We start from the raw sequence: 144,179 nt of genomic DNA, 5'->3' as shown, positions 1-144,179 counted from the left end.
GGAATTCTTGCGGAAGTTCCTCCGGATGTTTCTCCAGACGTTCCTCCCGGAATTCCTCCGGATGTTCCTTCCAGAGTTCCTTCGGAAATTCCTCCCGGAGTTCCTCCGGAAAATCCTCCAAAAAATTCTCCGGAAATTTCCTCAGGAAGCTTCTCCAGGAATTGCTCCGAAAGATCAACCCAGAATTCAATAGGCAGTTCCTCCGGATGTTCCTCCCGGAGTTCCTCCGGAAATTCCTCCCGGAATTACTCCGGAAGTTCCTCCGGAAATTCCTCTAGGAAATCTTCCGGAAGTTCCTCCAGGAATTCCTTCGGAAGTTCCCTTACGGGTTTCTCCGGAAGTTCCTCCCGGAATTCCGAAATTTCTCCAGGAATTCCGAAGTTCCTCCCGGAATTTCTCAAGAAATTCTTTCAGGAATTCCTCAGGAAGTTCCTCCAGGAATTCCTCCGCAAGCTTCTTCAGCAATTCCTTCGGAAGTTCCTCCAGGAATTCCTCCGAAAGATCCTCCAGGAATTCCTCTGGAAATTCCTTCCAGGAAAACCTTCGCAAGTTCCTCCAGGAATTCTACCGCAAGTTCTTCCAGGAATTTCTCCGGAAGATTCTACAGGAATTCCCTCGTAAATTTCTTCGTAGTTTCTTCCGAAACTTCCCCAAAAGTTGCTCCAGAAATTTCACAGAAAATTCCTCTAGAAGTTATCCAGAGATTTCCTCCGTAGAGTTCTTCCGAAAACTTCCCCAGATTTTTTTAAGATGTGCTCCCTCGGAAATTCTATCTGTAATTCTTCAATCAATGCCTCTGAGAAATTCTATAACAGTTCTCACTGGAGTTCCTCCAGAAAATCCCCTAAAACTCTTTTTAAATTACTTCTCCAAATCAACAAACATTACCTACTTAATCACACTTAATCCCAAAAAAATCTCCAGATGGTTTCAGATAGTGGAGGTATTTTCAAATGAAGTTCATATGGAATTTTTCTTAAAGTGTCTGACTCTGAAATTCTTGAAGGAATATCTATTGGCGTTATAGCAGGATTTCCATAAATTCCCGAAGAAAAATGTGGGACATTTTTGAATAATTAAATTGTCAGTCGATTTTAGAACAAAATATGTTTGACCGAGCATACGCTGTATAACAAGGGGCCTAGTGGCCAAACTGCGGGGTCAATTTTCATACGGCGGCGGCGCAAGAAAATCACCGGCGGCGGCGGCGCACAGGTCTAATATTATCTTATTGTTATTCTATTATTATTATTATTATCGCATATTATCTTATTTTCTGTATTACCGCAAAAATCACTCTCTGCTGCTGGATATTCCTCCAGAAGAATTGAAAGCAACAGTATTGTACAACAACACCACACACGATGCAACTTGGTTGTACAACATTTGACTCCCCAAAAGATATTTTAGTTACGAGATAAAGATTGTCGCTTCGGTTCCCTTTGATCTGCTGTCCGGAACATGTTGGGTACCAAGCTGTCAAATCGTATGGATTTTCCTTCTTTGACATTTAGCTCCCCTATCCTCGCCAGCAAAAGATGTTCCGGGCAGCGACAACAGCGACAATCTTTATCTGGTAACTAAAATATCTTTTGACTCCACCCACCACAAGTCGGAGCAAAATCAAACTATTTTGATTTCATCCAACCAACTTTGCAACTTTGAAACCGTCCGTCCGACAGTCGTACAACTTGCCCACAGACGATCCGACTTTACTCCGACTCAACCAAATTTCATGGGGCGGAGCCAAAGTTGTACAACATATCGGAGCGTGTGTTGGGGCCCTAACCTATCTATTAGCAAAGAGAGCCTCTCTTTTGCACATACGACCAATTCTCAAAGTAATCTAGAATTCCTTTCAGCTGATTCAATTTTTTTGAATCTGTTTTCAAGACCATACAGGAAGCTGTGTGCACAACTGTCTTGATGTTCATGTATAAAATTTAGAAATTTCATGTATACGAATCGGGAAACTTGGTGTTGGTGATGGCGAATCACGAGTATGTTTTGAAAAGGGCAGAACACATTTTTTTCAGTTATAAAATTAAAATTAAAATTGAAATATCTCAAAAACGGTAATACTTAGGAAGAAACTAAACAAAAGCTGTTTTGTTCAAAATTGATCCAGGAATCATAATTCGGCGCCAAATACATGTGTTTTCTTGTAAATAGTCAATGTTTCAAAAATGACCCAAAAAAAAGCTTCCACTAGAACTTTTTTTTTTAATTTTTAACTTCTCCATTGACATGATGTTGTTAAAATGTGTATTTTGTAAAAATCAAGGATGTTATCGATTATTTAGTAATTTGCGTTCGATCATTTAGCAGTTTGTCAATAACTCATTCCAGAAGATGAATTATGAAACGTGTTGTATCGTGGACTTCTAGTGCGAAGGTTTTTCTACAACTCTGCCAAATGGTTCGTGGTTAGAATTCAACTAATAATGGAGTTATAGCTATAGTTTCAGTAACTTAGACTAAATGATAGCAAAACTCCAATCATTTAGTTCAAGTTACTGCAACTAGCGCTATAACTCCGTTATTAGTTGAATTTTAACAACGAACCATTAGGCAGAGTTGTAGAAAAACCTTCGCACTAGAAGTCCACCATACAACACATTTTGAAATTCAGCTTCTGGAATGAGTTATTGGCAAACAACTAAATGATCGAACGCTAATTACTAAATGATCGATAACATCGTTGGTAAAAATTAGTAAAAATTTGGTGAAAATATAAATATGGGTTTTTTTGAGATATATTTTTTTTTACTTTGAATAGTCAGTCTAAGCTAAGCTAAGCTAAGCTATTTAATTTTTTTAATTTAAATATTGTTTTTTTTTTCAGTTTCAAATATTGTTTTACCAGTGTAATATTTTCTCCATAAATCCCTATTAGTCCCCTAAAGCTCGTTCTCAGACAGTTTTTTTGAACAATGAACGGTTTCTGAGATGCAATTTAAAAAAAAAAAAATTGCTCGAAAACACATTCGGCCTTTTCATAAATCACTTGAGGGTCGATTTTTTTGTTTAAATTAGTTTAAAATAGTCTATCTCCAATACCGAAAATATGTGACATGTTTCAACCGAATCAACTATCATCAAGTTTGGTCAGAGTGTCATTCTGCGTGGAATCCGTCTTCGAATTTGTTCACATACGCATGTATTATGATCTTTATTATGAACCCCTCTTGCATGCGAGTAATGAACCCTTCAATGTATTTACATTTACAAATTACTAAACTTCATCTTCGATTGCCTATTCATTGGAAGGAAGCCGATAATTAGTTTTGCAACAAATATCACTCTGTATCATGCGCACATCGTTTTGTGCAGCAAAGACAAACCGCATATATCGTCTCCTTTCCCACATTCATACATGTCGGCGAGCATACCACAAGCCAATTAGAACTTACACATGTTTTGTGATTCACAGTGCAAAGCTCATGGAAGCCGTGCATTTTCCATTTCAAGTGCCCTATTAGAGTGATAATCCAGGCACTTAAACCATCAAACACCATTAACCTACCTCAACCTCCATCTCAAAATGAATCTATCTAAAACAAGTCGCAACTCCTCCCAACCACTTCTCATCCATTTCTACACCCCGATCCACCATCCCAAATAGGAAAATCTATTACGATACTAGCTGGAAGCTATTTGCATAAAATTATTTAATCGATACTCGAGACCCTTCTGTTTCGAGTGCCAACATCTTGCGACTGTTTCTGCGAATTACGACGAGCTCGCCCCCTCGATCTCATTCACTTCACAGTCTTATTGGGCCACGGACATTTTCATCCCATTATATGAAATCTTTTTGTCCGTTTCGAATGGATACGGTTGAGCGGAAACGACCCCAAAAGTCCTCCCGATATCAATCGTCTCACGTGCAGAAGCGAAAAGAAAGGAAAATATTGAACATCTATCGAATTTCAATCCCCATTCCGAATAATCACTATACGGACCCATCCCTGGCGCTAACTTTTTGTCCAAAAGCATTTGGAAATCCACCGAACCACAATTCGGAAGCTCGTTCGACGACAATGTCTTTCCACTTCCACCTTCATTTTTGGTGAAGTAATCCGCCCAATCGAGACTCTCGAGAAGAGATCCCCGCTTCATGTTCAGCATCCTTCTGCGGTGTGGTGGCAGTGCAAGACGGACGGACGTACCTTGTTGTAATTTGTAGCTTCAGTCCGTTACAGCACTCTTCCTTCCTATCCTTGCTGAAAAGGGAACTTTTCTCTTTTCAAAGCTTGATTAAATGGAGGAAGTTGATTTTCGGCAACGGCGTGGCGACCACACGGGGACGGCCTCATTTTTGGTCAGGATATAGTGCTTGTGGTCTAGGACCTAGTGTTCAGCTGCACATGGTGTCAGCTCTACAAGTAAGCGCAAGAAAGAAAATTTGTTCCAATTTTATAGAAGGAGAAGGAATGTAGAGACCAGTAAATTATAGTTTTAGAACGGACAGTAGTAAAAAATTCAACATTAGTAGTGTGACATTTGGGATTTTCACATTTGTTCTGTATCCTTATTTTAATGGCGTTCGTTTACGACACTCAATTTATTTCACTGGGTGCGGTAAATTACTGGCGCATTATGATTTATCAATGGATAAGGCGTTTGAGCTCATGTTATGGAAAAACCCGACCATATAAAAATGTATACAGAGATTTGCAGTCAGATGGCACAATTTACGATAAAGAACTCGACAAACAATTGGCGATAATCAACCGGAAACATTGCAATATGTTATCACGCAAAGCTTTCCTCATACAATGTCGGAGGAGAGGCGTTCTTCTACCTCATATCATAAACTCGATAAAATGCATCCACCCACTACTCGAAGATTTATGATACTCATTCAGCTCATGCAGATTTTATGACATGCTGCCACGAAAAGACTTATGTTTACCCGGCGAAGATATTAGCATTTCTCTGAAGCGTGATTTTAGCAAATTTCGTTTCTAGTTTCGTGTAACTAGAAAAGTTTCTTCAGGAATTCGTTCAAAAGTTCCTTCAGGAACTCCTTCGGTAGTTCCTCCAGGAAATCCTACGGATGTTGCTCCAAGAGATTCTCCGGAAGTTCCTCCGGATCTACCTTCAGGAGTTCTTCCGTAAGTTCCTCCAGTAATTTCTTCAGGAGCTCCTCCAGGAATAATTTCTCCGGAAGCTTCACTAGGAATTCCTCCGTTAGTTCCTCCAGGAATGACTCCAGTAGCTCCCTCAGGAATTTCTCAGGAAGGTCTTCCAGTGATTCTTCCGGAAGATCCTCCGGCAATTTATCCCAAAGTTCTTCCATGAATTCCTCTGAAAGTTCTTTAAGGAATTCCTCCGGATGTTGCTCGAGGAATTCCTCTGGAAGTTCTTCCAGCAATTAATCCGGAAGTTCCTTCAGAAAATCTTCCGAAAATTATTCCAGGAATTTCTTCGAAGGTTCCTTTGGGAATTACTCCAGATATTCTTGAAGGAATTACTCCGGAAATTCCTTCAGAATTCCGGAGGAACTTCCGGAGAAATTCCCGGAGAAACTTCCGGAGGAATTCCCGGAAGAACTTCTTGGAGGACCTTCCGGAGGAAGTACCGGAGGAACTTTCGGAGGAATTCCCGGAGGAACTTTCGGAGGAACTTCCGGAGGAATTCCCGAAGAAATTCCCGGAAGAGCTTCGGAGGAATTCGGAAGAACTTCTTGGAGGACCTTCCGGAGGAAGTACCGGAGGAACTTTCGGAGGAATTCCCGGAGGAACTTTCGGAGGAACTTCGGAGGAATTCGAAGAAATTCGGAAGAGCTTCGGAGGAATTCCCGGAGGAACTTTTGGAGGAACTTCGGAGGAATTTGAAGAAATTACCGGAGGAATTCGAAGAAATTCCCGGAAAAGCTTCCGGAGGAATTCCCGGAGGAACTTCCGGAGGCATTCCCGGAGGAACTTCCGGAGGAATTCCCGGAGGAACTTCCGGAGGAATTCCCGGAGGAACTTCCTGAGGAATTCCCGGATTCACTTCCGGAGGAACTTCCAGGGGAATTCCCGGATTCACTTCTGGAGGAATTCCCGGAGGAACTTTCGGAGGAATTCCCGGAGGAACTTCCGGAAGAATTCCCGGAGGAACTTCCGGAAGAATTCCCGGAGGAAGTTCCGGAGGAATTCCTGGAGGAACTTCCGAAGGAATTCCTGGAGGAAGTTCGGAAGGAATTCCTGGAGAAATTTCAGAAGGAATTGCTTGAGGAACTTCCGAAGGAATTCGGAGGAACTTCGGAGGAATTCCGGAGGAACTTCCGGAGGAATTCGGAGGAACTTCCGGAGGAATTCGGAGGAACTTCCGGAGGAATTCCCGGAGGAACTTCGGAGGAATTCCCGGAGGAACTTCGGAGGAATTCGGAGGAACTTCGGAGGAATTTCGGAGGAACTTCGGAGGAATTCCCGGAGGAACTTCCGGAGGAATTCGGAGGAACTTCCGGAGGAATTCCTGGAGGAACTTCCGGAGGAATTCCGGAGGAACTTCCGGAGGAATTCCAGGAGGAACTTCCGGAGGAATTCCCGGAGGAACTTCGGAGGAATTCGGAGGAACTTCGGAGGAATTCCTGGAGGAACTTCGGAGGAATTGGAGGAACTTCCGGAGGAATTCCCGGAGGAACTTCCGGAGGAATTCCCGGAGGAACTTCCGGAGGAATTCGGAGGAACTTCGGAGGAATTCCCGGAGGAACTTCGGAGGAATTCGGAGGAACTTCGGAGGAATTCGGAGGAACTTCGGAGGAATTCCCGGAGGAACTTCGGAGGAATTCCGGAGGAACTTCGGAGGAATTCGGAGGAACTTCGGAGGAATTCCCGGAGGAACTTCCGGAGGAATTCCCGGAGGAACTTCGGAGGAATTCGGAGGAACTTCGGAGGAATTCCAGGAGGAACTTCGGAGGAATTCGGAGGAACTTCGGAGGAATTCCCGGAGGAACTTCCGGAGGAATTCCGGAGGAATTTGCGGAGGAATTCGGAGGAACTTCCGGAGGAATTCGGAGGAACTTCGGAGGAATTCGGAGGAACTTCGGAGGAATTCGGAGGAACTTCGGAGGAATTCCCGGAGGAACTTCGGAGGAATTCCCGGAGGAACTTCCGGAGGAATTCGGAGGAACTTCAGGAGGAATTCCCGGAGGAACTTCGGAGGAATTCCCGGAGGAACTTCGGAGGAACTTCGGAGGAATTCGGAGGAACTTCGGAGGAATTCCCGGAGCAACTTCGGAGGAATTCCTGGAGGAACTTCCGGAGGAATTCCTGGAGGAACTTCCGGAGGAATTCGGAGGAATTCGGAGGAACTTCCGGAGGAATTGGAGGAACTTCCGGAGGAATTCCCGGAGGAACTTCGGAGGAATTCGGAGGAACTTCGGAGGAATTCCCGGACGAATTCTCGGAGGAACTTCGGAGGAATTCCGGAGGAACTTCCGGAGGAATTCCGGAGGAACTTCGGAGGAATTCGGAGGAACTTCCGGAGGAATTCGGAGGAACTTCGGAGGAATTTCGGAGGAATTCGGAGGAACTTCCGGAGGAATTCCCGGAGGAACTTCGGAGGAATTCGGAGGAACTTCGGAGGAACTTCGGAGGAATTCCCGGAGGAACTTTCGGAGGAACTTCCGGAGGAACTTTCGGAGGAACTTCCGGAGGAATTCCCGGAATGACTTCCAGAGGAATTCGGAGGAACTTCGGAGGAATTCCCGGAGGAACTTCCGGAAAAATTCGGAGGAACTTCCGGAGGAATTCCCGGAGGAACTTCCGGAGGAATTTGGAGGAACTTCGGAGGAATTCCCGGAGGAACTTCGGAGGAATTCGGAGGAACTTCGGAGGAATTCCCGGAGGAACTTCCGGAGGAATTCGGAGGAACTTCGGAGGAATTCGGAGGAACTTCGGAGGAATTCGGAGGAACTTCGGAGGAATTCGGAGGAACTTCGGAGGAATTCCCGGAGGAACTTCCGGAGGAATTCCCGGAGGAACTTCGGAGGAATTCGGAGGAACTTCCGGAGGAATTCCCGGAGGAACTTCCGGAGGAATTCCGGAGGAACTTCCGGAGGAATTCCCGGAGGAACTTCCGGAGGAATTCCCGGAGGAACTTCGGAGGAATTCCCGGAGGAACTTCGGAGGAATTCGGAGGAACTTCCGGAGGAATTCCCGGAGGAACTTCGGAGGAATTCGGAGGAACTTCGGAGGAATTCGGAGGAACTTCCGGAGGAATTCCGGAGGAACTTCGGAGGAATTCGGAGGAACTTCCGGAGGAATTCCCGGAGGAACTTCCGGAGGAATTCGGAGGAACTTCCGGAGGAATTCGGAGGAACTTCGGAGGAATTCCCGGAGGAACTTCCGGAGGAATTCGGAGGAACTTCGGAGGAATTCGGAGGAACTTCGGAGGAATTCGGAGGAACTTCGGAGGAATTCCGGAGGAACTTCCGGAGGAATTCCCGGAGGAACTTCGGAGGAATTCCCGGAGGAACTTCGGAGGAATTCGGAGGAACTTCGGAGGAATTCCCGGAGGAACTTCGGAGGAATTCGGAGGAACTTCGGAGGAATTCCCGGAGGAACTTCGGAAGGAATTCGGAGGAACTTCGGAAGGAATTCCCGGAGGAACTTCCGAAGGAATTGGGAGGAACTTCGGAGGAATTCGGAGGAACTTCCGAGAATTCCGGAGGAACTTCCGGAGGAATTCGGAGGAACTTCGGAGGAACCGGAGGAATTCCCGGAGGAACTTCCGGAGGAATTCGGAGGAACTTCCGGAGGAATTCGGAGGAACTTCGGAGGAATTCGGAGGAACTTCGGAGGAATTCCCGGAGGAACTTCCGGAGGAATTCCGGAGGAACTTCGGAGGAATTCGGAGGAACTTCGGAGGAATTCGGAGGAACTTCCGGAGGAATTCGGAGGAACTTCGGAGGAATTTGGAGGAACTTCCGGAGGAATTCCCGGAGGAACTTCGGAGGAATTCCCGGAGGAACTTCGGAGGAATTCGGAGGAACTTCCGGAGGAATTCCAGAGGAACTTCGGAGGAATTGGAGGAACTTCGGAGGAATTCCCGGAGGAACTTCGGAGGAATTCGGAGGAACTTCGGAGGAATTTGGAGGAACTTCCGGAGGAATTCGGAGGAACTTCCGGAGGAATTTGGAGGAACTTCCGGAGGAATTCGGAGGAACTTCGGAGGAATTCCGGAGGAACTTCCGGAGGAATTCCGGAGGAACTTCGGAGGAATTCGGAGGAACTTCGGAGGAATTCCAGAGGAACTTCCGGAGGAATTCCCGGAGGAACTTCGGAGGAATTCCAGGAGGAACTTCCGGAGGAATTCCCGGAGGAACTTCGGAGGAATTCGGAGGAACTTCCGGAGGAATTCCCGGAGGAACTTCGGAGGAATTGGAGGAACTTCGAAGGAATTCGGAGGAACTTCGGAGGAATTCCCGGAGGAACTTTCGGAGGAATTCGGAGGAACTTCCGGAGGAATTCGGAGGAACTTCGGAGGAATTCCCGGAGGAACTTCGGAGGAATTCAGGAGGAACTTCGGAGGAATTCGGAGGAACTTCGGAGGAATTCCCGGAGGAATTCCGGAGGAACTTCCGGAGGAACTTCCGGAGGAATTCCCGGAGGAACTTCCGGAGAATCGGAGGAACTTCCTGAGGAATTCCCGGAGGAACTTCGGAGGAATTCCGGAGGAACTTCCGGATGAATTCCTGGAGGAACTTCCGGAGGAATTCGGAGGAACTTCGGAGGAATTCCCGGAGGAACTTCCTGAGGAATTCCCGGAGGAACTTCGGAGGAATTCCCGGAGGACCTTCCGGAGGAATTCCCGGAGGAACTTCTAAACAAGAATATTTTTCAAGTTCCGGAGACGAGCCAGTCTCGGGCTGAAAGTCTCCTTCATAAAGACACAAAAAGAATGATTTTTCAAGAACATGAAACTATCAACATTACAAATTAGTCAACCTTTTCTAATTATATCAGCGTTGTGATATTTATGGCTGGAAGACTTTGCAACATCTATTTTAATTTTTCAAACATATTATGATAAAATCCTATTACAACATTTGAAAGATAATTTAAAGCACCGTTACTGGGAGCTCTCACTTAGAATACTCATCAAATGTGGAGCAAGTAACACACTTGACTTAGATAACGTCGATAAAATGCTTGAACTGTCTTGTCGTTCAAGATTCCTTAGAGTCTATCTCAACTACATATCAACAGATCTTTGTCTTCCGTGTTATAATCCACCTCGAATTCACTTCACCAACGACAGTTCCTCCATTGAATACGATCTGTCCATGAAACATGCTATTCAAGGAATACCAGATCATCTTCGACAAATATCTATTCCCTCTCTTTTTTACGAAAAATATGAACATGTCAATTGCAATAACAGATATTTCACTGATGGTTCTCGCATTAACGGATCCACTGGCTTCGGTGTTTTCAATGTAACTTCATCCACCTTCTGAAAACTTCAGGAACCATGCTCGGTTTATGTTGCTGAGTTGGCAGCAATTAACTTCGCTTTGGGGACAATTTCAAATCAGCCCGTAGACCATTATTTCATCTTCTCGGATAGTCTTAGTTCTATCGAGGCACTCCGGTCGATGAAACCTGTTAAGCACGCATCTTACTTTCTTACAAAAATAAGAGAGCAGATGCATGATTTGGTCGAAAGATCATTCAAGATTACCTTTGTATGGGTTCCATCCCATTGCCTTATCTATGGCAATGAGAAAGCGGACACGCTAGCAAAGGTGGGCGCACAGGAAGGTGAAGTTTAAGATAGACAAATCTCGAACAACGAGTTTTTCCCATTGGTCCGTCAGAGTACTCTTCAAAATTGGCAAATGAATTGGTCACACAACGAACTTGGACGGTGGCTATTTTCTATAGTTCCTAAAGTTTCTGCGCGAGCGTGGTTCAGAGATGAGGACTTGAATCGAGGCTTCATTCGCGTGATGTCGAGGCTTATGTCCAATCACTATTCACTAAACGCACATCTCTACAGAATAAACCTTGTCGATAGCAATTTATGTAGGTGCGGAGCCGGTTACGATGACATCGATCACGTAGTTTGGTTCTGCTCGGAAAATGACGCCTCCAGAGAGCAATTATTGGATACCCTTGTGGCCTGAGGTAAACAACCCTTCAGGGAAGTAAGAGGTGTATTGGGAGATCGCGATGTGGATTATATGCAGGCCATCTATACCTTTCTTCGTCTAATGCCCGTGTTTATCTCTTTCTCAGTTTTTTTCTCCATTCGATTCTGTTTTTCTGTTCCGTGTACCACAAAGCCCTGGCCATCCGGAAGATGCTCCACGCCGAACAAAAATCGAGCACGACGCCACGCAAAACCGTTTCCAACGTCAAATGCCCGGATGAGCAGCATTGGCGTAACTACAGGGGGGCTAGGGGGGGCTATAGCTCCACCTAGAACTAAATTAGCCCCCCCTAGAATTTTTGCCATTTTGCATGAATATTGTACTTATCCAACTCTTTGATCATATATAGGCGTAACTGCCAGGAATGAGTTCTCTTCATTCACATCTCTCTCTCTACGAAACATTGAATCTATTTTAACAAATTTTCGAACTTAGAACAATTGTTATATCTTACGATTGGAATGTTAAACACGAAAAACAGTACGTTCCCTTGATTCTCCAGCGCCAGATATCATTAATTAAGGAGATTGGAGTAGGAACAGTGGTTCCATGCTGATGCAATACTGATTGAATAAATAATAGAAGCAACAGACTAAGAAAACAAACACAATTTCTAAAATTTTGATTGGATAAAGAAAGTTCTAGTGGCATACTGAACTGTCTGTATGGTCTTAATATTGCATAAACACAGCATAAAATGTTGGACAAAAAAATGTTTAAGGAACACAGGATGCTTAGCTTATCGGCATATTTCTAAAAAATCCTGATTTAAAATTGGTTTTCTCAGCAAGTATTTAATCTTTAAATATTTTAAAGTTTTTGCAGAGTTTTGCGAGTATATTTAATTAAACCTAGCATGTTCATAGTTCTTAAAGATGCATGGTTTTTATGAAAGAAATATCAAAAGAATCCTTCCGAAAAAGTGAGAGCCAAATACTACGTACCATATATCTGTATCGATCCAGATATTTTGGAAGCATTTTTTTCTTTAGTTTTGAATGGTAATTTGGGGGATTTTTCTGCTACTTCCAGAAAAGCAGGTAACAAAAATTAAAATGAGAAAGAATTTGGAATTCTTTGGGATGCATATTGGGATGCTTATAAGCTCATATGTCTTTCTAATCACATAAAGTTTTTCTGGAATCTGACGACAGGAAATTCGCCACTCACACTCAACCTCCTGTGATATAATGGTTCTGAGACGATCCGACAATGCACCTCTCCAATCACAGCCAGAATTTTAAAAGAAAATTTCTTTTGTCTTCTCTTGCATCAACGTCAGATGATTTGCCATCCATGGAGAAAAAACTTCTGCAGCGTCGCCAAGCGATTATGATTCGCACTTTGATGTATGTTCGTCTCGGCTCTACCTACATGTATCTGAGAAAAACCGATTTGTTTTCAATAATTTTTCTTTCCAATTTCAAACAGAAATAAAATCTGAATTTTGAAAGAAAATCTCGCTTAACTTTTCAAAAAGACCTAAGTAACATTTTTTTCACGATTTAATTTGAGTACTGCAATCAAAAGCTTTCATATTGGTCTGTCGACGAGCGTTTGTGATTCTGATACTGACGGAAACTTCCTTCAGTACCGTGGTAATGCAACCGACGTCATTGTTTGCTATCAATCCATTATTTTGATAAAATGCCGGTCCTGAAAATAGTCGATTTTTAATCGACAATGCGTCTTTTGAATCACTCACAGCAATCAAACGTTAATCCGAATCTTGCGTTAAAAATTCACTGCTGTTGCTGTCCGATGGCCGCTCAATGATTTTCCGGCAAGACGCTAAAATAAAAGTTCAGTACCGCCACTGATATCTCGAAAACGCAATCAACGCCTAAAAATAACAGATTTTCTTTCCATAAAGCGCTTTTCTAATCACTGATAGAAGCGATAGTCTGAGCATTGCGTGGATATTTATGTTGAGTACTGCTATTTTTGGCGACGGCCATTGCATTCTAATCCATTGTTTTTAATACCTAGTTAGGAAAAATCTTAAAGAGTTCGTCGATTGATTGATACCAAAATCTCGAAAATCGGTACTTTTCGTGAAGGTCTCAAATTTGAATATCAATATGCAGAATTACTTCCCTATCTTCGCAAAGGACGTATTCCTTTGCGTTAAAAATTAGCCCCCCCTAGAATTTTTCGTTAGTTACGCCAATGATGAGCAGCTGGAATAACCCTAAACCCATACTCCTACCCCGTCCGTCCTGAATTAAGTAATTGTTAACCTTGAGTCACCACGAGTATTATGGTCTACGTCCCCCTTCCCTACTAACTGTTAATGATAAGATGATACTCATTGTAAAAATATCATACTTAAGAATAGCGGCTCCGCAAAGTGTCACACACGACTGAGCCTACCAAATAAATGAAATGGTTTAAAAAAAAATAAGTTATAAATATCACAATTTGTTAAAATTAGGTTCAGTTTTTGTTATGCTCTTCTAGCCGGGATACGACCTAATTACACTTTGAAGCCTACTTTAGCCCATTTTTCGTAGGCAAAATAGTTTTTTCAGTACCAACATCAAATTTGTAATTGATACTAATTCACTACTACGATAATATTGGATACAAATAGATAAATACACATTTTTAAAAGTGAAGAAAAATATGAAGATTGTGTATTATCGATTCATTCGTGAAGATTTATTCTGCAACATTTGTCAGACATTAGCTGACGTTGCTCGTATGCAATTATTCGGTTCTAGAATATTAGAATCAATTTGCATAATGAAAAAAATACAATTCCAAAGTCAAAACGTGTGACTTATTCATTACCAAATCAAGTCAAAACAAATCGTTTTGAATCATGTTGCTCGGAGTAACATAATCGTAATTAATTTCAAATTTTATTATTATTGTCCTGTGATCCTCCATTAATATTCATAATAAAATGTGAATGCACAAATATTCACACATTGTACCTACAGTGTAATGAAATTCGAGAAGAACGTATATCTCCAGAGAAAAAATAAACAACAACGAGTAACAAAAAAAGGCTCAGCCTTTTTGCGGCCACACTTAAATGCCAACGGGAGACAACCAGTCAGTGTGTGTGTATGTATGTGGCGTAAGGTTAAATTGTAATTTATCTTCGCATGAGCATTAAAACACCCCAGCCGTGACGACGCCAGCGACAACAACCACAGTAATGGAGTCGATAAAGAGCAAGAGATCCTCCTACTCTGGTAAAAAAAATGTCAACCGGAAAATTCGCTTGGGTTGAATACATGCTACAATCACAAAAAAAAACGAAATAAAATTACGGTACAGTTGAGAGAGGATAATTGGTGCTCCATTGGGGACATTGCACATGTCGCTGGATCGAGTGCGGATTAAATTTGCTCGGAAACGTTTTGATGAGTTTCGCACAAAATTGGTAGGAGGAGATGGAAATGCTGCCCAATAAAGCAGAGTGTTTTAGAAATAATCCCACATTTTCCATAGAAGAATATAGAGAACTTTGACTAGAAGTTTTATAGACGGTCAACGATAGATAACATCAACTTGTTAACATTTTACGTTGATGGGTGGAGTCAATACGTGTCAAACATTTTTGACCGTATTTATGTGCCTTAATTGATTGTTCAAGGTAATCCATCGAGAGCGCAGTTCGTGCTTCAATGGCTTGCAATGTATTGGCGATAAAATGTGGCACTAGCAGCAGAATCAATCAATTTTTCTAATTGCTGTGAAAAATTCCGTTTTTATTACAAGCGCATATATTCAAGCCCTTCCGCTTGCTATCAGCGATGCACGCTTTTACTTGCGGATACAAGGTGGAGACGCATGGTGGGTGGCGATCTCGACTCGCATTCATTCGCGCTGGCAAATGGTATTCAAAACCGAGGAAACACTCCATGCAAGGTTCAGATTGTTCCAGGAAAATCCATAAATTCAGCATATGCTGCACCGCTTCTCATTTCGTATGCATCCGTCCCACCGATGATGATAACATTGTTGGTATCCCGGCAGAGATGCATTCAAGTGCTCATGTAAAGGGAAGGATTGTGCGAAACGAACCAAAGGTACAGAGCGGTTCCAACTGGAAGTAGTTCACATTTCTCAAATTAATCGAATTGCTTGCAATATGTTCTAATTGTATGTTATGAGAAGCAATTCAATCATCTCGGACAATGTCAGTGCTTAACTGCAATAAAGTATTTAACTGAACACGTTTATTTTCATTTAAAAACGGCCGCTATTATTTTGGAAATCAGATTGTTTTCAGATATTTGATCAGTTTTTCCATACCAACTTTAAGTGAATTCAGCAATGCCTGAATGCTAATAAGCTTATCTCGAAATGAAAGAACAGCAAGAAGATTTACAACAATCTTCGGAATTCGGATTTCTTTTAACCAAAAACCGTTGTTTGCAGCATCACATTTTGTAACTCAACCCTCTACTTCAACCACCCGAACAACACCCATTGGCAATGCAAACATAAGCGAGGATAGCTTCACCATATGGCGAGCAGCAAGCACATATATACATATTCATTAGTGTAAAGTTTTCCAACTTCTAAACGTAGTCAGTAAGTGATTTATGAGAGCTTCCCCTACTGTTGGGTATTGCGCTTAGCCCGGGGCAAGCCTTCTTTGTTGCAGTAATGCGATGCGAAGTATTGTAGCTATACCGTCCTGTAATGTCGAGAACGAAGGCATACTGAATGGAAATCGCAACCATAAATTCAGACTTTAAATATTTTGCGTAGTTTTGTGTGGTCTTGTATGAAGTAACTAGGGACTCAATAGAAACCGAAAATAAATCAGTAACTAATAGATTCCCAAACACAGAAAGGTCGAATGTCAAAATAAGGGTTTTCTCTCGTACTGTTTTTATAAATCAGTAGCACGTTTCTTGCCTTTCTTGTACAACAAAGTTGCACCGCGAAAGGTTATCATTTCATTCCAACAGCAACCTTATTAAAACAAAAACAAAAAATCCACCTAGCGGTGATGATGCCTTTCTCGTGTATTGTAAAATGTAACAAGAAAGCACATAAGAGAGGTCAAAATTGCACTTTAGGGAGATAGATTCAGTTATTTCCATAAATTATTAGCGTTTATTTAAATGCGTTGCAGCAGTTTTTGAAATATTTTGTTTTGTTTTGAAAAATGAAAAAAAAAACAATGTTTTTCAACCTTTACTGTACCGACCTATTTTTTTCCTTCAATCTTCTCTAACTTGGTCAAATATCCACCGATTTTAATGCTTCTGGTATTGTTGGATCCAGAAATTCATATAGTTTTCGTTCCCGGAATCTGGATATGGTCCATAACATGATTGAATTTAATGATTGTAAAATATAAATTCATCGACAGATGTTTTAATACGTAAAGCAGAATAACCACATATATTCCCTCTGATTGTTAGGCCACTTTGGAAGTACCTGGTTCTCTGGGGGAAGTGGCCACTTACCAACCCAATCGAAACAAGGCCTTGTGACGTTTCAAACTTCCCGATTTTGCAATTCCAGTTAATTCCTGATCATTTCACGTATTGTATTTCTGTCTCTGTCCATCTGGTCATGTTCCCGGATCAGCTGCCCTCGGGGAAGTGGCCACTTATCGATCCGAACCAAACAGCGTCGTAGCAAACTTCATGATTTCACAATACCAGTTTATTGCTGGCATTTCGGGTATTATCTGTCTATGTCCATCTGGCCATGTCCCTGGCCAGGTGCCCTGGGGAAAGTGGCCACTTTTCAATCCGAATCAAACAATGTCCTGCGACGTATCAAACTTCATGATTTTAAAATACCATTTCTTTGCGTGCAACCTCGTGTATTTTCTGTCCGTGTCCATTTGGCCATGCCTCGGACCAGGTGCCCTGGGGGAAGAGGCCACTTATCGATCCGAATCAAATAATATCATGCGACATATCAAGCTTCACGATTTTACAATACCAATTCATTGCTGGGAATTTTGTGTATTATCTGCCTGCGTCAATCTGGCCAGATGCCCTAGGGGAAGTGACTACTTATCGATCCGAATCAAACAATGTCATGCGAAGTATCAAACTTCATGTTTTCGCAATACCAGTTCCCTGCTGTTTTTTTATAATAATTTTATATGTGTGTATTTGGTTGTGCCTCGAACCAGGTGCTCTGGTGGTCACTCACTTATCGTTTCCCGAGGAAGTTCCAATGAATTTACCGACGAGATTCCAATTATTTCCCAAGGGATATGCAAAGAATTTCCTTAGGAAGTGCCAAAAAAAATCCGAGAAAATTCTGTATTTCCCGTAGATATTGCAAAGCATTCCCGAAAAATTCTCACAAAAATCGCGAGGGAATTCCCAATGAAGTTCTCGGATCTCCCGAGAAAATTGGGAAGAATTTCTCAAAATAATTCTGCAAAATGTCTAGAGGAAATTCCTTAGTATTTCCCGAGAGATTTTCTTAAAATTACTTGAATAAATTTATTTAAAATTACTTAGCATAATGAGAAACCAAGTAAAAACTAATACGTTATTCACTAGTTCAGTCCGTTCATTCATACTGGTCAATCGCGGAGTAGCATCTACGAAATGTACTGTCACCAAGCTCAACCTCAAGTTCAATTTATTCATTTCGCTGTAGAGTTGAGCGAACTCGTGGTTCATCCTTCACCGCCACACACCGTCCTCTTGCATACCGCAAAAGATGGTCCTAAGCACCCTTCTCTCGAATAGTCCGAATTGCAAGTCCTCTCCGAGCGTGGTCCAAGTTTCATGTCCGTATGAGCGTTCTGTACATACGCGAGGAGAAGTGGATGAACGCTGTCATCAGAGGAAAAGTAGAATCACTGAAATTTAACACGGCAAGGTATAGCCAATGGAATTGAAAATAATTTTAAAAATTACAAACAGAGATTTTTTTGAAAATGATTTATTAGGCGGGATTAGAATTTCAATTAAGATTAAAAGTAGTACCACCTCCGGAATAATTTCAAGAAAAAACTTCATTGTCATTAACAGTCAAATTAATATATGTATAATGTAGATAATAAAAATTCTAACCTCATGCTATAAATTATTTATAAATAATTTTTATTTTGAAATTTTGAAAATTATTTTGAAAGCTGCATTCCATACCTCGCTGTGAAATTTTTTTCATGATTCTACTTTTTCTTTTGATGACAGAATTCATTCTTCTCTTAGCGTATGGTACATTTGGTGCGGGCGTGAATCTTTTTTTACCACAGTTTCTTCTGAAGCCCCGCAGAAGTCCTTCGTATTTCACGACTGACATTTTTATCAGCCGTTAGCAAAAATCCAAGGTAAACTAAATTAATGATTTCGTGTGTGTTACTTCTACGTGAAGTTAAACGATTTACAATGATATGGAAATGCTAATATTATCTTCCAAACTTGGACGTACATGTTCATGATAGAATGGATCAATCAAGGTAACTCATTTTGCTCTCACCGCATCAAAACAACGGCGACACTGTATACGCATATTTCTATTCGTGTGTGTTTGACAGAACATGTCTACGGTGGCGCAATCTGCTCATTTCATAGCGGCAGTTTTTGCTTATTGATTGGTCCATTAGAGGCGAAAGTATGACGCAATGAGAAAACAGAACTGTGCAATAAAAATCCTATTCGACTAAATGCTGATGTCATATTAGAAATTTGGAGACAGTACTCGTCGATAGCAAATCCTTCCGCACGCGATGGCATATGAGCGAGTCAAACCACCTTCCCTTTGCCAGTGGAGATATATCAGCTTCCACACTGATTTCTTCCCTCCCCCTTCATACGGGAGCTTGGCAGAAGGAAGGTCGTGTGATATGTGCCATCACAAATATTGCCCTCCGCTCGCTTTCAAATCGACTCCTATAAAAAACATTCTTCATGCCTGCCGTATCCTAACGGAACTATCAATTCTATACTTTCGCCTCTAATTCTCTATCATGAACATGTACGTCCAAGTTTGGAAGATGATATTAGCATTTCCATATCAAGGTAAACTAATTCATCGACCACCTCGAAAATATCCCGTCTATTGTAACACTGCATCCCAGGCGGGCCTTGTCGCGCTTGATTCTGCCCACTAGCATATATTTTGTCTTCGAGGCAATTATCAACAGTCCAACTTTTGTTGCTTCCGGTTTAAGGCGGTTTTACAGTTCTGCTACCTTTGTAAATGTTCGTCCGACAATGTCCATATCATCCGCAAAACAAATAAATTGACTAGATTTGTTAAAAATCGTACCCCGGCTGCTACACCCCGGCCGATGTTGAACAATAGGCACAAAGAATCATCGCCTTGTCTTAGTCCTCGGCGGGATTCGAACGAACTAGAGCTTTCACCCGAAATCTTACACAGCTTTCAAAACCATCCACCATTGCTTTGATCAATCTTGTAAGCTTCCCAAAAAAGGTGTTTTCGCTCATAATTTTCTAGAGCTCTTCGCAGTCTACACTGTCGTTTGCCGCCTTGAAATCGATAAACAGATGATGCGTTAGGACCTGGTTCAGTTTATACAGGTACTAGAGATCGAAACTCCCTCCTGATTTATTAGGAGCTGAATTGTGTATTTTTAGTTTTATTGATCGAATCGTGTCAGCCGAAAACTATATAAAAGTTCATTTAATCATCATACATTGTTCTGTGAAATTATTCTGCAGCATACCAACTGCTGTTTTTGCAATTCTGAGCTCAATCGAGCAATCAGAACCAATTTCCAGATCGAATGAGTGACGGAGGTGTATTTTCCTATATATTTTGGCTGAGATCCCCATACAAACTTCAAATCAATTGCGCCAGCTTATGCAACAAGCGATAAAGCTGAAATTTTGAGAGATTGATTTTCTCATCAAAGACACAATCCTGGGGGGGGCCCGTGGAATTCGACTAAATTTTTTCTCCCCATACTGAGCTGGGCCAGTCTAGTAAACAGCCATCATTTGGTTGAGAGGCCTAAATTTGGCGTAATTTGTTCGGCAGTGGTTGGTTAATAATAATGTTCTATGTCGAAGTAGCCGAGAAGGTGTGTGTGTGTGTGTGTGCTTCATCCTCTATCCCTCACCCAGCTGGGGGTGTTGGTCAAGTAGTACTATAGTACTATTTGTATACAAATAATTTGATCAGATCTCATGGTCCGTAATGATGCCCTTTTTGTTACGAAGAATAGTACTACAAAAAGGATTCACTTCAGAAGCTAGAAAGGTTTCTTCAGAAGTGTAGGGAATGGGATGTACTACTTGTTCATAACAGGTACAGCAAAACTTCACAAGGACGCGCTTTTTCGTATCATTTACTCGAGGAGTAGAAGGTCGAAAATAGCCACCGTTGCTAGCTAAAGCGTGAACCGGATACCTAATACTCTCACAATATCTGTGGTAATAGCAGCAAACGATGCCCTGTACGTATTTAGTTTAAAATTTTATAACATTTTATATTGGTGAAGAAATGAGACAACGAAAAGTAAATAACTGGAACGTGCTCACCAATTTAGTTCATCCAGAGTGTTGTACTTCTTATCCTCCTTTGCTTATGTCGAAGTAGCCGAGAAGGTATGTAAAAATAAAATTTCGATTAAATTTCAGTTGAATCAACACGTTGAGAAACTATATCGTTAACAAATGCAACCGTTGCACATTCTCGACGCTCTTTCAATGTTTGTATATTTATAAGCATGCGACGTGCTTCATAAGACGAAAGAGGAAATGACGTGCAACCTAATTTACGAAGAGCGTATAATAGAAATTGTTTTTGTACTGACTATTCTCTCTTCATGTGTGGTTGAATAAGGCGACCATACAATGTAACAATATTCCAGTATATATCGTGTTTTCATTGTGTAGGGATCCTGAAAGTTGAAGCAAAATATAAAGCCTAGCATATTGTTAGCTTTGTGAATGATTGTGTTATAGTGATCAACAAGAGTTAGTTTCGAATCTAAAATCACTCCACAATCCCTAACTCTTTCGTGTCTTTCTACAGTTTTGTTCCCTAGTACAATTTGTGTATTTGGTGTTATTCCTTTTCTGCTGAATGATATTATGTTGCATTTCTTAACAATCAGTTGCAATAGGCTTTTTCTGCACCATGTATAGAACATGTGTATTTTATTCTGGAATATGATTAAATGAATGACGACCATTTTTTATTTCCATAAATAGCTTTATGTCATCGGCATAAATTAAAATCTTTATATTTTTGAGAATGAAGGTAATGTCATTTACATATAATATAAATAAAAGAGGGCCAAGATGAGAGCCTTGTGGAACTCCTGAAGTGCCTTGAATGGGATTGGATTTCTTTCCGTTAAATTTTATTATTTGTTGCCGGTCTATGAGATAAAATTCAAGCCATCTAAGGAGTCCTGGCTACATTCCAATTTTTTGCAATTTGAAGAGTAACATTGGAATGTCAATGTGATCAAACGCCAAATCAAATCAAACGGGTGGTCAGTGTATAGAGTCTCTATGTAGTTACCATTATCCATTGCATTAAGAGAATAATCAATGAATTCTATTAAATTTGTAGCGGTAGAGCGACCTTAGAAAAATCTATGCTGCTTATTCGTAATTCCGTTTTTAAGTTGTGAAAAGAATTTTTCATTGATAATTCCAGGACCAGGGCCTTTAGATGCATCTAAGGTTTTTAAAGCTTTTAGAATATCGTTCACCATGATCTAATTAACAGCGACATCCCTAAATATCAGACACAGATAAATAATATTCTACAACATTGCCAGCAGTGAACTGGTATTGAAAATTTTTGATTCGGATCAATAAGTGTCCGCTTCTCCTGGGGCACCTGATCCGCCCAACAAACAACGACAAGCTACAAATAAGCATCTAAGTCGAATTATTGTTTATTTGCAATCTTCATAGCTGAATAAAATGGATGCTGAATAATTCGCTAGACAGATTTCATCTCAGCATTTGATCCAACTAATATTCGACTTGGCCTATTTATTTGTTTACCACATTTATTTGAGGTCGAACTAACGTTTTAGTATTATCACATTTCAGCACATCGGGGAAATTCATCAATGTGCTGAACTAATGATTTTCAAAATTCTCTGTTCGACTATGATGTGATGCTCTGAAAGGGTCGTCGAATTGAGTTTGAATAGTAGATTAATAAGCGAGCATTAGACATCCTTCTTAACCGTTGTCCTTCTTAACCATTGGATTTCACCTTTACCTGATCTATCGCACAGTGGGAGAAAACATGATAATAGTTTATGCTTTTTCCGTTTGAAAGAAAATCGTGATGGCTTGAATTGATGATATTTGGATAGGAAAATAATAATTTATTTTCAAGACATTGCTGGATTCATTCACACTCAGGCTTTTTATATTCGTGGGGCAATGCATAATTGTTTCGTGATACATAATTAATTCCTGATCTAGGATAAAGCTGTTGGACATTATAACGAACAAAGTTGCTGGTGCAATGAAGAAAATTCAGGCAGTTTTTGTAAAGTTGAAAAGGAAACGAACATAAACAAATTCGTAAAAAAAATCGACCATATTGCATGTCTGTTACAGATTTCCTATATACTTTTTGTTTTTCTACGTAAATAAATGTCGATATGTGTAGTTATTTTCTCGCTGCATGTGTGGTATTGATGGCAGAATAATATCGCAACCGGTTATTCAGAGTATCTGAGAAAGGTCGAACATAAATTCATTTAATTTTCATAAGCCCCATCATTGGATACGAATTTTATTTCATCGTTTTGACATTATTTTCTTATATTTTTTCCCAGTGTTGAATGGTTATGACTGGCTAAACAATGGTTGATATAAAAATCTTGTACAGTTATTAACAAACTGTAGTTTGACAGATTAACTTGTTGATTAAGAGTCCAATTATGATTCATATTCAGCCATACGATTATTTATGTTTTGCATTGAGTAAGCCATAACTTACAAATCAAGGATGGCGCGGATGGCAACGTTACCGACGGATGATCAAATGTCAGCAGTTCGAGACCCGATTTAGGAAAATTTTAAAATGATTATATGAAAATAGCAATTGCAATACGTTTAATTGAAATCTTGATCATGTTACTGTCAATGCGTTATTATTTTCGAAGAATTTATATGTAGCTGAATTAGGGCTAAGCAAAATGCTTATTGAAGGTTTAACGAATCAGGTAGGGTATCCAATCATGGTTTGAACCAAATGGCGGGTTTCAGATGAGCCGTCAAAACAAAGTTGATTTATTTCATTGAAGGGACATGTTACAACTGCAATTTCTAGTTTATATGGAAGCTTAGTTCATTATCTTTCTAAAAACATCCTGGGTGCACATATTTATGCTTAGTTTCATTGAAAAAACCTAATAATTACATAACTTTGATTCGTACCATGGTTTGAACTACACTGTTCATGGTTTGAACTAAATTCGTACCATGGTTTGAACTACTGCAGCAGCTCCTAAATATAATACTAATCACATGCATAAAACGCTGAGGAAATCTGTAGAAAAGCAAATTTGCTTTACTATTCATCTTCTCGCATTGGATTAGTAACTCAAAACGTGTGAAACTCGTCTAAATTATCGATATGAAAATTGCGATTTTTTTCATACTGGAAATGTAAACAAAATGCTCCAGCTAGGCGCATGCAGTGCTCCTAGCGGACAGCAGCAGAACATGACTGCATTTACAAGTTCAAACCATAGTACGAATTTAGTTCAAACCATGATCAGTTTTTACCTTGTATAAATGTTACTATTTTAACTAGTTAAAACTGTTTCCCAATTGTATAATGATGTCAATCGATTATAGATAAAATTAGCGTTCTTTTGATATATTGATCTCACTCCTGTGTCATAAAATGCGTCTTTTACGAGCTTTTTGAAATTATGCCACTGGTGGGGGGATTTAGCGCAAATTCAAGACGTTTTTAAATCGCTCCATTTTATTACTTAAACAATATGTACAAATGTTTAAATAAACTCTATCACTTCCAGTATACCTAAATATGCCATTCATACTGTTTTAGGTGCATTTCCTGTCAATGAGATGGTAATTTCTGCTGATTTCAAAATGGTTCAAACCATGATACGCTTTTCACTAGTTCAAACCATGATTGGATACCCTAATAAAGTTGTTTTTCAAAATGAGATGTTGTAGCTGTATAACTTCTCCAAAATTGTGTGAACAACGCCAGAAGGCGTAAAGTTGGAAAAAAGGCGTAGGCGTAAAGGCGTAAAGAAGGAGAAAAGGATTTTCCTCACGTGAAAAAAAAATCTATTGCCCCAACGGAATCCGGAATATCTCCGGAACCATGTTACATATTCCGGTAATAAAAACTATATGAATTTCTGAATCCATCGATACCATAAGCATCAAAATCGATGGATATTTGACCAAATGAGAGTAGATTGAAGGAAAAAAAATTTACTGAAAAAATAGGTCGGTACAGTAAAGGTTAAAAACTCTGGAACGCAAAGTCCGATCTAATTTTCAATAGGGTCTAATTAGGGCACAATCTGCGTCAAATGCAACTTGTTGCGAGAAAATCGGATAATGCTACACAGAAAGAAAAATCATTATTGAAACTAAAAAAACCGTTGGTTACTAAAAAGTTGCGTTGGTTCTTTTTCGTAGAGAGTTGCTCATGTTCAAAATAAAAGTACGTAAACTTTTGTTATGCTCATGATTAAAAAAATCCGAACCACTCTAAAATTGAAAGTTAGGACATTTAAAACAATTGTTGATCTGTCAAACCAAAATGTAAACACTATGGAAAATAAAGGTAGTTTTCGCTTCTGAAATTAAAAGTTTGGACTATTATTATTAACAATTTTCAATTTATTTATTATTCATTCCAAAACATATTTTTTTTATAAGAAATCGTTGTTTTTGTAAACGCCGATAATTTAAAACGGGGCCAAGATTCATGTAGCTGGGAGTGACGAACAGCGCTCGTAGGTTTCGTAAGAAACTGTAAAGATCTCCAGTCTCGACTTTTTCCGAAAAGATCTTCCGCCGTTATTCGGTACATATCTGAAAAGAAAATCCAATAGGAAGAATATTATTCTCATTTGTTAGCAAAATGTTTCAAAAACTGTATAACTTACCTTCTTGGTATTTTTCTGCGAATACATTGGTCGTCGTCGTTGGGGCTGTCTCGCTGAGCATATTAAAATTTGACCACCAGCCATTCTCGTCAGAACTGGTAGCATCCCTGTCGAAAAAAAATAAAAACTTGCATCAGTTTTCCTTGTTCGCCACAAAGAGTCCGACATAAATACCTCGTAGATGTTTTGAGTTTCTAATTTGTCCTTTATGCAGGCGTTTTCTTAAAGACTCCTCGAAGGCCGCGGCAGATGTCCGATCGCGAAATATTAAATAAAAGAAACTTTGCCTTTTATGTGCGTCTTCAAGGCGCTGACTGTTTTGTTTTTGTCAGAAACAGTATCTCTGGTTAGCGTCGTCATGATCTTGACCTCGATCTTGACAGCCAGCGTCGGTGATTTGAAACTTGCAAAACAATATTTTTGAAAAAGAGAACTTTTAAATGAGAGAATACATTAAGGTGAAACATACTTTTAATTCAAACAAAACACTTTCTTAAGGATCAATTTCACTTTCATTTCAAGAAGAACTGAACGCTTTTCAAAATGAAAGTTCAAAGTATTTATTGAAACAATTTTATTTTTTTCTGTGTAAGTACAAAAAAGTTTGTCTCACATTTTTTGTTAACATACAGACACACACACACATACATACACACATACATGCACAATTGTTTGACGGCTAACTTGATGGGGCGTAGGCCGGTGGTGATAGCGGGGGACTTCAACGCTTGGGCCGTGGAATGGGGAAGCCGATCCACGAATCAACGGGGGCAGATCCTGCTGGAATCACTGGCCATGTTGGATGTGGACTTGGCTAATGTCGGTACCAAAAGTACCTACAGCTGAACGGGGCCGAGTCGATTATCGACGTTACGATCTGGAGCCCTGGCCAAACGAGTAGTTCGAACTGGAGGGTAGATGATGGCTTCACTCACAGCGACCACCTGGCGGTTCGCTACAGTATCGACTATACGACCAGCATTCAGCGGACGGAGGAAGGGACGAGGCTTAGCCCTCGTATGTGGAAGACATCATACTTCGACGACGAGGTGTTTAAGGAAGTGCTCCGCCGCGAACACAATACTCTCGGTCTGGAGCGGCGAGCACCTGGTAACAGTACTCTCGCGTGCATGCGATGCCACCATGCCTAGGAAAGTCCACCCTAGGAATGTGAGGCCACCGGCTTACTGGTGGACTCAAGCGATTGCGAACCTGCGCCGCGCCTGCCTACGGGCAAGGAGGCGGATGCAGTGAGCACGCACAGAAGAGGAGCGTGTGGAACGACGGGTGGCGTTCGTGGCTGCTAGAGCCGCTCTGAAGACTGAGATTAGATCAAGCAAAAAAGCCTGCTTCGAGGGCCTGTGTCAAAGTGCCAACGCGAATCCATAGGGCGACGCCTATAGGGTCGTAATGGCCAAGACACGTGGGGCGATGGCCCCTACAGAGCGGTCTCCAGAGATTCTGGAGAGGATCATCGCGGGGCTCTTCCCACGTCCGACCCAAGTCCCTGGCCTCCCTTTGTGGAGCTGCCAGGGGCCAGGGTGGCCGACGAGGGAAGAGTAACTGTGGCGGAACTTGCAGGGATTGCACAGTCCCTTAGTGTAGGTAAGGCGCCAGGACCGGATGGTATTCCGAACCTGGCCATCAAAGCGGCCATTGCTGAGGCTCCCGAGATGTTCAGATCTGTCATGCAGAGATGCCTGAACTAGGGAGTCTTCCCTGAAGCATGGAAAAGGCAGAGCTTAGTCCTATTGCCAAAGGCGGGAAAACCACCGAGGGATCCGTCGGCATATAGACTAATATGCCTGCTTGATACGGCGGGGAAGGTGCTCGAGAGGATCATCCTCAACAGGTTGTTGATACGCACGGAGGGTGCGGATAGTCTATCGAGTCCCCAGTTTGGCTTCCGAAAGGGTAAGTCGACCGTAGACGCTATCTTGTCGGTTACCAAATCCGCAGAGATAGCTATCCAGCGTAAGAGGAGGGATGTTCGCTATTGTGCAGTAGTGACTCTCGACGTGAGGAATGCTTTCAATAGTGCCAGTTGGGCAGCTACTGCAGATGCGCTCCTGCGTCTTGGAATTCCCGAGTACCTGTACAAGATTCTCGGAAGCTACTTCCGAACTTGGATGAGTTCCAGGAAGTTAGAACTGGCTCACCACAAGACTGAGGTGGTTGTTGTTAACAACCGAAAGTCGGAGCAACAAGCGGTGGTAAGGGCAGGCAACTGCGTGGTCACCTCTGAACGCTCCATCAAACTCTTGGGGGTAATGATAGACGATAAGCTCACCTTTGGTAGCCACGTCAATTACGCCTGCAAGCGTGCCTCCACAGCTATAGTGGCATTGTCCTGGATGATGTTCAATAGCTCTGCGGTTTATGCCAGCCAGCGCAAGCTTCTGGCTAGCATTGCTCTGTCCATACTGAGGTATGGGGGGCCAGCTTGGGGCACGGCCCTGCGTATTTACTGCTACAGAACGAAGTTATAAGGTACGTATAGGCCCATGTGTCTAAGAGTTGCGAGCGCGTACCGTACCGTGTCGCACGACGCACTTTGCGTCATCACCGGTATGATGCCTATTGACATCGTTATCGGTGAAGACATAGAGTGCTTCGAAATGCGCGGTACGAGAGGCATCCGTAGGACTGTCAGGTTGGCCTCGATGGTCAAATGGCAGCGTGCGTGGGACAGTTCCACTAAGGGTAGATGGACACATAGGTTGATACCGGAGATAGGCACGTGAGTCAAAAGGCGCCATGGGGAAATCACTTTTCACCTGACCCAGGTCCTTACAGGCCATGGTTGCTTCAGACAGTATCTACACCGGTTCGGACACTCGGCCTCGCCCGAATACCATTTGGCCGAAAGGGTCATTTGACCGAGTAGGTCATTTGGCCGAAAAGGACATTTTGATAAGAAAATTATTATGAGCTATTTAGTGGAATGTATTCACTTGTTATAAGACGAGTTTGTACTATCCCATTTAATTCCACCACTTGATTGTACCTTGACAGATACGTATTTCGACCTCACCGACTCGAGTTGACTCGAAGACAAGCATATAGGTGGAATTGAATGGGATAGTAAAAACTCGTCCTATGACAAGCGAATAGGACATTTGGGCGAATAGGTCTTTTAAAAAGTTAGAAATTGAGTGTAAAAAGTGAGACGTTTCACTTCTCACTACTTATTTCTCACTTCTCACTGTGAAAAGTGAGTAGTGCGAAGTTAAAAGTGAGGCGTTTCACTAATCACGTCTCACTTCTAATTTTTCACAGTGAGAAGTTTTTACCGTACGATCCGTGCGTGCCTTCCGAAAGGACTAGCGGATGGTTTAAGCGCCATTCCTAATGGAGACCATCCACCTGTTTTAGGGTTGCCCGGCCTAGGACCTTTCAGGGGAAAGGGTTGTGTTTTGACGTAGGACTTACGTCTTTCTTTACTATACTGGATGTCATTTAGATTTTTGGAAATCGAGAGCGTTACGCTGAAAGGGAAGATTTCGAACGATTATAGCGCCTTTATCTTTCGATGGATTTTGAAGATTCAATTGTATATCAATCGACTCGGACTGAGTTGAGGCTGCGGTGGTAGAGGTGGTGGATGAAGAAGAATAAAATTAGCCCAGAAAGATTTGGTCTGCTCATCCATGGAAAGTAATTGGTTTCATAACAACTAACAACCACTTGAAACTGGTAGTGCTCCGCACCTTCTATCGAACACAAGTGTAAAATACCGCCAGAAGTCTCCAATTTTCCTGAAATCAGCAGAAGAAGTCAATGTTTACGTTTGCGACTTTCGCCCTTTTGAAACAGTATTTTGTTAGCATTTCCTCAGTTATTAATTTAAAGTTTGTCTATGCCCGCTATTGCATGCACACTATCCCCAGGGTGTCGAGAAAGTTTCTAACCCGAAAGCATCCTAGACCGGACCGAGAATCAAAATCGCCATTTGGGTCTGTTCACAAATTACGTAACGCAAAAATCCGAGTTTTTGACCCCCTCCCTCCCCCTTGTAAAAAACGTAACATTTTTGGTACAGTTACGCGTTACATGGGGGAGGGAGGCCCCATGTAACGCGTAACTGTGAAAATTTTAAAAGCAATTTTTTTCCTTCTCTGAAGCATTTGGGTTTTGGTATTTTTTGAACACTGTTAGAATAGGGTCAAAAAACAAATAATATCAAGAATGCAGCTAGTAGAAACGAAAATAGAATTTGCAATCATAACCATTTACATAGTTTTGCGGAACTGTGGTGTCGAGAAATACAATATTCGCTTGGTATTTTTACGCATATCAGCATGCTTGATTTCGATAAAGACTAATATACGATAACGATAAGCAGCAATTGCTTCAATCAGTGATTAAAAAAAAGACATTCAAATAAATTTTTATTTGCGTTATGCGTAACATTTGGTAGTACCCACCCCCTCTCCCACCTTTTAGTGTAACAAATTATAACACAAGGTGGACCTCCCCCTCCCCCAGAAGCGTTACGTAATTTGTGAACAGACCCTTTCCGGATTGGAAATCCTACTTTTTTGCTCACAAGGCTACTGGAGACCCCGAACTACACAGTTCGATCGAAAAGTGTAAATATGGGAAGTTTTCTACGTTTTCCAGCAGATTACCCCTCAACTGTTCCAAAACATAGGAGGCAACATTCGTAATCGATTTCACCTCAGGTGTAGGCACTACCGATTCCGATGCTTGCCCCACTCTCCTAACATCCCCATAAGTTACCATTAGTGCTAAATCAGCATAAACAGAAGCACCAAACAAGTCAGCTAGCAAATCGACCTTCGCCCGTTCGCATCTAGGCGATAGAATCTATGTCCACACATGCGAGAACGAGAAATATGAAACGTTCTGGCGGTTTGATTGGGGCTCTAGTCGAACGACACGGCACTAGATGTTAGACTATGTATGGGATTTGACTATCGTAAACTTGTGGTCTTTTCTGTGGATAAAGGAAAGTGGCACGCGAAGAACTCTCCTAAGGTTAATTTAAACGAATTTATTATCGTTCGCTTAAGCCAGCTTATGTTCGCTTGAAATTTGTATCTGCACTGTTGAAGGCATTTTGTGTACTGCAGGGCATCGAAGCTCGGAAAGCTCGTTTATAGAATTAATTAATTGAAACGAAGGCAGACTGTGAATGTGAATTATTGGTGTTTACGGTGCGGGAATCTTGCGGTGATAAATATTTGAGGTTGAGCTACCGCATGAAATATTTAGACGTGTCTTGCACGGGAATAACTTTCATACCTACATTCACATATTCAAGTCATTCGTAACTGCTCCAAAATACCACAACAAAGGATCTAAATTGAAGCTCTTGAGATACGATTATTAACACAAGTTGCCCGGGCAGAAGCCATGAACAGAATATCAAAACATGATATGGACTTGATTGATATAAGAGATAAAAGAACAGGCGACAATATCAAAAATTTGCACCGAGATATCATTTAAATATCAAGATATGCTATGGATAAGAACAAACTAATGGCACATGATATTGATCACTTATTACAAATAGCATAACTTGATCTTCTCATGATATTTTAGTACAAAATATTGATATTATCGTCTGATCTTTTATCTCTTATATCAATCATGTCCATATCTTATTTTGCTATCTTATCAACATTTGATATTAATGAGCTATTTTCGTCTACTCGGGTGGGGACGTATTCCTTAGAGTGTCGTGATGAATAATGCTAAGGACAGACTTGGGGTATAAATATTATAATATGAATCGACAATAAAATCATCACAAGCCTATACCGCTACCATAGACAATAATCATTGTGGAATTCGTGATACGAATACCACCAGTCTGTCCTGTGCATAAGCGAGTATTCATTTATCTCGTCAACGTGATCATAATTTCCTGCCTGGCAACCAACCAGCAGGACATTATATTGCCATTGGTGTAGTCAATGTTCCATAGAAGGGAGAAAATCAAAGAAGAGTATCACAAACCTTTCGGCCAGAGGAAATTTATATATAAATAAAGTGACCATATTTCGACGCTGCATTTTTCAACTTTATTTTCTAAGTTGAATCAATTTAAAAAGTCTCCCACGGTATGCTACATATCGTAAATGTAGACAGAGGTGATAAGTGAGAGATTTTTTCATTCTCTATTGGATTCAATCCCTGACTCTGACAAATGACGCGTTAATGTCAGTTTTACACAACTACTCAAATACGTGTTGAAAATTTATAATGTATGCCCAAATACTTTGACCAAAGTGACGCGCGATACTAATGCTACCGTAGTCGCTACTCCATTATGACCAGATCAGCTCAGAGAATCAACAGATGTTTGCCTTGGACTAGCACTCATCTTCAATTTACAAGTACTGGTGATCTCATTTGTTAGGTCACACTGGCGCCTGCCATGTCAGAATGCAAGTCAATCATGTAAGGAAGGGGAAGGAAATGATGATGCAATCACTCGCCCACTGCAAGCCGAATATTCCTCTGCACTTGCCACGAGTTCAAGCGGAATTTTATTGGAATTTTTGGGTGAGGTTGACGACGGGCAGAGGTTCATCTTGGTTAACGAGTTGCCCAGCTAATGTGATAGGAAATAGCAATTGATGGAATTATTATTGGATATAGGAAACGAGCTTTTCCGATCATTTCCAATTCTAGCAGTTACAACAAGAATAGTGAATTTAAAGGTATAGGATAGAAATTGAAACGGTATGGAAGTTTCCTGTTCTAGCGATTGCTGGAACATGAGAAATATAGAGAAACATACAAAGTAGGAGGAATGGGACGAGCCTGGGATTGAACCCATGAGGTCTTATGATGTCTTCTGAAGTACTTATGCGGCAGAAGCGATAGCCATATGACTACCAAGCTCGTCTATTTTGTAACAGCTATTAGAGCAGCCCAAAAACTGTAATTTTATTTCGCTTTTCCTTAACACTACAAGTACCGAGCCAAGATTTGTAATGTAAAGTACCAAGCTCGCAAAAAACGTAGAACGGCAACTTTGAGCACCCAGATCTTCAACCAAATCTCTTGATTTTTTTACAAAACAATCTGTGGGATGTCAATAATCGGCTACTGAAGGCAGATTACATTTTCAAGTAACGGTCACTGAGAACCAGCCGGATAGTTCCGTTTCACGTTTTTTGCAGTCTGTTTTTGGTCATCCAGCATGTTGCATGCAAGTTGTACCACACTGCTTGTATGCGAAATTTTTTGGAGCAGAAGAAACGTTTGGATGAATTATAATTCAGCCATCATAATCTAAGGATTATTTTGTGATTTCGAACAATATGCGGAAACTAAAATTCCGAAAATTTCAATCCAGGACCCTTCCAAAACAAAACCTACAAAATCTTTATTATTATTTATTTATTCAGACTAAGGCCGAAGTGGCCTGTGCGGTATATAAGAGTCTTCTCCATTCGGCTCGGTCCATGGCTATACGTCGCCAACCACGCAGTCTACGGAGGGTCCGCAAGTCATCTTCCACCTGATCGATCCACCTTGCCCGCTGCGCACCTCGCCTTCTTGTGCCCGTCGGATCGTTGTCGAGAACCATTTTCACCGGGTTACTGTCCGACATTCTGGCTACGTGCCCGGCCCATCGCAGTCGTCCGATTTTCGCGGTGTGAACGATGGATGGTTCTCCCAGCAGCTGATGCAACTCGTGGTTCATTCGCCTCCTCCACGTACCGTCCGCCATACAAAATCTTTAATGATAATTGAAATTGTGGAAAGTAGGTACACAATTAATTCATCATGCTATTCAATTTTGCATTGCTCTTCCTTAGGTCTTCTTTAGCCGTGCAGTGAGATGCGATGATCAGGGTGGCTGGGTTCAATTCCCGGTCCGGTCTTGGAAATTTTCTCGACTTCCCTGGGCATAAAAGTATCATCGTGTTAGCCTCATGATAAACGAATGGATGAACCTATTAGTATGATTTATGCACGGTTCGATTCGTACTATAATGGGCTATGTTTATATGTAGAAAAAATACATGAATTTTTACGGGGATTGTTCAAAAATCAATAATATGCCAAAAGTTGTGGATTAGACTGGCCCAGCTTAGTCTGGGGAGAAAAAAAAATTTCGAATTCCACGGGGCACCCCCTAGGATTATGTCTTTGGGTGAGAAAATAAATCTCTCAAAATTTCAGCTCAATCGCTTGTTGCATAAGTTGGCGCAATTGATTGGAAGTTTGTATGGGGATTTCAGTCGATCCCGGGCAATGCAGGCTCCGATCGGCTAGTAAAGTATAAAAATAAAATGAATAAATAGCTTGCATATAGGCCACATTACCTCACATTTCCCTCGGGCCACAATATTATCCAATAGCTCCTTTCAGGAGGCATCATTTAATGATTTAATGATTTTATGACCAATCTTTGTAATCAATGTCTTCGTAACCCTATGTTTAGTAACATCACGCAAATAAAGCCAAGTGTAATAAGTCATGCCTATTCCTGCACTAGAGTTCTCGATTTCAAACAGCGAACTGCTGTTACGCACATAATTTGTTGATACCACAATTTGCACATAAATAATCAGTCTGGGATAAATTTGAAGGATTCTTGTTGTAGTTCCACCAAAAACACACTGGATTTTCATTAAATTTTTCTTCGAGCGTACATATCTCAAAACTCCCCAAAAAACTGAAAACACGGAGAAAGCCAAATTCCTAGGAGATATGGCTGAAGTAATTACCGCAGGAACTCGTTGATGAATACCTGAAGGAATTCCAGGAAAAATATGTAAATTCCTGCAGCAATTCCAAAAGAAATTCCAGGAGGATTTCCATAAGAAGTTTCTTCAGGAATTCTAGAAGAAGTATTTGAAGAAAGCCCAAGAATAACTCCTATAGCAGTTCCAGGAGGAACTCTCAGAGAAATTTGAAAAAGAACAGCTGGATGATTTTCAGGAAGAAGTTCAGGATGATTTTTCTAAAATTCTAATTGGTGCTCCTCTAGAAATTACTTCTGGAGATCTCATCCAGGAATTCGCCCTGATTAACCAGGAATTCGTTCTGAATTCCCAAAAAAAAAATCTTTCTCAATTTCTCCAGGAATTCATTCTGAATTTATCCAGGAATTAATTCTGAATTGCAACAGGCGTGAGATATTCCTGCAGTAGCTCCATGATATGTTTCTGGAGAGACCAGAGATGAACTTTTGAAGAAACTTCATAAGGAGCTTTACGAGGAATTACTAGATTAAATCCGAGATGAATTGTTGGAGGAACTAAAAAAAAAACTTTAAGAAGAATTCCCGAAAGAGCTCCTGGAAATTAAAGGAGAAATATTTGGAAAAAATTCCAGAAAGGAGTGATTTTGTAGAAGAACTACAGGAGGAAATCCTTAAGTAACTTCAGGAGTAATTTCTGCTCTATGAAGAATTTTTGAAAAAACTCCGGGAAGGATTCCAGTAGGAATCCAAAAAAATATCCTGGATGAACTCCATATAGAGTCCCTGCAGGAATCCCAGGAGGAATTTCTTGGTGAACTCAGGAGGGAATCCTGGAGAAACTCTAGTAAGAAACTCTAATTCTTCTTCAAGAAGAATTTTTGGAGAAATTCCTGTGCAATTTCTTGAAAAAACTCCAACAAGGCATTCTTAAAGTAAATCCTGAAGGAATTCCTTGGGACATTCAGAATAAATTTCTAGGGGAATTCAGAATGATTTACAGGGGGAATTCAAAATGAATTCCTGAGGGAATTCTGACTGAATTCCTGGGGGAGTTCTGAATGAATTCTTGGAGGAATTCAGAACCAATTCTTGTGGGAGGTCAGAATGAATTACTGATGGAATTTAGAATGAATTCCTAGGGGAATTCAGAATGAATTCCTGGTGGAATTCAGAATAAATTCCTGGGCGAATTCAGAAAAAAAAAATCCAGGACGAATTCAGAATGAATTTCTGGACGAATTCAGAATGAATTCCTGGGGGAATTCAGAATGAATTCCTGGTGGAATTCAGAACGAATTCCTGGGGGAATTCAGAATGAATTCCTGGGCGAATTCAGAAAAAAAAATCCTGGACGAATTCAGAATGAATTTCTGGACGAATTCAGAATGAATTCCTGGGGAAATTCTGACTGAACTCCTGAGGGAGTCCTGAATGAATTCTTGGAGGAATTCAGAATCAATTCTAGGGGAAATTCAGAATGAATTCCTGGGGAAATTCAGAATGAATTTAGGAATTCAGAATGAATTCCTGGTGGAATTCAGAATGAATTCCTGGGCGAATTCAGAAAAAAAAATCCTGGACGAATTCAGAATGAATTTCTGGACGAATTCAGAATGAATTCCTGGTGGAATTCAGAACGAATTCATGGGGGAATTCGGAATGAATTCCTGGGGGAATTCAGAATGAATTCCGGGGGAATGAATTCCTGGAGGAATTCAGAATGAATTCATGGAGGAATTCAGAATGAATTTCTGGAGGAATTCAGAATGAATTTCTGGAGGAATTCAGAATGAATTCCTGGAGGAATTCAGAATGAATTCCTGGAGGAACTCAGAATGAATTTCTGGAGAAATTCAGAATGAACTCCTGGAGAAATTCAGAATGAATTCCTGGGGGAATTCAGAATGAATTCCTGGGGGAATTCAGAATGAATTCCTGGGGGAATTCAGAATGAATTCCTGGGGAATTCAGAATGAATTCCTGGGGGAATTCAGAATGAATTCCTGGGGGAATTCAGAATGAATTCCTGGGGGAATTCAGAATGAATTCCTGGGCTAATTCAGAATGAATTCCTGGGGGAATTCAGAATGAATTCCTGGGCTAATTCAGAATGAATTCCTGGGGGAATTCAGAATGAATTCCTGGGCTAATTCAGAAAAAAATCCTAGGCGAATTAAGAATGAATTTCTGGACGAATTCAGAATGAATTCCGGGGGGAATTCAGAATAAATTCCTGGTGGAATTCAGAATGAATTCCTGGGGGAATTCAGACTGAATTCCAGGGGGAATTCAGAGTGAATTCCTGCGGGAATTCAGAAGGATTTCCTGGGGGAATTGAGAATGAATTCCAGGGGGAATTCAAATTGAATTCCAGGAAGAATCCAAAATGAATTCCTGGGGGAACTCAGAAGGATTTCCTGGGGAATTCAGAATGAATTCCTGGGATAATTCAGAATGAATTCCTGAGGAATTCAGAACTTATTCCTGAAAAAATTCGGAATTAATTCCTGGGGGAATTCAGAATGAATTCCGGGGGGAATTCAGAATGAATTTCTGGGGGAATTCAGAATGAATTCCGGGGGGAATTCAGAATGAATTTCTGGAGGAATTCAGAATGAATTCCTAGGCGAATTCAGAATGAACTCCTAGTGGAATTCAGAGTGAATTCCTGGTGGAATTCAGAGTGAATTCCTGGTGGAATTCAGAGTGAATTCCTGGTGGAATTCAGAGTGAATTCCTGGGGGAATTCAGAATGAATTCCTGGGGGAATTCAGAATGAATTCCTGGGGAAATTCAGAATGAATTCCTGGGGGAATTCAGAATGAATTCCTGGGGGAATTCAGAATGAATTCCTGGGGGAATTCAGAATGAATTCCTGGGGGAATTCAGAATGAATTCCTGGGGGAATTCAGAATGAATTCCTGGGGAATTCAGAATGAATTCCTGGGGAATTCAGAACGAATTCCTGGGGAATTCAGAATGAATTCCTGGGGAAATTCAGAATGAATTCCTGGGGAAATTCAGAATGATTTCCAGGGGAATTCAGAATGAATTCCTGGGGGAATTCAGAATGAATTCCTGGGGGAATTCAGAATGAATTCCTGGGGAATTCAGAATGAATTCCTGGGGGAATTCAGAATGAATTCCTGGGGGAATTCAGAATGAATTCCTGGGGGAATTCAGAATGAATTCCTGGAGGAATTCAGAATGAATTCCTGGGCTAATTCAGAAAAAAATCCTGGACGAATTCAGAATGAATTCCTGGTGGTATTCAGAATGAATTCCTGGGGGAATTCGGAATGAATTCCTGGGGGAATTCAGAATTAACTCCTGGGAGAATTCAGAATGAATTTCTGGGGGAATTCAGAATGGATTTCGGGAGGAATACAGAATGAATTCCTGGAGGAATTCAGATTGAATTCCTGGAGGAATTCAGAATGAATCCCTGGAGGAATTCAGAATGAATTCCTGGAGGAATTCAGAATGAATTCCTGGAGGAATTCAGAATGAATTTCTGGAGGAATTCAGAATGAATTCCTGGAGGAATTCAGAATGAATTCCTGGAGGAATTCGGAATGAATTCCTGGAGGGATTCAGAATAAATTCCTGGAGGGATTCAGAATGAATTCCTGGAGGGATTCAGAATGAATTCCTGGAGGAATTCAGAATGAATTCCTGGGGGAATTCAGAATGAATTCCTGGAGGAATTCAGAATGAATTCCTGGAGGAATTCAGAATGAATTCCTGGAGGAATTCAGAATGAATTCCTGGAGGAATTCAGAATGAATTCCTGGAGGAATTCAGAATGAATTCCTGGAGGGATTCAGAATAAATTCCTGGAGGGATTCAGAATGAATTCCTGGAGGGATTCAGAATGAATTCCTAGAGGAATTCAGAATGAATTCCTGGAGAAATTCAGAATGAATTCCCGGAGGAATTCAGAATGAATTCCTGGAGGAATTCAGAATGAATTCCTGGAGGAATTCAGAATGAATTCCTGGGGAAATTCAGAATGAATTCCTGGGGGGAATTCAAAATAAATTTTTGGGAGAAATCAGAATGAATTCCTGGGGGAATTCAGAATGAATTCCTGGGGGAATTCAGAATGAATTCCTGGAGGAATTTAGAATGAATTCCTGGGGGAATTCAGAATGAATTCCTGGGGGAATTCAGAATGAATTCCTGGGGGAATTCAGAATGAATTCCTGGGGGAATTCAGAATGAATTCCTGGGGGAATTCAGAATGAATTCCTGGGGGAATTCAGAATGAATTCCTGGGGGAATTCAGAATGAATTCCAGGGGGAATTCAGAATGAATTCCAGGGGGAATTCAGAATGAATTCCAGGGGGAATTCAGAATGAATTCCAGGGGGAATTCAGAATGAATTCCGGGGGAATTCAGAATGAATTCCGGGGGAATTCAGAATGAATTCCGGGGGAATTCAGAATGAATTCCGGGGGAATTCAGAATGAATTCCGGGGGAATTCAGAATGAATTCCGGGGGAATTCAGAATGAATTCAGGGGGAATTCAGAATGAATTCCGGGGGAATTCAGAATGAATTCCGGGGGAATTCAGAATGAATTCCGGGGGAATTCAGAATGAATTCCGGGGGAATTCAGAATGAATTCCTGGGGGAATTCAGAATGAATTCCTGGGGGAATTCAGAATGAATTCCTGGGGGAATTCAGAATGAATTCCTGGAGGGATTCAGAATGAATTCCTGGGCTAATTCAGAAAAAAATCCTGGACGAATCCAGAATGAATTCCTGGTGGTATTCAGAATGAATTCCTGGGGGAATTCGGAATGAATTCCTGGGGGAATTCAGAATTAACTCCTGGGAGAATTCAGAATGAATTTCTGGGGGAATTCAGAATGGATTTCGGGAGGAATACAGAATGAATTCCTGGAGGAATTCAGATTGAATTCCTGGAGGAATTCAGAATGAATCCCTGGAGGAATTCAGAATGAATTCCTGGAGGAATTCAGAATGAATTCCTGGAGGAATTCAGAATGAATTCCTGGAGGAATTCAGAATGAATTTCTGGAGGAATTCAGAATGAATTCCTGGAGGAATTCAGAATGAATTCCTGGAGGGATTCAGAATGAATTCCTGGAGGGATTCAGAATGAATTCCTGGAGGGATTCAGAATGAATTCCTGGAGGGATTCAGAATGAATTCCTGGAGGGATTCAGAATGAATTCCTGGAGGAATTCAGAATGAATTCCTGGAGAAATTCAGAATGAATTCCTGGAGGAATTCAGAATGAATTCCTGGGGGAATTCAGAATGAATTCCTGGGGGAATTCAGAATGAATTCCTGGGGGAATTCAGAATGAATTCCTGGAGGAATTCAGAATGAATTCCTGGGGGAATTCAGAATGAATTCCTGGGGGAATTCAGAATGAATTCCTGGGGGAATTCAGAATGAATTCCTGGGGGAATTCAGAATGAATTCTCTGGGGGAATTCAGAATGAATTCTTTGGGATATTCAGAATAAATTCTTGGGGGAATCTAGAATTAATTCCTGAGAAATTCATAATGAATTTCGGGGGTAATTTAGAATGAATTCCTGGGGGAATTCAGAATGAATTTCTGGAGGAATTCAGAATGAATTCCTGGGGGAATTCGGAATGAATTCCTTGGGAATTCGGAATGAATTCCTGGGGGAATTCGGAATGAATTCCTGGGGCAATTCAGAATGAATTCCAGGGGGAATTCAGAATGAATTCCAGGGGGAATTCAGAATGAATTCCAGGGGGAATTCAGAATGAATTCCAGGGGGAAGTCAGAATGAATTCCTGGGGGAATTCAGAATGAATTTCCGGGGGAATTGAGAATGAATTCCTTCAGGAATTTGGGAATTTAGGAATTTGTGAGTTTAGGAGTTAAGGAATTTGGGAAATCAGGAATCTTTGTTGAATATCTTCTAGAGTTCTTCCAGAAACCCATCGTGGAGAAACTCCTAAATTCCATTCAGAAGAATCCCTTAGAAATTACTCCTGCAGTTCTTACATGAATTCTTTCTGAAGTTCAACCAGGAATTCCTCCTTGATTTCCTGAAAGAGCTATACAGAAAAATCTTAGAGTTTCTTCATAAATAGCAAGCCCATAGCAATTTCTCCTGCAGTTTCTGCACAAGTTCTTCCACAAAGGTGTCATGAAATTCTTCTTGGAGCTCCTCTAGGATTCCTTCCTGGAGTTTCTTCAAAAATTCTTCTTGGAGCTCCTCCAGAAATAACTCTTGCAGATCCTCCTGTAGTTCTTCCACATATTTCTCCTTTGATTTTTCAGGAGCTTTTCCAAAGTTTCCTTGTGAAGTTCTTTCTAGTTTTTTTCTTGGAGTTCCTTCAGGAATTCTACCTGGGGTTCGTCCAGAAATTCTTATTCCATGAATTCTTGGAAAAGCTCACGTCGGTTACAACTTTTAGTGACAAATGTGAGAAAAAATACATTCAGATATTTTATATTTGGAAAATTCAGGTTGGCTTTCGAGAGAGAAGAAGCTTCAGGATGATTTTCTGAAAAAAACCCTCAAAAATATCTAGGTGGAGTTATCCTAGAAACTCCAGGAGGAATTTCTGGTGGAATTCGAGAAGAAATCCTTGGAAGAATTCCATGACACCTTCGTGGAAGAACTTTAGAGTGGAATTGTGCAGAAACTGCAGGAGAAATTGCTATGGGCTCCTCAGGGGAAATTTCTGGCAGAACTTCAGGAGATATTCGTAGAAGAACTGCAGAAGAAATTTATGAAGAAACTCTCTAAGATCTTTTTGTATAGCTCCTTTTTTTATATTCCACCAAATATTTGGTGGAATTAAATGGAGGTTACTTAACTCGTCTTAGACGGTTGAACTTTTGTTTATCGATTATCCCTCATACTAAATAAATCAATATAAATACCTAAAAAAAATCCTGAATTTTAAATTCCAAAATTTCATATATCGTCATTACTTTACTAGCTCAGATTGCAATTTTCAGTCTGGCCAGCACACTTGCGCCGCAATCCAACTTCTTTTCCTCCAGTGATCATAGTCTTATCAACGGCCCTCAATCATCCAAATTATAATCACGTTTTCTCGGTATAAGATAATTTATTAATTTTTCTAGTTCATTTTTCACAAACTGGATTTTTAGAAACACAGATAAAGCTAACTATTGATGAAACATAATGTTCATTTTCATTTGGCATAACATGTTTGATGGTTTCAATTCGAACGGCTTCCATACAAGCATATTGCGACTTGTAAGTGTTGCAAAAAACGTGGAACGGAATATTCCGGCTGATTCTCAGCGGCCAATGCACGGATTTACAATCTGTAGTCACTAACGAAATCCTGATATCCTACAGATTGTAACTGGAAAGAATCATTTCAATTGGACTAAAAACACCTGCGATCAGGTATCTGGCAACCCCAATCCTACCCACTACGTTTGACAATAGTCAACATCTTTGAGTTTCCCATTGTTCTATTGAAATTGGGTTTCCACAATAGAGGTAATAAACTATAGAGGACGATTGTCGCTGCGGTTCCCTTTGTTAACGTCCCCAAACATGTTGGGTACCTATCTGTCAAATCGTTCCGATTTTTCCTTTGTTGACATTTAGTGCCCTATCCTCGCCAGCAAAAGATGTTTCGCCAGTGACGACAGCGACAAGCGTCCTCTATAGTTTATTACCTCTATTTTTCCCACTGACAGTTCTATTTTGCAAACAAACCACACTTCCGAAGTGATTTTTTCGAAATAGACGTAATTATTTTTCATCATTTTTCAAGAACTTGTGCGAAAGTATGAATGCGAGGTACTATTTCAACAAGAATATTGATGCTTTTAATAAATTTTCATATTTCAATCGGCACCAAGCGCTTTACTTCGCGAAAAATCACGATATTCAAAATATATTTTCAATGGCAGGTTTCAACGATTATGATTACGTCTTCGTATTAAATTAATCGATGATTTTGATGCTGGTATCAGAAACATGGCCGCTTCGCAGACCCCTGCCTGCGATATATCGGGGCAAAGTTGCCGTCCCACGCTTTTTGCAGAAGTTGGTACTTGCAGTGTTAATTAATAGGTAACAATTTACTATACGCGGTACTCACTCAAAATAGTTTCCTCGCTCCTAACGATATCACTCTTGTCCTGGTTACTCCGTGTTTTTCCTTCGCTCTCTATTACTCGCTAGTTAATTTTACTTTATTTTAATAACATCGAGTTACTCATAAAATTTCTTTTTGTTTCTTCCAACTACTTACAATGAATCACTGTACAAAGTAACACAAAGTTACGCTTATGCTTCCTCCGATTTCCGTGTGGTACAAACTGGGTAAGTATTAACGATTGCACCATGACGTCATCGGACACCATATGAGGGCAATGTTAACATTTTTTTTACCCATGTTTAAATGGGGGTGACTTCTCATGAGGGCAATGTTTACATTTTTTTTTATATGGAGATTTTGACTCGTGCAATGGTCAATTTGTCAATTATTTTTATTTCCTAATACTAATTCATTTTATTGCTTTACTTACAGCTTTAGATTACTTTACTGCTCGCTAACACGGTTTTAATTAGTTTAGTTCGGAAATAAACTCAACGATAATCGGTTTTAGCCGTCAAATGGACATCACAAAAAAAGAAACTCAACAATACTAATGATTTGTTCTTGTTTGTTTTTCCTTTCTTCGGTATAGCGTTTGTGTAAGTAGTAGTGATTCGTACCTGTTCAAATTGTTTGACTGGGTTCGGTTATTTTCCCGACACCTTTATGTTGTTATACCGATACTATCGGTTTGCTGTGTGAGCAGTTCTATTTCTTCGCTTATCAACGAAATAAATAAAGCTATTGATATTAAAATAAGTAGAGTACCGTTAAGACCATCCAATTAAAAAAATGCTCAAGTACTGGTAATATGAAACAGAATGCTAATCCTTTTTGTAAGACGACTTGATTCCATTGTTTGATTTTAACAGAAAGGAGTACTATACTGATGTTTAAGACATGGAAAATACAAAAATTTTATTACCAGCACTGAGTTGGTTCTCTGTGCAATTTCGATTATGATGTAAGAGTAGAAAGAGAAAATAGTGCGGTAGTCATATGCTCATACCACTTCATACTTATGATCTAGCTGAAACAATCAACTTTGTTACAAAACGATACAAGTTGATCAAAAAGAACAGTAATCTCAATTTTAGGATCGAGCCACGCACTGCAAAAAATCAACGTACCCAAGACAATCAAAATTAAACCCAAATTTGTTGAACAAAAAACCACGGCTTCAATTTTGTCAAAAAACGAGTTATGGACTATGGATTACTCAGGGATTACTTTAAGTCTGGATACACCGATGCACCATCATCTCTGTCGTCGTCCGTAGCGACCGATTTATGGGCCTCCCCGATGACTACCGTCGCACACTGTTGATAATGATGAAGATGACAGATTCGATCCACTCGCTCCCGGGAAACATGCAGCCATCACCATCGTCATCCTTTGCTCGGAACCTGATGGATTCTCAGTGCATACACACACATCCAAACAGGTATGATGGAGAGGATGAAGGATTTTACGACCGACAATTTCCATGTCTCCTGTTATTCCAACCCACCGAAGCGAAACATCATGGGAGTCACATTCCTCCGGAGTCACTGCGTGCTTTTTCTTATCAACCGGTGTCATTTTTCACACGAGCACTCCGATGGCAGATTAGACTTTGTTCAGCACCGTGTCGTCAAAATGAGCACCAGTTTCGGCAAGTTTTAGGACGGGTACACACTTCCTCCGCGGTAGTGAGGCAATGCTGCACACGTACGTCGTGCAAGAACTTTAATCTCTTCCAATTTCGTGCCATTATTCCTTGCGAGCTCAACTCACAACTCTTTATGGAAAGCTTATTCCACCAGGAAGAATTTCAACAACCCCACAACCGAGAGAGAGAGCCGACAGGTGCGGTCCCGACTTATACCTGCTTCCATTGGAACGAGTTCGCACTCGAGTGGATTTTCCGACTGGCAAAAACTTGTGCATAGTTGAGCGGCTTTAGCAGGCTGGTTCCGTCTGTATGTATGTCGAAGAGGAAATGGAATGCTTGAAATCCCGTTTTTGAAGTGAAAGCTCTTAAGCTTCCAGCTTGAGTGTGCAGGAGGGATTAAGTCGTCCGTTATGTGTATAGTTGGTTCGAAAGGTACGAACGGAAGGGGTTGATTGTACCGGTGAGTGCAGAATCAGGCTCTTTAACAGGACTAAAATTTCAGACTGATGAAGGGTGTATGTCTGTTGATTCTAGATGGAATGGACATGATTGCTGGAGAAAACTCATTCAATGCACTACGTATTAATCTGACAAGGATATCAAATATGGGACAGTGATTCGAGTGAATTCATTTTTTTCTGGTAATCCATGCCTTCGGAAATCATGAATAAATTCAAATGCTGCAGGAAATAGTGGCGTTCTAATAGCAAAACCCGAAGCCTACGACTTTGTTTTCTAGTTTTCTCATGCAGATTGTGTACGAAGTTGTCTTCGCCATAATCAGGACGGAATAACCATAGACCCGGAGGGACCCCATACAGTTCCATGGTTGCATAGTTGCATTGGACGCCCAGAGGGGTATCCAACAGAGGCGAATAGCGTGGGTTGATAATCAAATATGTCGTGCGAGGAATCGTGACGAGAACAAATCTGCTAAGAAAATAGAATATGGAGCACCCCAAGATGAGCTTAGAAGAATAGTTGGAACAGGCAGACCAGCAATATCCTGTTAAAATTCGGAACAATTTCCCGCGAAATCAGGAAGAATTTTCAGTAAGAGTTTGAAAGAAATACCGAGGAAATTCGGAAGGATTTGCCCTGGGAATTAAAAAAAGTTTCCTGTAGAAGTTCGGAGGAGTTCTGATTCTCGTAATTATCCTCGCGTTTGAATGTTTAAGGTGAAGGTGGGTTGAGTACTGCAGGGCTGCAAAATGGTGGGTTGACATCAAGGAATGAGCGCCCAACAGAGCTCTGGTCCCCACAAGTCCCTACCTCACGCTTCCACGAGTCGTCCGATGACAAAAGACCGCCAGCTAAGGGTTGTGTACTTAGCTGGTAGTGCAGCCTGGGCACTGTTGTCCTTCTGACATCAGCTAGAGTGAGAAGGTACGCCTCGAGCGTCTGTTCACCAGGAGGTGCGGCTCAAACAGCGTCTGCCTGGTACCCAGCGGCTGATTAACGAAATGCTGTATCGCGTCAGCTATACCTAAGGTGGCAGTCCCATCATCGCGATGTAGGTAACGCGACCCCGGTAAGGTAGCTTACTGAAGCCTCTCAAATACCACGAAAAATGAAGATATGTGAAAGAAAAAAAAACGTTATTTTTGGCAACCGACCCAGCAACGAAATAAGGACTATGATTTGAAACTCGGTACCTGGAATGTCAGGACCCTAAATGAACCTGGACCCCACGACCAATACTGCATTCAAGTATAACATCTATCACAGCGGCGGTGAAAAGCAGAGCATGGAGTTGGTTTCGTAGTGATGGCCAAGCAGATGAAGCGAGTGATGCGGTGGAAACCCATTAGCGAACGAATCTGTGTGTTGAGGATACGGGACAAATTCTTCAATTACAGCCTAATCAACGTTTACGCACCGACAAACGATAAATCCGACGACGTGAAGGACACGTTTTATGAATGTCTTGATAAAGCCTATGGAGAGTGCCCAAAGCAGGACGTGAAAATTGTTATCGGAGACGCTAACGCTCAGGTCGGTAGAGAGGACTTTTTCCGTCCCATAATCGGTAGGGAGAGCCTTCACTCCGCCACCAATGACAACGGCCTACGGCTAGTAAATTTTGCTGCTGCCAGAGGGATGGCCATCAGTAGCACCTACTTTGCACGAAAGAACATCCGAAAGCACACCTGGAGACACCCAAATGGTGAAACTTGCAACCAGATAGACCATGTTCTGGTGGATGGGCGCCATTTCTCGGATGTTATCGATGTGCGGACATTCAGAGGTCCGAACATTGACTCTGATCACTATCTCGTTGTCAGTAAAATTCGATCACGGTTGTCAACTGTATCGAACGAATGATCACAGCGAACGATGCGTTACAATATCCAGCGATTGTCGGCGGAAGGAGTATCGGCTGAGTACCGCCAGAAGCTCGACGAACGGATAAGTGCAATCAACGTTAGCGACAACATCAACGATCTATGGGAGTCGATCCATGGAGCGGTGAGCACAACAGCACGAGAAGTGGTAGGCACTGCACAGAGGCGACCCAGGACGGGTTGGTTCGATGTGGAGTGCCAGAGAGTGACAGACGAGAAGAACGTTGCCAGAAGCCGGATGTTGGTGTCAGGTACCCGATCGAATAGAGATCGGTACAAGGAAGCAAGAGCAGCCGAAAAACGAACCCACCGCAGGAAGAAAAAGAGTACGAAGAACAAGTGATTAGTGAGGCGCAGGAAAAAATGGAGCAGAACGATATGCGGAGGTTTTATGAGTCTGTCAATGGCGTGCGGAGAAAGACAGCGCCATCTCCCGTCATGTGCAACGACCAACAAGGGAATTTGCTGACAGATAAAACTGAAGTGGCTGCCAGGTGGAAGAGACTTTGTTGAATGGAGGAAGTGACGGTGCATCGGTGAACAGAATAAATATTAGCGACGATGGACAAGCTGTGGAGTCACCTACATTAGATGAGGTTTAAAAAGCTGTCAAAGAGCTGAAAAACAATAAGGCTGCGGGGAAGGACCAGCTCCCGGCTGAACTTCTCAAACATGGCAGTGAGCAGCTTTATGAAGTTCTGCACCATATTATGTCGAAAATATGGGAAGACGAGGAAATGCCTGCTAGCTGGTTGGACGGCCTCATTTGCCCTCTCTTTAAGAAAGGGCACAGACTGGGGTGCGCCAATTACCGAGGAATAACCCTCCTTAATTCGGCGTACAAAATTATGTCCCGTATTCTGTTCAACAGATTGAGACCGCTTGAAGAGTCCTTCGTCGGCGAATACCAAGCAGGTTTTCGTGAGGGCCGATCAACGACGGATCAAATGTTTACCCTGAGACAAATCATTGATAAATTCCGGGAGTACAACTTGCAGACACATCATCTGTTTATTGATTTCAAGGCGGCGTACGATTCAGCGAAACGGAATGAATTATGGCAAATTATGCTTGAACATGGTTTTCCGGCGAAACTGATACGGCTGATTCGTATAACGTTGGACGGATCGAAATCAAGTGTAAGGGTTGCGGATGAAATATCGACGTCATTTGTTACCCTAGATGGATTAAAGCAGGGTGATGCACTCTCGAACCTACTGTTCAATATAGCGCTCGAGGGAGCGATTAGGAGAGCTGGTGTGCAAAGAAGCGGTACCATTATCACAAAATCGCATATGCTCCTGGGATTTGCGGACGATATCGATATTATCGGAATTGATCGCCGTGCCGTGGAAGAGGCTTTTGCGCCTTTTAAGAGGGAGACAGCGAGGATTGGACTCACGATCAATACCAGCAAAACGAAGTACATGGTCGCTGGCAATCAACGTGGGTTCATTAGTGGTGGTGGTAGCGAAATAGTGCTGGATGGTGATAAATTTGAAGTGGTAGAAGAATTTGTGTATCTTGGAACATTAGTTACGTGCGATAATGATGTTACCCGCGAGGTGAAAAGGCGTATTGCAGCTGCAAATAGGGCTTATTACGGACTTCGTAACCAGCTTTAGTCCCGTAGTCTGCAAACGAAATCAAAACTCGCGCTGTATACTACTCTGATTCTTCCGGTGGCTTTATACGGCCATGAAACATGGACGCTAAAGGAGGCTGATCGGAGAGCTCTCGGAGTGTTTGAGCGTAAGGTGCTGCGGACAATACTCGGCGGTAAACAGGAAAACGGTATCTGGCGGCGTCGCATGAATCACGAATTGTACCAGGTGTATAAAGGGCTGGATATTATTAAGCTTATACAACACGGCAGACTACGGTGGGCTGGTCACGTTGTTCGTATGCCGGAAGAACGTCAAGCGAAGACAATATTTAGTAGAGAACCCGGAAGAGGCCGCAGGCTTCGTGGAAGGCCGCGTACACGATGGCTTTTTGCAGTTGAAGAGGACCTGAGGGCGCTCAATGTCCAGGGCGACTGGAAGCGATTGGCCCAGGATCGAGTCCAGTGGAGAAGGATACTCCATTCGGCGTAGGTTCATCGAAGAGCTGTAGCCCATCAAGTATCAAGTAAGGGTTGAGTACCAAAACAAAGATTTAAAAGTGTTGGTACAAACGGGCTGCGAAATGGTGAGTTGACATCTGGGAAGGGGCGCCTAACATAGCTCTGGTCCTCACAAGTTCCAATACTCACGCTTCCACAGGTCTTCCGATGACAATTGACCGCCAGCTAAGGGTTGCGTACTTAGCTGGTAGTGCAGCTTTCTGGGCACTGTTGTCCTTCTGACATCAGCTAGAGTGAGAGGGTGCGTACTGTGGGGTCTGCCTAGGATGTGGTGGGGTTCGACAGTGGGCTCTGTTGAACTTCTATAAAAAGCTGCATGTGTCCCCAAGCAGGCCCTATCAAAGCGACCGTGTGCCGCTCAAAGCGCACTAGCCTAGTCCTGGTGTTGGGTGGGACTTTAAACAAATTTGACCCGACTGATCGAGCGTCTGTCCACCAAGGAGGTGCGGCTCCAACAGCGTCTGTTCTGGCATCCAGCGGCTGAGTATGAAATGCTATTCCCCGGAAGCTATACCTAAGATGGCAGCCCCATCCCGGTGGATAGGGAACCTTGGGCCAACAACCTACTGTTCCTGAAACATCAATTTGTTCGAGAATCCGATAATGAAAGAATACGGACTGATTTTACGGCGACGACTCTTAGCGCGAAACAACGGACACGAATAGGAACATGGAACGTTTTAACCCTAGCCCAGCAGGGTAAATTGGCACAGCTTGCCAATGAGGCACGCCGTATGAAGCTTGAGATCCTGGGACTGAGTGAAGTCCGTTGGCCAAACTTTGGAGAACACAGAACGCCGTCGGGACAAGTTCTGCTATACTCTGGTTTACGAGGTGAACACGCTCCCCGGCATCGCGGAGTTGGCTTCCTACTAAGCGCTCAGGCACACTCTGCGCTTATGAAGTGGGAACCTATAAGTGAAAGGATAATCGTTGCCAGATTTAGAACACGGGTCCGAAACCTTACTATAATCCAATGTTATGCGCCAACCGATGCTGCCGATCTGCAAGACAAAGAGAACTTCTACAGTCAACTCAATGCCGTCGTAGATAGAATTCCGAAGGGTGATATCAAGATCTGTTTGGGCGATTTCAATGCGAAGATCGGATCCGACAACTCGAACCATGAGCGCATTATGGGACGCCATGGTCTCGGAGAAATGAGCGAAAACGGAGAGCTGTTCGCAGAATTTTGTGGTAATAACGACATGGTGATCGGGGGATCGCTCTTCCCTCATCGACCGGTTCACAAGGTCACGTGGGTCTCCCGTGACGGCTTTACAGAAAATCAAATCGACCACATCTGCATCAGCCGAAAATGGAAACGGAGCCTTCTTGATGTACGGAATAAACGTAGTGCCGATATCGCGTCTGATCATCACCTCCTCATCGGCGAAATACGCCTGCGCATTGCGCGGATTCGTCGGCAGGAGGAAAGAGTTGGACGACGATTCAACACACGCCGACTGGAAGATGCCACGGTGAAACGGTCCTTCGTTGAAGAACTGGAGACGCGTGCTGCAGATATTCCGGAAGGTGGCAGCGTGGAAGACCAATGGACCGCCATCAAGAATGCCTTCATCACAACCAGCAAGAATAATCTGGGCGAACTACGCACCCAGAGAAAACAATGGATCACCGATGAGACCTGGAGAAAGATAGAGGAGCGAAGAGAAGCCAAAGCCGCGATAGAGCGATCGAAAACCAGAGGAGCCAAAGTCTTAGCCCGTCAACGATACACGGCTCTTGAGAAGGAAGTAAAACGCTCATGTCGACGGGACAAGCGAGCGTGGGCAGACTCTCTGGCCGACGAAGGAGAGAGCCGCCGCAACCGGGGACATTCGCCTCCTCTACGATATCTCACGACGCTTAAGCGGGGCGAAGATGAATGCAACGATGCCTGTGAAAGACGCGCATGATCAGTTATTGACCGACCCAACTGACCAGCTGAAACGCTGGTTCGAGCACTTCGAACAACTTTTTCAAGTGCCAACCAGGCCATCACCACCTCGGCATGATCTGCCTAGGATCCGACGTATAACACGTGTCAATACCGAAGCTCCATCACTGCTAGAGATTCAAACAGCCATCCAAAGCATGAAATCGAATAAAGCCCCAGGGGTCGACCGCATATCAGCCGAGATGCTCAAAGCTGACCCCACGACATCCGCTCAACTACTGCATCGTTTATTTCGTAATATCTGGGACACCGCAACTTTCCCGGTCGACTGGATGCAAGGTATCTTAGTGAAGGTGCCCAAAAAGGGTGACCTGACTGTATGCGATAACTGGCGAGGCATCATGTTGCTGTGTACCGTTCTCAAAGTTCTGTGCAAAATTATCCTAGCCCGGATTCAGGAGAAGATCGATGCGACTCTCCGGCGGCAGCAAGCCGGATTCCGTGCCGGAAGATCCTGTGTGGACCATATTGTCACGCTCCGCATCATTCTGGAGCAGGTCAACGAATTCCAAGAGTCCCTTTACTTGGTATTCATTGACTACGAAAAAGCTTTCGACCGTCTCAATCACGAGAATATGTGGGGCGCCCTGAGACGCAAGGGGGTTCTTGAGAAAATCATCGGCCTCATCGAAGCACAGTACGAGGCCTTTTCGTGTAGAGTGCTGCACAATGGGGTCCTGTCCGACCCTATCCGGGTTGTAGCTGGTGTGAGGCAAGGATGTATTCTATCACCGATACTGTTCCTCATCGTAATCGATGAGATTCTGGTAGATGCGATTGACCGTGAACCAAACCGCGGGCTGTTATGGCAGCCTATAACCATGGAGCACCTAAACGACTTCGAATTGGCGGATGACGTTGCACTACTCGCGCAACGGCGCTCTGATATGCAGAGTAAGCTCAACGACCTTGCCGATCGCTCCTCCTCGGCAGGTTTAGTCATCAACGTCAACAAAACCAAATCGTTGGATGTAAACACGGTGACTCCTTCCAGTTTCACAGTAGCCGGGCAACCAGTGGAGAATGTTGAAAGCTTCCAATATCTTGGTAGCCAAATGGCGTCAGACGGCGGTACCAAGATCGACATAGGCGCACGGATCAAGAAAGCAAGGGCTGCCTTTGCGAGTTTAAGAAATATCTGGAAAAACAGGCAGATAAGTGAACGCACCAAAATACGAATTTTCAACTCTAACGTGAAATCTGTGCTGTTATACGCTAGCGAAACATGGTGTGTATCAGTGGAGAACACTCAACGGCTGCAGGTGTTCATTAACAGATGCCTGCGGTATATAATTCGGGCCTGGTGGCCTCACAACTGGATCTCAAACAACGAGCTCCATCGTCGTTGTCACCAGAGGCCGATAGCAACAGAAATTCGGGATCGGAAGTGGGGCTGGGTCGGCCACACTCTACGTAGGGGCGGAAACGAAATCTGTAAGCAAGCATTAGACTGGAACCCAGTGGGACATCGCAGCAGAGGCAGACCCAGAGGCTCGTGGCGGCGAAGCCTCAATAAAGAAATAAAAGAAGTCGACCGAAATCTAACCTGGCAACAGGTTAAAGCGATAGCCGGGCATCGCTCAGGATGGAGATCTTTCAAGTCGGCCCTTTGCACCACCGGAGGTGTACAGGATCCATAAGTAAAGTAAGTAAGTACAATAAAAACTGTCATATACTGTAGTAGTATTGGTTTCGTATTTATAAAAAAAAAAAAACAAAGAATATTAGTAGGGTGGTTCAAAAAACGACCCAGTTCCAAAACGCTCAATCGATTCCGTCCCATGCTCCGAGTGTCCTCCAAAAGCCGATTTGAACAAAAACTGGTTGAGCACAAGCCGGTTAAAGTTTGTATGAAAGCTAGTATGGGAAACTAAACCTTTCATTACACTGGCTAGAGTTCCTCTCCTCCAAACGCTGACGGAAAGAGAACCCACATAGCTGAATGAAAACCGCACCTTGGAAAAGATGCATTGATTACATAACGCGAAAAAAGCATTTTATACCCCGCATGTCATGTCACACTTTTTGTATGTAGTATCTGCTCCTGGTGCGATAGATATCACAGACAAATTCTGGCTATTTTGTTGAATTACACGTTTCACTGATGCCTTCTAAGAAGCCTAATTATCATGCTAAGGATTCGCAACCTCGAGTAGAATCGACTCCCAACTATCGGAACGACAATTCAATATGCATTGTCTATGGAGTCAAAGCTCTTGAGTATATCATCGTGTCATATGGTCTCTCCCCACGCCAGGGCCTAATGACGAAGCCCCACAATCAGAATAATGTAAAGTTCAACCTCGTCATATCAACTCTCATACAAACCTGAAACGACCTGTGCACGGTAAGCTCCTATTCAAACCAGCCCAAACCATCGGAAGACACCCAGAATATGAAACATATTCGACTGAGCGTGGCGGAGCAAAATAATTTTTGAGCCACCCTAAATATTAGTTTGCTGCTGCCGGTCCCGGTGTTTACATTCGCTCCGCGATCAGTTTTTAGTGGTTTTTTTCGGTCAAAAATAGCAGTTTTTATTAAGTTTTCGCTTCAAACAAGTGAGTGATTTCAAAAAGTGATGTTTAATTAGTATTCCATCAACATTTCGGGCTGCTCATGTGCGGAGAAGTGTGTGAAAGTTTGATTTTTTCAATGCCCTTTGAGAAGAAGTGAAGTGCAGTGATAAGTCCACCAAATCGCAAACGGCTATTAAATTGGCCCGAAACAGCTGATTTATGCTAAAATTCATGCCGAATTACATTGGACTCTTTGAAGAAACATGTTCATTATCACGGGAAGTGAATAAATATGCTGTGAACAGGTTAGTAATTTGAATATTAAACTTTTGTTCGGTGCTGTTCGATGCATTCGAATGTTGGTGGGAGAGGAGTGCGGGAGGTGTGGGGTTGACCCGTGGAATGTCCGGTGCCATATTGACTGCCATCATGGTACTCTTCCAACTATGTCCTTAAAGATATTTTTTTTAACTTTATTTGAGAATAATGTTTGTCAAGAGCTTTTTACATAAAATAAAACGTACGAAAAGCACGTGTGTTGCGCAACTTGGAAGCTCGGTGCGGTGGTTGATGAATTGCGTAGATCAATTTGGGATGTGAATTCATTGAAGGTAAAAATATAAACAAACAAATTCGGAGGCTGATGATTTGTAACGGCAATTTCTATATTGGTGCTACTAAAGCCTGTCCACGTTAAATTTCGGACACTTATACAATGTCTGATTGATTTGTAGCCATTTTATCAATTCGGACGAGAATGAAAACATGTTGAAAGCATCACGTAAAGCGGAAAGATTTATCTGTCATGTAAATTGATCTTATCGGTGGTTTGTTAAAATTTTAAAAAATCGCATTGTATGATGGGTGTCCGAAATTTAACGTGGACCGGCTTTACTGCTGGGAAACCTGAAAATAAATTGTAATCAGAATATGATAAAGTGTTTAAATTGGATTAAATAGGTAATTGTTAGTAAATTGATAGGAGGTTTATTAGAAAAGCTACAGGAACGAGAAGTGTATTCTAAATAAATATAAATACACCCATGTTTTTTTACACGGTTGGAATTCATTAATTTCTCGGTTATCCTGAACTTTCACATCTTTTAAATACCCCCTGAATTTTCTTTGGTTTTTTGTGATTTTTTTCGTAGGGTTTACACATTGTTTCATTGACGCTGAAGGTATTAAACAACTAAAACCAAACCGTGTAAAAAAAACCTGGGTGTACATGTTACTTACAGAATTAGAAGCGAAGTAGGAGTAATTGAATAGTATTGGAAGGGAGGAAAGTAAGTTAAAACAAAACACAAAATGGTTGAGAATAATTGAAAAGAGAACATTTTCAGTTTTGAGCAGCTACAATTTTTTTTTTTTAGATCCGAACATTCTCGAAAATGCGGCTGCCAAGGAGTGACGTCAATAGTTCAGGAGGACAACGATTGGATTTGTAAGGGTCTGTCTCAATTGGATAATTAAACTGAAATTAAACTTAAAAGTGACATTTCAATAATTATCGAATAACCCTGCTCGCAGAGCAAGATTACTTTTGACAGATATCGAATCATTTTCCATCGATGTCCGATTGGAATTGCTGGGTAGCACCAGCCATTCTTATAACGGGGTGATTTTTTAATTTTCGAACTGTCACTTTTAAGTTTAATTCTCCAAATGAGACAGACCCTAAATACTGCGCTAGTGACGCAAACCGTGTGACTGCCATCGGAGCCAAGGAAAATGAGCGAGAGCGTCTTATTGCTTTGATAGAGAGGAAGAAATGGTGTCAAGATCAAGGATGAAACAAGAGCTTTATGCATCGTACACACCAGTCAAGCAGTTTGACGAACATTGACTCCAAGAAAACACTTCGGTTGCTGCTTTGTTTGAACGTATGTGAAGTTGTTCGAACAACCATTTGACAGTTGGCGGCTCGGTTGGAAAAAATTAAAACGGTTTGATTTTGGTTTGAGTTGTCGGGGGTGGAGTCAAGGTTCGCCGAACATGTTTGAGCATTTGTAGTGAAGTTGCACAAACCCCCATACATTTTTTGATGGTTGGTGCTCAAGTTGGCGCTTCGGTCGTTCGTTTGTGATATTGTTGGTCGAATAAATTGATTGTTCGTGCCGGTGTTGGTAAAACTTGATAGATGTTTGAATAAACGAGAGGTGGAGTCAATGTTGGTCCAACTGCTTGACCGTGTGTACGTTCCATTATATAGAAAAGAGGGAAGCAATGTTCCAGCTAGAGAAGCAGGAATCAAAGGCAAAGGCTTTGACTGAGGAAGAGTTCCATAAGAAAAAGAAAGCAGAACAGGCAATGATTCAGTGTAGAATAGATGAGGCTTTACCGGAAAATGTTCAGTTAGAGAAGGAAAAAAACACGATACGATTTTGCAGGAAGACGTCAATTCGACAGGTACACAGAAAAAATAATGAAAATTAAGAAGCGCGTAAAAAATAAAGACATGGAAAGTTACACTATTTTGGGCGTACATGGATATTTTTTAACAAGTACACCCTAAATGTATGCAATTTCTATAGCATTCTGTCAATTTCTGTGGCATACATCATATAAAAGTTGGCATAATGCAATGGAAATTGCATACATTCCGGCGATAAAATCGTTTAAATTTACGCTCTTTTTGGCATTCCCTTTATGTGCATTACTTTCGTTTAAATTTCAACAACTTTTTCTATCTGTGTAATCCCTTAGAAAATGCAAGGTCGTCGAAAAACAACGCGGATGCAACTCGGATGTCCATGCTAGCGAATTGGCGTCGAATAGTGAAAGTGATAGTGATGATGATGCCAGTGCTGCGCGACAGTTTTTGGCTCGACGGTTGTTAACGTTCACCGGGAAAGCGGGAGAGTTGTCGATCTTCATCGCGATCGGTAGGATCGCGACTTCTATTGCCGCAGTTTGTTCCGAAGGTGATTCAGGAGCTAAGAGAACAGTTTGGCCAACCTGAGCAAATTTTGGAAACGTTGTTGCTGAAGGGAAGATCCACGGACGCTACGAGGACGGAGAAGCCAGCATCGTACATTAGGTTTGGCCGATTGGTTCAGCAGCTCTGCGCCCATATGGAAGCAACACGCCTGAAAGAACGCCTGATCAACCCAGTACTGATAAATGAGTTGGCGAGGAAGCTTCAACCGAGAACAAAGATGGATTGGATTCGATACAAGCGTGGGCAGTTAGGCGAAGGGAAGAGAGTTACATTACGTACCATGGTAGATTTTTTTGCGGAAATATTTATTTTTTATGTCTTTATTAGGGAGACTTTCGGCCCGAGGCTGGCTCGTCTCCTGTTTTTGCGGAAATAGTCTCTGTAGCTACGGAGGCGATAAATCTGATGGACCAGGGAGTCGTGTTTGTAATCCGGAGCGGAATCGAGAGCGAAGGAAGGTGGAGCAACAAGGAGCGTTTGTGAACGACCACAATGAAGATAAACGGACCGAGAAACTGCAGTCTAAATGCACATGGAGATTCCAAGTGTAAAATAAGTTTTTTCGAGAACCGAACAGCATGGTTCTAGTTTATTCTTTTTTATTTATTACCAGACTAAGGCCGGAGTGGCTTGTGCTGAACATAAAAGTCTTCTCTATTCAGCTCGGTCCAGGGCTGCACTTCGCCAACCACGCAGTCTGCGGAGGCTCCGCAAATCGTACTCCACCTGATCGATCCACCTTGCCCGCTGTGCACCTCGCCTTCTTGTTCCCGTCGGATCGTTGTCGAGAACCATTTTCACCGAATTACTGTACGACATTCTGGCTACGTGCCCGGCCCACCGCAGTCGTCCAATTTTCGCGGTGTGAACGATGGATGGTTCGCCCAACTCGATGGATGGTCACGTGGTTCATTCGCCTCCTCCACGTACCGTCCGCCCCACCATAGATGGTACGCAACACTTTCCTTTCGAAAACTCCCAGTGCGCGTTGGTCCTCCACGAGCATCGTCCAGGTCTCGTGTCCGTAGAGAACTACCGGTCTAAAAGGCGTTCTGTAGATAGTCAGTTTGGTACGGCGGCAAACTTTATTCGATCGGAGCGTCTTGCGGAGTACAAAGTGCGTACGATTTCCAGCCACTATGCGTCTCCGAATTTCTCTGCTGGTATCGTTATCGGCGGTCACCAGTGAGCCCAACTACACGAATTCTTCAACCACCTCGATTTCGTCACCACCGATAGAAACTCGTGGTGGGTGGCTTACATTGATCCATCGTCGCCTTGATCAACCGTATCAATTTATCCGAAAATCCGTTTTCGTGCATTAGCTGCCATAGCTGGTCCCGATCGATTGTATTATATGCGGCTTGGAAGTCGATAAATAGATGATGTGTGAGCAATTTGTATTCGCGGAATTTCTGCAATACCTGACGTATGGCGAACACCTGGTCTGTGGTAGAGCGTTCACCCATAAATCCCGCCTGGTACTGCCCCACAAACTCTTTTGCAATTGATGTTAGTCGGGGGCATACAATTTGGGAGAGTATCTTGTAGGCGGCGTTCAGCAATGTGATTGCGCGGTAATTGCTACAATCCAGCTTATCACCCTAATGGGACACACCACATCTTCCATCCGCTCCTGCGGCAGAACCTCATCCTCCCAAACCTTGGTAATCACCCAGTGCAGCGCTCTAGCCAGTGCCTCACCACCGTGTTTAAACAGCTCTCCTGGTAGTTGGTCAACTCCAGGGGCTTTGTTGTTTTTCAGCCAATCGATCTCCTCCTGGATTTCCTGGAGATTCGGAGCCGGAAGTCGCATGTCCTACGCGCGTGTTCCACGGTTCATTACAATACCGCCACCGTTGTCTGCTATATCGCCATTCAGGTGCTCTTCGTAGTGCTGCCGCCACCTTTGGATCACCTCACGCTCGTTTATAAGAAGGTTCCCGTTTATGTCCTTACACATATCGGGCTATGGCCCTTACGTGAACGGTTCAACTTCTCATAGAACTTTCGTGCGTTATTAGCGCGGTACAGTTCCACCGTCTCTTCACGGTCTCGATCTTCCTGCTGGCGCTTTTCCTCCTGAAAGTCGAGTTTTGTCTGTTCCGCGCCCGTTTGTATCGTGCCTTGTTCGCCCTCGTGCGGTGTTGCAGCAATCTCGCCCATGCTGCATTCTTCTCCTCAACTAACTGCTCACATTCGCCGTCATACCAGTCGTTTCTCTGATCCGGAGCCACCGTGCCTAGGGGGAGTGCCACAGCCAGCTGCTGCGCGTAGTCTTGGGCTAGTCTACCGTCTTGTAGCCGCCCAATGTTTAGCCGCGGCGGACGACTCCGACGCGTGTTGTACACCGTCGAGAGTTTTGAGCGCAGACATACTGCAACGAGGTAGTGGTCGGATTCAATATTCGCACTGCGGTAAGTGCGTACGTTCGTGTTGTCGGATAAGAATTTATCGTCGATTTGGTTTTCCTTTATTTGATCAGGTGATTTCCATGTGCCCTTGTGGTTATTCTTGCAGGGAAAGAAAGTGCTTCGGACTACCATTCCGCGAGAGGCTGCAAAGTTTATGCATCGTTGGCCGTTGTCGTTCGATACGGTATGCAGACTATCCGGTCCGATGACCGGTCTATACATTTCCTCCCTTCCTACCTGAGCGTTCATGTCGCCGATGACGATTTTGACGTCCCGCAGTTATGCACAGCTTATTTCGCTTATTTCTCGTCGTCGGGTCTCCCTTCTTGTGGGCAGTGCACGTTGATGATGCTATAGTTGAAGAAACGGCCTTTTATCCTCAGCTTGCACATCCTTGCGTTGATTGGCTGCCATCCAATCACGCGTTGGCGCATCTTTCCCAGCAATATGAAACCGGTTCCCAACTCGTTGGTAGTGCCACAGCTTTGGTAGAAGGTAGCCACTCGATGTCCGCTTTTCCACACTTTCTGTCCTGTCCAGCAGATTTCCTGCAGCGCTACGACGTCGTTGCGGGGATGTAATTCATCGTAGATTATCCTGTCGCAACCTGCGAAGCCTAGCGACTTGCAGTTCCATGTTTCAAGCTTCCAATCGTTATCGTTTATTCGTCGCCTAGGTCGTTGCCGATTGTATCGAGTCGTATTATCTTCTATGTCGTTCGTAATGGTTGTTTTTAAAGACGGCTTATTGGGCCTGCGCAAACCTCCTGTCTCATCGGAGGGCCGTCGTGTCAGGGCTGTTTAGCGTCCCACCTAACACCAGGACTTGGGCTTGTGCGCTTTAAGCGGCATACGGTCGCTTTGGCGGAGCCTACTTGCGGATACATGCAGCTTTTTATAGAGGTTTAAAAGGGGCCACTGTCAAACCCCACCACATCCTAAGCAGGCGCCACATGGGAGGGATCGTCAAGCCCTTGGACATAGTCCCTGCTGCCCCCAAAAGTTAGTTTCCTTCCCCTAGTAGCCTTCATCAGGGGCAACAGAGACAAAAACTTGCCGAAATGTTGGGACTGATCTTAAACGATTGTTCTAAAAATATCCGGACTAAAAAGCCGAAACCTCACAAATAGATTAGCATAAGCAGTCGAACTCTCAATCTACTTAAGTTTGCTCCCAAATACTTACTTTTGAGTTAATGTATTCATATGAATGTGAATCTTACCAAGCAACTCCTATCACTACCTTCCCGTGGAGAAGGCCGGGATAAAGCAACTTTAGAGAAGATCGGGTCCGTATTCTCACTCTGATTATTCCGTTGCTGGTTTTATTTCAAAGCTGGCTTTCAGGGCCTGACACCAACCTCCTAAAATGTCTGTGGACCATTTAACACCTTCTATCCACCATTCTTGAAACATGCCCTGTCCATTGTACCGTCCCTGTTTTAGCCAGCGTGGAACTCAAGCAAAATCGTACACCATGGATCACAAGAAATTTGGGCAGAATGATCCACCGGAAATTTACGGGGTTGGTGTCAGGCAGCTTTAAAAAAGTAGCAATGAATGAACAGAGGGAGAATACGGACCGGAACAATCGGCGGAAATCACAATGACAAAAATGAACTAGCGATTGCATTCTGGGTTGATGGAACCCCAAATCTCTCAACTTCATCAGGAGCACACGTATATTCGCCGATGTGCTCAGGGACCGTGGATTCGGCATCGTAGCGCTGCAGGAAGTTTGTTGGAAAGGATAAATGGTGCGAATGTTGAGAAGTGTTGCGGGAACACATACGAGCTGGGAACAGCTTTGATAGTGATGGGAGATATCCAAAGGCGCGTGATCAATGAGAGAATGTGCAGGTAAAAGATCATCGGCCAGATCTTCAATTTTAGCAAAATTAACGTCCATAGCCCACGCTCCGGAAGCACTGACGATGATAAGGACGCATTCTATGCGCAGCTGGAACGATAGCTGCCCAAGCCACATCGTCAAAATCATCATATGAGATTTGAACGCTCAGATTGGCCAAGAGGAGGAGTTTAGACCGACTCTCGGTAAGATCAGCGACTATTTGATTTCACCGCCTCTAAGTATCTGGTCATTCGTAGCACCTACTTCTAACAGTTCTAACATAGCCTTCCGTTGTTCGGTACATATTGAGATCACCACTGCAGACAGAATCACAAATGGACCACCAAACGCTTGACGAAGATGAACATTGAACTTGTTGCATTTGAGAAACCGATTGAAGGTTCCCCCAAACACACGCGACGCGACAGTCGCGACGCGATTCTATCGCTTGGCGACAGCGATTCTGTCACCCTTGGTATGGAAGCGTAGATAGAAAATTGCCTGCAGCGACCCAACGATAGAATCGCGGCGACTAGTTGTCGTCGTCCCGGCGATGAAATCGCTTAGGTCTGGAGGAGCCTTAATTCCTTTGAAAACCGAACTCCAAAACAAACTTGTCTTAATATCATGGTTTTCAATTGCAGTACAATGATATAAAAGTCAATAGATTGTATAGTGACTCCATCAAACTGACTTTCAACACATCGATGTTGAACTTCCGAACAACCGCCTAGAAAATGATATTTATCTCCCAGATGTCGTTAGAATTAGCTTAACTGGTAGTCTCATGTACAGTAAAGCCGACAAGTATATACATTTTGACGTAGGACTTACGTATTTCTTTACTATACTAGGTGTCATTTAGATTTTTGGGAATCGAGAGCGTTACGCTGGAAGGGAAGATTTCGAACATTACTAGCGTCTTTATCTTTCGATGGATTTTTAAGATTTATATATCAATCGACTCGGACACTCTCCACCATTTTGCCTATTTTATTGAAACTTAGGATTATTTACGATATATAAGCTATTAGTAGTAGTTAATTTTACATTTTGAGAGTTTTAACCATAAGGTTCTTCAGCTTCGTTTTTTATCCTATTTTTTTTATTTTGTTTTGTTTTTGTTGTTTAGTAACGTTATACATTTTGTACCTTTTTGACGTAGGACTTACGTCTCTCTTTACTATACCGGGTGTCATTTCAAAATTTCTAAATCGGCCGCGTTACGCTGTGTTGAAAGATTTCAAACGTTAATAGCTTTTACCCTAGTGAACAGATTTCTGCAGTTAACCCCTCAATCGACAGCTTTGCCTTTCAGTATGCCTTTCATATTAATGCTTGATAATATCCGAAAACTTGTTTCAATAGGCCTAAACTGTTTTCAAAGCAAAGCATTGAATTCACGAAAACCTATAAATATGGGTACCGCATCATTCTTGCATCATTCCATTACCACGTTCTAATTGGTGCAGACGTCAACGAATGAGCTCACACTAGGTCTGCTAAGAAGGCATAAAATAGCGCAGCGCGAATTTTTCCTCTCAATCTGACCGCAACAAGCAAAGCAATAACAGCATCGCATCGACGGAATTTTTGAACGGTTGCATCATCGTGTCGCCACACATTCGCAAACCTAAAGCCTTTTTAAGAGCAAGGCAGAATCGTCACACGACAGAATCGTCACGACAACACTACTGATCAAGTTTTCTCGGCCGATGGCAGCAGCGGTTAAGCGTTTGGTATTCCTGCAGACATCGATTCATAATGTTTTAAACAATCATAAACTCCCAGTTGAACCGCTCAAGAGGAAATTTACATCTAACATTGTGAATGGATCTTTTCAGAACCACTAATATACTTACTAAAGAGTTTTTCGCAATAGAATCATTTTGAAAATGTAGTACAATCAACTAATTAGAGAGCGTTTGCGTGACAATTTTATTAATTCGCGTTCATGGCGATGAATTGTTACAAAATTCTGTCTTCCTCGCTCACGACAAAAGAAAATGCGTTTCTTATTCTAAGATCTCAACGAAAATTTTTGAAATTTCTCCATTAGAATTCCAAACATTGTCACTGTTTTGAGTCTAAATATTTCAATTTAGAATTTGATTTATTTGTTGGTGTGAATAGGTAAATTTTGTGTAACTTTCAAACGTTGGTAGAAAGCTTTTGAATAATCTTGGTTAACGTGATCTTGTGTTTCAGCAAGTATACTCTATTACCACTATCACCACTCTAGCTCATTTGAAGAGTGCGCAGAAGCGTCGCGGTATCACAAAAGACAAGCAATGTAGTGAAGAGACATTGCGAAGGGTGCTTAAACGTATAATTCAATGTGCAGCATAACATGTCGAAATAATGTGCTGGAAATCATCACATGATTCCATTTTGGAATCTTAGTTTAAAAATGAAATGTTGAAAAATGTAATTAAAATTTTCAAAAATTGTAAAATTAGTGTAATATTTGCAATTATCGCACCCCTGGCAATCATTTTTAGGCGTTAGTCATCTTTAGTAACCCAAGATGGTTGACCAATATATGGGGATTCTCGAAGTGGACCATGTTGTTAATATACTATACTCTACACTATATATGTGACAAATCATTTTTGCTTGGTTGGTCAACGTAAAGGTAGAACCAACAAATGTTTTGCGATGTATTCATCAAAGAGGTGGAACATCGGCTTAAGTTGCAATGCTATAATGAAGAAATCATTCGCTTTATTGATCAATGTAAAGGTGTAGCCATCAGCTGATTTACAATGGTATTATTCATCGAAAAGGCGGAGCTTCGGCGGATTTCCCATGCTATAGTTCATCTTTTTTGGCAATTATGGCATTGTAAATACATCGAATGTCCCATATACAATTATATTGATAGTGAACTCTTTTATTAATTAGTTATTATGTGAAATGTTTTGTCACTTTAATTACCCACGACTAGCAGTGAGCAAACGATGTTCAATGGTCTTATTCATCAAAATCATGGCTCACGCGAGTTTAGTTCCTGCTCAAATTTTATCTTGAGCGGTCGGTAGAGAACCAACATCCAGCGACAGGGACAGGCCTGACAATTGTCATCGTCGCAGCAAGACAAACCGTAGTAGCGACGAGATTTATTGTCTTAATTGCTACTCGACGCATCGTCAATGACGCGCACAACGTTAGCTTTCGTCGTGTAACCAAATCGTCATGACGACAGCGAAGAACGAAGACTTCATACGATTATTCTTCAAGCGGCAGCTGCCCTGCGAAGATTATTATTATTTCTTTGTGAAAATGAATTTGAAGTAACGTATGAAGATGTTATAAATGCTATCGAAACATTTATGTTACCAAAATTCGTACTATTTCTTTATTCTAGACGTTATTATGTTTTGACGTAGGACTTACGTCTCTCTTTACTATACCGGGTGTCATTCCAAAATATTCAAATCGACCGCGTTACGCTGTGTTGAAAGATTTTAAACGTTAATAGCGTTCGTCTCAATGGACGAATTTCTGCGGTAAGCCCCTCAATCGACAGATTTCAAGTATGCCTTTCATGTCCATGCTTGATAAGACCCGAAAAACTTGTTTCAATAGGCATGAAACTGTTTTTAATGAAAAACATTGAGATCAAGGGAACCTATAAATATGGGTACCGCATAATTCTTGCATCATTCCATTACCACGTTTTGATTGGTGCAGACACCAGCGAATGAGCAGCCGCTGGGTCTGCCGAGAAGGCATAAAATAGCGCAACGCGATTTTTTCCTTTCATTCTGACCGGGACAAGCGAAGCAACCGCATCATCGATTGAACAGCACTCACACCTTTTAGCAGGGAATGAAGTCTGCATCGACCGCTTTTTCGGCTCGACACCATCGAAGCCACCATCATCAGCCGAAACCTAGCCAGTACAGCAGCAGTCCAAACACCCTACAGACCCGACAAAGCAGCAATGCTGTGCAGATACCGGCAGCAGCAGCAGAGTCGATTCGAGACCGGCCGGCATCGGTGATGAGCCGAGACTGGCTGAAGAAAAGCCACATGATGCAGCATGTATGTCCAAAAAACAAACGGTTCTTCAGAGAACCAATAATAGAAATCAATATCAAAGCTTTCAATACCCTTCGGGATAGAAATTGTACTTGGGTGCCAAATCCAATATTCTAGTGATAAAATTTTATGCGTGATTTTCATAAATAGCGTCAAAACTAACAGTGGATAATTTTTCTGATTTAACCGCGAAGTGGACGAAGGAATTCGCTTGACCATGCCTTAAAAAACATTAGATGTCCAAATCTCTCACATAATATTTGGATATTTGGATTAAAAAAAAAACACCGACAACAGCTCAAACATTAATAAACTATTAATCGATTTTTCATCAAATGTTGGATTTTTTGGCATTGATCAAGAAATATCTAGATAAACATTGTTTGATACTGACCGCACACAAAGCGAACGTGACTGAATGATCGTCCCATGTTACCAATTCTAAATCTTATCACCCGAAATTCCATGTCCGGGTGTTTCCCTCCATCTACTACTAACAATGTTGTCTCAGAAAAGAACACGTACTTCTCACCTGAACTGCAATTCTAAGCTCGCTTGCCCGGCTTATTGGCCTGTATCAAGCGAAAAGTCCCGTTAGGAAATAGACGCCAGTAGCGAGCAACAAGCGTAAAAAAGAAGAAGCCCTTCTCGAACGCGTTGATGATGATGACGCTTTGGCTGTCAAAGAAGCGAGATACAAGACACTGGCTGATTGGCCCACCAGTTGGGAAGCAGAGAAGATTCAAAATAAGGTATAAAAGAAAAGTGCATTCGCTCGCAGAGCATTCAGTCTTTTTTATACCACCACTAGAAATCCGCGGTTATTTGAAAAGATTGTTTTCTTACTTTTTGGACTTAGCCGAAGCAAACAGCCTTTTTCAAGGCTCTAAGAGTTAAAAATAATGTTCTCCTTCAGTCGCTATCGCACGGATTAGGAGGCCCTACATCCCCTGCTGGGCCAACTTGTGGCTTATTTCAGGCAGTCCTTCAGTGGGAAGGTTGCCATTGTCGAGGCTAATATTCCGTGACCGGACAGATACTTCCTGAATTGATTTTGATGATTCTTGTTCGAGGTAGATTTGATTTCTGTGTCGGTTTGATGATAAGATTTTGCCAAGGATTTGTATGCAACGCCGATTATTTATGCAAAATAGTTGATGTAAGAAATTTGGACATATTATGTATCTTAAAGGCATGGTCAAGTCAAGTCCTACGTCCATTTAGCGGTTATGTCACAGACATTACCCACTGTTCGTTTTTAACTACTCCGTCAATAATGACGTGCAATCGATTATGTGAAGAAGTGACGAGGGAAATCGTCATAACTTTTGGCTGCACGACTATCTTCGTGGTAGGCATGCGGCATGAAGAAACCGAATAGGTGTCGCGTCGGGCAATATTATGACAAAGACTATATTTTTTTCGCTTTCTTCATACGACGAGAATGACTATTGTCGGCCCGGACAGGGATGATGATATTGCCGTCTCTAGAAATCAAAGAATTATCTTTTTACATTCTTTCATCAATGACAAAAAAAAATCAACATTAGATGAAAAATCGATAGCTTTCCATTTTGATATTTTTTCTCTAGATTGGTAACGAAACGTGTAATAATGCTTATGAATAATGCTGAGCAAAATATGTATTTTTACATGCATGGTCAAGCCAAGTCCTACGTCCACTTCCGGTTATGTCACAGACATTACCCACTGTAAGTTTTAAACTAAATTAATTGTGTGTGTGTGTTTCATCCTCTATCCCTCACCCAGCTGGGGGTGCTGGACAAGTAGTATTGCGAATAATTTGATCAAATCTCATGCTCCGTAATGGTGCCCTTTTTTGTTAAGAACGCTAGTAATGTAAAAAGGATTCACTCCTGAAGCAAGATAAGTGTCTTCAGGATGTGTAGGGGATTGGGATGTACTAGCTGTTCATAACAGGTGCAGCAAAACATCACAAGGACGCCCTTATTCGCACTAACTACTCAGGGAATAGAAGGTCAAGAAGAGCCACCGTTGCTAACTAAAGCGTGAACCGGATACCTGGGACTCCCACAATATCCGCAGCGATAGCAGCAAACGATGCCCTGTGCGTATTTAGTTTTTATATTTTGTATAGCAAATAATATCAAGGTATGAACCGGAACGTGCTCACCAATAATGTTTGTTTGTACGCTGTCTTCCGTCAAAACAGCTGCCAGCATCAGGACGCTCTTCAGGAAGAGCCATAGTCACACTTCCGCTTATTATGCACGAAAGAAGCAGCGAAAGGGCAAAAATTACACGGTACAGCCCATGGTTACCTCCGCTCAGCCTTCGTGGACACCCCACTATATGATCCAGCTGTTGCGCTCCTATAATATTCATGGCTGAAGCATCCGGGAAAACACCATAAAATCACTAATAACACACTAAACAAAAGTAAAATCACTAGCACTCCCGACACAAAAACAGAATTCAAAGAGAAAAAAAAATTGACAAATTTATGTGAGCGCGAAAAAAATCCGTCCTAACCTACGCGCAGCACACTTCGATCCAGTTTTAAACTAAATTAATTTTAACCAAAATCAATGCTTCCAGACTCACTTTGGATCTCCCAGAAGCACCTTGTGGTAATCCAAACCACAACCAATTTCCCAGTGCTCTTTTAAGCGCGTTTTGTGATTTTTTTAAGCACAATCCATTTTCCACCGGACTTCCAGACGCGTTTTGTGATTTTCCAAGCCACAATTTATTTTCCAGGCGCGCTTTACTGTAGCAATACACATTTTTCAACCATCAAATACTATATACTTCGCACATTCCCAATTTGAATTCAACTCACCTTTTGAAATCAGCGACAGGATCCAAAAATAACCTGGCAGGATCGTCAAAATGTGTGACCCCAAATGAACGGAGCGGAATGCGATGACAGCAGCTCTTCTTGGGTGCGTGTGCGTGGCTCGTTGCTCACCGACTGATATACTAAGGTGTTAATATTTAATCGCACGCTAATGTTACCATACTCAAGCCCCACAGTTCTGATTGATGGACGGCACTTCTCCGACATTATCGACGTCAGGCATATTGTGGCACTAACTACGACTCTGACCACTAGCTGGTGAAGGTTAAACTACACCTTAAACTATCCGTCATCAACAATGTTCAATACCGGAGTCGCCGGGGTGCAACCTAAAAGAACTAAAGCGACCTGATGTCGCCACTGCATACGCGCAGCATTTCGAGGTAACGTTGCCGTAAGAGGGTGAGCTCGATGCGGCTTTCTTGAGAACTGTAGGGATACAGTTAAAGCAACCAATGATGCAGTGGAGAGCAACGCCGGGTATGTAGGACAAGGTCGACGGAAAGATTTGTTCGATGAAGGGTGCAGACAGATTCTGAAGAAGAAATACGCAGCGCGGGTGGTCACGCTGTAGCAAGGGACCCGACAGAACGATGAACGCAGACAGCAGATCCGCATTTTTCAGGAGAAGAAACGCCGCCTGGAAGAAGCGAAATACGAGGAGATGGAACAGCTGTGCCGTTCTCAAGAAACACGCAAGTTCTATCAGAAGCTCAACGCATCCCGCAAAGGCTTCGTGCCGCGAGCCATGATGTGCAGGTATAAGGATGGGAGCATCTTGACGGACGACCGTGTGGTGATCGAAAGGTGGAAGCAGCACTACGAGGAACATTTAAATGGCGCTGGGAGTACAGGCAGTGAAAGTCAAGGCAGCGGAAAATATGACTACGTCGGTTCAGCGGACATTTAAAACAAACCAGCCTCCACCTCGAGAGTAGTCAAGGATGTCATCCAACAGCTAAAGACCAATAAAGTAGCACTGCTCATGATTTCATAGTTGATTCACTACGCGTTTACCCGCTCTAATATCGATATGTTGCATGATTCAAACCTCAGATAAGCGTTTACGGGTTGAAATGTGTTAAATTTGTGATGTTTGTCGGTAAATCATTCCAATAACATCGTAAAGTGCAATGGTTGTTACGTCAACCATGAAATCGTGGACAGAGCAGGTAAGGATGGTATCGGGGCTAAGCTCATCAAGATGGGCCCGGAAAAGCTGGCAACTTACCTGCACAAACTGATAGTCAGAATCTGCGAAACTGAACAGCTACCGGAGGAGTGGAAGGAAGGGGTTATATGCCCCATCTACAAGCAAGGCGACAAGCTGGAGTGTGAGAACTTTCGAGCGATGACCATCCTTAATGCCGCCTACAAAATGATTTCCCAGATCATCTTTCGTCGTCTGTCACCATTAGTGAATGAGTTCGTGGGAAGTTCTCAAGCCGGCTTTGTTGACGGCCGCTCGACAACAACGGACCAGATCTGTACTGTACGGCAAATCTTACAAAAGTGCCGTGAATACCAGGTCCCAACGCATCATCTGTTCGTTGATAGGGCCGCATACGGCAGTATAGACCGCGTAGAGCTATGGAAAATTATGGACGAGATAGCAGCTTCCCTATGAACCTATGAAGCTTGCCAGACTGATCAAAGCAACGGTGGATGGTGTGAAAAACTGTGTGAAGATTTCGGGCGAACACTCCAGTCCGTTCGAATCACGCCGGGGACTGAGACAAGGTGATGGACTTTCGTGCCTGTTGTTCAACATTCCGCTAGAAGGGATCATGTGGAGAGCCGGGAGTAACTGCCGGGGTACGATTTTCATCAGATCCAGTCAATTTATTTGTTTCGCGGATGACATGGACATTGTCGACCGAACATTTGCAAAGCTGGCAGAACTGTACACCCGCCTGAAACGTGAAGCAACGAGTTGGACTGGTGGTGAATGTTTGGAAGACAAAGTACATGCTTGTGGGTGGAACCGAGCGCGACAGGGCCCGCCTTGGAAGCAGTGTTACGATAGACGAAACAAATTGGTTTGACAAATACAAATAGTTTAAAAGAAGGCTGGAATTGAAAATGCTTTAATACTAGTAAAGTTAAATTAGTTTGTTTTCAAAGAACAACTAATTTAAGAGAGAAAAAGCTATCAATCAGTTCCTTGTATTGCCGAACCTCCCTCACTCCGAACAACAAAAGTGGTTATAAATTTAAAGATAATTAATTAATTACTTCGATGAGTATCAGTTAACCGGATGCGGGTGTTTACTTAACGGCACCAACGCTTGGAAGTATTGAGTGGTACCTTCCTAGTCGGAGAGGGAGCAACTTCCGGATACAAGCTCTTAGGCTCTGTCGTAATTAAATTTAAATTAAACTTAGAAAAGGCAATTCAAAAACTCGTAAATTATCCGGTCATGGGAATCGTTTTGCTTTTCAATTTGAATTGATACTACAGACTTTATTATTTTCGATTGAAAAGCACAACGATCATTCTTTGTCTAATCGTCAAATATTTGTCAAGTTTCCCGGACAACTAGAAGATTGATGATGTTCATTTTACAACTCAATTATTTTCAATTCGAATAAGAAAAAGAATTTTCTACGAAACTAGTGTCGAAAATCTCAAGGTCTTTGTTATTGTAAGCAAAAATATAAAATTAAGCTGACTTACGACTTCTTATCTTAACTTCTTCATTATTTTACGGGATATTCCGAATAGGCCCAGTTTTTTAGTTTTTAGTACAAAAGTAATGTCATTGGCAAGGACTGCAAATGCACGTATGAAATGGGTCATTTAGCAGAAACGAAAATAAGTTCAACTATTTTACTTTTGAATAAGAGTGAGCGAAACATTGGCGCTTATCTTGCATATAGGTATATTTTTTGATGACTTGCAGCTCTAGGGTGGCTCATCTCTTAATGCTCTTTAATATACATATACTAAATCATTCGTACTGTCGAACATCCCGTTTTCACACAATCAACAAGCTTGAACGTTACCAAAACATCAATACAACAAACGTATCAGTGCACCGAGACGCAAATAATTCTTCATTTTTATTGAACTCGTTCGAAGTGTTAATGATAATAATCCCATGCGATTACACGCGTCATGGGGTAATTTGTTTTCCCACCGCCCGGATCCCGAGTAACTCAATATTGTTTCCTTTTTTAGCACATTTTTCCGTAATCAGATCCAATGGGTTTGACAACCTTTGCCTTTTCTGTGTCGGTGTGGCACAAATGAACGTGCTATAAGTAAATCACTTATCCGAGAAAGTTTTCTGCCCTTCCAATCTCATCATCGCATCATATGAGTGACAGTGTGTGAGAAAAATCGATAGAGAAGACAGAAAGAAAAAAACTAAACGTCCATCTACCGCAAAAAAAACGGACGTAACTTTTCCTCAGCATCCGACCGTGTGCTTCTGATGGACCCGTCCGTGTGTTGATAAGGTTTTCCGTCTGGATGCTCTCGGCAAAGTACTTACGCGGCTGTAGAACAAACGAACCGAGCAGCAGTAAAAATAGAACCTCACACTGGATCCGATTTATGAATACAAATAAGGCACAAATGGATGGGTACAATACATAGATTGGAATGGTCTCGCTCGAGCATAGAAACGGCTTTTGCTGATAGTTGAGTTCGACGGGCCCGAGGGATATCCATTGCAAGTTCGAACCATACGTGGATGGAATAGAGCTGGGCTGTCGACAACACAAAGTGGTCGAAGGTTTATAGAGGCTGATACCTAATTTTCAAATGTAATGTTTAACTATGTATTAACTTCGGAACGCTGAATTTAGGCTCAAATCCAGAACATGGCTCATATTCCGAACACTGGCGTTTTGGCACTCTAAAAATTCCATCGGTTTTCAGTTCTAGTTCAGTTCTTCTTCAGTTCAGTTCTTCAGATCCTATGGAGAGAATTACACGAATAAGGCCAAAATGGCCATTTAAAAGTGAGTGTTCGGAATATGAGCCATGTTCGGAATTTGAATCAAAACGGTATAGGGAGATCAAAAGTGAGAGATTTTATCAATTTCCTCTAAATTCAAACCCTGCGCAGAAGTCCTCAATCGCATGGTTAATCTGAAAGGTCAATTTTCGGAAAAAAAGATAAAACTACTTGGTAGACTATTGGTGTTCAAATTTGTCTTCATCATTCTTCCTTGTATATTGTGGCCGAGTTTCAGAAATTATTGATAATTAGAATCTTTCAAAAATAAAGCTAATCATTTATGACTTTTTTAGTAGCCTAGCTGATGAATAAACGCAAACAAGAACTGTTTGCTTATCGAACAATAATTTATTTTTGTTTATTATCAGATTGATTTCCATTTCACTCGCCCCATAGCTGCTGTTCACCAGTCCATAGAGGGTCCCAATGGCCAGCTCACCGCAGTCGTCGGATTTTCTATTCATCTTCCTGAACCGTGTTTCGTGGCACACCGTTCCTTTCAAAGATGTTAAAAGCCCGTTGATCATCCATGATCATTGTTCTGGTCTCGTACTGAGAAAAATTGATCCAACTAGCGTTTTGTAGTCAACTTCATATGACGGCGAAGTGTGCTCGAAGTATAGACGGTCTTTCTGTTGAGGTCGAAATACGTATCTGTAAAACTGCCATAAGGTGGTGGAATTAAATGGAAAAGTACTAACTTGTTATATGACAAGTGATCAAATTGATTGGATAATATAAAGGCCATACCTTCTCTAAATGCGATGATTTCTTTTAACACTAAGCGGCAAAGGTCGTCGCTATGTTACCATCCATGAATGCAGTATCGTACATATTTGGTGAGTCTTCAATAAAACCTGTTTAAATCTAGAAATATATAACATTCAAAATGTCTAAAGAACGCTGTTCGGTTAGATTTCCAGAGCTTGTCAGCATTTCCTCGAGGCTAAATTTAGATCATTAGAAAACACTCATTAGATAACAAAATAATTATAATAAATAAAAAAAACCTGAAATAGATCTTTAAAATTGTGATCTGATTATGATTATATAGTATAAAATTAAATTAAAAATATGCTTTTTATATAACATTAGATTAGATTAGAAATATACTTTTTATATACCATAAATTTTGATGCGCAGAACCTTATGAACTATAAACCCATCCGATACAACGTCAAAGGGGAAAACATCATCTTACCAAACCCACAGCCCTTCCCCAATACCTACTGCAGTTATGGTTATCCTTTTTGATCCGATCGCGCACCTCCGCCTCGATGAACTTCTCGTGTTTGGAGTTCTTCTCGACGGCCAACGTTTGCTTGGCCAGCAGTTCCTCCACGGCGGCCGTTTTGGCATTCTGAAACGAGGAAATCTCACTCTCAAACTCCGTCACCACGAAGACCCACTTGGGAATCTCGAAGCGGATCAGACACAGCAGGTCCCGGATGTAGTCGAACTCGTCGATGAACGAGTTGTAGACCCGGTTGCCGAAGCGCGCCGACAGCTTCATCTCCAGGCGCCAGTCCTGCTGCTGCTCGAGACTGTTGGCCAGCACACTCGCCGTCGTACTGGGCGCCTGGATGGCGGAAGTGGCTGAAGCATTACCGCTGGAGGTGGTCGTCGATGTCGGTTTGGTGTTGATGAACGAGTCGTACAGCTTGCTTAGGATCAGCAAGCGGGAGTGCTTCGCTTCGCGTAGTACGGTTTGCTTCGTTAGCTTGAGGGCAGCTGTAACGTACTCGCGGACTTGAGTTTTCTGTTTCTGGATCACGTGGTAGCGGGTGGGGTTCTCCAGGCGCGTTTCCACCTGCAGGACCTTCTTCGGGAGTTCAATGTCCATGTTCTCCAACGGAAGTTTGACGGAGAACACGGATGGTGAAGGTGAGGGGCTTTGCTCCATGTCATAGCTCTTGACCTGTTCGCGCAGGAGCTGCTGCTTGAGCTGAGTTCGCGAGGAAGAGCTCAGGTGAGGGAAGCTCGTCCTGGAAAATTTGCATGTTTTGATCATTTTCTGGAGGTATTCGTTTTGAGGAATGGTGACTTACTGATCAAAGGTTGCCACAGTGGAAGATTTGAGGTCGCGAACAACGTTGACCTCGGCGGACTTGTCCAGAAGTGAAAAGGCGTCATCTTCGAAGCGACTGCAGTCGACGTCGACCAAGATTCGACAGTCGTTCATCTTGAGAAAATTCTGAAAATAGGGAAATGAAAATCATACACAATCAGTAGGTATTACATTTTTGCAGAGTCAGCAGATGAACAGCAACCAAGGCCGCGTACTCCCGTGGGCGACACCTGTGAAATAATTATGCGCACCTAAGGTAGCTCCATGGCATTAATACTGAAACGTATTTTTCGTAACATAGTCATATTCTTCACCAAGTAGCAAACAAGATTGTAGTTAGTCCGTCGAGTCAAACTTGTAATTTTTCGACAGCCGTTTGTTTTATGACAAAAGATTCAACAACAAACCATTTTTGCGTCAAAAATAGTTTATTAGCGCGTTTTTATAATACTACTTTTTGCAATTCCTGCTTATAATACCTAGTTTACAGTTGACGTTTGAGTGATAAAACGGCCTACTTATCCATACCAGTGGAACAGGTGCTTTAATGAACATTATGCAACTCAAATGGGTTACATAATATCCATTATAGCACTCATTTGGGTGCTATAATGAAAAACCAGCATTAGAACAATAGTTATATGACCAGATGTAGCTCAATTTACTTGGTTGAGTGTTCAAACAGTGTATTCTCTGTGTTACGCAATTAATGCAATAATTGAATGGACATGACATCAAATTCTCTAAAAGCAGGTTTATCTATCGGTTTATGGTCTGTCGAGCATACAATGTGGCACGATAACATGGAATATGTTTGTTTTCTGCAGCAGCATGACATTTTGGCAAGATTGATCATGTGATAAATACAATTGTACCATTTTGGTACAGATTTATCACATTAAAGCCCATTTTTCGTCATTGCAAAAAATAGCGTGTGACGAATTTCACGCCAACCCTTCTATGGGGCTGGCAGCACCATCTCAGAATCGAATGAATCTTGGTGGGCATAAAGATATGGTATTTCTAAGCCACCGTGCATACTTAGTTTTTCAAAAATTGTCAAGAGTAACATTTAATGAGGGCCTAATTTTTTTTCATGGATTTTTTATAAATCGATGTAACCCTAAAATGACAAGACCTACAAAAAAGTGTTGTATGGCGGACTGTCGTGAAATTCCCAGAAGTTTTTTAAAAAATATCCAAAAATAAAATACCGATTTCTACACTGAAAAAATAGTTTCAAAATTAAAATTGATGTTACAAAAAACCTCATCTCAGAAATCGATGAAATTTTTTCTGCAGATAGGTATTTTAATTATCTAACTTTTCTGGGAATAATGTTCCTGTGACATATTTAAGGAAAAAAGTTTTTCTAGCAATAACTTTTTCATGTCCATATTGAGTGAAAATTTATCAGCGTGTTTTATGCCTACAGCGCCAATTATAGGTTCAGCAGCCTATCATCAACCAACGACACATTTTGGACGTATAAAAATTTGTTTAGGAAGCAATTTAGCATAATCTACACAGAAAAAAAATCCGTGGTAAAAACTACTATTTTGTAGACTACGCTCTGTTTTTAAAACTACCATGAAATTTCAGTAAATTTTACCATGGTTTCCGAGAAATTTACCACTGATTCAGTTCATGTGACAACATTCCGCATGGACCACAGTTGATTTTTAACCCGCGCATGGTAAAATCAAACGGGTTTGTTTTCTGCTGAAAATCTTCGGTGCATATTCTTAAAATAACCCTCAGAATGGTAGTTGTTTGACGGTTTATTCAGAATGATCTTACATATTGTCTGTCATGTCACAACTATAAATGTCTAATGTCAATGACTACTGTGATTTATGTATAAGTGTAATATTATAAGTAGTTTAGTAGTTTATATCATCTATCGATTACTACATCTCGGTCATCCTGAACTAGAGATGTCCTCATCGACATCATCATCAGAGAATGGGCTAGTAGAAGAAAACCATTTTCGAAAATTATTAGGTGAACATATTGAACTATATGGAAGAGAAGAAACTTGAAATCCATCTATATCTGTGACTAAATAGCGATCATTAGGTAATATTTTTTTAATTCTATAAGGACCTTTGTATTTTTGAGACAACTTATGGCCATCAAATGATTTAACAACAACAAAATCGCCCTCTTTATATTCTTGTACATTTTTTCGTTTTTTATCCACACTATGTTTATTATACGCTTGGAGCTTTTGAATATTATGTTTCGCTTCATTTCTGATGTCAGTAATGTTCTTACTCTGAATACATGATTGATTATTTTGAACAAAACTTTCTAAATTATGCTCAACTATATTAGAATGCTTCTGCTGTTTTCCAAATAATAGAACACTTATAAGGCTGTTCGGCCACATTGAGAGTTGACGTAAAGTCAATGTCAACTTCTCTCCCCGAACAGCCAAGATTGCTGTGTGGTGTCGGCAGCCTGTTATCTGGCTAAGAATAACGCTACGGATTGCCTGTTCCGGTGGTAGAAGTCCACCATACAGGTGACCCCAAATTCTTGGGGTGATGCGGCTTTATGCTTACCGTGCCTACGAATGAATGGTTAGGGGGGTCTAAAAGAACCTAACCGCTAACGGAGCCTGTGAAGCACCAGGGCACCCTTCACAGTATCTAGCCCTTACTGCGCTAATCGGAGCTATGGCGTAGTTGACTTTTTGCTTCTCCGAAATAATCGGCTACTCTTATTCAATCTCAACTTGAGGTTAAATAAAGGTGGGATTAGTTTTTCAACAAATTGTCACCAATATGGTTTCGCTTTATGCGTTATACACATTGTACTCTGTGTTTCGTCTTTGACTTTCTTGATAAGATACCAATTTGGTTTCATCGTTGCTGTTCATATTGATGCTGAAGTTGTCTAGTTCATTATCTCAATTTGCAATGGCTTCAGTTAAGATAGCTCAAATCAATCTTCAGCATAAAAGAACAGCAACGATTAATCTTTGTTTGTAGACTTATGCAAAATGGCAAATCCCAAGTGGCTTTGGTGCAGGAACCCTATTTTCGCAAGAGTAGCTTCTACCTAGGTAAACTAGTGAACCCGGTTTTTGCTGCTTTCAGTAAAGAACTGGCAAACTATCGATCAATGCCTCGTGCATGTGTGGTTGTTAACAATGCTATTGTTGCTACACTTATCTCTGAACTAACAACCAGAGATGTATGTGCTGTCACAATTGATGCATCTGGCGGAAACCCCGTCAGGAAATACGTCTATTGTTCGGTTTATTTACCACATGATGAACCATCCCCTACGGATGCTTTCAAACGAGTTGTCATATATTGCACTTCAAAAGGCCTTCCGCTAATTGTCGGCAGTGATGCTAATGCTCATCACATCATCTGGGGTAGCTCGGATATCAATCTGAGAGGCTCCAGCTTGATGGAATACTTAAGTAGTACCGAACTTAGTTTACTTAACATAGGCAATCGCCCAACCTTTATGGTATCTAATAGAGCAGAGGTGTTAGACATAACCCTTTGCTCCAATAGAATCAGTCACGAGTTGACGAATTGGCATGTGTCAGATGAGGAATCGATATCTGACCATCGCTACATCTACTTTGATCATTTGAATGTTACTTCGCAGACCTTGCGTTTTAGAAATCCTCGTTCAACAAACTGGGATCTTTACACAGAGTTGCTCTCTACCAAATTTCATGGATATCTACCTTCTATAGAAACTCCTACCGACTTGGATGATGCAGTTGATACTACAACGTTGCACATCGTGGAAGCTTTCGAAGAAGCTTGCCCTTTACGTTCTGTAAAAACCTCAAGAGGAACCCCATGGTGGAATTCCGATTTGGCTAAGCTAAGGAAACAGTGCAGAAGGAGTTGGAACAGACGCCATTCAGCAGGGACGGATTCTTTCAAGTTGGCTCGCAAAGCTTACAAGAAGGCTCTACGATCTGCTGAACGATCCGGCTGGAAAAACCTTTGTGCAAATGTTTCCAATTTGAGTGAAGCCAGTCGGTTGAATAAAATTCTTGCGAGATCCAAGGATTTCCAAGTTGGCGAAATTCGCAAGCCAAATGGCGACTACACTTCTTCTGATGAAGAATCGTTAGAGCACTTATTTGATACGCACTTCCCTGGATGTGTCGATATAACATCTTCGGATGATCCTGATGTCTTTTCATGTAGCTATGGGTCTTGGGCTCAAGCACGTAGAATCATAACTACTGAATCGATTCAATGGGCACTTAACAGTTTTGCTCCCTACAAATCTCCAGGGGAGGATGGGATTTATCCCGTTCTACTTCAGAGAGGTTGTCACCTGCACAAGGATGGCATGCGACAGAGTTTTGTTCGAATGCCTTGGAATGATTGCTATTCCACCAGAATATTAAAGTAGTGTTGGGGTTCACTTCTCTATGTATGCATAATACTACATCAACAGAACCACAGAACCCATCGTCGAAAATAGATTGTCGCTAAACGATGTTGGATCGTATACCATGCAATGTCCAAGAAGCAATACCCTGCCTGCACCACTAAAGCCTTACCGTGCGATCTCAACAGAACAGCCGAAAGCCAGTCTCACCAATTAGACCTGCTGTCGACTAACCGAAGAGTCGAGACATAAAGAACTCACCTGCACCGATGAGCACGCGGCACAAAACGACCAATTGATACCACTCATATCGCGATCATACTACCGATCGTCAAGTGGTGAATTTCACCTTACTTGCTAACTACCAGACGATGTCTCCAAGTACCATCGAACCAGTGGTCAGTTCCAAATAACTATCGCTACGTACAACACCTAGTAGAGCGCGACAAAGTTAAAACTCGAGTGCGTGTTAATACCATTGTGTAATTTCGAGTGTCGTCAAAAAAATAGTTAAAGGAACATTGTATACGGATGGAGTGAGTAGGAAGTGCTATTGAGGTCGGCCTATTTGTGCATGCTACCGAATGTGTCGACGCGGGAAAGCGGTGTCCAACAACAATTAGTGCCCTGTGTAGTCGCCCAGCACTATAGTGCGACGAACTTTGTGGACAAGACGGTGGGAGCTGGAGATTGCATCTGGATGGTCGAGGACCTCGCCGAAGGGACACACTTTTACACTTTTACATATTTACAACACTAGAGATAAGTACAACATAGTTTTAAGTCTATTGGGGGGAAAATAAAAATGGGAATTGCATGTAAAATTTCAACATTTCTTTTTTACAACTGGTGATGTCGTGGAGTAGAGTCGTAGAAAGAATTTTGATGCTGAGCCGCGAATCTGTACAGGCTGTTCTGCTGCAGGCCAATATTTTCTCATGCATGTTTGATTAACTGTAATTCATGATTTTGTCTCATGCTGGTGGGTGGTTTTCCCCAAATGACAAGGTTTTGAGCATATCAAACATGTTTTGAAAAAGCTTTTAGTATGCAGTTTTGCTACTGGGTATATTCCCATATCCTGGCGGGATGTCACTGTAAAGTTTATCCCAAAAGGAGGACGTGCTTCGTATGAAGAAGCAAAGAGTTTTAGACCCATCAGTCTGACCTCATTTCTTCTGAAATGCTTAGAACGTATTATCGATCATCACATTCGTGATGACTGTTTGGCAAACATGCCTCTTCATGTTAATCAACATGCTTATCAATCTGGAAAGTCCAACGTGACTCTTCTACACAAGGTTGTGTACGATATCGAGAAAGCATTCGCTCAAAAGCAATCGTGCTTGGGTGCTTTCTTAGATATTGAAGGTGCTTTCGACAACGTGTCTTTCGATGCAATATTGGAAGCCGCACGTTGTCATGGGCTACCTCATATTATTACCAAATGGATTCACCAGATGCTTAAAAACCGACATCTCTACTCGACATTACGTCAAGCAGCGATTAGGAAATTAAGTGTCTGCGGATGCCCTCAAGGGGGAGTATTATCTCCACTTTTGTGGAATCTCGTTGCAGATACGCTATTGAGGTTACTCAATAATGGCGGTTTTCCTACCTATGGATTTGCCGACGACTATCTTACATTGATAGTGGGTTTGTGCATTACTACCTTATTCGACCTGATGCAAAATGCTCTTCAGGTAGTTGAGAGTTGGTGTCGCCAATATGGCCTTTCGGTCAATCCGAATAAAACATCTATTGTTCTTTTCACGGAAAAACGTAATCGTAATGGTATTCGTCCATTACATCTTTTTGGTTCTGAAATCAATGTAACTGATCAAGTAAAGTACGTGGGTCTAATTTTGGATTCAAAGCTTTCCTGGACTCCTAACATTGAGTTCAGAATCAAAAAGGCGTGTATGGCTTTCGGCCAATGCCGACGAACCTTTGGTAAAACTTGGGGTTTTAAACCCAAATATATCAAATGGATTTACAAAACAGTTGTACGACCAGTTTTGGCTTATGGATGTCTTGTGTGGTGGCAAAAGGGGGAAGTGAGGACAATTCAGTCTAAATTAGGCCATCTTCAAAGGATGTGCCTAATGGCAATGACTGGTGCGTTCTCTTCAACTCCCACGGCTGCTCTCGAAGTTCTCTTCGACGTGGCCCCACTACACATACATCTCAAACAAGAAGCATTTTCTTGTACTTACCGACTATGGGTACTCGGTTTTATGGAGGAGAATCCTATAAACCGCAGTTCTACACACACTTCGTTGTTACCGCTTATGGTTAATTGGGACAAAATTTTCCTTGCTCCAAGTGATCTCACACACGTTAGTAGTTTTCCTTATAGGACATCTGGCTATTTGGAGAGAAGTATGTCGGACAGCATTGTTTGTTACACTGACGGCTCCCTCCTCGAAGGTAGAGCAGGTGCAGGCGTCTATTCGCGTGAGCTGAGATTGGAACAGTCACACTCACTGGGTACACACTGCACTGTCTTTCAAGCGGAAATATTTGCCATCATGTGTGGAGTGCAATCTGCACTGCAGCAACGCATTATGGGCAAAGTAATATACTTCTGTTCAGATAGCCAAGCAGCTATTAAAGCTCTCGCCTCGGCCAACTCAAGGTCGAAGTTAGTAATCGCATGTCGAACTCAAATTGAGGAACTGAATTCAGTTAATACTTTACACCTTATATGGGTACCTGGCCATTCTTCCATAGCTGGAAACGAATTGGCTGATGAGTTAGCTCGTAATGGAGCATTGCATGACTTTATTGGTCCTGAGCCAGCTATTCCAATATCCAAGTGTTGGGTGAAGCTTTTGATCAACTCTTGGGCTGTCACTCAGCACAAATGGCATTGGAGTAGTCTGGATTCATGTCATCAAACAAAATTGTACATCCGGGAGCCATCTCCGGTAGTAGCTAGCTATCTAGCTAATCTGTCTAAACAGAATTGCAGTGTCTTAGTCAAGGCCTTGACAGGTCACTGCCGACTGAACTATCACATGGCAAATATTCAACGCGTTGAATCATCTGTTTGTGATAGTTGTGAATCCGATTATGGAACTTCTTATCATCTAATATGTAACTGCCCAGTCTATGCACAATTGCGCTTCCAAATATTTGGTAAACACTTACTTAGTGAAATTGACTTCAGAAACCTGAACCTTCAGAGTATTTTGTTGTTCATAATCCGTTGTGGTAAGGAGTTATAAGCTCTTGTACGCTTATGCGTTACATGCCCTCTTCAAAGGCCCTTTTCCAAACATTCCCTTTGTTCTCCCATCCACATTCCTTTCCTTTTTGTTCACTTCCTTTTCCGTCAGGTGTGTGATGAAAAAGGCTGTGAAGGCGATGGCACAAATCTCCCAAATTGAGGTGAACGTGCCCCTGGAGCCGACGTTCTGATACCTGATACCTGATACCTTTGTATTTTTGAGACAACTTATGGCCATCAAATGATTTAACAACAACAAAATCGCCCTCTTTATATTCTTGTACATTTTTTCGTTTTTTATCCACACTATGTTTATTATACGCTTGGAGCTTTTGAATATTATGTTTCGCTTCATTTCTGATGTCAGTAATGTTCTTACTCTGAATACATGATTGATTATTTTGAACAAAACTTTCTAAATTATGCTCAACTATATTAGAATGCTTCTGCTGTTTTCCAAATAATAGAACACTTGGATAGTTTTTAATTGATCTATTAAAGGTGTTATTATATATAAATTCTACACTAGGTAACAATAAATCCCATTTTTTGTCAGTATCATTCAATAACTTGGCAAGCATTGGCGTTAGAGTCCTATTAATTCTTTCAGCTTGTCCATTGGCTTCCGGAGTATACGCAGCAGTTTTTTACATGTTCGATCAAATTAATTCTACAAAAATTCCTAAATTTCTCAGAGGTAAAACAGCTTCCTCTATCTGAAATTATTCTTACTGGTCTACTGTAATGATTTATGTACAATGATAAACTTTTCAAAACTTCTTCTGTATTTGTAGTTTTTGTTGGGTAAAATTTAACAAACTTTGTGAAGGCGTCAATTACTACTAAAATATATTTAAATCCTTTAGATGATCTCAACTGTATCGGACCGTAATGATCAATATGTATAGTATCGAAAGGCGTATCACCTTTATCGATGATTTTCAAAAATCCTTCTTTCTTTGTATTAGACGGACTGTAAATGCAGCTTAGGCAGTTGTTTATATACTTTTTTACGAATTTCTTCATATTAGAAAACCAATAAAAGTTTTTGATTTGTATCATCGTTTTCTCAATTCCAATATGTCCCATATCATCATGACACATTTTAATAATATTGTCAATCATTGCTTTCGGAATAACTAACAGAAGCGTATTATTCTCCTTTCTAAATAAAATTCCATTTTTCATCTCAAAATTTGGAAATGTATGCGTTTCAAGATGTGTTTTGATATTTTTAAGTTTTTCATCTTGTTCTTGAGCTAAGATAACATTTCGTTCTATATCTTCAGTATCCAGCAAATTAACAACTTTTATAGAATTATCTGCATTTTTATCATTATATGGTCGTAGCACTTTCCTTCACTCATCGACATTCTACTCAAAGCGTCTACATGGCGCATTTTGATTCCATCCTAAATTCTAAACTGTAATTATAATTTTCTAGAAACAAAGCCCAACGACTGATTTTTGGATTGATTTCTTTTTTCGCCAAAGTTTGAGCTAATGCGCTGCAATCGGTATACACTTTGAATTTTATTCCTGATAAATATACATGTCCGGAGATGAGCCAGCCTCGGGCTGAAAGTCTCCTAAATAAAGACAATAAAAAAAAATATACATGAAATCGTTTTATTGCACGTATAACTGCAAGTGTTTCCAATTCGAAGCTATGTAATTTTGACTCAAAATCATCCGTTTTCTTACTGAAAAAGCTAATAGGGTGAAAATTTCCATTTGTTTGCATTAAAACTCCACCAAATCCGAAAGAACTGGCATCACAATGTAATTGTGTTTCTGCCTTTGCATCATATAGCGCCAATATAGGAGCAGATGCAAGTTTATCTCTTAGTTGCAAAAATGAATTCTTCTCAGAATCACCAAATACAAATTTCGAATCTTTTTTCAGCAAATTATAAAGCGGCCTTGCTATCACAGCAAAATTTCGAATAAATTTTCGAAAATAACTTGTAAGACCTAAAAACCTTTGTACATCTTTAGCATTTTTAGGAGTAGGAAATTGCAATACAGATTCAACATGAGATTTGCTAGGTTGGCGTCCAAATTGATTTATAATGTACCCTAAATATTCAATTTCATCCAAACAATATTTGCATTTGTCAAAAATAAGCTCCAATAAATTATTACTTAATATTTTAAGAACTTTTAGTAGGGCTGAACTTAAACTTTCCTGTTTAAGAACTTGTTCTAATGTTTCCAAATGTTCTTCAATACTTTGAGAAGCAATTAAAACATCGTCAATATAAACACAAATCTTTCCCTCATCTATTAACGGTTTGAAAATTTTATTTACGAAGCGTTGAAAAACAGCAGGTGCATTGCAAAGCCCGAATGGAACGCGAGTGTATTCATATTGACCGTTAGGAGTTACAAATTATGTGAATTTAGTACATTCTGCAGAAATTTTAATCTGATGGAAACCAGATTTTAAATCCAAAATTGAAAATATTTTCTTTCCTTTTAATTTATCATAAATAGGATCTTCTATTAAGGGAAGTGGATAATTATCACGAAAAGTATCTTTGTTAAGCTTTCTATAATCTACACATAGCCTGATGTCTCCATCTTTCTTCGGAATGATAACTATTGGACTTGCAAAAGGAGAATCGCTTTCTCGTATTATTCCAGACTTCAACAGTTCATTTATTTTAATATCAACTTTTTCTTTATCATTTTGTGAAAGTCTTCTGGGCTTGAAATGAAAGGGTGCTCCAGATTTTAAAATTATTTTCATTTCATAATCAATTTGTGGTCCACAGGTCGTACATATTCATAATAAAATTTCTTGATAATAAACTGTAAATTTTCCAAATGATCGTTACCAATATCACCTGTATTTTCCAGAATTTTTTGAAAATCGATGGTACTCACAGTCTTAATTACTTCGTTCTTTTGTACAATATGTGCGCTTTCAAAAACCGGTGCTTTAAAAAATTTAATCCAACCATTTTCTATGATTGTGCACATTCCGGGATGCATAATAACATTTCTACCAATAATAACGTCATACGAGGACATTACTGAATCGGGGATTATTATAAATTCAATTTTCATTGATATACCTTGAATTAATACATCATCTACTAAACAACCCACAATATTTAGCCTGGTTCCTCCGATACCCTTGTATGAAATGCTACTTTTATATTCATATATCTTGCTTTTCTTTGTTAAACCAAGACGTATCAGACAAACCGGGCTTCCTGTGTCGAACAATGCTCTAAATGTAACGTTTAAATTTGAAAAGTGTATATCTACCAGTCCGTTGTCTACTAAGTCTTTAGTTTTGTCATCTTGGTGATTTTTTACGATTCCAATCTTGCAGTGCCGCTCCATATGTCCATGCCTAGGGTAGACCAAACGATTGCCATCCTCATAGATACGTGCATTCTTTTTGCGACAGTTGGCTGCAATATGACCCGGAGATTTACAGTTGAAGCATGTTAGGTTCTTGAAATCCGATGGAAGCCTTATTGATGAGAATGCTTGAAGAAGTGTAGTGGCTGACGAAAATCCTGACATCTTAGCGAAATTTTTCAACTGTATGTTTGGAATTCCTTCAATAATGTATTCGATTAACTCCACTTCGCCAAGGTTCAATGGTGAAGCGAGAATTCGTTTAGCAATGTAGTAGTCTTGAAATGTTTCGTAACTTTTCCATCTTCGAAGCTCCAGTTTTTTCCGCAATGTAATTGTACTCTTAGTTACAGAAAACGTTACTTCCAGAAGGTTGAGAAATTCAGATAGATTCATAGCGAAGCGATTTGGATACGACACCATCCATCTCTGGGCATTCCCTCGTAAATGATGAAAAACGAACAACTTCAGTACTTCAGTTTCAATATGAAATTGATTTTTCATGTATTCTACAGAGTTGATAAAGTGCTCCACATTTTCATCTCCATTTCCAGAAAAATATGGAAGAAATTCGCAAATTTTACTCAGTTTCAAGCCAATACTTGATGGTCTGGTTTTATCTAATACATCTGGGCATAAAAATCTTGATGCTTGCTCTCCAGTCATGTTTTCAAAACGAACGCTAGACCTTGAACTCCGCAAATCGGATTGGTTTTCTACTACCGGAAGAGGAAAAATATTTCCGAAATCCTCCGACATTGAAATATTCGACAGCTGTTCAGGGACGTTTGATGATGAAATATGAGATAAGTAGGACATCAAATATACAATTTCTTTTTATTAGTTACAAAAACTTTTCTCATCAAGTAAGGTAAAGAGTTTATTCGGGCATATAGTCTATTCGGGCGAATGGTCCATTCGGGCGAATGGTCCATTCAGGCGAATGGTCTTTTCGGGCGTTTAGGCGAATAGAATTCGAGCGAGTGTCATTCGGGCGTTCGTGATAGAACCGCAACACCGCACGAGGGCGAACGAGGCACGATACAAACGGGCGCGGAACAGACAAAACTCGATTTTCCGCAGCAGGAAGATCGAGATCGTGAAAAGACGGAGGAGCTTCATTTCATTTATTTAGTTTACATCTAAACAGATAACACTGAATCAACAATTTGACGCCACAATACACGGTTCGAGGCCGCATCTCTCCACCCTCGGATACGCCCCACGCTCGCCAAGTCGTTTTGCACCTGGTCTGCCCATCTCGCTCGCTGCGCTCCACGCCGTCTCGTACCTGCCGGATCGGAAGCGAACACCATCTTTGCAGGGTTGCTGTCCGGCATTCTTGCAACATGTCCTGCCCATCCCACCCTTCCGGCTTTAGCTACCTTCTGGATACTGGGTTCGCCGTAGAGTTGGGCGAGCTCATGGTTCATTCTTCGCCGCCACACACCGTCTTCTTGCATACCGCCAAAGATGGTCCTAAGCACCTGTCTCTCGAATAATCCAAGTGCTTGCAAGTCCTCCTCGAGCATTGTCCATAAGCGTCTTGTACATGACACATTTGGTGCGGTGGTGAATCTTTTTCGACCGCAGTTTCTTCTGGAGCCCGTAGTAGGCCCGACTTCCACAGATGATGCGCCTTCGTATTTCACGACTAACGTTGTTGTCAGCCGTTAGCAAGGATCCGAGGTAGACGAATTCCTCGACCACCTCGAAGGTATCCCCGTCTATCGTAACACTGCTTCCCAGGCGGGCCCTGTCGCGCTCGGTTCCGCCCACAAGCATGTACTTTGTCTTTGACGCATTCACCACCAGTCCAACTTTTGTTGCTTCACGTTTCAGGCGGGTGTACAGTTCTGCCACCTTTGCAAATGTTCGGCCGACAATGTCCATGTCATCCGCGAAGCAAATAAATTGACTGGATCTGTTGAAAATCGTACCCCGGCTGTTACACCCGGCTCTCCGCATGACACCTTCTAGCGCAATGTTGAACAACAGACACGAAAGTCCATCACCTTGTCTTAGTCCCCGGCGCGATTCGAACGAACTGGAGTGTTCGCCCGAAATCTTCACACAGTTTTGCACACCATCCACCGTTGCTTTGATCAGTCTGGTAAGCTTCCCAGGGAAGCTGTTCTCGTCCATAATTTTCCATAGCTTTACGCGGCAAGGATGTTAACGATCATTCAGTTATTTGCGTTCGATCATTTAGTAGTTTGCCAATAACACATTCCAGGAGCTGAATTTCAAAATATGTTGTATGGTGGACTTCTAGTGCGAAGGTTTTTCTACAACTCTGCCTAATGGTTCGTTGTTTGAAATCCACAGGGAGTTATAGCTTTAGTTTCAGTTACTTAGACTAAATAATAACAAAATTCCAATCGTTTAGTTTAAGTTACTGCAACTAGCGCTCTAACTTCGTTATTAGTTGAATTCTAATAACGAACCATTAGGCAAAGTTGTAGAAAAACCTTCGCACTAGAAGGCCACCATACAACATATTTTGAAATTCAGCTTCTGGAATGTGTTATTGACAAACTACTAAATGATCGAACGCAAATAACTGAATGATCGTTATCATCCTTGCTACGCGGTCTATACTGTCGTATGCCGCCTTGAAATCAACGAACAGATGGTGCGTTGGGACCTGGTATTCACGGCATTTTTGAAGGATTTGCCGTACAGTAAAGATCTGGTCCGTTGTCGAGCGGCCGTCAACGAAGCCGGCTTGATAACTTCCCACGAACTCGTTCACTAATGGTGACAGACGACGGAAGATGATCTGGGATATCACTTTGTAGGCGGCATTAAGGATGGTGATCGTTCGAAAGTTCTCACACTCCAGTTTGTCGCCTTTCTTGTAGATGGGGCATATAATCCCTTCCTTCCACTTCTCCGGTAGCTGTTTGGTTTCCCAGATTCTGACTATTTGTGCAGGCAAGTGGCCAGATTTTCCGGGGCCATCTTGATGAGCTCAGCTCCGATACCATCCTTACCAGCTGCTTTATTGGTCTTTAGCTGTTGAATGGCATACTTAATTTCCCTCAAGGTGGGGGCTGGTTGGCTTCCATCGTCCGCTGAACTGACGTAGTCATCTCCTCCGCTGCCTTGACTTTCATTGCCTATACTCTCAGCGCCATTCAGATGTTCCTCGTAGTGCTGCTTCCACCTTTCGATCACCACACGTTCGTCCGTCAAGATGCTCCCATCCTTATCCCGGCACATTTCGGCTCGCGGCACGAAGCCTTTGCGGGATGCGTTGAGCTTCTGATAGAACTTGCGTGTATCTTGAGAACGGCACAGCTGTTCCATCTCCTCGCACTCCGCTTCTTCCAGGCGGCGTTTCTTCTCCTGAAAAAGGTGGGTCTGCTGTCTCCGCTTCCGTCTATAACGTTCCACGTTCTGCCGGGTACCTTGCTGCAGCGCGACCGCCCGCGCTGCGTCCTTCTCCTCCAGAATCTGTCTGCACTCTTCGTCGAACCAATCGTTCCGTCGGCTTCGACCCATATACCCGACGTTGTTCTCCGCTGCGTCGTTAATGACTGCTTTGACTGTATTCCAGCAGTCCTCAAGAGGGGCCCCATCGAGCTCACCCTCTTCCGGCAACGCTGCCTCGAGATGCTGCGCGTATGCAGTGGCGACATCAGGTTGCTTCAGTCGCTCTAGGTCGTACCGCGGCGGTCGTCGGTACCGAACATTGTTGATGACGGATAGTTTTGGGCGCAGTTTAACCATCACCAGATAGTGGTCAGAGTCGATGTTAGCGCCACGATATGTCCTGACGTCGATAATGCCGGAGAAGTGCCGTCCATCAATCAGAACGATCGTCGATCGATTTGTGATTCTTTCTACAGTGGCGATCTCCAGGTGTACCGATACGGGAGGGTGTGTTTGAAGTAGGTGCTACGAATGGCAATATTCTTGGAGGCGGCGAAATCAATTAGTCGTAGGCCGTTTTCGTTCGTCAGCCGGTGGGCGCTGAACTTCCCAATAGTGGGTCTAAACTCCTCCTCTTGGCTAAACTGAGCGTTCAAATCTCCTATGATGATTTTGACGTCGTGGCTTGGGCAGCTGTCTTACTCACGTTACAGCTGCGCGTAGAATGCGTTCTTATCATCATCAGTGCTTCCGGAGTGTGGGCTATGGACGTTGATTATGCTGAATTTGAAGAACCGGCCTTTGATCCTCATCCTGCACATTCTTTCATTGATCGGCCACCACCCGATCACGCGCCTTTGCATATCGCCCATCACTATGAAAGCTGTTCCCAGCTCATGTGTCTTGCCGCAGCTCTGGTAGATGGTATGATTACCTCTAAACGTTCGCACCATTAATCCCTTCCAACAAACCTCCTGCAGCGCTACGATGCCGAATCCGCGAACCTTGAGCACATCGGCGAGTATGCGTGTGCTCCCGATGAAGTTGAGAGATTTGCAGTTCCACGAACCGAGTTTCCAATCGCTAGTGCCTTTTCGTCGGTGTCAGGCCATTAGGACGGAGGCCGTTAGGCCGAAGGCCATTTGGCCGAAGGTCATTAGGCCAAACGGTCATTAGGCCGAATGGCCATTAGGCCGAATTAGCAAAAAGAAGCATAAAGTGAAAAATGAGAAGTTCTTTCTTCACCTTACCCCTTCTTCCTTCTCCCTTCTTGTATCTACCTTCTTCCTTCTTCTTTCTTCTTTCTTCCTTCTTCCTTCTTCCTTCTTCCTTCTTCCTTCTTCCTTCTTCCTTCTTCCTTCTTCCTTCTCCCTCCTTCCTTCTTCCTTCTTCCTTCTTCCTTATTCCTTATTCCTTATTCTTTATTCCTTCTTCTTTCTTCCTTCTTCCTTCTTTCTTCTTCCTTCTTCCTTCTTCCTTCTTCTTCCTTCATTCTCCCTTCTTTCTTCTTCCTTCTTCCTTCTTCTTTTTCCTTCTTCCTTCTTCCTTTTTCCTTTCTCCTTCTTCCTTTTTCCTTCTTCCTTCTTCCTTCTTTCTTCTTTTCTTCTCCCTATCTCCTTCTTCCTTCTTCCTTTTTCCCTCTTCCTTTTCCCTTCTTATTTCTTCTGTTTTCTTCCATCTTACTCGCGTCTTCCTTCTTCATTCTTCCTTCTCCCTTCTTCCTTCTTCCTTCTTCCTTCTTCCTTCTTCCTTCTTCCTTCTTCCTTCTTCCTTCTTCCTTATTCCTTATTCCTTCTTCTTTCTTCTTTCTTCCTTCTTCCTTCTTCTTCCTTCTTTTCTTCTTCCTTCTTTTCTTCTTCCTTCTTCCATCTTCCTTCTTCCTTCTTCTTTCTTCTTTCTTCCTTCTTCCTTCTTACTTCTTCCTCCTTTTTTCTTCTTCCTTCTTACTTCTCCTTTTTCTTTTTCTTCTTCTTCCGTTCTACTTCTTTCTCACTTCGCACTAGTCACTTCTCACTCCCCAGTGCTCATTCGGCCTGATGGCCATTCGGCCTAATGACCGTTCGGCCTAATGACCATTCGGCCTAATGGCATTCGGCCTTATGACCTTCGGCCTAACGGCCTTCGGCCTAATGACCCAGCATCTTTTCGTCGCATTGGTCTTCACCGATGGTTCCAGTCCGTACTCTCTTGTTGATTGTTCGTTGCGTATGTTATTTTTAAAGGCTGGCTTGCAGGGCCTGACACCAAACCCCCTTAATTTCCGGAGGACCATTTCTCCTTATTCCCGGTGGACCATGGTGCACAGTTTCACTTAGAGTCCCACGCTGGTACTCGGACGATGATCAGCCACCTCTAACATGGAGAACAGACGCTCGATCAGATTTTCACCTCCGGAGAGGAGCAAACCCCCCCTTCCCTGTCAGCATACGACCATAGTTCCCACCGGAGTTGGTTACCCGATCTTCCCTAAGGTTGCTCGTATCCCGGCCAGCACCACGGGGATGTAGGGATAGGAGTTGCTGGGTAAGAGGCTAAGGACCGCGAGATGGGGTCTATTTTATTCCTTCAGGTACGCGAAGTACCAATGGTACGCTTTACCCAGCATTTGCCGTGCTCGTCTTCCCCTTCCACATAAATTGTTTGGTTTGCTTTCGCAATGACGCTAAAAGTCGCCATGTTCCGATCAATCTTTCTAACTTTCATAGGTGATCCAATATGCCCTTTTGTCCGAACTGTAGTCCAGGATGTTCTGCGTTCAACCAGTATATGTTAATGGTGAACCAAACACGGGGGTTTGAGCAAAACAGTTGAAGAATAGGTCTCACTTACATTGGCGTTTATTTACCCCGGAGATCAGCGCATAATAGGAACACCATCAATCAAAGCTTAGGAAGCCACTTAACATACCTTTATCGATAGATCCTGTGTTTCCAATAGACTAGTTGTTTTTCGGAAGGAGAAGACTAGGTTTCGGTTTGATGATAACCCTGTGACATTTAATGTAGCGTCCTGTGTTTTTATTAGAACAGTTTTATAGCCGGTCTACATTTTATTGGTTTTGATGTCCTAGTTTTAAGTATTCTGTCCTATTTAATTTCAATCTGTTATCATAATACAATAAACCTGACTTCTGGAAGGTCCCTAGGTTGGGCCTGAGGGTGGCTCCGTTTCAAGCCCCCTTCTTTTCTCCAAGTGCCCATTTGGCCTTGGCTTCATTGGACAAGTGAAGAACTGATTCCTGTATCAAAATTCACACTCACTCACTAATAAAGATAATAATAATAATAATAATAATGAACATGATTATTTTACTGAACATTGAAACGAAAATCGACCACTGTGAGACGTCAAGGATAACTTGGACAATAGAATAGTGTGATCGAAAACATACCGGCACATTGGGTATGCGTTGCGTGTCTTTCCATGAAAAGTGCCCTTACAAGTTGCCCTTATGCTAGGATTAGATTCGACAAGTGAATTGGACAGCTCGGTTGAACTCTCCAACTCAAGTAAGCTGAACAGCGTTGTTCAAACACTCAATTCGCGTTCGGGTCATGCGACTTTCCAATTCACTTGATTCGTGTAGCCCGGTCTTTAGAAACTAGAAAGCATCCCAGGCTGGCTCGCTTTCAAGGTTTGATCGTCTCTTGTCGGCTGGGATTATACATTCTTCCTGTGCGGTGCAATCCAAATTTCCCTCGGAATGGAGTCGGGAATGCAGCTGTCAATCAAACGAGATCCCACTCCACGTGCCGACTGACGCAATGGCAGCGGCGGCGGCGACGGCTGCTGCAAAAGAGACGACACAAAAAGGTCAACCGAAGCCGGGTAACTCATATAGTTATCTGGCCGGTCCCGGGTCACATTTCCATCGTAATCACGCACGTTTTTCCATATGCATACATGAAGAGGATATCACATAATGCTGCGGAATTCGTTTCTTCTCTGGCGTACGGTAGTGCTGGGATTAAATTATCATGCTTCGATGCACATTAATGGGATTTGTTATACGATTATTAACGATTATATCAAAGCCTAATACTAGATAATAGATTTTGAAGTAATGAGTTGATTATTTCATGAATGCTACCCCCGATAACGGATTTTGCCCCACCTTGCGTTAAAGATTTTTGCCATGTCTCGTCTATCTATCCACGGACCGACAGACAAACGACGAGTGCTGGGCCTGGGGTGTCCAACATTGCTACTCTGGGCCAAGCTTTTTGCGTAAAATATGCGTCTATACTGATGGAAGTGAATGTGCCCCGAGGGTCGTCAAATTCATCACAATCACGAGCAACAGCAACGCGACAGAACTGCTGACTGGGACGGCACGGCACTCTCGTTAGTCGTCCGGGAGGATGCCCCAGCAACAGCACTTGGCCACCGCTTTTGTGATTGAGCCGTACGGTATGGTATGATATGGTTTAGATGTGCTTTCATTCTGTGTTACTGCGAGAGACATGTTGGGCAATTTATTGCCGCAATATGAGGCATCTCGATGTCGGAGCTTTGGAAATGCAACCGGAACTATTCCAGTTATTTGATGTATGTTAGGCATAACTGGAAGGGATTGGAGTTTTTATAATCGATAAACAGCCATCACTTTCATGTCAGCCCCACATGTTTTTCTGCGTGCTGGCTTAGTGTGTAGCGTATCGTTTCAATTTATTGTTCATAAATTCACCGCAACAAAATTTTTGAAAATTTCAAAGAATATCTCGCGGAAATTACGTTTCGTAGACATTTCGAAAAATTACCTTTAAAAGTTCCAAAAGCAAAATAATTGACTTTCTGAACACACAATGCAGAACCAAAGAACGGGAGAATCGAAGAATGCCGCGTTTCAGATAGGATGCAAAATTATTCCACCCATTATTTGGAAATTAAGCTGCGATAATTGTTCATGTGGAAATGGAAACATTTTAGTATTGGAATATAACCAAGTTATGAAGTACTGAAATTGGTGTCACGGAACGGGACATCCGTCCAATTCTTGCCCAATTCATTTAACAATGTTCTCCCGCGGTGGATTCTTCGGACAGCTGCTGTGGAATAACAAGGCTTCCTGTATTTGACATGACCTAACCATACGGTCAGTCCCGGTTTAAATTTTTAAAATTTCTTTGATTTTTGAAGGAATAAAAAATCTCCTCCTATTATTTCTAATACTGAGATCGCAACTTAGAAGTCATATACAATCTAATGATTTGAGAAAGGCCACTTTTACAAATAAAACTTCATGCAAAGCATTTTTCGACGGGTTTATCATGTTTACAGGAGAAATACTAATTGGCTTTCTATTATAATATATTGAAACTGATTCATTATTCTGGGTAAAGAGATATATTTCCTATCGGAGACGAGTATGTGATTGATTCACACTCTATACAAATCCACCAAGCCCGTTGTTAGTGGCATAGAGTGTGATGTTCTCGATAATAAAACAAATATTCACGTATATTGCTTAATATCAACTTTACAAACCAGCAACACGGCCAAATGACTACTTGACGCATCCTATCCTAGGTCATACCCAGGTGCAATGAAGCAGCTACAGTAGTGCCGCTTTAAAGCATCCATTGAACATAGTGCCATGGTATAATAAAATGTGAATAAACTATGTAATTAATGATGGGGTTATGTTAACTACAAGTACTCCTGTCCATGGTCGGAATGGAAAAAAGATTGTGCACGTACCGATTTCTATTCTCAACTGTAAGTTCTTTGGACAAATAGTCCCCGCTAAATGGTTCCATATTGGAAAACGTTCGACTTATGAACACTACAGGCTTTAAAGTGGCACTAATGTAGCTGTTTCATTGCACTTCACGAAAAACAACATTGTGCATTCAAAATGCTATTATATAGGACTATGCCTCTAATGATTGCTTGAAGAATGCTTATTTAGAACAGCCAGGTTTTCGACATATTTATATAGAGCATGTAGCATATGCAAAGCAAGTATAATGCTACTATAGTGCTTACTTTAATTGGTTACCTGGGTAAAGTATTTTGGGCGCGTATAATTGGTAGTGCCTTTGTAGCTGATTTATATGCGTCTTCTTCTTCTATTTATGAGGAGAAATGTTGTAGTTAAATTTTAATTCTTCGAAAATCAAAACCCAATTGATGAATTCTGTATCTGTATTTTTGTTAACAAAAGTGATGTGTTTTTCTACAATTAATTATTGTAGACCATTGGAGCAAGTTGTGTGAGAAATTACTAATTTTCTCGTTTCAGAGAGCGAGTATTGGCGCTTAAACCTAGGCTTAAAAACTAGGGCAAGTCTAAGACATACCGTATGCGTAATAATGTTTACACCATTAAACAAAGTCAAAATTAAAAAAAAAACCTCAAAAGTTTCAGTTTTGTTTTTTTTTTGCTGGCAGCAGAGACTATGTCCAAGGGCTTGACGATCCCTCCCAGACCATCTGCGAGTTGTGGGGCTTGCCTAGGATGTGGTGGAGTTTGACAGTGGGCCCTGTTAAATTCCTATAAAAAGCTGCATGTATCCGCAAGTAGGCCCCACCAAAGCGACCGTGTGCCGCTCAAAGCAAGCCTAAGTCCTGGTGTCAGGTGGGACACAAAACAGACCTGACACGACGGCCCTCCGACGAGACAGGAGGTTAGCCCAGGCCCAATAAGCCAATAATCACGAGCAACATAAGAGATAATACGACTCGATATAATCCGCAAAGAACTAGGCGACGAATAAAGGATCACGATTGGAAGCTAGGAACATGGAACTGCAAGTCGCTAGGTTTCGCAGGTTGCGACAGGATGATCTACGATGAATTACATCCCTGCAACTTCGACGTCGTGGCGCTGTAGGAGATTTGCTGGACAGGACAGAAAGTGTGGAAAAGCGGGCATCGAGCGGCTACCTTCTACCAACGCTGTGGCACCATCAACGAGCTGGGAACCGGCTTCATAGTGCTGGGTTAGACGCGCCAACATGCCATTGGGTGGCAGCCAATCAACGCAAGGATGTAGAAGCTGAGGATAAAAGGCCGTTTTTTCAACTATAGCATCATCAACGTGCACTGCCCACACGAAGGAAGACCCGACGACGAGAAAGAAGCGTTCTATGCGCAGCTGGAGCAGACATACGATGGATGCCCACTGCGGCACGGAAAACCAAATCGACCACGTTCTAATCGACGACAAATTCTTCTCCGACATCACGAACGTCGGACGAAAAAGCGCCAGCAGGAAGATCGAGACCGTGAAGAGACGGAGCAACTGTACCGCGCTAATAACACACGAAAGTTCTAAGAGAAGTTGAACCGTTCACGTAAGAGCCACGTGCCACAGCCTGATATGTGTAAGGACATAAACGGGAACCTTCTTACGAACGAGCGTGAGGTGATCCAAAGGTGGCGGCAGCACTACGAAGAGCACCTGAATGGCGATGCGGCAGACGAAGATGGAGGTATGGTGATGGACCCGGGAGAAAGCGCGCAGGTCATGCCGTCGACTAGCACCATTTGCAAGGGAGTTCGTGGGGCAGTACCAGCCGGGTTTTATGGGCGAACGCTCCACCACGGACCAGATGTTCGCCATTCGCCAAGTACTGCAGAAATGCCGCGAATACAACGTGCCCACACATCATCTATTCATCGACTACAAAGCCGCATATGATACAATCAATCGGGACCAGCTATGGCAGCTAATGCACGAACATGGATTTCCGGATAAACTGACACGGTTGATCAAAGCGACGATGGATCGGGTGATGTGCGTAGTTCGAGTTTCAGGGGCATTCTCGAGTCTCTTCGAAACGCGCAGAGGGTTGCGGTAAAGTGATGGTCTTTCGTGTCTGCTATTCAACATCGCTTTCGAAGGGGTAATACGAATAGCAGAGATTAACACGAGTGGTACGATTTTCAATAAGTCCGTCCAGCTATTTGGCTTCGCCGACGACATAGATATTATGGCACGTAACTTTGAGAAGATGGAGCAAGCCTACATCAGACTGAAGAGGGAAGCCAAGCGGATCGGACTAGTCATCAACACGTCGAAGACGAAGTACATGATAGGAAGAGGTTCAAGAGAAGGCTATGTGAGCCACCCACCGCGAGTTTGCATCGGTGGAGACGAAATCGAGGTGGTAGAAGAATTTGTGTATTTGGGCTAACTGGGCTCACTAGTGGCTGGAAATCGTTCGTACTTTGGACTCCGCAAGACGCTCCGATCGAATAGAGTTCGCCGCCGTACCAAACTGACAATCTACAAAACGCTCATTAGACCGGTAGTCGACACGAGACCTGGACGATGCTCGTGGAGGACCAACTCGCACTTGGAGTTTTCGAAAGGAAAGTGCTGCGTAGGGGAGAACGGTCCAAAATGCACCCCTGGGGCAAAATGTTCTCACTCATAAAAGCACTCTTATAATCCGTTGTAGTACATTTATAAACGAATATTACCATTACAATTCATAATTAGTTATCCATCATTGAGCTCCATTGGAAAAACTTAGCAAAATCCCTTCATATTCACTCAAATTTAACGATTTGCTATTCTTCCGCCACATCCGTAAGATTGTAGCTCTATACATTAAGAAAAAACAAACAACCATGCGTTCACCATCATTTTACATGCAATTGAGTCATTTTAGTGGCTGTATTTCTGCTGATGCACTGCACTCCGTAGTTTACGTGTGTTTAACGGCGAAGATTCGAGGTCCACAACTTACAAGGTTCTGGGAGTGGAAACTTGTCACTCAGCCAGCATAATTTCGGTCGAAGAGTCAGCATGTGAGGAATTCTTCTATAGAACAACATTCAGGAATGGAGACGGGAAGAAGGTTGTCATGCTGCCTCGCTGCCTAAAAAAGAAATACTACGACGGTTAAGTGATTCGCGCGAACAGTAGTGTTCATGGTGAGAGTGTGCTTTGAAGGAAACGGAATCATCGGATGATCAACGAGCACGAGAGATTCTCGAAACAACAGCGGTTCGTACTTTTTCTGGAAGATACCAAATAGGCCTTCTATGGAGATACGATGGCGTTGGATTTTCTAATAGCTGACCAATGGCCAAGCGGCATCTGAAGTGTGTTGAACACCGCCTCACGTCACCCGAACTCTAGAAAAATCAAATGAAACAGCAGGCAAAGCTACGCCATGGGAACTGGAAGATATCAGATCCTACACGCATCTGGTATCTACTGTTAGGTGTGGTCGTAGATCCAAGGAAATTCGATAAATTGCACCTGGTTTGTGATGCGGCCACCACAGCACAAGAGAGCGCAAGGAGTCTCGTTCAATTGGGTCCCAAATCCCTACCTCTTTTATGGTTGCAAACGGTAGTGCATTGGTCAAGAATACATGAACTGAAATAATTAAAATTCTGTTAACAGTCTAAGTATTCTAAGACATATTTAAGGTTGAGAATCCTCTTCTGCTGAAAATGCAACCTTTCAGAACGAATAAACCATAAGCCCTGCCCTGCGGTGTTTTGCTAGTACATTTGAAACAATATAATAACACTTTTTCTTGTACGTCAAACAAGTCCGAAAATGTCCACAAAGCGCTTTCTATTTGTTTTTTACTTTCCAATTAAACAATGTTTCATTTGACTTCTAAGTTGGGAAAAAATTTAACGCGTTCATGATGACTGGCTTCAGCGTACCTTGAAACGAAATGGATAATCGATTCTTCATTTTAGAACCCAAAACAGTGTTTCTGTGCCCGCGGCAAAATGCCACCTGCGCCAATATTATTGATTTTTTTCCTCAGCTGCAAATACGATCAGAGGATCGATATTCCAGTAAATGTTTGTGACGTATACGCCATTTTCCAAAAATGGTATTATCGAGTAGTACTCATCGAGTTCTTTCGCAGAAAAATAGAAAACATGCATGTTGTAATTTGACGCTTACGTCACTTTCTCAGATAACGGCAGCATAGTTACAATCTGAATAGCGTCGACAGCGTCGGCAAAGAGGTTCAACTGACTTCCATCGTAAAAACAGTACAAGCAGGATTTCGAATGCGACAATGAACATCGAACTCTCCCGAATCAACGAATCGGAGAACAAAAATAAAAGCTTTGAAAAGCTTCGTAATGGACAAAGGTACAAAGGACTCAAATTCCCATTTAACAATAATTTTCATCGGTTTTAGATACGGAGGATTGAAATTACAAATGAATTCAATATCCTATGGAAAGAATTTCGTGATTATTGTTAAAATGGTCATTAAAAAGCGAGTGTTCGGAATATGAGTCATGTTCGGAATTTGAGTAAAAACGGTATCCAGCAAGAACGTATCTTTAGAAGGGTCTGATTTCCCAGCGAGGAACACCTTTGGACCACCTATTCAACTCAGCAGTCATTCACACCAAACGAAAGACCTTTTCAGGTTGGTAATGAGTTTGTTCGATCTTCTCGGACTCGTTTGTCGTTGAAAAGAATGTAATTCTTCAAAAAATTTCGTGGGCAAAGTTCCGCCGGGTAGGCTAAAGTATCCCAGCTGGCACCGTTTCTTTATGGAATTAGAGGTGCTGGATGCTACTTCGCAGGCTTCAGCAAGGACGAATCCCTCGAACTGTACGTCTACAGTCACCTACTTTAGAACCGTAGACAAAGCGCAGTTTCAGCGCTCCAGTCAGATCGATACCGATATATTGCAGCATTCCATATCACAACAATACTAGACGATACGAATGTTGCCTATAGGAGGTGGCTATCTAGACAGAACTTTGCAGATGAAGCCGCAAAACTGAGAAGAAGTCCAAACAACTTCGAGAATTGCCGATGGTTCAAAGGTACTGCATTCCTAGATATACGAGATTAAGTCAGTGGCCAGTGAAAAATTCCTGGACGATAATACACTTCCAACGGTTTTCCAAGTGGGAGAGACTGGTAATAGTGGTATCATATCTACATAACAGGGAAACACAATTGAGACTGATTTGGTTGCAGCAACTCATACATATATGACATCCGTCGGGAACCATTGTCTATCATTCGGGCGTTTTGCCCCAGGCCTATTTTTGACACATTTTTTAAATGCGTTAGAAAGTCATAAAAACCTTATTGTTTTGAATAAGTGATCATTGTGAAATGTAGCTGGGTTTGTAAATTTTGCACCTATACGTTGAAATGGTTGGGTATTTTTGTTTATATGGGCGAAAACAACGAAAAAGCTTAAGGGGTGCATTTTGGACCATTCTCCCCTACCATCTATGGTGGGGTGCAGATGGCGGACGGTACGTGGAGGAGGCGAATGTACCACGAGTTGCATGAGCTGCTGGGAGAACCATCCATCGTTCACACCGTGAAAGTCGGACGAGTGCGGTGGGTCGGGCACGTAGCCAGAATGTCGGACAGCAACTCGGTTAAAATGGTTCTCAACAACGATCCGACGGGCACAAGAAGGCGAGGTGTGCAGCGGGCGAGGTGGATCGATCAGTTCAAAGATGAATTGCGGACCCTCCGTAAACTGCGTGGTTGGCGACGTGTAGCCATGGATCGAGCCGAATGGAGAAGAAGACTCTTATATACCGCACAGGCCACTTCGGCCTTTATTTTTTTTTTCATCAGACTAAGGCCGGAGTGGCCTGTGCTGCACATAAAAGACTTCTCCATTCAGCTCGGTTCATGGCTGCACTTCGCCAACCACGCAGTCTGCGGAGGGTCCGCAAGTCGTCCTCCACCTGATCGATCCACCTTGCCCGCTGTGCACCTCGCCTTCTTGTTCCCGTCGGATCGTTGGCCAGGCCATCTGCGAGTTGTGGCGCCTGCCTAGGATGTGGTGGGGTTTGACAGTGGGCCCTGTTAAACCTCTATAAAAAGCTGCATGTATCCGCAAGTAGGCTCCGCCAAAGCGACCGTGTGCCGCCCAAAGCGCACAAGCCCAAGTCCTGGTGTTAGGTGGGACGCTAAACAGCCCTGACACGACGGCCCTCCGACGAGACAGGAGGTTTGCGCAGGCCCAATAAGCCGCCTTTAAAAACAACTATTACGAACGACATAGAAGATAATATGAATTGAATAAACTACAGGTGTTTAAAATAAACTGAGATCATGTACATTGCGTAATGATAATTGCTAAAATTGCCTAACATTGCATCATTAAATGTGCGCTTAAAAATCGAACTCTCATTCAATCATCATGAAATTTGGAGGAAATGTTATTCAATCTATCAAAAATAAGAAACGTTTAAAAAAATACATAACTTTTTGAGGTTTTGTCCGGCCTCCAGCCATTGTGGCGACGTGCTGACTAAAATCAATTATTATCAAAATATACTCTCACGTTGGTAGGTGCCTGAGATATTTGATGGCAATTTGAATCCTTGTTTTTTTTTTCTGATAAAGACCTACGCTAAATCGGTACTGGAGATCTGGAACTCATGCCAATCCGGAACCACACCTTTTGCATATTTTAACTGCTTCTTTGTCCATGTTGGGTCAGCACCTGTCTAGCAACCATCATTCTAAATCCGGGAGTTCTTCATGAGTAAGCACCAATATTCTACTTCTCAAAGGTCGCGAAATGTTCAACCGCGAAAATGAATTCCGCGAAATGGTTTTCGGCGAAATGTTATACATACAATCGATACGGAGCCCAGATTTGTACTCCATACTTGAGTATGCTACGATTTAGTGCACAATACAGCGATTTGAGAGCATGTACATCATCGAACTGTGCTGTGTTACGCCGTAAGAATCCCAGCATAGCGTTTGCCTTAGCGATGGTAACTGAGATGTGTTCAGTGAAACGAAGCTTACTGTCGAGAACGATTCCAAGGTCTTTGATCGATGTAACTCTCTGAAGCGCTGTGGTTACTCGAAGGTTACAGAAAATCTACAGCGAGTGAATGTTGTGGCTCTGCATTTCGTCGAGTTCATCAGCATACCATTTAATGCTTTCTTGCAATTAACGCCAATATTTATATTACCAAAAATTTAGCACAGCTTTATAGTTTCATTAGACTGCTAATATGATCAATTTTGTGTTTAAAAATAATTTTCATAAACGCGTTTGCCCGGTGTAAGGCGAACTGAGAAGATAATGCCTTCTTAAAATCAACGCGCCTGTCCGGTATAAGGCAGATAGAAGAAAAATGCCTTCTATAAATGAACGCGTTTGCCCGATATAAGGCAACCAGTGTTGATAATGTCTTTTGTATTGAATGCGTCTGCCCTTAATAAGGCGAACTGAGGAGATGATGCCTTCTTTAAATCAATGCATCTGCCCGGTATAATGCAAAAAGTACAAATTTGCCCGGTATAAAGCAAACAGAGATGATGCCTCCTTTGACTGCCCGGTATAAAATAAGATAAAAAGACAAAAAGAGGAGATGACGCCCTCATTGTGGCTCTACATAGCTGTTTGTCATTTGTCGTTCTTCTTGTCGCAGCAAGGTATACCGCCAGCTTTTCATACACTATTGGAGCTACATTTCCACAAACGGCCTTTTAATTTATTCTGTCCAACTCTACATCTAAAGTATGCAGTCTATGTCTAAAGTATAGCCCAGTCGTCTTGGACTTAAGTTTCCATCAACAATCTGCATTTTGCATGAAAAAATGCTGCAAAATCTGCCCCCAAATACGTAGTGGAATGAGATTTGACGGAACAAAAATTCGTCGTTCTATACTGTATTGAAACAATTTCAGTTTGAAGAACGGAGCGCACCATCGAGTACTTGCTTGATGAAAAAGACGCAAAAAGGAGGTGACGAAGGATTGTTATTGATTATTACGTAAAACAAATGTTAATCATTTATAAGGATTCTGAACAAACTTTCATTGGTTAAAAATTGTTTTCATTGAAATGAAGAATAAACTTGAAATACTGACTAACTCGGGGCAGTGTCGCATTCGGGGTAGTGATTCATTCGGGGTAATGGCATTATGGGTAGTGGAATTATGGGTAGTGTCGTAGAGTCGTGACAAAACATTCTTAGCATGGTCACTCCCAACGTTTGTTAAAACTTATATCATTTGCTTATGATGTTATTCCTTAACTATATTCCCTTCCAACCGTCCATCTCCTTGACATCTATGAGGGCGTCGGTGAGTCACAAGCCTCTCGTTTAGTAGATGTCATATAACCATTTCCTTCTTTTCCCTAGTAACGGAGAGGATAAGCGTGGCTGGCAATGGTTATTACAATAAAAATTATTTTGCAAACAAAATAAACACTTAACAAAACACTCAACAAATTAAAATGACTGACGATCTCTCTGTGCCCCGAGAGAAACGTCCAATGTGTTGCCCATTGCGATATGACGAGGTTTCATTAAAGGTTTTCAGTCCATCAGTCATTGGACTTTCTTGCTTTTTTATTTTAGACCTCCGATTGGGTTACTATTAAATCCCAAATAGTAATCCGTAAGCAGTTGGGGTAAAAAAAAGTTAAGGTATACATGACAGCTATAGTATGCAATTTACGAAATACTTTATTTTAAGATATTTTTTGGTATTGAGACCACTTCAGGACTTTTCCGGTAACATTCGGAATACAAAGAGAGCGGTTTACATAAAGAATACTGTCAAAATTTGCATTTGACAATTAAAATTACCAGCTGAAACCAATAAACATTAATTGTCAAAAAGCAGAGTTACCAATCCAATCAAACTAATTTAATATAAAGCACTGCACGGACTGCTTTGTCTCTTTCTCGCTGCAAATAAATTAGAAAACAACAAGGCCACTAAATGTCAAAATTCATGTTCTTTTTCAGGTCAACCTAAAAATGATAAAAATGTCGTTTTGCAGAAAGGGCCATTTGGTCGGAAATTTTATTTCCCTTTCGACCGTATGTTCTCTTTGGCCAAAAAAACATTTTCGGCATATTCGCATATTTGTAACATTTGCATTTTTTTTGCGATCGAACAAATTTCTTAAATGACCGCATTATCTGGACTGTGGATCTGGTAATTTAAATGCTTCAGATTCCTGACATTTCTGCGTAATCCAGAGTCTGTCTATTTAAAATGAACCAAACCTTTTTTTCAGGTTCAGATTTTCCAGACTTCACAGAATCCTGGATGTTTTGCGGGGCGACTCGCAATCCGGGACTGTTCCGCATAATCCAGGACGTCGGGTCACTTTAACCGCAGAGGTTTCGATGTTTTCAGCTGGTCAATATCCTCCCGAGTTACAAATAACGTTCTGACTCTTGCTAGATGTTGGTGAAAATCTGACTAAGACCGAAGTAGCCCGCGCAGTACATCAAAATTAATTCCATTAAGTTCGGTTCATGGCCTGATGAGTACCAAATCTTCTCTCCTCTGATCGATCCATCTTGTGTGCGGCGTAACCCGTCTTCGATTACCAGTTGAACCATTATGAAGAATCATTTTCATTGGAAAGATATGAAGTTATAGGTATTATTCTGGCTTTTCCTCCAACCGCTGATGCAGTACAGTTGCTTCGATACACAGCATTGGTCCTCTAACAGCATTCCTCAGGATTCGTTCGTTCAGAGGAACTCAATAAATTTCTGAGTCTTCTTATTCTTCTACTTCTTCTTCTTCTTCTTCTCCTTCTTCAATGGTGCTACATTCCGAATGGAACTTTGCCTGCTTTTCAGTATTCTGTTAGCATTTCCTCTGTTGACAATTGATAGCTTTGCTATGCCCTCCACTGCATTATGAGTATGTATCTATGCCCAGGGAGTCGAGAACATTTCCAAACCTAAACATCCTAGACCGGATTAAGAATCGAACTCGCCATCTCCGGATTGGCAATCTTACGCCTTTGCTCGTAAGGCGCCTGAAGACCACAAATGGCTGAATACCAACACGATCGAAGTGCCCTGCCTTCCCTGCAAAAAAATGCATTTTTTTTGCGATTTTGAGTTAGGTTTATGAATTGTCGCCAAAATGTTAGTACTTTTATCTAAATTGGTGAAATCTGAAAGTTTATTCTTAAAATCTCTAAAAAGAACTACCAAGTTGTTTTGTTACATCGAGCATATTACCACATAACTGTAACACTGGAAAATCATCTCACTGCACGGGTAAAAATCCGTTCCCGGAAATGAGAAAATAATTCATGATTTCATGAATCCAACGTGTTTTCATTTTATGAAAATACACCATGAATATTAGGGTGGCTCAAAAAACACTATTACAATTTTTTTGATGGGCCGCCCTCTTATTCGGCTCTATTTGATGCCCTGATGCTCTGGACAAAATTTCAGCCAAATCGGTCAACGTTTGGGCGGTGCTAAACTCGTTGGAAGTTTGTATGGAAAAATGTGTAACGTTTTGCCACAATAAATATCTGTTATAAAAAAAGCTCAATTATTTCGGATAAAAGCTTTATATTTATATCGAACTAATGAATACTTTGCGGATTAAACGTAGATGGCCTTTTAATACTGCAATGAAATAAACTGTGGTTTACTCGTCTAAAATATCATTTAGTTGTATTAGTTTAATATTCATAATGGACATATATTTTAAGGTTCCTTAGATTTTCTAAAAGTTCCACTCAGCCATTTCTAAATTATATCGGCTAGAGTGCAGACTGTTAGTTTCAGTGATAGTGTTTTTCCATTTCCTAATTAAAGGTTAGTTTTCAATTTCAATTAATTTAATTTAAAAAAAAAAAGGATAAAAGTTCAAGTGATTAATGAGTGAAACGTAAAACAATAATTGTATTTAATGTTTCCCTATTAAATTAGTTTCCGACTAGAGTATCACAAGAAGCGAAAACTCTGCGCTCTTGTGCAATTCTAAATCTGTACAAAAGGTAATTATGACAAGTGAATTCATTTATTGGAATTTATTTTAATCTCTTTTCTCGTTGGAACATAGCGTCCAACGGGCGCTTTTTTATCCGAGCGACCAGCTCGTTGGCATTTTCCCGCCATCTTTTTTTTGGAATTCGTCCACGTGAAGACGATTACGGTGACGACCGCGCTCATCCTGGCCCGCCAGTTCCTTGGCAGTCAAACGGACGGAGTGGACCCTTTCCAGCCTTCCTGCGTTCGGCGACGAATCTGGTAGCGTACTGGACCTGCCGATACCCTCCCCCGCATCTATATTTCGGCCATCAAGGATTGGAGCTATTTCCGCACGATCGGTGGCAGCGTGCATCGCCCACCCGAGGATCTTTTTTGCCTCGCCGCCACTGTTGGCAAAAACATCGTGCGATGTTGGTGCACCCCTCGTCCGATGAACTCCCGGACCGCCAGCACCGTTCTAAATCCTGCGCAGGTATGTGAGTCATGGCCATTTTTACACGATACAACACACACACTCCACACATGCATATTTGAAAAAAAAACGAAAACGAATGAATACATAAAATGAATTCAACATAATTATGTTCTCTTTATTTCTTACGCGCTGAGCCCTGTGGTAATTTTGTCCGCCCGGGTGTCTGTCGTATTGCGTTTCACTTTACGTTGATCTTGAGCACGTTTCTATTCTCCGCTTTGTTACATACCCCCAGTGTATTGCATTGCTGATCTTATTTCTAGCCATTACGTTTAATCAAATCAAATTAACAACCGTTCGATAACGCTGAGAAGATTGCGCTCATGCTTAAAACAGCTTAGTCGGGCAATCCTTAACACGACCAGTGGTCTCTAGGTAACGAGGGTGGCGCTTAAGCCACTGCGTTTGTCGCACTTCTTCAGAGTGTTTTCTTGAACGGTTACAAATGTATGCAGATACATCCAAAAACAGTGATTTACAGTTGGACAACACAATTTACAATCTAGAATCTTGATACTCATTCAGTTCTTCTAGAATTAAATACAGAATGTTATGCTGAAAACCGCGAGAAGATTAGAGGTTATTAGACAAAGATATTAGCATTTTACTGGAGTGTTGTAGGGGTGAATTTATTTCTTTTCAAAGGTAAAAGAAACGAAATTTGCTCAAACTCCACTTCAGAGAAATGCTAATAACTTAGCCGAGCGAAATCTAATCTAATCGGTTTTTTGCAGAACATTCTATATTAAATTCTTCAAGATCTGAATTAGTATCATGATTCTTGATCGTAAATTGTGCCGTCCAGCTGCAAATAACTGTTTTTGGATGTTTCTGCATACATTTTTGCATATAAACTTCCAACGAGTTTAACACCGCCCAAACGTTGACCGATTTGGCTGAAATTTTGTCCAGAGCATCAGGGCATCAAATAGAGCTGAATAAGAGGGCGGCCCATCAAAAAAATTGAAAAAAAATTTTTCCATACTAATTTGAGCCACCCTAATGAATATAAATCATGATTTCATGATTTATTTTCGCATAACGCAACCAGTGCGTTACGATTTGGTTGTTGAGATCGAAAACTTGAACTTGGTTTTGAACTCGAGTACACCGAGTGAGAGTCCGGCGTGCTACCTTTCAGCCGTTCTCACTTCTTGTGAAGGGAGTGTTCGAAGTATAACCGGTTATGCATTTTGTCGACTGTTGAAGATTGCGCAGTACCATGAATAATGTTCCTGAAATCATAGATTATAATCATGATTTCATGAACTTGCATGATTCATGATTTCATGATTTTTTATTCATAATTGTGGGTATGCATTTGCTTTCGTGTGGTGTGCCATGTTCCTTGAACAAAAATTAACACAATTGATTTGCACTCAAATATCAAGTGATGCAGATATTATTGCCTACACGTCCGTCTCACTTTCAGTAAAAATGGAACAACTCAAAAATTTAGTGAACCAATGTTTATTCATTTTTGAGTAAAGACCGAAAGATGTCAAAAAATGCCTAAAATCTACTCCAATTATTTATCGAAAAAAGTAGAATTTTGATTACTTTTCTCTTAAATTTAAGTGAAGAAATAGTTTTATGAATTATTGAAATTTCACCAATAAAATAATTAATAATGTGTGGAAAAAGGCCAATCTTGATCATTTATTTAAACAAAAATATTACAAATGGTTTTCATTAATGACTGCCCCAAGTGCACATTCATTTCATTTCATTTGTTTAGTTTACATCTAAACAGATAACACTGAATCAACAATTTGACGCCACAATACGCCGTCTCATACTTGCCGGATCGGAAGCGAACACCATCTTTGCAGGGTTGCTGTCCGGCATTCTTGCAACATGCCCTGCCCATCGTACCCTTCCGGCTTTAGCTACCTTCTGGATGCTGGGTTCGCCGTAGAGCTGGGCGCGCTCGTGGTTCATTCTTTGCCGCCACACACCGTATTCTTGCACACCACCAAAGATGGTCCTAAGCACCCATCTCTCAAATACTCCGAGCCTTTGCAAGTCCTCCTCGAGCATTGTTCATGTTTCATGTCCGTAGAGGACAACTGGTCTTATAACCGGTCGTCTTGTACATGACACATTTGCTGCGGTGGCGAATCTTTTTTGACAGCAGTTTCTTCTGGAGCCCGTAGTAGGCCCGAATTCCACAGATGATGCGCCTTCGTATTTCACGACTAACATTGTTATCAGCCGTTAGCAAGGATCCAAGGTAGACGAATTCCTCGACCACCTCGATGGTATCCCCGTCTATTGTAACACTGCTTTCCAGGCGGGCCCTGTCGCGCTCGATTCCTCCCACAAGAATGTACTTTGTCTTTGACGCATTCACCACCAGTCCAACTTTTGTTGCTTCACGTTTCATGCGGGCGTACAGTTCTACCACCTTTGCAAATGTTCGGCCGACAATGTCCATGTCATCCGCGAAACAAATAAATTGACTGGATCTGTTGAAAATCGTACAACGACTGTTACACCCGGCTCTCCGCATGACACCTTCTAGCGCAATGTTGAACAACAGGCACGGAAGTCCATCTTAGTCCCGACGCGATTCGAACGAACTGGATTGTTTGCCTAAAGTCTTCACATAATTTTGCACACTATCTACCGTTGCAACGCGTTGCTTTGATCAGTCTGGTAAGCTTCCCAGGGAAGCTGATCTCGTCCACAATTTTCCATAGTTCCAAGCGGTATATACTGTGATATGCCGCATTGAAATCAACGAACAGATGATGCGTTGGGACCTGCTATTCACGGCATTTTTGAAGGATTTGCCGTACAGTAAAAATCTGATCCGTTGTCGAGCGGCCGTCAACGAAGCCGGCTTGATAACTTCCCACGAACTCATTCACTAATGGTGGCAGACGTCGGAAGATGATCTGGGATATTACTTTGTAGGCGACATTAAGGATGGCGATCGCTCGTAAGTTCTCACACTACAGCTTGTCGCCTTTCTTGTAGATGGGGCATATAACCCCTTCCTTCCACTACTCCGGTAGCTGTTCAGTTTCCCAGATTCTGACTATCAATTTGTGCAGGCAAGTGGGGTCTCCAGTAGCCTTGCGAGCAAAGGCGTAGGATTGCCAATCCGGAGATGGCGAGTTCGATTCTCGGTCCGGTCTAGGATGTTGTCGGGTTGGAAACTTTCTCGACACCCTGGGCATAGTGTATCCATTGTACTTGCCACACAAGATAATTATTCATGCAATGGCAGGCATAGAAAAAAATTCAATTAATAACTGAGGAAATGCTAATAGAATACTAAGTTGAAAAAGCAGGCCAAGTTCCAGTTGGAATGTAGAGCCATTGAAGAAGAAGAAGAGAAGGCAAATGGCTAGCTTTTCCGGAACCCTCTTGATGAGCTCAGCTCCGATACCATCCTTACCAGCTGTTTTATTGGTCTTTAGCTGTTGGATGGCATCATCAACCTTCGGGGACTCGCGCCGTTGTAAACAGTACAACAGGTTCGAAAAAAGCATGCTTCGCGTTCACTACACAGGCGGGACTGCGTGAGCGAGTCCCGGAAGGTTAACTTCCCTCAAGGTGGGGGTTGGTTGGCTTCTATCGTCCGCTGAACTGGCGTAGTCATCTCCTCCGCTGCCTTGACTTTCACTGTCAAGTGCACATATTCGATTTAAAAATTTGGCGTATTCGTCGATTCTGCATCTATTCTTTGTCCTCCGAATGGACTAACGAGAAAACTTCGGGAATTCTTATGTTAACGATAGCGGTGGCGTGCCAGAGTTTGACCCCGTTGTCATACATGGTTACCTGTCTTCGAGAATTGTCACAATCGATAATATTGAGTATGGGAGCAGTGGTCGATAGCTCTGCTGCAGGCGTTGATAAATCTAGCGATCCTTTCTGTATATGGTCACTGTCATTGGTTATAAGTAATGGAATTCCATTTCTCGTCGGATATTGGCGCTGCTAACGTCCTTCCAGTTGCGTGAATTCGTTTATTTCCCAGAATGAGGAAGAACTGAAATGGATAAAGTTTGGTTAAGATATCTTACACTATATTAATTGATTTTATTTTACTTTCAGCAACAAGAGGTTCGCACCAGCTGGTCTTCAATAGACTGACTTCTATGCTTCGCCGGTCTGCAATATCGAGAGATTAAAATATATTTTGAACATTATGAGGATATTTTAAGCTTATTCTTGTACCACTTACCTGTGACATCTAGCCAAATGTTAAATTGTTTCAGATCAATTCTTAATTTCAGTAAGAGTAATTTAAAAACTAACTATTCCTTATGTCCTCACTTCAATGACATTGACTTGGGATTTTCGGTCATTTTTTTTAGCTTTCTTAACAAATATGACTAGGCTAGATGTACCTAGATGTGGCTATAGCACCAGTTGTCGCACTAGTGCTTTATATGCGAAATGGCCAATGAAATCACCACAAAACAAGTTCAGATCGATAAAGCACATTCATATGATACGATAACACCTTTGATCTCCTCCAAAACAAGCAAAGCATAATTGTAAAAAATAATTTTACCTAATTTTTGACATCCTTTGCACCAGTGGTCCCTATTTGGCCAATCCCATAAGAAAACAATGGGTATTGTCAAATAAGGAACCAACATTAAGAATAGTGCCACAACTACATGCATGTGTTCCTATTATGGATTAAACAATTTTTAGGATTATAACAAATTTTATTGTGGTTTTCGCAGCTGTTTTAAGGAACAGGAAGTAAAACCTTTCGTTTGATATATAAAGTCGACCCGCATGCCTTTTACTTATTTAAAAAAAACAGTTGTTCTTATGTAAGGCGACAATAGACAATTCCAGTTTTTTTTTTAAATGAATTGGATTTCCATACTACGTATGCATTATGCATATTACAAACCATATCGTTCCATTTCATCCATGTCTACTATTGTCGATTGTTACAAATATGTAATCATGGGCAGTATAGATAGTGGAATATATATGTATATATATATATATATATATATATATATATAAGCGAAGATAAATCCTCTGTCTCCAAACGAACTATCAAACGTGTCTCCAAACGAGCTTGACGTCAGTATTTCATGATTTGAAAATGGCTAAAATAAATACTCCCCCCCTAAACAATTAGAAAATTCCCATAAAAAAATAGAAAATTGCCAATAAAGAAATCAGGGTATGAGCAATAAATAAATATAAAATTTCCACAAATAAAACAAAATTTCCATAAACAATTAAAATTTTTCAACAAAACAAAAATAAATAAGCACTTTTAAAAGCAAAAATTGCAATTATAAAAGAAGAATTTTCCATACAAAAAATTAAATGTTCCACGAAAAAAATACGAAATTTTCATAAATAAATCAATATTATCATTAAAAAATAACAAAATTTTCCCCAAAATAAATATTTTTTTTCCATAAAAAAATAAAAAATTTCCACAAAATAATCAATAAAGAGCAATAAAAAATAAGAAAATACCCATAAAGAAATATAAAAATCAATCAAACTTTAAAAGCGTTTAAAGTTCATGTAAAATTTCAACAGCCTAATTGCTTTCTTGTATTTTTTTTATGGAAATTTTCTTTTTTTTTGTATTGCTCTTTATTGATTATTTTGTGGAAAGATCTAATTTTTTATGGTCTTTTCGTGGAAAATTTTGTAATTGTTTATTGCTGATATTGATTTGTTTATGGAAAATAGTATTTTTCTCCGTGGAACTTTTTGATGTCTTTATGGAAAATTATTTTTTTATAATTGCAATTTTTGCTTTTAAAAGTGCTTATTTATTTTTGTTTTGTGGAAAGTTCTTAATAGTTTATGGAAATTTTGTTTTATTTGTGGAAATTTTATAATTATTTATTGCTCATACCCTGATTTTTTATTGGCAATTTCCTAATTGTTTATGGAAAATTTCTAATTTTAAATGGAAATTTTATTTAGCTGCCATTTGAAAATATAAAGGGGTGTGATGTCAAATGCGCCTGGTATACGGTCAAAAAACGAACCCAACCATGCTTTCACTCATCTATAGATTCAACTAGGGGAAATGACGGCTTTGGCAGGTTTTGTTCTATTATTGTCAGGGGGTTTTCTATAATTAATTATGCTCAAATTTGGCCTAAACATTCTTTGCATATCAAAGAATATTGTGCCCAAATTTCATAAAATTTGTTCAACAAAAACCCCCTGACATTAATAGAACAAAACCTGCTAAAGCCGTCATTTCCCCTATCTATTTTCTGAACCAATCGACCGTAATTTTCAGTTATCTATCGTATCTCTTATCTTCTCCTCACAATGGCCTCTGCATTTTCGGAGTATCTACAATGGCTCTTCGAAAAAGATTTTCAATCTTTATACCAAGCGCTACCGTTTATCTCGTTCGATTTAGTAATTATCGACATAACACAATTCTTCTATTTTCCACAATATGGCGCTATTGTTATACAGTCGAAGTGGTGCAAAATAGCACATACAATACAAAACTAGTCTAGGCTTATAATAGTCTAAATTTGTCCCACTTTTGCATGTGATGGTTCATCCGTTTATCATGTCGGCAGGTTATTTCGGAAACAATCATGTTTAGTATTATTCAAAATCTTGTTTTCTTACATAAAATTATTCGCACTTCAATCACACTCTTACTCGAACTGCACCACTACTGCTCTAGACCAACGTGATACTGTAGATCCACTGCCGGTAGGACTCGACACGGGTGTATCCCGATGGGGTTGTGTTTCCGCAGCTTGCACTGATCAACGAAGCAATCCCCGTAACGGTCGGAGTTCCACGAACATCGGTGATGAACCCAGCTCCCAGATCGCCATTGCAAATGTTCGAAAGTTCAATGTTGTTTTCGGCACAGAAGTGCAGCGGAAGCGTAATCGCGTAGAACTGCTGACACCGGAGGTTGGCGGTGACCCGCGGATAGGAGCGAACCAGAGTGGCCGATTGGGATGTGGCTGTTGGGGGATTTTTGAAGGTTGTTTTTAAATTGTTCTGGATTTTGGATAGTCCTCTATTACTTTATGTACCTAAATCCTTGATGTAGGATTAGAATACGGCTGAATATCAGAGGATACCAGTTGTAGTAATGCACTTCACTAGATACTTACAGGCGGCGTTGGTAAATCCAAAACCTACGACGAAACCTTGTTCATTTTCAAGAGGTAGAGGACTTGCTGTGCTGGTCAGCGGAGGAAGTCCAATCGGTTGTATGGTAGATGAGAACACTAAAGCTACAGGCAGCGTTACTATACCGATGTCGTTAGCCTTGTTAGCGGAATTGTATGACGGATGAGCCGTAGCATCGGTTGAGGTAACTGCGGACAGCTGCGAGAAGATGTTGCTTCCCATTCCGATGTCCCATCGGATATAGCTGTTGAATGTGCGAACTGAGTGACTGCCAGGAAACTTATTAACAGATGATATTTACCCGAAAATGTTCTGCGCTGCGGTTAGAACATGGCGCGTAGAAATGATCGAACCACCTCCGTAGAACCCTGCGTTATTTGCGTTTAAATACAAAAGGTACACGTTGTAAGGTTGAAGAGGAGAGGCATGTCCGTTGATGATACGCGAAGATCGATCCGGTGTAGCCTGGATAAGATTTAGATTCTTTGATATCCGATTGACACTTTGTTCTGCATCAAATCCTACCTGAGCTCCCAGAATAAGCACCGTGACCACCAGCAACGTAAATTGCTTCATTGTTACACGAATAGTCTAACAAAATTTGAACTTCTCTGCAGGAATGATAACTTCTGAGGAGACCGTTCCAAACGAGTTCACATTTATAGCCATTTACTGCGTGAATTCGTCAAATTTCCCTGGACCTGTCAACGCTATCGTGACATAAGCCAGTCGGCACAGATAAGTGGTCATCCTGATACATATTCATAACTGCGACGTGGCCAGATGCGTAATCAATTTGTAATCAATTCAATAAGTAGGTATTGCATATATGATACTTTTGGAAGTCTGGCAGTTCTTTGAAAGCTCATGCGTTATCGCGAGATCCCGCTACAACAAAGTTTTTATTTGGTATGCAAAGACCATGACGCATATGTAAATGTCTATTTTATACTCCCTATCCCTATGAACAAACAGTAAGTGTTGAAAGCTCTCAAGAGCAAGGTGTGGAAATCACACATCCGATAAAATCGACTTATTGCTAATTTGTAGGTTACGTACATAGTTGATGGATGGAGCACTTTTTTTAGATCATCCATCAGTCTATATTTGCTATCATGGTTTCGCAGAGGCGCCAATTTTTAACCTTGGGAATGGGAAGACATGGAGGAACGAATGTGTATCGAGAAAAATATTCGCATACTTGATGGAATTAATCCAGGCAAGTAGCAAACTCACATACATTTTTTATTAATTCTGCGTTTTAGTGGTAGTGGTAGTTTAGTGACATGGCCGACCTAAATTTGCGAAATTGCACAAAGTAATACCAAATGAAGCTGGAGTGATTCATTGTTACTTGAAACCGTGATTATTTCTGCATCTTCACAATTGATGGATTGGAAGGAGTTCAACCATGAATGGAATAAAAATGTCATATGTAAAAGACATGCTGTGATTACTTTTGCAAAAAAAGAGAAACACCCAAAGGAAAAGACGATGTTTGCATTGATCGTATGAAATTGTCTCTTCATCCGTTGCAACGCGTTGGTTAGTTCCCAAACAAATGACTTTCTGATTAAGGTATTGCTCACAACGCACCTCGCCTTCTTGTGCCCTTGTTCTTTGTCAGACATTCTGGCTACTTTCTGGATTCTGGATCGTTCTTCCAACAGTTGATGCAATACGTGGTTGATTCGCCTCCTCCATGTATCTTTCTCCATTTGCACCCCACCACAAACGGTACGCAGCACTTTCTTTTGAAAAATTCCAAGTGCATATTGGTCCTCCATGAGCATTATCCAGCTGTCGTGTTCGTAAAAGACTACCTGTAGTAGCTTTCCCGTTTAGTTGCTCATCATGTGGAAGTGTCGCATCCAACTGCCGTGCGCAGTCTTGCGCTAGTCTACCGTCTTGTAACCGCTCAATGTTCAGCTGCGGCTTTCTAGTGCATGTATACGCAATGAGGTAGTGGAAGAATGTAGAAGCCTGCGCGAATCTCCTAGCTCATCGGGGGCGAATGCTTCGGAGGAGATGCCAATAAGAACCACTATGGAATGGTAGATCATGTTTCTTCTGTTTCTCGCACCAAATAGAAGAAGTTATATTGTCTAAGCAATATAGTATCTGATTCATAGGGAATCTATTCAAATGAGGTCACCAAGCAGCGGTTTGAATATTAGAATGACAAGAATATGGCCTTACTATCAGTCTCGATAACGCAATTTATTTCACGTGAGTCAAGGAAGTACTGGAAATCTGGGAATTTACATATTGTGAAATAATAAAATAATAACAATGGAAGAAAACCGAAAGCATCATTATCATGACGTCACTAGTATAATTATTTGATGGATCGATCGTGTGATAGCCTATCTACTATGATTTACGGCTTAGAAATGGCGGAGACCACACTCAGAGCTTTAATGTTTGCACCATTCACGAGAAGACGTTGCAGTTAGAGAGTTTATCTTTATAGATGGGCGAAAACTCTTCAGACAATTTATGTTCGCCAGCAAAAATGCAACTATTGTGTTTATGGGCAGCAAAGTTTATGTTATACATTTACATTACTGAGAACAAAATGAAAGAAAACAGAATGATTGCGTGAGCTTTTGTCCGAGACAATAGAGGTAATAAATCATAAAGGAAGATTGTTGCTGCCGTCCCAGGTGAAACATCTGTCTGGCGAGAATAGGCCGGGCGCTAAATGTCAACAATAAAGGCTACAACAACTATTCGCCGCGATTTATGCTTCCATTCCATTGGCGACAATGGTTTTTACAAAGGTGTATACGTAAAGGCTATACACACTCAGTTCCGCTCGGCATTTTTTCATTCTTTTGCCGAGATCCGCACAGCCGAGTGCTCGGTTCCTGACTTTCTGCTGATATCTCAGCGGAAAAAGTAATTTGTTTACTGCGGCACTCGAAGAAGCCGCCGTAATCATACGTCCATTCAGCTGATATTTCAGCAAACGAACTTAAACCGAGAATTGCACAGCCGAGATCGGTGAAAAAATTTAAGTGTGTATGTTCGCTACTGAAACAAACTTTTTATAGGAAGCCTGGAGACCCATAGTGTCATATACCAATCGACTCAGCACGACGAATTGAGATGATGTCTGTCTTTTTTTTCCATAAGCAATGGAGGGGGAATCTGCTCAACAGACATCCTGGGTTGACCAGGAAGTGCGGGGTTAGGGACCACCTCCAACAGCAAACGAGGGAGGCAGGACTATATCCCCGACCCGCTAAACCGTTTCCATTGCCGCCAAGCCCATAGTCCCTTCGGTACAACCAGAAAGTAATGCTTCAAAGGGGAGCCAGTGCACAACGCACCCTCGAGGTTGGCTGCCTGTCCTTGCAGCACCGAACATCGTGACTCGCTTTTTTAGAAGAACACCATCGTATCGTGTAAGCATATGCGGTATTTCGAAAAATTTCGTTTCAGGTGGTTCGAAACGAAATTCCGCGGAATTTCGCGGAATTTGAGCATGGCGAATTCTGATTTCTTGATTTCGTTTCGTAAAATTACAAAAATTTCGCTAGAAAAAAACTAGCTTCTAACGAAATTAAACGGAATTCCGCGGAATTTCGAAACGAACTTAAACTAATCCATACTTTATATCATAAAAAAAGTTTCAATTAAAAAATTAATCAATCCAACAGCATTCCAAGTTCTTTCTCATCAAAATTTAAATTACCTCTCTTTAAAATCTGAGAGATTTGCCAAAACTTTGTCGAAAATAAAGAAGCCTAAATTGTCTAAAGAAAATTTAAAATTTTCAAGAAATAGCAGCATTACGAAATCCCTAAAACACTTTAGCAGACAAAACGGAAATGCCTGAATTGGATAGATGCATATGAAATCAATACCAAATTTTCAAAACGACTTATCTGCTTTTGTAAACAAAGATTCAAACGACGATTTGGCGATTCTGATAGCACTCCCAAGCAAACCAACAGCATCAACGCGTAGCAGGAGCCTTCGCCTACGTGTTGATAGGGTTGATTTGCGTGGGAGTGCTATCAGAATCGCCAAATCGACTTTGAAAATTTGGTATTGAAATATTGTATCACATTATTGATTCTGCGCCTTGTATATTTTAGAAAGCATGAGATCATAATTCTTTTCCACAAAACTTGAAAATTTTTAAATATTGCTCATTTGCTGAGAAATTTGATTGATAAAATCAGGATTTGTTTGAAATTCTTCGGTCATCTAAGCATCCGTCTAAGACGAATTAAGTACTGTCCATTTAATCCCACCAGTTAATTTTCGTTATCTTTGCAGATACGTATTTACACCACAACTGTGTGGTCGTCTTCAGTGTCTCGTACTTGACTCGACTTGACTCGACAATCGCCACTTACACTATTTATACTACGCTAGGTACCTAATCTAATCTTATTTGCCTACTTTATTTACCTATACAGTAAATTACTTTATTGCTTAGGTAGAAACTTGAGCCAAGAGCTGTTATTTCCCTGATCCTTATTCAACAGCGCTGTTTGTATCTGTCTGTGGATTTCCAAACTCTCAGCTACATCGAGTTTCCATGGGGAAGAGACATTTCTTAAGATTTTAATATTTGATGCCGTAATTGGGTGATTTTCCTTATACACATGCTCTGCTACCTTAGATCTAAATTCGTAGTGTAATCCCTTATCGTTTTCTCTTTTAGCCTTTCTCACTTCCGCCATATGTTCCTTGAACCTTAGAGTAGAGTGGGGCAAGAGTGCGCGTGGGGTAAGAGTACGTTTTCGATTTTTTGAAGTATTAAAACAAGATAAACTAGCAGAACTGCATCAGTTTGACATGTTTTCTGGCCAACTATTATCATGTGTAATTGTAAACGATTTGAATAAACAACAAGGGAGATATGGAGTTAGATAACTTTTTGGTCATTTTGCTAAAAATAATTGGATTTCCGCAACTAGTATTTCATTACCATGTATACGTTCAATCAGGTGAACATTATACCATTTCGATAACCTATTGTATAGAGTACTTTATGGTACAGAACACCAATCCGGTTAGTTTTCCAAGAAGTCAAAACCATTACTTGAATAATTTTTGGGACTGTGGGGTAAAAGTACGCAGGAACCGGTGGGGCAAGAGTACGCATATGAATCTTCAAGTTATGATGTCAAACCCGTATCTCCGGCCGAAATAAGACTTCTTCCAAAGGATAAAGATCCACAACTAAGAAAAAAGGGACAGAATTCAAAATTATCACAAGTTTTTAGGATAAGTTGAAGTAATTCGGTGTTAGAAAGGACTTAGCGAACAAAGCACTGAAGCGAAATAATGAAATTGTATTAGGACTTGTTGTACACTTAAACATAGTACGAAAACACAATTTCATCTAAATGATAATTTCATTTAATCAAAAGAAACATTCATAAATTACGCAACTTTTAGCTGGGAGGGTTTGCGAGATGTATGACGATCCATATATTTTTTAGAGGATTGATACAAATAGTGTAAGGAAAAGGGGGGGGGGTGATGAAATAGCCAAATTTTACGTGACGTGATTGGTGTACTTTCTTTCAGGAAAATGCCATTGTATACGCCACGCGAAACCTGATATATATTTTTACCTCTGTAGTTTTTTGTATATATAAAAAACAATGGTTTTTCGTATGAAAGTGTACATTTTTAGGACCCCCTCCCCCTTTAAGAGTTACGTAATCTTTAAACATTCCCTAATATATGCTAATTGAACATCAATTAAATGTTATTAACTCTTATTTGTGTTAATATATTCTTAAAGCACATGATTGCATAAATGCGTACTCTTACCCCACCCGATGCGCACTTTTACCCCACCGGTGGGGTAAGAGTGCGTTTTTCACTTGGCTTGCAATAAGGTTTCTACTAAAACGAATCTCAATAATTTCACTATTTTTTCCACTGGGTAACATAAAGGAAGAGTATATGAATCATCGACACTGATTTGATATGCAGAAGCTTGCTTCATAAGGGCCACATGATCGATTGAAAACTAAGTGCGTACTCTTGCCCCACTCTACTCTATATCTAATAATCTTTTTATTTGGCCTACAAGGATTTTTTCACATTGGGAACAACTTATTTTTTAAACGCCTGCCTTATTCAACATTTCTACTTTATCCTTCGTTGAACCCAATAGAGACTTGAGTTGGTTGCTTCTACTGGAGAATACTAGATCGATGCCGAATTTCCTTAGTCGAGGGCGTAGCTGGTTGGTGATGTGTTGGACATACAACGCTGACACCGATAGAGGAGCCGCTGAAAAGAGTTTCGGTCCCATATGATTTTTAACTGGTGGAATTAACACTGGTGGAATTAACTGGTGGAACATACATTCCACTAAAAGAGCTTTATATATTTTTCATCTAAGCATGCTAAAGTCTTCAAGCCAAATAGATCATCATACGTTGATATACCTAATTTAAAAAGATTGCCAAATTGGCAAAGGCTTAGTTTCATGTTCTTGACAAATAATCATAATACAAAAAATTCTGATGATGATCACAATCCTGAGACCTATAACGTCCTGTAAAAAAATTCAACTACACAGTAAACAATATATTATGCATCTGATTCTGTTATAAATTTCTAACAGAATATGTTATCTGTGTGATAAAACTGTAGCATAATTTGAAATCTTTTTGTTTAAAGTAGTGTTATTTTTTATATAAATTTAGATCTTTTAACAACATTTTGCATCAAATTTGTAACAAATTTTAAAAAAAATAACGTATGTTGATATAATTTTGATATGGCCTTTATCATGAGGCATAGCCCCCGAATCAGTTCATTATCGCAACCGATTCCGAGAAACGTCTCTCACGGTATGCCACCTATCTAGAGAGTATACAGACATAAAAGTGAAAGATTTTGTCTTTCTCCTTTGGATTCAAACCCTGTGGTTTTCAAAAACCAAAAAAAATGTTTTTTTTTTCCTGAATTATTCGAAATTCAAAAACATGAAACCAAAAACAGATTCAACAGATTTGAAAAGAGAGAAGATTAATAAAATTCACTATCTGTAGTTAAGCTCAGACAGCTAGATATGTGCAATACTTATGCGAAGTAGCAAAAACTCTAGGGGGGCTATTTGGATCCTAGGTGGGGCTATAGCCCCCCCTAGCCCCCTGTAGTTACGCCAATGGATAAAACTAATGTCTGCATCAAAGAGCTCAAATTATTTAGTGCGGAATCGATCGTATTGTAGAAGATTATTAAACGAAGCACATTGATCTTGCGTTGGATTGATTTGAAACACAGTTTTCATTTTCTTGTTTTCAAAATAACTTCGTTTACAATAAATATTTTGTCGCTTACCAAGGGGTTTCACATGAATACTTTCTCAACTAACCAACGATTCCTTTTCCGTAGCGCTCACGGAGACACAGAGCATACCTCGGTCTCCTAAAACAATGAGTGTTACACTAATTTTCCTCTCCTAATACTAAATTGACCATAAGCACCGTTATTGACCAGCATCGTTATTGTTCATGAATTGGAAACTCGGAAGCAAGTATACAATAAGAATAACTTTTTGACGTTGGACTTACGTCTTTCTTTACTATACTGGGTGTCATTTAGATTTTTGGAAATCGAGAGCGTTACGCTGGAAGGGAAGATTTTGAACGTTACTAGCGCCTTTATCTTTCGATGGATTTTGAAGATTTATATATCATTCGACTCGCACACTCTCCAGTATTTTGCCTATTTCACTGAAACTTAAGATTATTAACGATGAGCTATTTAAAATTTCAATTCTTGTCAAAGCCAGCAAAAATTTCACATGTAACCAATCCCGTGCATTCCTAACACGGACATCAGAATGCGGTATGTCACCGGCCTACGGGTCCGTTGGAAGATTTTCTTTGTGTATAAAAGAAGCAGTGCCTGCCGCGTGTAGAGATGTCGTAAAATCTCGATTAATCGATTAGTAACTAATCGATTACTCTCGATTCTTATCGATTAATGAATCGATTAATCGTTGGGTGGTAATCGATTAAAAATTAATCGATTATCGCAACGATGAATCGATTAATCGGAGTAATCGCTTTATTTGCGACATCCTTATGATGTCGTAAAATCCCGATTAATCGATTAGTAACTAATCGATTACTGTTGATTCTTCTCGATTATTGAATCGATTAGTCGTTGGGTAATAATCGATTCAAAATTAATCGATTATCACAACGATTAATCGATTGATCGAAATAATCGATTAATTTGCGACATCTCTAGCCGCGTGCGAGTCATTACAATTTGTGACAGCAGCGCGTACTGACGTGCTTTTAGCTCGCGCATTTTTCGTTTCGTTCGTTCGTTCGCTGTGTTTACCTACACAGCGACAACATGCTCATGCAGTCACCAGCGGTAGAACTGCCGGTGGGTCTGCGAATATGCATGAAAGAAGTGGGCGAATTTTTTTGTTATTCTGTGATGGTCGCGTGCAATGGTGTCGGTTTCGATGGATGCAATCGCCCATCGCATCGCTCGGAGTTCGGTGGTGGATGAAGAAGAATAAAATTAGAGAGATTTGGTCTGCTCATTCAGGTGATTGGTTTCATAATTCAAATGATCCCGGGATGAGTACGAGTTATGTCATATGACTGACCATATGTTAAGTTGTGCTTGGTACTAAACGACATGTACATTAAAACATGGTTATACTATAACAGTTCTGATTTCATATAAAAAAATCAACTACAGATGAAAACAAAAATTTGATTAAAATAATTGCTTCCATTTATTTGCAGAATGTATTAGCAATTAAAGATGCACAATCAGCAATAGTGTTGATATCCATTAAGATTAGAAAATTTTGCTGAATTACATGTAAATGTTTTAAAAAAAAGTCCGCGAAAAATAATTTCCAGAAGAATATTTAAATAAACTTTATCTTATACTTTGTTTTTTATTTTCTGAGAAATTGTATCATTAAACTTGACGTAGACATGGAGTTTGGAATCAAAACATTATATAATTTTTCGTTGATGTTTTGGCAGTATCTCCTCTATTATAGTAGGGTCACTGCTCCTTGACTTGTTTCTTATTGTTGTGATTTTTTTTTCATCAGTAAGCACGCATGGTAGCAAAAAGAAGCAACGAAATTGGTGCTGCATTTCTTTGTTTGGAAACGGGACAGTTCCCCCAAAATAGCACATTTTGCCCAAGTCTGAAAGTTTTATAAATAGAATTGTTTAACTTGTTGCTTGAGTAAATAAGGGCTTAATAGTTAGAAACAAAGCAATTCTTATTATGTATTTAATTATTAGTTTTATTTCCAGAACTTTTGAATACACAAATTGCTAATAATTCTACACAGCATGGAAGTTGTCTTTCCAATATCAATACCTATAATCAAACTCTATAGATCCAAAAGTTAAAAGTTAAATGTAAATACGTTACGTTTATACAAGTCCTACGTCTACTCGCGGTTATGTTGAAAACATTACCCATTGCTCGTTTTTGTATCCCAAGCAAATTATTTAATTGGTGAGCTATGCATATTTGCTGTTTTCTCGGTCAATCATGATTAGCAACTACGACGTATACAGTTAAGAAACGTTATTAAGCTCTTCTTCGACTATTTGCATAATATGTGAGGAACATTGCAGATTTGTGGGCATTTCTAGATCTACGCATGGGATTTGCAAAAAAAAATCCAAAACGGGTTGAAAAATCATTTAAATTGCTGAAAATTCTTTACTTATGATTGCGTTCAGCACTGACCATAACAGCTGTTCTCATCTGCCAACCCGAGTAGACGAAAATAGCTCAATAATATCAAATGTTGATAAGATAGCAAAATGAGATATTGACATGATTGATATAAGAGATAAAAGATCAGACGATAATATCAATATTTTGCACTAACATATCATGAGAAGATCTAGTTATGCTTTTTGTAATAAGTAATGAATATCATGTGTCATTAGTTTGTTCTTATACATAGCAAATATTGATATTTAAATGATATTTCGGTGCAAATTTTTGATATTGTTGCCTGTTCTTTTATCTCTTATATCAATCAAGTTTATATCATGTTTTGTTATTCTATTCATGGCTTCTGCCCGGGAAGGAGACACACACAATAGATCAGTTTGTCGTGCTGATTGTATATAAGACTATCGGTCTAGGAAATGCACATGATTCTTCTAGTGAGCACATGTATGCTATATATGTAGACGAGGAATAAGAAGGAATAAATTTTGGCAGACACACCCTTTCCAATTGTTGATCTAGTAATATAAATTCTAATCTAATAATATCTGCGTATACGCCTGACAGATGTAGATACATAGTTAAGTATCCCACTTAATAAAAAAATAAATCTAAGCATTCGTTTTCAAATTTTGACTGAGTCAATACTGTAAAACCACGCTGACAAGATAATATGAAGTATGCTTCAGCATAATTACATAATTCTTAAATGAACTAAGGCTTTAAACGAAATTTGAATCCGTATATGAAAAATCCCACAATTTCTTTATTTTTATATACTTTATATAAAACTGATACAAAATTGATCAGGTTCAGGAGTACACGCTCCACGATGAATTCCTATGAAAGCGGCACAAATGCTGGGGTATTGCCTTATCGCCAATGGTATATGCGGCGAGAATGTGGCGATTTATCACAGATTGCCTCTTCAGTTATTATAACTCTTTTGGTCGCAAAACAGTTATTCGACTTCGAAAAAGTGAAATCAGAATTGCGTACATAATGTAAAACCAATTCAATAAAAATTGCGCGGAAAAAAAAATCAAAATTTCGTTTCGTTTCGAAAAATTTCGAATTAAATGGACCTCGATTTTGTATCGTTTCGAAGTCTCGAAAGAAATCTATATTTCGTTTCGTTTCGATCCGAATCAACATAGATATTTTAATTTTCGTTTCGTTTCGTTGGGAAAAAGTGTGTTATCGCATACCCTTAGTATCGTGCCAGCGCATTGCCAGCTTTTCAGGTGGCCTTATCACGCCCTATGTCCTCAGAAGGTGGGAAGGGTCGACTTCGCGCCTGCTTCTCTCTGCACGACTGGTATCAAGAATGATGATGCCGCGTGCACCCCAAATTGACCTCTCTGCGATAGGGTCTAATCGCTAACACACAGAGGGACGCGGTACCTATGCCTGCCCCAGCCTTGACGAGGACCCCTTTCCGTTCTCGGGCTCGGAACCCGCCCGATTGACCGATGCCGCGAAAACGACGATACCATGTTGTTCTTCGCGCGGCCACTTGTTCGATAAAAGGTATGACCCATGAAGCCGACTCCGATCCCTTGGACCACCTCTTATTTGCGCCTGAACTAGCCATCCTTGAGTCCACGCGCCACCTTCTGTGTAGCTCCGAGACGATTTGGGCGATAGCCGATAAAACGGCGTTCCAGCCAACTTCGTCTTTACACATCCTCCGAACTAGGTTGTCCGGGGTAGTGTCCAGACCACATGTGGCAAGCATGTGGTCACGCATTGCGCGAAAACGTGAGCACACGAACAGCACGTGTTCCGCCGTTTCCTCTAAACCTGCGCACACCAAACACTCGGGCGAAGCCGAGCAAGCCAGCTGCTTTACCTGCACTTTGATTTTGCAGCACGCTTAAACGCCGGGCACATCGAGCCCCCATGGGGTGCTTGCTGTTCACAGCTTTGCTGGAACAAATCAAACAATTGGGAGGGCTCGTGCAGCATTGTGCCTTATGTCCCTCCAATCCGCAGCGTCGGCAGAGATTGCTTCTGTCAGGGCCTTTGCAGTCCCATTGCTTGTGCCCCGGTTCCAGGCACTTGAAGCAAACTTCGGGTTGCTCGTATATGCACACAGGGCATACCGACCATCCCACCTTGACGCTCCCTAACTTGACTACCTTGGAGGCGTCCGCTGCAGATAGCCGAACCAATGCTACCTGCGTCCCAGCCGGACCTTTCCGTAGCCGAACGGCTGCGGTGGGCGTCTCCACTTCACACTGTCGCCGCAGTGCCGTGACGAGCTCTTCGACTTCAGTGATCTCGTCCAGGTCTTTAACCCTTAGATTCACCTCCGTCGTGAGTGCCCTCACCTTGACCGTCTCGCCTAGGACCTCCTCCGCCAACTTCTTGTAGGCGGCGCCCTTTTGCGAGACGCCCCGCTTCAGCTCGAGTATCATCTCGCCCATCCGGGTACGTCTTATTCGACGTACGTCGGCGCCGAGTTCACCGAGCTTGACGTCACTCCTCATCGCCTTCAAAACATCCGAGTACTTAGCCTCGTCCGCCGTGATGACTAGGGCATCGCCCCTGGAGCGATTGGCGCCTACCCTAGACTTCTTGCTACCCTCATTCGCCTGGGCCTTCTTTTCGGCCCTTGACGTCTTCGGTTTCCTCTTGTTCTTGACCAGGGTCCAGGAGGCGTCATTCCCCTCTATTTCCCTGGTCTGGGGCCATGCATCCCCTCAGCACGGGTCGCTTAACGCCTTGGGATTAGGGGTTAGGGACGATGGTCCCCTTGGTCGCACCCACTCAGCTCTAGCTAATGTCAGAAGGACAACAGTGCCCAGGCTGCACTACCAGCTAAGTACGCAACCCTTAGCTGGCGGTCAATTGTCATCGGAAGACCCGTGGAAGCGTGAGATTGCAACTTGTGAGGGCCAGAGCTGTGTAGGTCGCTTCTTCCCAGATGTCAACTCACCATTTCGCAGCCCAAATATAATAACTTGAATGATGAAATGTGTATATGTGTGTGTATGTATGTGTGTATGTGTGTGTGTATGTGTGTGTGTATGTGTGTGTATTTGTGTGTGAATGTATGTGCGCAAAAAAATGTCACTGATTTTGAAGGCACTTATCCTTAACCGATTTGCTCGTAAGATAATCCTGTCCCATTCTTTCCTACTGAAAATTGGCCATATCGCACTAGGGGCTCAAACATTATGATCAAAATACTATTTTTATAAGCACGAGAAAGGTACCAATACCGCTGGGTGGATTAATCAGAGTGTTGTTAATATATAATGCTTAAAGGATGCTAGAGCTTTGTCAAACAGATCATTGTTGTGAATAAAAAGTTTAACGAATGAGAATGAAGTGAAAAAAAAACAGATTAATCGACCAGGGTGACGATGCCTTTATCGTTCGTAAAAGTTCGTCAAGAAAAGTCCATTAGAGAGGTCAGAAAAGCATAAAAAACGCAGTTAATGGCTTACTACTACGGTATATGTCTTTGAATGTAATGTAGCCTTCTAAAAAAATGGAATAATTCTATTTCCTCAATAAGTATTCAAAACATTGGAATAATTCATAATGAGCAACTGATCCCATAGCCCGATCCTGCTAATTTTCAATAGAAAACAATGGAATAGGATTTTCTTCAAATGCAACTTGTTGCGAGCAAATCGCTAGAAGGCAAGTGCCTGAAAAATTGGCAAGACTTTTTTACGCGTTTTTGTCGTAAAAATGTATTTCGGCCATAATGCTACGTTTTGACAGGGCAAGTGAATTGAACATCTCAGCTGAATTCAATTGACCTGCCAAAAGTTGAACATGAGTTAACACAAATCCTGCAGCAGACACTTAGCATCATACATATTAGCACTTTTGTTCTGGACCACCCAGAATTAATACGACAGAACCACTTAGCATCCAGACTAAACATCGTTATCGCAATCAAGGAATAAACAACCCAACGGACAGCATCATGCGACACCGTCATCCCAAAGATAAACAATCACATCATCCAGCATAATCAAAGATCGATCCCACGCTCGCGAGTGCATACGAAATTATAAATACTTGCATCCCAAAATTGTACTAGTTAGTTATTCCTTAAGATTCAATAAAGATGGAGCTCAAGCTCTAGAAATATATTTTTTTTTCAGGTCCTTTGACTTGAGAAGAATTACTCATGTTCAACTTTCTTTTCATTCAAGTGAATTGAATTAAGGTGTTTACACTTTCAATTCGTATTCGATTGAAGCGAATTGCTCAATTAACTTGCCTTGTCTAAACGTAGCATAACATCTGATCCGGCTCCGGTTAATTTAGAAAAAAAAATCTAAGTTGTAAATCTGCAAAAAGAATTGGCGAAACTTTTCGAACACACACACACACTGCAGGTAGATATAACGGCCCAGATTGTGTAACCAGTGGTGTGTTGATCTGTCCAAGATTGTTGAGATTTTCGTGGTTTTGTATTCCGTTTTTGTTGTATATGCCTTGAAAGTTATCGATCCATTGAAACTTGACCCAATCAACACCCACTGTGCCGACATCAGCAGTTTAGGATAGTTCCGCTACTCAACACCAGGTGTACGCAAGGACATGGGAGGCCATGGTGGGTGGTGTAATGGGGGACAGCAATAGGGCGAAAATGTGATGAGAGAAAAAGGTAACGGCCAAGCCCAAGGCCAAGCCTTTTCTGTTGGAGTATAGATAGTGGAATATATAGATGAGCGAAGATAAATCCTCTGTCTCCAAACGAACTGTCAAACGTGTCTCCAAACGAGCATGACGTCACGATTTCAATGGAAACGTTAAGGGCTGTGACGTCATATGCGCGTGTGCACGGTCAAAAAAATCGACTCAGCCATGCTTTCGCTCATCTATAGATTCTACTATCTATATGTTGGAGTAAATCGACAACAAAGTATGCTGATGACCTCCTTGGAGACCGAAGGCCTCCATAGCAACATAAGTTTTATTGAATAAACAATTGTAGCAAATCATTCATTCTTGTTCAAGCTCTCCACCGAACAAGTTGAATAAATAGTTTTCTGCTGTTAAACTGCTGTTCTATTTTATTCCGACCATCAAGAGGTTATGGGCGACTCACGCAAGGATTCGGTCCACCGGATCCCGTTGTTCTCGGGCACCGGCTTTGACAATTGGCGTTTTCGAGTGGAGAAGTATTTGAAGTCCGTGAAGCTATTGGATGTCATCAAGAAGGATCCTCAAGAGGAACCGGCCGAGCTTGCGAAGTTCCAGGAAGAAGACGGTAAAGCGGCGTACCTGCTGATCTCATTTATCCATGACGATCTGCTGGATCTTGTCCGGGACAAGGAGACGGCAAAGGAAGTTTGGAGCAGCCTTGAAGCCGTCTACGCCAAGAAGTCCGTCTCGTCGCAGACATTCGTCAGAAAGCAACTTGCGAAGCTGCGAATGGCTGAGGGTTCATCCGTGAAAGATCACCTGAAGACATTCGAAGAGCTGATCCGACAAGTGAAGCTGGCCGGGGCGAAGCTTGAAGAAAACAATGGTATGTCCCAGCTGTTTGCCATCCTTCCCGAATCGTTCGATCCGTTGGTTACTGCTTTGGAAAATCTTGGTGAGGATAATTTGAAGCTGGATGTAGTTCGCGAGCGCCTTCGTGCCGAGGAACTCAAGAAAACCGACCGGGTAGTCAACTATCAAGAGAAACCATCAGCATTCCAAGGATCGAAGGAGAAACCTGGTATGTTTACCGGAAAGTGCAACCGCTGACAGAAGAAGGGACACAAGGCCAAGGACTGTCGCGTGAAGTTGAAGACGGATGTGCATGCTGAAGCTAACGCTGCTTCCGGAGGTAAGGCGGTGGTTTTCATGACCGGAAAGTGCGTTCGCACACAGGACGATGGTGTGGTGTCCTTCAAGCTGGATTCTGGAGCCACCGACCATCTTGTGAACGTGAACCACTGTTTCGCCGATCTCACGAAGCTGAAGCAACCCGTCATAATCAACGTGGCGAAAGATGACCAATCTCTGGTTTCCTGGCACTGAGACACGATTAAGGGCGTCAAAAAAGAAGGCAATCAAATCAGCCTGAAGGATGTCCTCTACGTACCAGATCTCCGAGCGAATTTGCTGTCTGTGAAGAAGATGGCAAAAGCGGACCTGAATGTCACGTTTTCGAAGACGGAAGCAATCTTGAAACACGAAGGAGAGCTGATTGCAAGAAGTCCCATGCGGGGCGATTTTTACGAGCTCGATCTGTTTGTCGATACTGTGGCGGCCAACATGTGTGGAGCTGCGAACGGTAACCTGTGGCACCGTCGACTTGGCCATTCGGGAGAAAGGAACATGCAAGCACTCGTTAAGCACGGAATGGTAACAGGTATTCCCGAGGAGTCAGGTAAATTGGATTTCTGTGATGTTTGTGTTCTCGGAAAGCAGTGCTATTCACGGGTACTAGAGCTCGTGCTGCAAGACCTCTAGAGCGAGTGCACTCCGATGTGTGCGGTCCCATCACACCAGCGGCTTGGGATGGTTCTCGGTACTTCGTCACCTTTATTGATGATTACACGCACTTCGCAATAGCTTATCCCATCAAGAAGAAGTCCGAGGTGTTCCAAAAATTCAAGGAATACGAGGCCATGGCTAGTGCTGCTCTGGAGCACTCGATTTCGAAGCTGACTGTCGATCAAGGGAGTGAGTACTGCTCCAAAGATCAGCGTGCGTTCTACGTTTCCAAGGGGATCCAGATCGAGCCAACCGCAACCTACACACCACAGCAAAATGGGGTGTCCGAACGGTTCAATCGGACAATCGTCGAAAAGGTGCGTGCGATGCTTATTGAAGCCCAAGTTCCGAAGACTCTATGGAATGAAGCGGTTCTAGCGGCGGTGTACCTGACGAATAGAAGTCCAACCAATGCGATATCTGGCTGAAAGACTCCTGCCGAAATGTGGACTGGTCACAAACCGGATCTGAAGAAATTGCGTGTCTTCGGATGCAAAGCATTTGCTTGGCTGTCAGCGACACAGAGGGGAAAACTTGAGCCAAAAAGCAAGCCTGCTGTGATGATCGGCTACGCGCCGAATGCATACCGCCTGTGAGATAAATAGAAGAGACAGTTATTCCTTGCCAGAGATGTGAAGTTTGATGAGAGCAGTTTTCCATTTGCCACCGAGATCCGTGATGAAGCTCCATTGGTTGTTGTTCCGTACGAGTTCGAGGATCAAGACAAGGAAGACGTGCACCACCCGGTGCGGTCTGTTCAAACCAATCAGCCACTCGTGGCTCAACAAGATGACATTCTGACTGACGATGATGACGACGAGGGTGAAAACGAAGTTGACGAAACCGGAGCGCTCCCTTCGCAACTAGATCGTGGTTCAAACCTCGAAATGGTAACCCCGAGGCGCAGCGAACGGGAACGCAGACTCCCCAGTAAGTTGAAAGAATTTCTGGTTGGGAAACTTTTCACTGCCGCGCAGTCTCCTTCTACAGATGCTGTACAGAACGTTTCAAATGCGCCATTCGACGGTTCCGATGCACGAGATGAGGCTGAGCGTTTGATCTTCGATGTTCCTGAGGCGTACAAGGAAATCGCTGGACGAGCTGACGAAACCCTTTGGCAGCAAGCAATCGGTGAAGAACTGCAGTCGTTGGCGGACAACCATGTTTGGCGATTGGTGAGATGTCCAGCTGGCGTGGTTCCGCTTAAATCGAAATGGGTCTTCAGAGTCAAGCCAGACGACCGAGGCGAACCAGTTCGTTACAAGGCACGCCTGGTGGCGAAAGGATTCCTGCAGAAGGCCGGCATCGACTACAACGAAACGTATTCCCCCGTAGCGAAGTTGACCACAATCTGAACCGTTCTTGCTGTAGCAGTCCACCGAAGGATGCACGTTCACCAACTCGATGTGGAGACCGCGTTCCTGTACGGTGAGCTGGAAGAATATGTGTATATGGCCATACCTGAAGGCATTACGGCACCACCGCACCTCGTATGCAAGCTGGAACGTTCACTCTACGGACTGAAGCAAAGCCCACGCTGTTGGAACAGCAAGGTGAACGACCTCCTACTGGATTTCGGCTTTACTCGTTCGTGACACGACTACTGTCTGTATACCAGGATCGACGATTCTGGGAGGGTATTCATCATCATCTATGTGGATGATTTGCTGATCGCATCCGATCGGCTAAACCTGGTGCAGGAAATCAAGAGTGCACTGTTCAAGAAGCTTCAGATGACGGACTGCGGCGGTATAAACCACTTCCTCGGATTCAAGATCCGATACGATAGCTTCACCGGTAAGATGTCCCTGATGTAAGAAGCTGCTGTGGACCGTGTTCTAGCAAAGTTCGGAATGCAAGAGTGCAATCCCGTCAAGACTCCAATGGAGAAGGGCTGTCTCCTACCGGCGCGATCTGTGAATCCTGTGTCGCATCCGTACCGTGAGTTGCTGGGCAGCCTTATGTACACAATGTTGTGTGTCCGACCCGACATATGCTATGCGGTTGGATACCTGGGGCGCTTCCAAAATCAACCTGGTGAAACTCACTGGCAAGCGCTGAAGAGAGTAGTTCGGTACATGAAGGGTACGAACCCGAGCAGCACAAGTCAGTGAAAAATTGTTGCAGCAACTTGATAGTGACTGAATGTTGTCGCATATTAGTCGCAGTAATCTATTAGGAACATGTGTGCTGCTAGGGAAGAACCTCAAATTTTAGTACAAGCAGCACAACGACGCTGAGGCACTAGTCGGATACGTAGACGCCGACTGGGCATCGGACACTGAAGATAGAAAATCTGTTAGCGGCTACATTTTCAAGGTTTATGGTAACACCGTGTCCTGGGCTAGCCGCAAAAAAAAACGGTTGCGCTATCGTCGTGCGAAGCAGAGTATGCAGCCTTGAGTGCCACGGCTTCCGAAGGGCTGTGGCTGCACGGAATCCTCCAGGACCTTAAACAAGTCCAACCGAATATGGCGTTCAAAATTTTTGAAGACAACCGTGGCTGCATTTTGATGGCCGCCAATACGGAGAACAAACGTGTTAAGCACATTGATGTGAAGCACCACTTTCTTCGCGACCATGTAGCACAAGGACGACTTACAATTGAAGCAATTGGTACAGCGAATCAGATAGCGGACACGTTCTCCAAACCCCTGGAACCTGGACGTTTCCGCGAACTAAGGACCCTCTTAGGACTTACCGTTTCAGGGGGGTGTTGGAGTAAATCGGCAACAAAGTATGCTGATGACCTCCTTGGAGACCGAAGGCCTCCATAGCAACATAAGTTTTATTGAATAAACAATTGTAGCAAATCATTCATTCCTGTTCAAGCTCTCCACCGAACAAGTTGAATAAATAGTTTTCTGCTGTTAAACTTCTGTTCTATTTTATTCCGACCATCAAGATTTTCGCGCGAAAGACCACAATCGCTAAATGGCAATTAGCTTGACACTTTTGCTAGAGAAAAACGTGAGTCGATTAGCTATCTGAAAAATTTAAACCAAGAAGTTAAACTCGATGAACTGTGAAAAAGTTAATTGTGCGACCTAGGAGGAAATACCCAGGACCCCTTTTTGGCTGGACCTTAGTGCACCCACATCAGCTTACGTGAAATCGGCCGTGGAGTATTCTTGGAACCATTAACCAAGCAGCATCGATGGACCGCTAGCGTTAGTAGCTCGACCCTACAAGCTCTGGGCCGGATTTGCCATTATAGTACGTCCGTGGCACAACTCTCCAGACACCGCCATTTTGTGGATATCACCAACGCAACGCTGCAGGCATTCCGTGACTGGGTTCGAGGAAACAAGCCAGCATCGAAACCTCGAGGAAGTGTGCCCCACGAGACAGTCCAATACGGGCTATAATTGGAGCTACCCAGTAGCGACGGTACAGGAAGCGGTTGAAGTAGCGGAACGTGAAGGGGCCCTCACCGAAGATAAGTTAGAGAAAGTGAGGTAGGAGGTAGTCTAAGAAAGTGGGAATACGAAGGAGCAATAAAGGTACCTGTGTGTGTAATTAGAAGAATTCGGTTTTGGCGTTCAAGTGGAAGTTTCTTGTATTTTCTTGGCCGCGATAATCAAGCGCTTACGCCGACCCTGAGGCAATTGAATAAGGGGGGTCTCATTAGTGCTGGGCAGGGATCGCCCCATTAGTTGCAATTGGGAACCTTTTATCATGAATAAAATTAACGCCCTATAATCAGCGGCACCATTACAGGAAACACCTGGATTGGCCCCTGGAGAACTTGGCAATAACGGAGAAACGAAGCTGGAGCGGCCGGAAAACACACCGGTCTATGTGCCTAAGAGGCATAGATCCTCGCCAGGAGACGAGCGACCAGCAGGCTCCAAAAAAACAAAGGGAGGCTCTACGCAAACAAATGGCTGCCTCACAGCCGGACCAAGCCGGTGACGGCAACTTAGGGACCCCTGGCAAAAAGCAAAATAGACGAGCGGCAAAAAATCACCAAAAGAAGCCTCAAGAAGAAGGGTGAAGCACTTGTAGTGAAGACTAGCGAGGAAGGGTATTTGGAGGTCCTGCGAACAATAAGGACAGCTCCGAAACTGAAGGACTTCGGCGCAGATGTCCAGAGAATCAGGCGCACACGGGCGGGTGACATTATCTTTGAGCTGAAAACGGACTCCAAGAATAAAAGCTCATCATATAAACAAGGGTACAGGTGAGAGCTATGACGCCTGAAGCGAGCCTCCAATGTGTGGACCTGGACGAGATTACCACAGCAGACGAGGTAGCTACCGCAATGAAGGAGCAACTCGAGTTGGTCGATGTTGACATAACAAACCGTCTAAGAAGGGGTCCATTAGGCACGCAGATCGCTGCTATAAAGTTTCCGGCAGATGCTGCTGACAAAGCACTGCGAATCGGCAGAGTAAAAATCGGTTGGTCGGTTTGTTAGTTGAGCCTCTCTCAGCAACCAGAGACGTGCTTCAGGTACCAAGAGTTTGGCCACCTGGCACGGAACTGCAAGAGCCCTAATAGGTCAAAACTTTGTAGAAGATGCGGAGAAGAAGGTAATAAGGCACAAAGTTGCAAAAAGCCACCTGAATTCCATATCTGTAGAAGTGATGGACGCAGAGACCATGTTACTGGTGGTAAAAAATGTCCAGCGTTCAAATAGGCGTTGTCAAGTAAATTACAGCGCAGCACCTGCTGTGGTAATCCGCGAAGGACTCGAAATGCGACGTTGCAATCATCTCTGATCCATACTGCATCCAACCAGGAAACAAAGTCTGCGAAATCTGAGTCCAGACGAGCTGGTTGCAGTATTGACCCGAGCCTGCGATGCAACCATGCCGAGAAAGGTACAGCCACGGTATGCACGTAGGCTAATCTATTGGTGGAATGAAACGATCGCCGAACTCCGTCGCAGCTGTTTTCGAGCCCACAACGACGTAGAAAGAGAAGAGCGCAGACCAGTGTTTAGGGCGGCTAAAGCTGCTCTCAAAAAAGAAATCAGGCTCAGTAAGGCAGCTTGCATGAAAGAGCTCTGCCACAACGCGGATGCAAACTCATGTGGGATGCATATGTACAGGGTCGCGATGGCTAAGATTAAAGGCCCAGCAATACCGCTAGAGAGGAGCCCAGAAAAACTCAAAACAATTATTGAGGGACTGTTTCCGCATCACGAATAATCAGTCTGGCCTCCCACACCCAAGAAGCAAAAGAGGAGAGGAAATCGCTACTGCGCTGTGGTAGCCTTAGACGTGAAAAATGCGTTCAACAGTGCCAGCTGGAAAGCAATAGCCATCTCCCTACACAGGATGGGGGTTCCAGGCCACCTGTGCAGAATTCTGAAGAGTTACTTCGAGAATATGACGTTGGTCGTTGGTCGTAATTTACGAAACACATGAAGGCCTGAAGAGAATAGGCATAGCAGCGGGTGTTCCCCAAGGCTCCATTCTGGGGCCGACGTTGTGGAACGCGATGTACGATGGGCTGTTGCAGCTAACACTACCAAGAGGTGTGAAGATCGTTGGGTTTGCGGACGACGTGGCTCTCATGGTATTCGGAGAAACAATAGAAGAGGTGGAAGTACGAGCAGGGCAGGCGATAGAAATAATCGAAAACTGGATGTGCGGAAAAAAGCTGGCATTGGCCCATCACAAAACTGAAGTGATGATGATCAGCAACCGAAAGGCAGTACAGCATAGTACGATTACGGCCGGAGAAGTCACCATCGCCTCGAAGCGAGAGGTAAAGCACCTTGGGGTAATGATCGACGACCGGCTCAATTTCAATAGCCACGTCGATTAAGCTTACCACCTACGAGTTTGTGCAAATTGCTCAATGCTAAAATCGTTTCAAAATTCATACACCTAACCCGACGATGTTGGATTTCAATTTATTTATGCAATATTTTTCATGTAGGTATTGTATAAGACTATACAGCAGTTCCTCGTCGGGTGGTTTAATACACGGATCATAGGCAATTAACTTTGATTGAACTTGAAACGGAGTTTCTACAGAAATCCAAAACACTGCTTGTAATCCAAAAGATTTACGTCTAAAAGCAATGCCAACGGAGTCACATTGACTGTGGTTCTATGGAATATCTAAAAAGTAAATATCTTTTAGTGCCAACTTTGACTGTATACTTCAAAAAGATTTGCACTCGGTTCGGTGGTCCTGACATTCTGACCTCAGCAATGCAATCAACTTCTTCGGTCTAGAATGTTAAGATTTGTGTGTCAACAACGGCATTAAACTAATGCACACTTCTCCATACAGGTCTGCTGCCAACTAAGGGATCCTGCAAGAATCTTCCATCCGCAACAATGATGAATAGCAGAGAAAATGTAGAAGCCTGTGAAATCCAACGATGCAATCTCACAGAAACGAAAAACCGTCAGTAAATCGTTATCATATAAATTGAATTCACGACAAACGCGTGGTGCGGGACCGAGAACAGGAGACGCTGAAGGACACTTGAAGACAAAGTATTTCACGTCTTGTGTGTGTGCCGGTCTTAAAAGTTGACTTGACTTTCTTGCGAATGTTGTATCAACGTCGGATGCCGGTTCTCTTTGCATAAAAGTCTCCCCCGCCCGCAGTGATGTACACCATACCCACCCCCAACATGAACCGATATTCAACAGTAGCCGAAATGTTATTTACCGAGACAAGCAACAACATTTGTATGTGCGAGACGCAATGGGTGTAGGCACTTTGTCAAGTCAAGAATGGTTAGCGAGTTGGAAAAGAAGTCAAAATCAATAAAATTTGGTCGCAATCAAAGCGGGAAGGGAGGCCCAGATGGGTTTCAAACTTATACAAATAACCGTGTGATCTAGATTTTGGAAATATATTGTAGTGGCAATTTGAGTTAGATTTGTTTTCAAGTTCGATACCGAATACGTGATATGTTTACGTATTTAAATAATACATCAGAAACCCAATGATCATGGAGAAACATAACTTTTAGTGAAAAATTGGTCGGCACGGCACATCGACGTGGGAAATGAAATACTCTTAATGTGCAACCCTGCCAAACCTCAGAAATCATATCAATCTTACTGCTATTTATTAAAAGATACTTTTCTTTCCATTTTTAAAATAAATCTTCGGCCAAAACCGACGTTTTGAATGTCTTATTCAAAACAACAACGCCACAAAACCTTTCCAAGAAATCTGATTTCCAGATGTCCAGTTGGCAAAGTGTAATGTCTTAATTATTTCTACACAATCTATCATTCGCAGGTCATAACGTAAAGAATAATTCTACAACACAACCATAATAAACAGAAATTAAATTAAATTGCATCTTTATTTTATGTAGATATTATTTTTTTAACAATTTGATGAAGATAAAGCCAGCCCAATTATCATACACCATCAAGGGTTATTGTCCGATGACTGTGTGCTGAATTATGCGTCTTTATAAGCCAAATAATCATCTCAGGAAAAGAGATTACAAAATCAACTTTTCGTACCGAATAGAAAACGAAAGAACCAAAACAGCGTCACGACGCACTTGAACTTGAATTCAAAATAAACTCATCCTCTAACATTCATTCGAGAAAAATAAACGATTCATTTCGCGTCTCCCCATCTCGATGCGATATCTTTTCTCGCTCTTCCATCCCTCGACAGCTTGAGCGCGGTATGATTCACGAACCTATTTTCTTATCTGCACACAAGAACCCAACTCGTTCAACCGGCCGCGGCGTCGCTATGACCATCCATCCAATACATTTATCAAACGACAGCAGCAACTATCTTAGCTTACGTAATGCAGTACCAATTTTATATTATGGAACCCAACGTATTGGCGTCAATTCATCCTGAAACCTGTTTCAAGTAGGACTATCCCATCTTGCAAGCATGCCTAAAGAAATCCGAAAGCAACGCACAACATCTCGATACTCGATGCTTGGAATAATAATACGCAAGTGAAAGCAATGTCACCTACCTCGAATGTAGATCTCTTTCTTTGAGACTAAACACCTTTCCGTAAAATTGCACTCAGGTCACGCTCCGTTCACGAATCACAACCCTCACCAATATTTGATTATGATACCAATCGCAAAATCCAGCGCGAAAAGAACGAAATAACCACCGTCCAGCCACCGAAGCTTAAGCCACACTAACCCGGTGCTGTGCGCACCATCAAACAGGTGAGTCTACGTCGTCATGCGCAAAAAGGACCGCGTCGTCGCGACTCGCGAAGATATCGCGCATCGGCAGCGCGGGCATATCCCCAAGCGTCGGACTCTTCCATGTGTTCACTTTGGCAATTCGGTTTGTTTTGGTTCCACAAATTCATCACAGCCCGGTGTAGTGAACTTTGTCTTAATCTTCGACTCGGATTAGCAGTGAATGATTTCTTTTTCTGGAAGTCATGCGATAAAAAATCAATTGGTGAAATTTTGAGTGAATTAAGTTATAAGTATTTAGATCATTTTCAGTTTAAATTGCTCATATTTTCGAATCAACTTCGTAAAATACGTGTTGTACGTGCTGCAGATACCATATATTATTATTATTTATTTATTTAGTTTACATCTAAACAGATAACACTGAATCAACAATTTGTCGCCACAATACACGGTTCGAGACCGCATCTCTCCATCTTCGAATGCGCCCCACGCTCGCTAAGTCGTTTTGCATCTGGACTGCCCACCTCGTTCGCTGCGCTCCACGCCATCTCGTACCTGCCGGATCGGAAGCGAACACCATCTTTGCAAGGTTGCTGTCCAGCATTCTTGCAGCATGCCCTGCCCATCGTACCCTTCCGGCTTTAGCTACCTTCTGGATACTGGGTTCGCCGTAGAGCTGGGCGAGCTCGTCGTTCATTTTTCGCCGCCAAACACCGTCTTCTTTCACACCGCCAAAGATGGTCCTAAGCACCCGTCTCTCGAATACTCCCGAGTGCTTGCAAGTCCTCCTCGAGCATGGTCCATGTCACATGTCCGTAGAGGACAACCGGTCTTATTAGCGTCTTGTACATGACACATTTTGCGGTGGTGAATCTTTTTTGACCGCTGTTTCTTCTGAAGCCCGTACTAGGCCCGACTTCCGCAGATGATGCGCCTTCGTATTTCACGACTAACATTGTTATCAGTCGTTAGCAAGGATCCAAGGTAGACGAATTCATCGACCACCTCGAAGATATTCCCGTCTATCGTAACACTGCTTCCCAGGCGGGCCCTGTCGCGCTCGGTTCCGCCCACAACCATGTACCTTGTCTTTGACGCATTCACCACCAGTCCAACTTTTGTTGCTTCACGTTTCAGGTGGGTGTAAAGTTCTGCCACCTTTGCAAATGATCAAAACAGTGTTCAAAGATAATTTCATGTGTGTATTATTGGATATTACCAGCGTAATATCCTTTGGTGAAGATGAGCGTGGCCGTTTGCCCGGACTGAGGCAATGGTGAATGTGATTCCTTCTTTAAAAATAATGCATTTGCTCGGAATAATGCAATGATAAATGCGTCGGTTGATTCTTTAGGGGGTGCTTCCCCAGATTATTAATGTTATTATTCTATCTTTAATAACGCGTATCTGCCCGAAATAAGGTAATAGGGATGTGATCCATTCTTTTAAAAAAGACATTTTCACGAAGTAAGGCAATGGTAGATGTGGTCCCTTTTTCAGAAATAGGCGTTAGCTCGAAATAATGCAAAGATGAATGAATCGAGAATGATAATAAGGATTAATGTGATCTCTTATTTTGATGCCAATTTGGCCAGAATAAGGAAAACATGTATAGGGTAACGGTACCAATAGTGGAAGTATTAGTAGATCCACAAAAGAAATTTTTTTTTAAATTGATAATTATGGGAAATTTACAGCTTTAATATCGTAGTAAACAGATAAACCAATAAATTTGCAAACAAAAATGAGATATATGTCATGAGATATGTGGCCATGGGCGTAGCCAGGATTTCGAGAAGGGGGGGGAGCTACTTTTTTGGTCTTCTAAATCGTAGTTTTATAAATACACATGAATATTAACACATGAAACCAAATCCAAACCAAATCAAAACAATAATGATTAAAACAATAATGGATTTAAAAATGCGTGATTTATCGCTCATCAGATATTTTTAAATAAAGTGAGAAGAATATTATCGAACTTAGTATTCAGAAAGAATATAAAATCGGCTATAACAATTATTATAAAAATCCTGCATTTTTCCATAAGTTTAAGAAAACTAGAACCATACATCTGAATTTCTAAACAAATCCTCTCTGAAATAATATTTGTTATAAAATAGGCAGAAAAATCAATATGGAATCCAGGAATTCAGGAATTCCTTCGACAATTGCTCCTGACATTCTATCCGAAATTCTATCAGGGATTCTTTAGGAATGCCTCCAGCAACTTCTTCGGCAGTGTCTTCAGGAATTCCACCATAAATTTTGCCGGGAATCGATCCGAAAATTCCACCATTATTTACTCCAAGAAAATCTTTACGAACTTCTTTATAAGTTCTGCAGAATTCTCTGCAATAATTCAAATAATTTCGTGCTGTTTCCCATAATTTTTAAGAATAAGAATATTCCGTGGAAATTTCGCAGAATTGCCAGTAAACATTCCTGAGAATTTCACGAAAAATCTTCAAATTTCTTGTTTAAATGCCACAAAATTTTCCGTGAATTGTTTCGAATATTTTTTTGTGAAAATTTAAAAAGAAGGAATTCTCCAGGAATTCCACCGGAAATTTAAACAGAAATTATACCGAAAATGAAATCAACAATGTAATTTTCGGAGGAATTCCTAGATTAATTCGCAATGAAATCCTGAAAGAATTCCGGTGGAAACTTCAAGATTTCCACTGGGAGATCCTATAGGAGTTTCTCCGAAAATTCCTCTAGGATTTCCTTCGAGAATTATTCTGGTAGTTCTATCAGCAGTTTCTCTGAAAATTTTTCCGGGAATTTCGGCAGAATTAGAATTTATTTAGGCTTGTTCAATTTATTTAGGCTCCTCCGAGAATTTCTCTGCGAGCTCCTCAGGGAATTCTCCGGGAGGTCCTCTGATGATGATGATGGTCCAGCTACAAACCCCAACAAAGGTTTCAGCTAGACGAGATTTGTCTATAACATGAATTCTCTTGTTTCGAGAAAGCTTCTGGTAGTTTCCTGGGGTTCCTTTGAAAATTCTCCTGGAGTTTCTTCAGAATTTCTTCCAGAAAATTCCTTCGAGAGCTCCTCCGGGAATTCCACCAGCAATTCATCCGGGAGTTTCTCGGAAATTCCTCCGGAGTTCCACCAGAAGCTATCCCAGAAAATCATTCAGGCTATATTCAGGAAATCATTTAGGCTTTCTTCAGAAATTTATCTGGAAATTCCTCCCGAAGTTCTTCCGATAGTTTCTCTAGGAGCTCATCCGGGAGGTCCTCTGGGAATTCTTCTAGGAGTTCCTCCTGAAATTCCTCCGGCAGTTCTTACGGGAGATCTTACGGGAGCTCCTCCGGCAGTTCCTTAGGGAATTCCTCCGGGAGATCCACCAGCAGTTTCTACGAGAATCCCTCCGGGAGTTTCAACGGCAGTTTCTCCGGGTGTTTCTCTGAAAAGGAACTCCCGGAGGAACTCCCAGAGTAATTTCCGGAGGAACTCCCGGGGGATTTTCTATAAGAATTTCCGGAGAAATTATCAGAGGGATTCTCTGAGGAACTGCCGGTGGAACTTCTGGAGGAATTTATTGAAGAACTACAGGAAGAATTTCCGGAGGAAATCCTAGAGGAACTCTCGTAAGAATTCTAGGATGAACTCCCAAAGGAACTTCCGTAAGAATTCCAGGAGGAACTCCTAGAAGAATTCTTAAGAGAATCTCCCGGAGAAATTCCCGTAAGCACTCCCAGAGAAATTCTCCGAGGAACTTTTGGAGGAATTTGTAGATAAATGCCTAAAGAAATGCTAAATGAATTCCTGGAAGAAAGTCTGATTGAATTACCGAAGGAACTACTGGTGGAACTTCAGAGAAACATCCGGTGGAATACCCTAGAGGAAGAGAAGAAACATTTCTGAAGGAACTTCCTAAATCCCATTTCCCGTAAAATGTCTGTCAAATATCGTCCAGGAATTCCCTGTGAAGTTCCTGGAGGGATTACCGGAGAATTTCTTGGAAAAACTCCTGGAAGAACTCCCGGAGGAACTCCCACAAGTACTTTCGGATGAATTCCCACATGGAAGTCCTGAAACAATTCTTAGAGAAGTTCCTAAAGGAATTTCCGAAAAAATATCTGAAGGAATTCCCAGAAAAATACCAGCAGGAATTAATGCAGAAATTCCCAGATGAAACCCTGAAAGTATTCCCAGATGAATTGCTGAGGAAAATCCCTGCGGATTGTTCCGAAGAAATTTCTGGAAGAACTCTTGGCAGATATCCGAGTAAATTCCGAGTGAAGTCCGGAAGGAATTCTAGTACACTTCCGCGGAAAATCTCCCGGAGAAATTCCTGAAGGAATTCCTGGAGAAGTACCTCCCGAAAAAATACATGTAAGAATTTATGGGGAAATACTTGGAGGAATTCCAGGAGAACTTCATGAAGATATTTCTATAGGATTTCTTGAAGGATATTCTGAAGTAATTGCGAAAAGAATTCCAGATTGGAATGCTAGATGATTTCGCTATTGAATGTTTGGAGGTATTCCCGGAAAATTTCCTGGAAGTAATCCCGGAGGAATTAAAGGAAGAGTTCAAAGAGGAATGCCCGGAGAAGTTCCTAGAAGAATTTCCGAAGGAATTTTTTTTATAGATTTACAAGTGAAATTAAGGAGCTAAATCGGAGGATTTCCGTCATGAATTTTGAAGAAACTTCTGGTAGAATTTAATGAAGAAATTCCGTATGTATTCTTGACGGAACTCTCGAATGCATGCCTGAAGGAAATGCCGGATTCTTCCTGAAGAGAGAATAGCCGAAGAAATATCTAGAAGTAAATCGTGGAGAGAAGAAAAGAAATCTTCATGGAATTTCCTCGTGAATTTCCTAAAAAAAAATATTGGGGGGTTTCTAGATAAGGAGGAATTACAATTATATGAGAAGGATTTTCAAATGATTTTCAGAGGAATTTGTGGATAACTTTCCGGAAGAATTCAGAAGTTCCCAGGGAAGCTTCTAGAAGGATTTCAAGGAGAATTTTTGAGCCCGAAATGTTAAGAGTTTTTTTTGAACTTTCATATATTATGGATCCTGGATGCCATAATAAGTTTTGGGAATCTTTTGAATTTCAACCACCTATTTCTGTATACTATTGAATCGTAAAGTGCACATGTTTGAGGGAATTCATTTCAGTACCCGTTCAGTCTTTCCACAATTTAGGGGGGGGCGACGTCCCCTCCCACTGCCCCCCTTGGCTCTGGCCGACCGTATCAAATGCGCAGTGTTTCGATAGCGTGTGGAATGCTAGCTGGCATTAAAAGTTTGCTGCACACTGTCTCTCTCGCATGTCCTGACAGGGATTGCTGAAGCCGGATTTTGGCATTCGAGTAGCCGCACGCGTTTGTTGACTGCTCGTAGCTGCTAATAAACATTGGCCAGTCTATTGAGTTTCCATCGAACCTTGGAAGTTGCTTCCCGACTACCTGGCGTGCCGCAATATGCTTCTATTGAAGTTCCAATGCCTCCTGTTGTCCAGCAGGTTCATGTTGAAGCTTAGGTTTGCGGGTATATGTCTGTTGAGCTTCTTGTTTGGGATGATCCTTGGGTTGCTGGAATGATTCAACAAACATTGCAGGCCTCGATTGTGTCGTATTGAACCGCTCGTCCCTTCCGGATGGGACCTGTCGCAGCCGTTGCTGGTGGACCATTTCAGGGTGCATCGGTTGACATTTTTGTGGTTGTGGCCATGTTTGTCCTTGACGTTCTCTAGTTGGCGTTGGATCATGGGGCTGATACATCATTTGCTGATGTGATTGTGGGTACAATTGTGGCATCTCCTAGAAATGCGGCTGTGACTACACTACCTATTGATGAAAGGGCGACGACACAACTGTTGATCGAGCCTGCTGTATTTCTGATGAGAGCCCAGTCAACACAAGATCGTATATGATGCTATATACGATGCTAAAGTAGAGGCGATATAGGTACTTCACCATACAATATGTACGTATATCGCCCCCACTTTAGTCACGAACTGTCGTCTGTGTAGCTGCAAGAATATTTCGGTGCGATGTCATGCGCTGAAGAGCTAACGGGTCTATGGCGGCCATTGGGCGAAGGCCTTTATGTGTTTCCTGATTCTCCGTTGTTTTCTCCATGGATCTCCCGTCGGTATGGTGGTCCTCCAGCCAGTCTTTCACTTTGTCGCCTGAGTCGGGAACCGAACTTGTTTAGCTCCCTCGCTCTGATAATTGTTTGATTACTTCATTCTTCTTTTCCATCGATTGATCGAATGAATTGCTGCTTCTTAAGCAACGCCCGTTGTTCTTCTAGTCTTCGTTGGTGTAGCTTCCTTTCTTCTTCTAACAGTTGCTTTTTCTCTTCGATCATCCTTCGTTCTTCTTCCAGTCCAAGCTTCTGCAATTCATCTTGCTCCTTCAACTCCTGCTCTTTCATTTGTTTCTCCTCTTCAATAAGCTTCATCTACGCTTCCAAATCCGCCGCTCGTGCACTCGAGGTTTGACTCACAGCAACGGAGGGCACCTTAGAACTCTTCTACGAGACCGATCTTCCACCGGATTTGGCGGACCTATTGTCGGCTCGAAACTTATTCGTATTTCTCAAATTATCGGCACTCACATGCGCCGCACAAACGTTACATAAGTACGGTAAATCTTTGACCGTATCATCTACGCCTGCACACGTGAAGTGCTCCCAAAGCTGACACTGAACGCATGCAACCATTTGAGCATCCGCCGTATCTGACTGTTTGCACGTTTTGCAATTATATACGGTCTTGTCGTGATTGTCCATTTCGTTCACGTACAAAAAATCTTAAAGAAATTGAACGAATCGTTCTTCCAAAACCTTTGAGCAAACCAAGTTTTTTGTATGGTTAGCTTTAAGCTGCGAATTTGATTTTATTTCAATTATTAGCGTATGCATGAATTATTGCTTATATGCACGGACAGAAAACTGATTACATTGAATTAAAAAATCGAATTGTTGTTTTCAGATGTTGACATTTTATTGAAAATACGACAAATTTTATTGTTTTAACAAGATTTGGTAACATAATTTCAATAACGAAGTACCGTCAACTGGGGGGAAGATGATCATTTTTAAGACACAACATGCAATAACAATGTGTGTTTACATTTTAAATCGAAACAAATGTTTTCAAAACATGTACTGCTATACGTTGCAATAATCAACAACTTTAGTTTTCTGAAATGCGTTCGCATTTATTAAAATAAATTAAATTGTCACACATTTTTTGAGGAATCTGGTTTTTGGTGAAGTTGATCAAGACAGCTCTACTAAAATCATTATGAGCTAGTAGTCAAAATACACTAGGTTATCTGTATGAATGTTGAATTTACTACGTAAAGAAGTCTAAGAAGTCAATAATTGAAACGAAAGTAGCATCATTTATGACTATCTCTCTCTTTCTTCCACAAAATACATTTTCATGATTATAATCGAAAAACTCGGATTTCTACCTAGCGGTAACATTACTTGAACGGAGAATACTGTTGACTACCGTTTCATAAAAAAGTTTGGCACTTTTGACTGACACTTCAATTGATCATCTTCACCTCAATGATCATCTTCCCCCCAGTTGACGGTATTATTGTTTTAACAATACTGTTAGAAATGAGCTTTTAGGAAACCTCAAGTAATGTCAATGCATACATTTGAAAATTTCCTCAGTAGGTATTTGTGGAATTTTTTCTTATTTTTTTAATTGAAATTGCACTAATGTTAAATGCATTTAAGACGTTAAGGACAAGCTTCCCGGAATCCAAAACAAAAAGAACTCGCGTTTTCAAGGGAACCCCACTCAAATTAGAAGTGTTGAACAACTGTTATTTTCATTATTCCAGCTTTACTGCGTCGCAGCATGCGTGGAATAATAAAAATGACAGATGAACGTTGCTTCCGTTTTAAATTGGGTGCCCTTGAAAACGCGAGTACTTTTTGTTTTAGATTTCGAGAGGCCTGTCCTTAATGCTAAGTTAAGGCAAGGCAAGTGAATTAAACAAGTCGCTTGAATTGAACGTCCAAACACCTTCTTGTAGCTCAGATGAACAAAAAGAAAGATGAAAATGTGTATGTGTGATTTTTTTTCTTCCTAAGCAATGGAGGGGGAATCTGCTCAGCAGACATCCTGGGTTGTCCAGGAAGTGCGGGGTTAGGGACCACCTCCAACAGCAAACGAGGGAGGCAGGACTACATCCCCGACCCGCTAAACCGTTTCCATTGCCGCCAAGCCCATCGTCCCTTCGGTACAACCAGAAAGTAATGCTTCAGTGCACGTAATGGGCCAGTGCACGACGCATGCTCGAGGTTAGCTGCGTGTCCTTGCAGCATCGAACATCGTGACTCGCTTTTTTAGAAGGATACCATGGTATCGTGCCAGCGCATTGCCGGCTTTCCAGTTGGCCTTACCACGCCCTATGTCCTCGGAAGGTGGGAAGGGTAG

The 144,179-nt window shown here is 41.9% G+C and overlaps 2 protein-coding genes and 1 long non-coding RNA gene across 5 annotated transcripts; all 3 read right to left on the bottom strand.

Moving 5' to 3' along the window:
• Positions 1-24,964: 24,964 nt before the first annotated feature.
• LOC134210964 (uncharacterized) lies at positions 24,965-42,577 on the bottom strand. Of its 2 annotated transcripts, XR_009978894.1 has the most exons (6): positions 42,447-42,577; positions 42,170-42,236; positions 42,017-42,095; positions 25,386-25,614; positions 25,212-25,318; positions 24,965-25,137 (listed from the first exon to the last, which is right to left on the bottom strand). It is a non-coding gene; the product is annotated as an uncharacterized LOC134210964 (long non-coding RNA). The 2 variants fall into 2 exon arrangements; XR_009978895.1 differs by lacking the exons at positions 42,017-42,095; positions 42,170-42,236 and having other exon boundaries at positions 42,447-42,562.
• Positions 42,578-70,861: 28,284 nt separating this feature from the next.
• Positions 70,862-135,746, bottom strand: LOC134205772 (uncharacterized). Of its 2 annotated transcripts, XR_009978194.1 has the most exons (4): positions 135,555-135,746; positions 72,730-72,875; positions 71,432-72,666; positions 70,862-71,343 (listed from the first exon to the last, which is right to left on the bottom strand). XR_009978194.1 is itself a non-coding variant. In XM_062681353.1 (3 exons), exons 2-3 carry the CDS (start codon positions 72,861-72,863, stop codon positions 71,874-71,876), a joined length of 927 nt encoding a protein of 308 aa, XP_062537337.1. In that variant the 5' UTR covers positions 72,864-72,875; positions 135,555-135,746; the 3' UTR covers positions 70,862-71,873. The 2 variants fall into 2 exon arrangements, 1 of the variants encoding a protein (XP_062537337.1); XM_062681353.1 differs by having other exon boundaries at positions 70,862-72,666.
• LOC134210955 (chymotrypsin-like) lies at positions 110,350-112,237 on the bottom strand. Its single transcript, XM_062687415.1, has 4 exons — positions 111,956-112,237; positions 111,732-111,895; positions 111,412-111,674; positions 110,350-111,258 (listed from the first exon to the last, which is right to left on the bottom strand). Exons 1-4 carry the CDS (start codon positions 112,004-112,006, stop codon positions 110,963-110,965), a joined length of 774 nt encoding a protein of 257 aa, XP_062543399.1. The 5' UTR covers positions 112,007-112,237; the 3' UTR covers positions 110,350-110,962.
• Positions 135,747-144,179: the final 8,433 nt, after the last annotated feature.

Source organism: Armigeres subalbatus, chromosome 1, assembly GCF_024139115.2.
Source record: "Armigeres subalbatus isolate Guangzhou_Male chromosome 1, GZ_Asu_2, whole genome shotgun sequence".
Taxonomy (NCBI): Eukaryota; Metazoa; Arthropoda; class Insecta; order Diptera; family Culicidae; genus Armigeres; species Armigeres subalbatus.
Note: the sequence above shows the minus strand (reverse complement) of the source record. Positions and strands in the feature narration are given on the sequence as shown.

Bases quoted from the DNA above. Each gene is read 5' to 3' on its own strand.
- LOC134205772 (XM_062681353.1), bottom strand. From the start codon at position 72,863: ATGAACGACTGTCGAATCTTGGTCGACGTCGACTGCAGTCGCTTCGAA. The intron at 72,667-72,729 runs GTAAGTCACCAT...CAAATTTTCCAG, and splicing joins ACTGTGGCAACCTTTGATCA to GACGAGCTTCCCTCACCTGA.
- LOC134210955 (XM_062687415.1), bottom strand. From the start codon at position 112,006: ATGAAGCAATTTACGTTGCTGGTGGTCACGGTGCTTATTCTGGGAGCT. The intron at 111,896-111,955 runs GTAGGATTTGAT...AATCTTATCCAG, and splicing joins TGCTTATTCTGGGAGCTCAG to GCTACACCGGATCGATCTTC. The intron at 111,259-111,411 runs GTAAGTATCTAG...ATCCCCCAACAG, and splicing joins TGGATTTACCAACGCCGCCT to CCACATCCCAATCGGCCACT.